The 104200-nt window shown below is 50.1% G+C and overlaps 2 protein-coding genes and 1 pseudogene across 4 annotated transcripts; all 3 read right to left on the bottom strand.

Moving 5' to 3' along the window:
* Nucleotides 1–14294: 14294 nt before the first annotated feature.
* On the bottom strand, nt 14295–42759 carry LEMD1 (LEM domain containing 1). Its single transcript, XM_070396611.1, has 5 exons — nt 42678–42759; nt 41510–41629; nt 38460–38530; nt 15365–15441; nt 14295–14472 (listed from the first exon to the last, which is right to left on the bottom strand). Exons 1-5 carry the CDS (start codon nt 42757–42759, stop codon nt 14295–14297), a joined length of 528 nt encoding a protein of 175 aa, XP_070252712.1.
* Nucleotides 22219–31320, bottom strand: LOC138996105 (eukaryotic translation initiation factor 3 subunit E pseudogene; annotated as a pseudogene).
* Nucleotides 42760–64229: 21470 nt separating the features above from the next.
* On the bottom strand, nt 64230–79545 carry BLACAT1 (BLACAT1 overlapping LEMD1 locus). 3 transcript variants are annotated; one of them, XM_070396616.1, is made up of 3 exons: nt 79488–79545; nt 78573–78672; nt 64230–64634 (listed from the first exon to the last, which is right to left on the bottom strand). In XM_070396616.1, the coding sequence occupies exon 3, from the start codon at nt 64599–64601 to the stop codon at nt 64500–64502; it is 102 nt and encodes a 33-aa protein (XP_070252717.1). In that variant the 5' UTR covers nt 64602–64634; nt 78573–78672; nt 79488–79545; the 3' UTR covers nt 64230–64499. The 3 variants fall into 3 exon arrangements, with proteins under 3 accessions (XP_070252717.1, XP_070252715.1, XP_070252714.1); XM_070396614.1 differs by lacking the exon at nt 79488–79545 and having other exon boundaries at nt 78573–78726; XM_070396613.1 differs by lacking the exons at nt 78573–78672; nt 79488–79545 and adding an exon at nt 68697–68800.
* Between the last annotated feature and the right edge of the window lie 24655 nt (nt 79546–104200).

Genomic DNA, 104200 nt, shown 5'->3' with positions numbered 1-104200 from the left:
TATCACTGATTGGCACGTGGCCTCCTCTGCGTGTATCACTGATTGGCACGTGGCCTCCTCTGTCTGCGTGTATCAGTGATTGGCACGTGGCCTCCTCTGCGTGTATCACTGATTGGCACGTGGTCTCCTCTGTCTGCGTGTATCACTGATTGGCACGTGGCCTCCTCTGTCTGCGTGTATCACTGATTGGCACGAGGCCTCCTCTGTGTGTATCACTGATTGGCACGAGGCCTCCTCTGTCTGCATGTATCACTGATTGTCACGTGGCCTCTTCTGTCTGCGTGTATCACTGATTGTCACGTGGCCTCTTCTGTCTGCATGTATCAGTGATTGGCACGTGGCCTCCTCTGTCTGCGTGTATCACTGATTGGCACGTGGCCTCCTCTGTCTGCGTGTATCACTGATTGTCACGTGGCCTCTTATGTCTGCGTGTATCAGTGATTGGCACGTGGCCTCCTCTGTCTGCGTGTATCACTGATTGGCACGTGGCCTCCTCTGTCTGCGTGTATCACTGATTGGCACGAGGCCTCCTCTGTCTGCGTGTATCACTGATTGGCACGAGGCCTCCTCTGTCTGCGTGTATCACCGATTGGCACGTGGCCTCTTCTGTCTGCGTGTATCACTGACTGGCACGTGGCCTCTTCTGTCTGCGTGTATCACTGATTGGCACGTGGCCTCTTCTGTTTGAGTGTGTATATAAGTTGCTTCTGACCAGCCAGGTGGGCTGGGTTGCTTTGCACGGCCGCTTTGTGCACCTGGTTTTGTGGGGCTACTTTGAAGCACCACCTTGTCTGATGGCTCCTGTAGTAGCAATGGCTACTTGGTCTCTAATAAAGTCTCTCCTGTATATGCCTGCAACTTCTCACGTGCCCGGCGCCCGAGGCCCCGTGCTCCCACGGCAGCCCTAGTCAGCTGAGTTTGGGATATAGACGAGCCTGGGTTTACCTGCAGTTATCAGGATTGATCAGCCCAGGGTCTATTTCTAAGGCTCTTATCTGCAATCCCCCTCCTTGTCTCCCCCCCCGCCCCCCAAAAAGCTCAAGTTGAAATATAAAAGGCACTGGCTCTGAAATCCTGCCTGATTTAAGCTCTGCTCACAAAGGAGGCCAGGAGCACAGGGAGGGGTGGAAATCAAGTAAGTAAATGTCAGCCCTGCCGTTGGGTAGAAGCCATTAGCCAGGCAGAGCATCCAATTAGTAAGCCACTGAATTAGAGCAGAGAAAGAGGGGGCCTGACATCAGAGGGCCCTGCGGGAGGGACAGGCTAAGTGGGCAGGAAGGAGCTCGAGACTGTGGCGGACAGAGGATTACCCTAAGATGTGCAAACGGCAGGAACCATCCAAATGACAGCCCCCCCCGCCCCAATGCAGACCCCCTTATAAAATGCCCACATGATTCCTTTGTCCTCTCCCGGATCCTGTCTCAGGGAGCCCAGCCATTTCTTGGGCTGTTTTGGAAAAGATTTCTCCCTTCTGCCTGAACCCAGAGACAAAATGAGCAGCTCGCAGCCGCTCAGACGTAGGAGGGGAGCAAATCCCTCGGCAAACAGTGTCCGGGAGGTTTCATTTCTCCACTTTCCAGTACAAACCTCCTCAAACAGATGCCGGAATACATACCTGCTTGTGCTCTCGAGAAGAGAACTGTGTTTGCATGGAGGCGTTTTCATGTAACCCGACACTAATTATTTTATTCTGTAACCAGAGGTTGCCACTACAGAATCTTCTCTCTCTTTTTTTCATGAACTCATTTCCTTGTCCAGAGAAGAAAAAGATGAATGTTTCTCCCTTTCCTCTTAAATTGGAAGAGTTTAGATTAAGTCTCTGAAAAGCCGCATATGTCAGTGATGCCCAATGTGCTACCAATTCCAGGATTTAGGGGGGAAAATCCACTCTGAAAATGAAAATAGAAAGTAGTTCTGCCCTGGCTGGCATGCTCGGTGGTTAGAGCACCAGCCTGCAAACAGTAGGGCCACAGGTTCAATTCTGGCCAAGGGCACGTACCTGGGTTGCAGGTTCCCCACCTCAGTTAGGGCGCATGCGGGGAGGCAGCCAATAGATGTGGCTCTCTCACATTGATCTCTCTCTCTCTCTCTCTCTCCCCCTCTTCCCTTCCATTCCCTCTAAAATCTATGGGGGAAAAATCCTCCAATGAGGATTAACCAAAAAAAAAAAGAAGAAGCAGCAGCTCTGATTTAGGACAACTGAGTTTCATTTAACAAATTGCCAATGGGCCGCCCCTGAGTGGCATCTCAGGCATGGTCTGTATGCTCAGGAGCTCCTGAGCTCCAGGCATAGGGGGCACAGGACATACATCTCCAGGACGAAAGGAAGCATGTGGTTAGTGATGCATGAATGGTCTGCGCTTTGCATTGTGGGAGTGGAAAGAAGGAACAAATCCTCATGTCTGAGGCTGCTGGAGAAGCCCTGGGGGGAGAAGGTCTTCGAGCCGGGCCTTCAAAGGGGTGTCAGATTTTGGCAAAGTAGAGTAAGGGGCACTCAAGCAGGGACCAAGGAGATCCATGTTTGCAGACGTGGGTGTGGCTGAGACTGACCACAGGGGTTGCCACATAAACTCCTGTACATTTAAGGAAGGTACACCTGTATTTCAAATAGTACTTCAGAATTAGGAACTGTACCTCTCAATTGTCAAAACACAAGCCTCCGAATTAAAAAACAAAACCAGAAGGCACCCACAGTTCAACTAAACGGTGGCTAAAGGTTTCACAGCAAACTCGTTTATCCTTCGAGGGGAATTCTGTGGTGCGCATGACAGCAAGGAGAAGTTCATCATCATGTCTGTAGCCTCCATCCACGTGTTTATGTTCTGTCATTTCAGTGTGAACTGTGAAAATGAAATGCTTGTATTGAGGCATGCAAGCTATGCCGGGAACGCATAATTGCCCATGAACATGTGAAAAGATCTGTACAAGTAGTTTGATTGGAAAATAATGTAAACAAGTATATAGCAATAAAAGAAATCATCTGGAGTAGCAACTTGAACAGTTTACATTTCTTCTAATCCTCCTCTCCAACTTACATGGGGAAAGGCTCACATGGGGTAGAGAAGAAACCCAACCAAAGAAATCCTGATCGTCTCGGCTATTAACTGCCCTCATGTGTGAGGTGTGAGAACACGGGCCCCCTCCCAGACCCAGCTCCCCCACCCAGCCCGGGGGGAGGGGGAGGATATAGTGAAGGCCATTAGTAAGCAGACGACGAGCCTTGGGAGCGAAAACTCCTAGATGTGAGCCCAGACTGTAAACAGCTGCAGAGAAGCAGCTAGTGTTTTGATCTCACACAGCTCGCTGGCGAACACACACACAGACACACACACACACACACACACACACACACACCCCGGCCCCTGCATGCCCTGTTTTGCTTTGTTTTCGGCTCTCTCAAACCCTGTGCTGGGAAATCCTGGGTTGCGGTCAACTTTGCCAGCCGGCCACCCCCGGTGCGCACGTAAGTCCTTATAAACCCAGGTCGTTCACAGCCAGGCCTCTGGCTTTTTTCATTGGAATCAGCAGGCAATACGCTGAGGTTTTCTGGGACTTGGGCACTTCACATAACACTGCAATAGCAGCTACTACTTGCCGAATACCTGCTATATACAAGCTACGTATTACCTACCGCACAAAACCTACGCAGGGGAGAGATGGTAACTTACATTTTTATAGATGAGAAAATAGAAGCCCAGAGTTAGTTTCCCAAGATCATGAAGGTAGTAGGTAGCGGCACTGGGACCTGCGCCGCCCGAGTCTAATACCATATATGTAGACGGTCTACTGCATCACGGGGCCTGGCTAATTCTTGGCCTGGTTCTCTAGTGAAGATGAATACGAACTTCACACTCGCTCTTCTCTGAGCTCACTCTGAAATCTCCAAACCTTCTCTACAGTGGCCTTCATCCAATTCATTTCCAACCTTGGCTGCTCTGATGCCTGTGTCTGTGCCCCCGAGATTCTGCTGTAATGGGTCTTGGCTACAGCCTGGGTCAGTGAGCAGATAACAGGCCCCCAGGTGGCAGCCAGGTTCAGGCCCACTGGGTTAGGGGGTTCTGATTCTGAGTCTTCAATCCAAACCCGCACCCTAAAGGGCTCAGAGGCGATGTTCCCATCTCCACTTAGCTTTGGACAGATCAGATTTTCCCTGAAGCTGCTGGGCCTTTAAGATAAAGAAGAAAAATGCTCCCATGCTAAGCCTGGTGGCAGCCCAGCAAAGACTTGCATTGTGGGTTCCTGTTAGACAGATAAGACCAAACTGGGCTCCCAGCCAGCAATCCGGGGTCAGGCAGTTGTTTAACCGGTTTAATTGTTGTGTGAACAGAAGGCACCACTGCAGCAGTTTATGGAATTTGAGCTCAGAGGGACCAGCTCTCCTCCCACCCCTGCCTAGTGGCCTGAACAATAAGGACAGCTGATTAAGCAACCTAGCTCTCTCTCATCTCTCAGCTGGCTTCTGTCCACCTTCCGAGAGCCAGGGACTGGGCCCCAAAACAGCCGGAGAATCTGTGTCATTTCAGGAAACACAAGAAAGACATCAAAGGAGAATGACAGCAGGGTGATGAGGAGCTACAGGAGACAAACACCCACGTGGCTTTCCCTTGGGTTTCTCTCTATTGTTTGCAAAACTCATAATATTAAGACACGCTGCCCATCATGGGGAATGGGGAAAAGAAAAGCAGAATTTTAATCTTCTGAAGTTTAGCCCTCATAATACCATAAACTGAAAATTATGATCCATACTCCCTTTCCCCCTTTCACATCCGCATACATATTATTAATACCTATTTCAAAATCATTTCCCCGGCAGCCTCAATCATCCAGAAAGAAAACTTATTGACTTCACTTACGCAGCAGAGGTTTATGTCTTCATTCTGGGCCTCTTTACTTACATCGTATTTCTAATTCTTATTAAAATTGTGTTCCGACTAGCATTTATTGGATCCCTGCTATCTGCTAGCACTGGCTAGACGTTAGAGATCAATCGATCATTAAGACATTGTCTTTGTGCTCTAAGAGGCCACAATCTAGTCAAAAGCGACGCATCTACAACTTACATCATGTAACAAGTCAGATCGGGACAAGAGATGATGATGATGATGATGATGATGATGATACCCAATCATTCTAATAAGTCTGGTTAGAATGGTTTTCCAACCTACAGCAGATTAGAGTTAGAAAATTCAATTGCTGGAGACAGTGGACAGCCTGAAAGCAGAGGAAACACCAAACACCACCACCAACTCACAGAGCACAGGGGTCTGTGAGCACTGGGTGTAGGGCAAGCCATCCTCCAGGCCTCTTCAGATGTCCCTGTTTTAAGGTGGTAATGACACCACACAGGTACCAGTAACAGTTTGCTTTATTGCTGGTGCCGCACCTGTGGATGGGCTTCACTGTGGATGATTTCATTTAGTTCTGACAACAACCCTGAGACTGACATCACTTCCCCACTCAGGGGAAGGAACTGCTGCTCAGCAAGGCCAGCAGCTTGCCAGGACCCTGAGCTGTTAGGTGGGGGGCCAGGATCTGAACTCAGGGCTGTCTCTCCTGCCACTCTGTCCCTAAAGAGATGCTCATGGTTATAAAGTCCAAGACACAAGAGCTGGCAGAGAGATCGTCTCATTCAATGTCCTCATTTTACTGAGGAGGAAATAAAAGTGAAGTCGTTCCAAAATATTCAAAGTTATATTTATCTATATTTATTTATTAAGGTATAATTGACATATAACATTGTATTAGTTTCAGGTGTACAACATAATGATTTGGTGTTTGTGTAGACTGTGAAATGATCACCACAATAAGTCTAGTTAACATCTGACACCTTACAAAAACAATCTGTCCTCTGTATCTATGAATTTGGTTTTTCTGTTTTGTTTCAAATTTGACATATAAGTGAGGTCATACAGTATTTGTTTTTCTCTATCTGACTTATTTCACTCAGCATAAAACCATCAAGGTCTGTCCAGGTTGCCACAAATGTCAAGATTTCATTCTTTTTTACAGCTGAATAGTATTCCATTGTATATATGTACCACATCTTCTATATCCATTCATCCACTGATGGACACTTAGGTTGTTTCCATATCTTGACTAGTGTACGTAATGCTTCAGTGACCATAGGGAAACATATATCTTTTTGAATGAATGTGTTTTTTTCTCCTTTGGACAACTACCCAGAAATGGAATTGCTGGACCATATGGTAGTTCTTTTTTTAATTTTTGAGGAATCTCCATACTGTTTTCCATAGTGGCTGCACCAATTCACAATCCCAACAATGGTGCACAAGGGTTCTCTTTTCTCTGCATCCTCACCTGCATGTGCTATTTTATATATATATATATATAATAGCCATTCTAACAGGTGTGAGGTAATATCTCATTGTGGTTTTGATTTGCATTTCCCTGATGAGTGACATTGAGCATCTTTTCATGTACCTGTTGCCCTCTATATGTCTTCTTTGAAAATATGTCATTCAAATCCTCCACCCATTTTTTATTCACATTTTGTTGTTATTGGTTGTATGAGTTCTTTATATATTTTGGATATTAATCCCTTATCAGATATATGATTTGCAAATATTTTCTCCTACAAAATTCTATTTAGAATTCTTTGCTTTAAAAGGCAAAGGACGGTCTAACATTTCAGGAAGATTTCTATCAAATATCATCCCCATAACAATGTCACAGGTTGGGTTCCTTAGAAGCAGAGCCTGAGGTAGGCACTTGGGGCATATTACAGAAGAGCTCTTCAGAAAGACCTGTGAGGACCTGGAGCAGACTAAGGGGAAAGAGCCACAGGAAACTGTGGTCCCGGGTAAAGTTTAGCCCTGGCCTGGTTCATGCCGCATGGGTGGGAGGGTGGGGTTCTCAGGAACATAAATGACATTGCAGATTGTTTTTCCATATCAGCTAGTCTTTGGCTGTGGCTGCCCAGGGTGGATATAACTAACCAGGGGAAGCAGCCCCCATCGAATGAGGGCAACTCTCAGGAGCAGGGCACCCATAACTGTGAGCCATCAACCACATAGCAGTGGTGGGTACACTGGGCCAGGGAAGAGGACCGGGCGGAGCACCAACAGTATTCACTCACACACTCTGTTTGTGTCTCTGCTTCCCCCATGAGATCGTGAACTTCATTATATCCAGCTCCTAGCACAGGGCCTGGCACATAGTAGGCCCTTCATAAATGTCAGCAGAATGATGCATAGCTGGGAGGGAAATGGCCATGCTCGCAAAGAGGCAAACGGTAGCTACCTGGAAAAGATTGCCAGCTGGATGCAGCATCGCCGGGCAGAAGGCTGCGCTGGGCCGCAGGAGGAGACAGGAAGACTCACTGAGTGCAGGGCCACCACCTTCCCATCACCACCAGGGTTTGCTGAGAGTGCAGATCTGTTCCTCTCAAGCAATCCTTCTGCTTTCTCACTTTGGAAGAGCATATTAGATCAAAGAGGAGCTTTTGATGGTTTCTCGCAAGCAGGAGACATCTGTGCTGTCACTGAGAATTAATCGTAGAAAGCCTAGCCTAAGGAAATGCCCAAATATCTCCCTTTTTGCTACCAGATTTGGTATAAGCAAGAAGCAGCCTGGCAGGTGATTAGTGATATGTTCCCTACACCTCCCCACATGGCCTACTTTTTGCAAGCACCATCCTTCCTTTAAGTAAAGCTGCTAGCAAGCGCAGAACGCTGTCTATTGCTCTTTTGCTGAGTTGCAGTATTGGGCTTATAAGGGAAACACAGTATAGGCGCTCTCTAGAATCTGCATGGCTGTTGGTACTCTGACAAAATAAAGCCTCTATATCCCAAGATCTCAACGACTGGGTTATATTTTCCACATTTGTCAAAAATCAAGAAAGATGCATGATATTGCTTGACTTCTGAGTATGGTGACGAGAATGGACATCAGAGAGCGTGAGGAAGTTGATTGGTTTCAAAAGAGAATTCAAGAGCTAGCTGGCATCAGGTGTGATGCGAGAGTTAAGGACTATTTCACTAGGTTGCCATTAAGAATACCAAAAAAAAAAAAAAAAAAAAAGATAGTGATAAGAAATAGTGGAGTTTGGGGCTAGAAAAAACACATTAGGACCCCAACATCTCTGGTGGGCTCCGCTAGAACCACCACCATGTTGATGCCAGGGTACCTGCTACAGTGGAGCATACAGGGTGCCTCACTCAAATGTATACACACTGTAACAACTGGTAGCTCAATTTTGAAAATGAAATGGCTTTTTAACAAACACCGCCTTTAAAATTATTCAGAGTGTGTGTATACATTATTTTGGGGGCACATTGTATTTATACCCTGCCTGCTCTGGCATGTTCTGTGGGCTCCCCTGGGCACACAGTGTGGAAAGTCAGGGGACTTGCCCAGGTACAGCTTGTTTTGGCCACTCCCGTGGCTGAGGGAGAAGTGTGGGGTGTGATTCTGACATAGGAAGAAGAAAAGGGAGCCAGATGACACAGACCGGCTGTCTATACAGAGGGAGAGGCCAGAGGCCTGGAAGCAGAATCTAAATTGTACATGTGCTGTGGCCCACAGTTGTTTGTTGCTGTGTGTGCGTTTTTTAAAGATTTGATATTAGTTGCCAACTTGAAGAATTAAGAAATTGCAGCTAAATATCCAGAATTTTCACTTTTCTTGAAAAACCTACCCACATTCCTGCCTGGCAAGTCTTGGCTGGGCTGGGGAGTCGCTGCCCCTCCGGTGTTATGGGGGTGTGCTGTCACTCTGCAAGTCCCTGGGCTCACACATTCATGTACACAACTCGCCTGGCCCCCGTGGCTGGTGAGACCCCTGGCATCATGAGCGAATGCTGTGAGTAATTGCTCATTTTCTTCTTTCCTTTTTTACAGTTGTAACATACATAACAAAATTCACCATTCTGACTGTACAGTTCAGCGATACTAAGCACAGTCACCCTGCTGGGCAACCTCACCACCATCTCCAGGACATTGCTCATCCTCCCCAAACTGAAACCCTACAACATCAGACAACAGCTCTCCATTCGCCGCTTCGCCAGCCCCTGGCATCCACTCTGTCTCCATGAACCTGACTACTCTAGGTCTCCCACTTAAGTGGAGTCATTCAGTGTTTGTGCTTTTGTGACTGGCTTACTTCACTGAGCACAATGTCTTAAAGGCTCGTCGTTGCGTAGGTTCTGACTCAGAATACGGGTGCTCATTTTACAGATGGGGAAACTGAGGCCCCAGGAAAGCTCTCAGTCCCACAAGCAACCTGGGACACACAGGATTGGAACCTGGACCCCTGATTCTCTGCTCAGGGCACTTTCCCACTCCTTGCCCCCTTCTTAGCCTGGGTTTCAACTTCCCAGTCATGGAAGTAGGAAAGACATGCTCTTCATAGCGGCAGAGTGATCCTTATTCACGCAGATTTCGAATGTGCCCTTCTCCTGTTTGCCCATCTGATGGGTTGCCCAACATCAAAGGGGGAAAAACTACCCTTTAGTCAGAAATGAACATCAATTACCCCTTCTCCTCCGAAGGGGAGAGAAAAAACAAAAAAGGCAAACTCATTCTGTCGCCTCCATATATTGCTAGCTGGTCCTTGCACTCCACAGAGGCTAGGAACCACGGCTCTCTAGAAACCAGTTATCACATTGTTCCCTCACGGCTGCAGCGTCCCTAGAACAGCCCCCTTCTGCTCACAGAGATTGCTTCACTCGGCGGCGTGTGATAGGTTCCACCCACGGATGCGAACACGTGCAGCAGCCCTGGTTTCTCAGGCCCGTGGTTCCTGATGCGGGAGCTCGTGCACCTGCTGACGAGCGCTCAGCTGTCACACCCCCGCGTGGATTTTCTCTGCTCCTCACTCACCTGCGCTGACAAAGGGAACGGGAAGGAAGCCGCCCAGGCTGTGCACCAAGGTGGCCGGGCGGTCCTGGGTGACAGTCACACCCCCCTTCGTGGACCCTCTTAATGAGTTCGGTTCGTTTCTTTCTGAGCAAGCTTGTTAAAAGCCAGCGCGGCTTGGTACGCTAATGAGCTTCCCTTTCCTTTTCTGCCGTCCAAGTTTCTAGGGGGACTCTTCCCCCGAATCAAATGCTAAGTGGGTTAGGCACTTTCTTATTTTAGTCCTGAGACATTTCTTGCTCCAGGAAAGAGTAAAGGTTTATTTTACTTCAAAGATCAGCCCTTCACGTTACTCAAATCAGCAAGACTTTTCCTGGCTGGGTGGCGGGGGTGGGGTCTGGGGAGAGAAGGAAGGGAAAAAAGCAAGAAAAGACAACCTCCCAAATATCAATACTCTTTTTTTTTTTTTTTGCATGTGGAAATTATCACCAACCACTATAGATATGAACAATGTGGTCTAGCACTGCTTTATTTATCGCTGTGGCAATGAAAATAAGTTGGTACGCAGCCAGTTATTTTTAAGAGGTGGTAGCACAGTGTTTCTTTGAATGTCAAAACCCAGAAATAGAGCCTTTAAGAATTTCTTCCATCTGCCAGACTGGATGTTGGCTGGGCAGAGATTTCAACAGCGCACGTGATGGAATCGGCCCCCTGGCCCGTATGTAGAACACAAGCCCGTGAAACCCGCCGCCCCCGTGTGGCGTGCAGCTGGCCGAGTGCAGCCCGGCTCCACTTACCTGGCTGGCAGCCAGAGGAAGAACTCCCGGCTGGGTGGCAGGTCTGACCCCGGGGTCAATGGTGACATATACAGGAAGGAGCACGACCAGCCCTGGGAATGACAGCCCGTTAACAGGATGAACCCTGCAGAGGAGGTTGATTGGGAAGGCCTTTCAACAGCACTTTGCTCACTTTAGGAACTCCTCCCAGGAATACATAGGAGGCGAAATCTGGGGTGTTGGTTTTGTGGTTTCAAATGTCTGGGTTGTAAATGGCTTGAAAAGGAAGTGGGCTCGTGAAGACTTCACTTTGAGAAGAGATCCAAAGATGATTGAGATGCAGTCCCCAACCCAAGGGGCTCCAAGGTTTGTACAGGAGGCAGACGAGTCGTTAGAACTAGAAAAATAAACACCCTGATGGCTGGGAGTTTGCTCTCCCAAGAGGAGACTAAATCTCTCTACCGATTCCCCTTCTGTTACCAAGCCTAGTCGGGGAGAGAGCCTGCCTGGGAATTCGATGTGGCCCAAGGTCAAGAACATGTCAGTGTCCTGGCTTCTGCTGGGTCGTGTAGCGGATGGCGGGATGGGGGTGGACAGATGACTGTTGGGAACGACACTGGGGAAGGCCCAGTTCTTTCCTCCCCACAGTTTAGCTTCTACCTTATGTCTCAAATTTCAGAAAAGTCTGTTACATGCCCCATTCGTGTGATCAAATTGTGGAGACTTTACGGACAGGGCCTTCCCTGTATCAGCCCTCTGCTGGAGTCAGCTTGGTGGCAGCACTTTCATATTGACGAAGGACAGTGGCCCAAGGACGGCAGTCAGGCCTGTACCCCATACACACTTTCCCCAGGTTACTGGGGGAAGGTGAGGCTTGAAGAGAAGGTCATGAAATACTTGGGTCACATCACAAATACTCCTTCTCTCCCTGCGAGTCCCATAAAAGTACCCCTGTCTGCTCACCAGCACGGTTGTCTGAGCCACCCCACCTGGTAGCATCCCTTGATTTTTCCTCTGCTGCCCTCGCTCCTAGCATTGCTCCTCCGTCCTCGTCAAGGGCACGCTGCTGAAGTATGTGTCAAAGTGCGCTGCCTCCCACAAATGCTGAGCTGCCCACTGCTGCTGCTGCCAGCACCCAGCACACAGAGAACTGACCCCTGCTCCCCGTGTCCCTCAGGGGTTTCGGCAAACAGCTCCTTTGGTTTGCTGACTCTTTAGAAACCCTCTCTCCCGAGTGCTCAGGGGAAGCCAGGGGAGCTGAGGAAACCAGTGTGGAAACTGACATGGAAACTGCCCCTGTGGACTGCAATCAGAGAGGCAGGGGTTGTGAGTTCTTAGAAGAGTTCCTCTTCTCATGCACTGGCCTCAAGATGAAAGTTTAACTCCTTAATACAGGCTCCCCAAATTATCTATGACATGACCTGAATCCCACCTTCTGGTCCATCCCCATCTCTCACCACCCCCTTTAGTTTTCCTGTGGTCCCCACACTTGCCTGCTCTTGTTAATAGAAACCTGTGTACATACTATTATCTCAGCCTGGAGACCATTCCCTAAGCTTCACTCACTTTTCGGAATCCTACTCATCACGCTGGATTCAGCCATGGCAGTACTTTCTCCAGGAAGCTACCCAGGTCCACTCCCAACGCCTGAGAAAACTGTGCTCCCAGGGCACCCTGTCCTACCATCAATCATGAACCCTGTAATGTCTGTTGACCTCTCCATCTCCCCTCAAGTTGTGCCTTAAATATCAATGCCATGGCCTGAGCTGCAGAACTCATTTCAGCGGTTCAAAGGTAACAGGCCAAGGCCCCTGTGAGCTCCTCAGCCTTTCTCTCATGCTTTTTACCTCATGGTCACAGAATAGCTGCTGCTGCCCCATATGTTCAAGCATCTCTTCATATCCCCAATTATCCAGTCAGTCTCTAATTTTCTTGATCATTTTTATTGCTTTATTTGAATCAGATTCATATCACATTTGGCTATTTTTAACAATATTATATACATTAAGCTCCAAATGTCCTTTTATGAGATTAAAAATAAATTCTTATTTGTTTGAGCTGGTCATACTGGAGTTTTATGTTCCTTGCAGCCAAACTGTAATACAGTCCACAATTTCTAAAAATTAAAATTTATTTTCTCTCATTAGCAAATTAACACACCCTGCTTAGAGAAATCTTAATATAGAATAGTAGAAATAAGGAAAAGGAAATCAGAGTCCCATCACTGAAATACTGGTAACATTTTGACATATTTTCTTCCCGAGTTGTTTGAATAGTTGTGATAACACAGTAGTAACAAATTTGTTTCCTTTTATTATTTATCATTGTTAAAAAGCATTTTGGGGGTGATAGAAATATTCTAAGATTGATTTTGGTGATTGTTGTACAACTCTATGAACATACTAAAAATCGTTGGATTATACATCCTAACTAGGTGAATTATATGACATGTGAATTATATCCCAATGAAGCTGTTATAAAAAAATTTAAATAAGCATATCTTTTATGATGAATTCAATGTTAACATTTTAAATTAATGCATAATCATCTCTCAAGAGGCTTTACTCCAATTTATTCAACTATTCTCCTGTTGTTCAATATTTGGGTTGGTTCTACATTTTGGCTATCATAAAATTTCTAGTCAAATTCTCTGTGCTTAAGGGTTCTTTTTATCTAGAATTAGTTCCTCCCAGAAGTAAAAATGTTGTGCCAGAGTATAACACTACTTAGGCATTTATCGAGCCTATATTGGAGGCTTATAACCAGTTATGTATGGACCATACTAAGTACTCTTATATGCATTATTTCTTCAAATTCTTCATCACCCTAAGGCAGTGGTTGGCAAACTCATTAGTCAACAGAGCCAAATATCAACAGTACAACGATTGAAATTTCTTTTGAGAGCCAAATTTTTTAAACTTAAACTATATAGGTAGATACATTGTTATTAACTTAATTAGGGTACTCCTAAGGCTTAGGAAGAGCCACACTCAAGGGGCCAGAGAACCACATGTGGCTCTCGAGCCGCAGTTTGCCGACCACGGCCCTAAGAGGTCTATGCTACCTCTAGTGTCAGAAGTTGAAACTGAAGCTCAGAGAAGACAACCAACTCATCCAAGTTCACAGCGTCAATATACAGAGGAGCCAGGGACCTACCCAACTCTGTCTGGTCCCAGAGGCCATGATCACTCCCTCATCAGGCCTTCATGTGTTCAATCCTTGCTAGGTTTCAATGGTGAAAATGCTGCCATTTTCTAAATTGTTTTTGGGTGATGTTGGATATTTCCTTGTGTTTGTCACATCAGATGCACTCTTTATTTGTTCATTAACCTGTTGCGGCCTTTCCCGTAGTGGACTATACAATTTGCAGAGTGAATAGAGTGAATAACATGTAATCAATGGCTGGTTACCCTCATTGAAAAGAAAGATGCAGGCTCAGCTTCCTTTTGGGAAATGCCCTTCAGTGTAGAAGCACCTTTAATGATGGCCAGCATGCCTCGTAGAAGTCCCTGAGATTCAGCTCTCGTTCTTCCCCTTGTTCCTTCCCCCTGGCTGAGCCAGGGTACAGAACGGTGAGAGTGCACAGTGCACAGTGCACGGGAAGACTACCTGGCTACAGGGCTGACCCTCCCCCTTCGGAGCAGTCCCGTTCTTCCTTGACGCAGGAGGGCTTGAGGCAATCATTGCTCTGCTCCAAAAGCTCTTAACCAAAGAGCGGCTTCTTTTCCACGGTTATGTAGACAAATACCACAATGATGAAGATGCCAAACACTGCAAGCGTCAAGCCCACTGGAAACCGTTCTAGGTTTACTGTGCAGTAGGCCTTCTCTTCGGTGTTATTCCATTCTCTGAATCTGGGGTATGGTGCTCCTGAGGCCCACCTGTGGAAACATTAGGGGTTCTTAGGGTTGAGTACAGGACGAACCAGCATACCACCCCCCCCCCCCCCCGGCCCCCCGAACGTGTGTGGCCTTGGGGGTCAAAGGAGTAACCCTGTGGGGCTTCAGGGAGCAGGCCTCTATCATGAAAAATCTATGCTAATTTTAACCAGCGGTGTTAACAGGGTACCATGAGGATGTGAGGTCTCAAATGCCCCACAAGCATTTCTTTATGTCTGTCAATGCCGGCTCGAGGCCTGGCCCGGGGACTTACAGATCCCCTGGTCCCTACTGGGGAGCCGCAAAAGCCAAACGGGGGACACCAGTCCACAGTCCTTTCTCCCCAGGCTAAACCCAGCCTTTCAGGGTGCAGATGGGAAGTGCTTTTGAAATGTGCTTATTTTGCATTTAAAAGAGCAAGAGGATGCTTTCTGAAACCTTTCAGAGTCTTACAGTTTTCACTGGTTTAATCTGGAAATTGGCTGAAGTTTATTCAGAAGTCAGGGAACTTTCCAGAAAGCTTTATATTCTGACTAATAAAATGGCCAACCTTGAGCTTTTATTTCAACTACCTGCTCTCTCTCTCTCTTTTTTTTCTTTCCCCATTTTCTAAGACTCAAAGAAAAAAATGTCTACCGATCCAGAACCCCGGGTTCTGGTCTCAGTTCATTGTAACTTTGCGCATCCCCCTCAGCCCCTCTGGCCTCTACACCTAAGTGGTGAGCTAGAGACTGTGTAAGGCCCCTTGAGCTTTGAAACGAGATATTATGAATCTTTCTTCTCTCTCAACAGATTCTTTTTCAGACTCAAACCCTTCCCCAAAGTCTGAATAACAGTTTTCTTCAGGAGTTACATACGTCAGTAATATCTCCTCAGGTGCTAAGAAAAGTATTACCTTATTTTCTCAGCGTGCTTATGATGCGGACAGTAGATATGTTGGGGTTTTGGTGTAGAGGTGAAAGCCTTGGGTCTCTAATGAACAGAAAGAAAATATCAAGAAGAACTTATTTATCAGAAAGATAATACAAATTATCAAGAAGAGCCCTCACAGTTTCCAATGTCTTGTACAAAGGGCCTTATTTTTTGTTCTAGAAAATAATCGTGTCCTGGCCGGTTGGTTCAGTCGGTTGGAGCATCATCCGGTCCATCCAAAGGTTGTGGGTTTGATCCCGGATCAGGGCACATACCAGGTTTCAGATTCCATCCCTGCTCGGGGTGCTTATAGGAGGCAACCAATCAATGTTTCCCTCTCACATTGTTGTTTTTCGCTCTCTCTAAAATCAATAAAACATATCCTCAGGCAAGGATTTAAAAAAGTTAATATCTTTTTAAAAAATTGTATAATCTAGGGCAGTGATGGCGAACCTTTTGAGCTCGGCGTGTCAGCATTTTGAAAAACCCTAACTTAACTCTGGTGCCGTGTCACATATAGAAATTTTTTGATATTTGCAACCATAGTAAAACAAAGACTTATATTTTTGATATTTATTTTATATATTTAAATGCCATTTAACAAAGAAAAATCAACTGAAAAAATGAGTTCGTGCGTCACCTCTGACAAGCGTGTCATAGGTTCGCCATCACTGATCTAGGGACTGATAAAGTTTTTGGTACATCAGGTAGTTTAGTACTTCATAATAAAATATTTTGAAAAGAGAGGGGGAGACAAAGAAACACCAACAAGAGAGAAAGGTTGATAGGCTGCCTCCTGCGTGCGCACACAAACACACACACACACACCAGGAATGGAGTCCACAACCCTGGTTATGTGCCCTGACTGGGAACTGAAGTGGCAGCCTTTTGGTGCATTGAATGACACCCAACCAACTGAGCCATGCAAGTGAGGGCTCATGAAGTAATATTTTACATCAGTGACTCACGCATGAACAATAGACACACCAGTGTCAAGGATCACTTGACACAAGAAGCATTCTGTTCTTAAATATCATCTTTCTATTTTGCACTTTTATTTGTACTTTTATTGCTTGGAGCTTTTTAAAAAAAAATGTTTTTATTTATTTTAGAGAGAGAAGAAGGGAGAGGGATAGAGAGATAGAAACATTGCTGAGAGAGAAACATTAATCAGCTGCCTCCTGCACAGCCCCCCACTGGGGATAGAGCCCACAACCTCAGCATGTGCCCTGACCAGGAATCGAACTGGTGACCTTCTGGTGCATGGGTTAACGCTCAACCAGAATCACACCGACCAGGTACTCGGAGCCTTTTTAATGAGCATGCAGCATTTTTATACAAAGAATAAAGTTATTTTTTTTTAAGTTGGCTATGAACAAGGACTAGAAAATAATTTAGGAAAATGAAATGTTCTGTATGAGGGATAGAAGTAAGGACAATCATGTTTTCTTTTCCTTTTCCAAAAATTTCTTTGATGTTGTCATTTTTTCAATAAAGTAAAAATGCATAGTTCTCTATGCTTTTGTTTCCTCTCTGTGAAATAAAGTTGTAAAGATTAAGTGACTTCATCTCTGCAAAATGATTAAAACATTTCCTGATATATAGTAAGCACTTAATGAAAGCACTTAGTGCTAATGATAATTATTGTTAATTTCGTGTTCCATTTTTCCTCAACTGCCTGGTTGTCCTTGATTGTCTATTCAGACTTCACTAGAGGCTCGATGCCTCAGCTTCATCTGGAAGGTCATCCGGATGGTCGTTCTGCTGTTCGGTCTAATCAGCATATTAGCTCTTTATTATGTAGGATATTCAGGCCTTATCATCCTCAAGTGTCTGCAATGTCCAAGAATGTGAAGCTGTGGTGTCAGATGATGTTGCTAACCACCATTTACCAGGTGCCTGGCCCTGTTAACTCACTAACTCACCGAGGCCTCCTGGACCACCCTCCCCTCATCTGGTAGGCACTGTCATTGCTCCATATGGGAGATGATGAGTCTTGAGGCACAGAAAGCTTAAGTAACTAGCCGAGGGTTACACAGTATTATCCTTCAATTTCTAAAAATAATTTCCCTCCTGCAAGAAGTCTTCTTTATTATTCTCATTCACTCAGATCAGTTGTCTAGTCTATATTTCCTCAGCCCGAATTCACATGTTGTCTTTAATCAAGGCATGATATCTACCATGTAGGGGCATTGGTAAGTTGGTGTTTATCACCCTTCCCAGGGACCCAGCCCCCCTGAACATGAGAGGGGCCTCTGACACCTCCCATGCTGCCAGAGGCCTCACACAACAGCAGGCCATGGACAAGGGAGTTGGGGACTGGAGCATTTCCCAGTATTCTCATGAAATCATGACTCATCAAAAAATGTATCTGGTTTTTGAAAAAGGATCTACTCTGACTAAAATGATTAATATTTACCCATAAATAAATACAAGTTTGCTTGCATTATGCAAGATGTGTATTTTACAGTGTGGACCCACACCTGGCCTGAAATGTCATAGGCTGGCACCTTCAATTGTGGGCAATGAAAGAAGGGGCGCTGAGTGCTGAGGCCCCCACCCCTCCTTCCTCTTATTCTTCCAGGACTTCTTACTGTTGGAGCTTAGGGAGCCAGGAGGCAGTGATGCTCCCGGGAGGTGGGGATGAAATTGTCTTCAAGCTGAAATGTGTTACATTTTTCAATCACTCTCCCTCACTAATGCAATTGTTGAAGAAAGGCCTGTACGTAGAACCAGACATTTTTACAAATGACTTGGCAAACTGGCAGTTATGACCTTCTTACAAGTGGGAAAAAAACTCAATTTAGAGCTCTTTAATATTGAGTTAACCCCAAATCCCTTTATTGACTAAAACTGATTAAGTTAATAAAGATCTTGCAATAATTTCACTCTATTGTTTTTACCTCAACCTTGATTTAATAAAGCTCTAATTTAAAACATTGTGTTATTTTAACCTAAATAATAATTTTGAATTAATTAAAAGCCTTTTAAAGTAATCTGCACTACATTAACAAAAGAAAGGTTAAAAATTTTGTGATCATCTGCATTTCTGCTTTAAAATATCTTCTTGCAAACCAGGAATGGGATGGGAACTTCCTTAACTTGATACAAGGTCTCTCCCAACACCTACACCAAAAATTACACTAAAAGGTAAAATATTAAGCCTGGCTGGTATGGCTCAGTGGTTGAGCATTGATCTATAACCCAGAAGGTTAGGGTTTGATTCCCAGTCAGGGCACCTGCCTAGGTTGCAGGCTTGATCCCCAGTGTGGGGACGTGGAGGAGGCAGCCAATCAATGAGTCTCTCTCATCACTGATGTTTCTATCTCTCTCTCTCTCCTTCTCCCTTCCTCTCTAAAATCAATTAAAAATATTTTTAAAAAGAGGTAAAATGTTAAAAGCATTTTCTTTAAATCAGAACTAAGGAAAGTATTCCTACTATTATCACTTACATAATAGTGTAATAAAAAGGTCGTAGAGGCACAGGTAAACAAAAAGAAATTAAAAGTATACAAATTAGACTAAAAAGAATCTGCAGGAAAATTATTATAATTGCTAAGAGTTCATTGTTATAAGACAAAAGGTACTGACAAAAGTCAACTGCAATTCCATATACCATCAACAAACCATTTAAAGCATATTTTTTTCAAAGATACTGTTCCCAACAAAAGAATTCTTCTTATTTCCAACAAAATTTGGCAACAAACATTAAAAGCCTACCTAGTAATAAAGCTGACAAAAGATGAGCATGATCTTTATTGAGAAAACAATAAAAATCTTACTGGAGGACATTAAAGAAAATTTCAATAAATGGAAAGATGTAACATGTTCATGAGCAGGAAGACTCAACAGAGTAAAGATTCAGCTTTTTCCAGATTAATTTATAAAGTTAGCAAAATTTCTATCTAAATCACATTCTGAATTTTTCATGGAACTTGATAAGCTTATTCTAAAATTTATTTGCAAGAACTAAGGGACAAGTAAAATCCACCAACCAATTTAAACCAACAAGGTGAGAGGGGTTGCTCTGGTAATGAAGACATTCTTCTATGAGCGCAAGCTGGACACATTGATCAGAATAGAGACCCCATTGGACTATTAATCACGGTTTTTGTTTTCTGTATTTTATGAGGCTTTGGCATCCTGGGGCCTCGCTGACCTTGGAGAGACTGCCTTTCCGAAGACTGACCCACTCCTAGGGATAGTAAAGACTCCCTGTGACCGCGCCTTCCATGTACAAGCCAACCAACCCCTCCAACCTCCTGTATCTAACGTTCACTTACCAAGCCAATACTTTCCCTGTCCTACATCAGCCTAGGGCCAGATATTGGCCAACTAGGGTCCACCCCTAAAGCCCAGAACTGCTGAAATTGAAATTAGTCCAACTAGCCAATCCTAAAATGCTTACCTTGCCTCACCCACTCCTCCCTGCAAAGGCCACAACAAAGCCTTGTGCCCAAGCCTTCCTCTTACTCCTGCCTCCTGACTGACCCTGCTCCTTCCCCAGGTGGCCCATTGGCATGATGCAATCAACCCTCTGGGGTATTGTAGGTAATACACTGCTTTGGAAGGCAGTCATCTCCCTGCCTGTCCCCTTACTATACCTGATTAAAACAAATCCTCGGTGCATTTTAAAACTCCTGTGGAAATTTGATGAATGACAAGAGCTAACATTGCCAACCAGATGAGAAAGGACAGACTATTCAAAATGGTATTGGGAACAGATGAGATAGATACCGGTATACTTCTCCAAAGTTCTTCTGCTCAATATAGCCCCAATCCCTGTGTTAGCACAGGCAGCTAGGAGTTAACAAAAGAGACGGAAGCTACACTGGCTGGGCCTGATTGAGTCTGGAAGTTACACTTAATCAGGCTTAAGTCTGGAAGCTACAGCTTCAGACACCCCAGGGGATAGCTGATACCCCAGAGAATAGTGAATAGCTGTCTCCACCCCACACACAACCCCCCCCCACCCCCCCCACCCTCCCCCCCCCCCCCCCCCACAGCAAAGGGATTAACACCTCTCCATCCCCCTGTGTAGGGAGGAAGGACCTGCTTTCCAATCTCCCCCCAGGTACAAGGGGTCCACTCGCTGGTACTATGTGGGGGAGGAATACACAATAAAGGGGAAATTCCTTTGCTAGGCACTTGTGCAGTAGAAACCAGGATGCTACAGAGGGAGATCCTTCTACTTTGAGGCATTCGCAGTAGGAGCCAAGATGGTGACCACAGAGGGGAGGTGTCTAGCCTGGGAAAAGGATTGGATTGGATGCACGCATGAAACCCCAGAAGATCTGGGAAAGAGATTGGATCTGGGGAAGACCCAACACAAGCCTGCAAAGAGCCAGGAAAGAGATTGGTTCGTTTGAAAGAAAGCTTACCCCTTCCCAAGCCTGAGGGCATACAATCAAAGCCTACTAAAGGCCTCTCGGTAGCACGTGTTCACTATTTGTTCACCTGTTGGGCACGTTCTCTCCGTAGCAGCCGCGCACCCAAGCACGGGCTCCACGTGCTGGCCTGGGTGCAGCAGGGCAGCGGCTGCAGGAGCACAGCTGGGAACTGAGGCTGCACTGGCATGGACTAAAGTGAACAATGGCAGCCTTTGGTGCCCCTCGGGTACTGAGCAATGGCACACGATCTCTGGACTCTGGCTCTTCTGGGCTCGGGGAAGACAAGGCTGGGCTTCTCCCACAGCTGGACGAAGCTAAGCCACCTGGTGGTGGATGAGACACCGGCACCTGGGGACAGTCCCTTGTGTCTGCTCCAGCTCTAGTAAGTCTTACCACTGTGCCTCATCCTCCCATGTGTGGGTCCCTGAAATGCTTTTCTTGCGACTCCGTGGAAGAACCCCATTTCCATCGGCAACACCTGGACACTATATGTAAAGCAAACAGAAGAAGACTCTGAAAGGTGGAGAAAAGCAGATGGGCTAGGGGCCTCAGGACCCGAGGAATGACTTGCAGTGAATGCCCTGGGTTTTCTTTTTACTGCACGTACCCCAGACTGTTTGCTGGCAACCTGGAAACACCAAAGAGTGCAAACAAAAAGCTTCTGGAAAGATGAGGGGCTAGGAAAGGAGAAAGGGGCAGCCCCACAAGACCAAAAATTTTACCAAACAGCCCACTAGCCAAGGTGCTTGGGAAGCCTGGACTTCCACCTCGTTCCTACTGGGCTAGTATCATGGACCACTGCCCTCCCTCTCCACTCCCTCCCCCCCCCCCCCCCCCCCCGCCCCCAAGCCCAGCAATAATGAACCAACAAACATACAACAGGGTGTCAATGGAGGCCCAGTGGGGGATGTGGACTCCTACCACTTGCCCTGCGGTGAAGAGCTGGGTCCCTCTTCCCCCACCAGCGTATAAAGTCTGGGGAAGAAGCTAAAACAGAATATTTCAATACAACCCAAAGTCTCTCATAATTTGAGGAGAAAAGATAACACAAGCCAGCACCGAGATGACATACTATTGAATTAGCTGACCAAGATTTTAGAGCAGCCATCATAAAATGTTTCAAAGAACCACCTAAACATGTATGAAACAATTGAAAAAAATTATCTCTCTGCAGATCAGTAGAATATATAAAGAAGAACCCAGTGTAAACTTTAGAATTTAAAATAATGCAAATGAAGTAAAACACTGGCAAGACGGCTTGACAGAGAATGGAGAACACAGAGGAAAGAATCAATGAACTCTGTTTCTTCATGAAACATCCCATTATATTCAAATTCTCTAAAAGTTATGCTCAATATGTTGTTTCTAAAATGTATGTCACCCTTTATATTGTAGTTTCATTATTTCGCCTTTCCTTTATAGTTTTGTTGTTTTTCTTTACAATTCTTTAGTAAAAGTCAGAGTCTTCAGTTGCCCTGTTAGGAGCCTCTAACCTACTATTCTGATTAAGTTACTTCTAAATATTAAAAGTCAACATCTGGCTTCTAAATGAAAGGCTTTTGGTGTTTTCAATTACTGGCTGATAGGTTAAGATTGCACTGTTACCCATAACCACGTGACCTAATTTAGAATCGATCTTGGCCTCTAGTCTTGCATTTCTAACCAAATTTACAATCCACCTTTCAGCTGCATCTGGAGTCACGCTCCGTTTATCTGCCAACATGTTAATGCTGATACATGGTGGATGCAACTAGAAGTCTCAAATAGGAAGAGATGGGAATTTTCAGCGAAACCCTCGAGACAAGCCACCAGGAAGTCAATTACAAGCACAGGTTCACATTCCCTCCGCTTTTTCTGAGCCCCATCAAAGTAAAAGTGAACATCTAAGCATTCAACAAACGGTAATTGGGTCTTTGCATGTGCAAGAATCACATTGAATAACTTTCCTAGAATTCAGTGATGGTGAACCTATGACACGCATGTCAGAGGTGACACACAAACTCATTTTTTTGGTTGATTTTTCTTTGTTAAATGGCATTTAAATATATAAAATAAATATCAAAAATATACGTCTTTGTTTTACTATGGTTGCAAATATCAAAAAATTTCTATATGTGACATGGCACCAGAGTTAAGTTAGGGTTTTTCAAAATGCTGACACGCCGAGCTCAAAAGGTTCGCCATCCCTGGCCTAGATCTTTCAGTGTCTGCTGGCGTTTTCAAACATCTTTGTTATGACTGCTGTAGTCAAGTAGTGAAGAATATGTGGACACATCATCTGAACTGCAGTAAGATATTGTGGCTGGTAAAGGAGAGATCAATAATGTTATCACACCCTTGGGGTGGTTGAAGAGACAGAGGCCAGTGAATGCACCATGGTCGCTGCTGAAGAGACTGGAATGGAGAACTCACAGAATTATTATCTACTAGAGGCCCGGTGCACAAAAATTTGTGCACTCGGGGGGGAAGGGGGGGGGTCCCTCAGCCCGGCCTGTGCCCTCTCGCAGTCTGGGACCCCTCGGGAGGTAACGACCTGCTGGCTTAGGCCTGCTCCTGGGTGGCAGAGGGCAGGCCCAATCCCTAGGTGCAGCCCCTGGTCGGGCTCAGAGCAGGGCTGATTGGGGAGTTGGGGCGCCGCCCCCTGTCATGCACAGAGCAGGGTGGATTGGGAGGTTGTGATGCCACCCTCAGTCACGCTCAGGGTGGGGCTGATTGGGGGGTTGGGGCACCGCCCCCTATCACACTCAAGGCAGGGTCGATTGGGAGGTTGCGGTGCCAACCCCTGTGATGCACAGAGCAGGGCCAATCAGGGGGTTGGGGAGCTCCCCCCTGTCATGCACAGAGCAGGGCCCATCAGGGCCCATCAGGGCCCATGAGGAGCTCCCCCCTGTCACTCACAGAGTAGGGCCGATAGGGGAGTTAGGGCACCACCCCCTGTCACACACACAGCAGGGCAGATCAGGAGGTTGGGGCGCCACCACTGTCACACTCAGGGCAGGGCCAATGGGGAGGTTATGGCTCTACCCCGTCACACACAAAGCAGGGCCCGTTGGGGGGGGGGGAGGGGTTGGGGCGCCGCCCCCGTCACACACAGAGCAGGGCCGATCAGGGGGTTGGGGCGCCGCCACTTTCACACTCAGGGCAGGGCCGATGGGGAGGTTATGGCTCTACCCCATCACACACAGAGCAGGGCCTGTGTGTGGTGGTGGTGGTGGGGGGGGGGGGGTTGGGGCGCCGCACCCTGTCACACACAGAGCCGCAGGGCGATCAGGGGGTTTGGGCGCTGCCCCCTGTCATGCTGATCCGGTGCCAGGAGGCCTCGCAGCTCTGCTGATCCCGGTGCTGGGAGGCATATTACCCTTTTACTATATAGGATAGAGGCCTGGGGGCCGGCTGGTTTGCCCTGAAGGGTGTCCTGGATCAGGGTGGGGGTCCCCACTGGGGTGCCTGGCCAGTCTGGGTGAGGAGCTGAGGGCTGCTTTCAGGTTGGCAATTGACTGAAGCTCCCAACCACTCCTTTTTTTCTTTTCTTTTTTTTATTTTTTTTATTCTGGGCCAGCTTTAGCTCTGGCTCTAGCTCTGAGGCTTCCGCTGCTATAATCAAAACAATGTATAACTCTAGCTCTGAGATCCCGGCTGGCTGAAAGCTGGTTTCTGGGGTTTTGTTTAGCTTCTATATTTGCAACATAGTTTCTTAGCATTGTAGCTCAGAGGCCGGCAAGTCAGGCCAGGAACATTGGAGTCTGCAGTCCCTGGAGCAAGCAAGCCTCATGTTCACTTCCAGCTGCCTGGCTGCAGGCCGCCATCTTGGCTGACAGTTAATTTGCATAAGGATATGCTGATTAGCCAATGGGAAGGGTAGCGGTTGTACGCTAATTACCATGTTTCTCTTTTATTAGTGTAGATGGTCTCTTAACTGTGTAAGCCAGTGGTTCTCAACCTTCCTAATGCCGCGAACCCTTTAATACAGTTCCTCATGTTGTGGTGACCCCAACCATAAAATTATTTTCGTTGCCCTAACTGGTTTGGCTCAGTGGATAGAGTGTCGGCCTGCGGACTCAAGGGTCCCGGGTTCGATTCTGGTCAAGGGCATGTACCTTAGTTTTGGGCACATTCCAGTAGGAGGTGTGCAGGAGGCGGCTGATCAATGTTTCTCTCTCATCCATGTTTCTGACTCTCTATCCCTCTCTCTTTCTCTCTGTAAAAAATCAATAAAACATGTTAAAAAAAAATTATTTTCGTTGCTACTTCATAACTGTAATTTTGCTACTGTTATGAATCGTAATGTAAATATCTGATATGCAGGATGTATTTTCATTGTTATAAATTAAACATAATTAAAGCATAGTGATTAATCACAAAAACAATATGTAATTATATATTCAATATGTGTTTTCCGATGGTCTTAGGCAACGCCTGTGAAAGGGTCGTTCGACCCCCAAAGGGGTCGTGACCCACAGGTTGAGAACCACTGATGTAAGCTCTTCCAAAAAAAAACAACACAAAACAAAAGATCTAATATTTGTGTTATCAGAGCGCCTGGAGGAGAGAAGAGTAAGGTGGGGATGAAAAAGATATTTGAAGAAATAAGAGCTGAAAATGTCCCAAATTTGGCAAAAGACACAAATCTACAGATTTCAAAAAGCTGAGTGAATTCCAAACGATAAACCCAAAGGAATCCACGTCAAGAAATATCATAAGCAAACTTCTGTGCATCAAATGACATTATGAAGAAAGAGAAAAGGCAGTCTTTTTCACAGAATGGGAAAAACATTTGCAAATCATATATTTGATAACAGACTAGTATTCAGAATACGGTATATAAGCAATTCTTACAACTTAACAATCTAAAGACAAACAACCCAATTAAAATATGGACAAGTGATTTGAATAAACATTTCTCTAAAGAATATGTACAAATGTTCAATAAGCAAATGAAAAGAGTCTCAACATCATTAGTCATCAGGGAAATGCAAATCAAGACCACAGTGAGCTACCACTTCATACGTACTACGAGGACGGCCATTTTTAAAAAGTTGGGGTGGAGTCCTAGCTGCTTTGGCTCAATTGGTTGAGCATCGTGACCCAGAGGTTTGCCAGTTCAATATCCAGTCAGGGCACGTGCTCTGCTCGGGTTGTGGGCTGGGTCCCCCAGTAGAGGGCATTCTCTCTCTCTCTTTCTCTCTCTCTCTCTCTCTAAAAACAAATAAAAATATTTTTTTTAATGTTGGGTTGACAAGGATATGGAGAAATTGGAACCTGCACACATTGGTGGTGGGAATGTAAGATGAGCACCCACTGTGGAAACAGTTTTGCCATTACTAAAAAAGTTAAACACAGGATTACCACATGGCTCAAAAATTCCACTCGTGGGTATACTGGTATATCCAAAAGGATTGAAAACAGATACTTATACATGAATGAACGTTCACAGCACCAACATTTGCAGTAGCCAAGAGGTAGAAACAATCCACATGTCCATAACATTATTATTCAGTCATAAAAAGAGATGATGTGCGGATACAAGCACACAGTACAACATAGATAAACTTGAAAACCTCATGGTAAACTTAAAAGGTCACAAAACATCACATATTGGATGATTCCATTTATATGAAACATACAGAAAAAAAATCCATTGAAACAGAAAGCAGATTAGTAGTTGTCAGGAGGGGTTTGTGGAGTAACTGTGTCATAGGTACTGAGTTTTGTTTTGGGGTGAATGAACATGTTTTGAATCTAGATCGAGGCAGCGTTTTGAATATACTGTACTATATGCCATTGAATTTTGCACTTTAAAATAGTAAATTTTATGTTATGTGAATTTAACCTTAACAAAATTTCTGCCCAGCCGGTGTGGCACAGTTGGTTGAGCATCATCTCATGTATCAAAAAAGGTCATTGGTTCAATTCCCTGTCAGAGCACATGCCCGGGTTTCAGGCTCAATCCCCAGTAGGGGGCATGCAGGAGGCAGCCCATCGACATTTCTATCTCTCCCTCTCCTTTCCTCTCTCTGAAAGCAATCAAAACTTAAATAAAAACATATATATAGTATATACTGTATATATATAAAAATTTCTGATTCTCATCATTGTGATGTGAATATCCTTATGTTTTTAGACTAAAGACATATATAATGACGTTTTGGGGAGAAAGTAAAAGATTATGATGTCATAAATTAGTTCAAGAAAAAATAATAAATAGATAAAATTATAAAACAAATGTGGTAAAATGTTAACAATTGGTAAATCTGGGTGAAGGCCATATAGGAATTCTTTGTTGGAAACTTGCTTTAAGTTTGAAAATTGTTTTAAATTACATTTTTAAAAGGCAAGTAGAGCCCTAGACTGGTGGCTCAGTTGGTTGGAGCATCACCCCATTCACCAAAAGGTTGCAGGTTTGATTCCTGGTCAAGGCCAGTTTGGGAGGCAACCAATTGATGTTTCTCACATCAATGTTTCTCTCTCTCTCTTCTCTGTCTCTGTCTCTCTTTCTCTCTCTTACTTTTTCACTCTCTAACTCTCAAAATCAATAAAAGCATACCCTCAGGTGAGGATTTTTTTAAAAAGGCTAGTAGAAAAATGTGAAAAGACAAGCCCACTGTGGGAGATGTTAATAATGGAGGAGGCTATTCATGTGGTGGGGGCAGAGGTTATATGAGAATCTCTGTACCCTACTCTCAGTTATGATGTGAACTGCTAAACAAACAAACAAACAAAGAATGTTAAGACAATCCCAAGCTACTAAAAGATCTGTGTTACACTTATGACTGACAAAGGGTTAGTATCCAAAATATATAAGAGCTCCTATAAATTAATGAGAAAAAGACAAACAACCAAATAGAAAAACTGGCAAAAAATACGAACAGACATTTTACAAACAACAAAACATAAATAACCAACAAACATGTGAGAAGATGCTCAACCTTATTAGCATAAGAGTAATACAAATTACAATCATAATAAAATACCACCTTATATCCACTACATTGACAAAAATGAAATCTGGCAATACTAAAATTTGAAGAAGATTTAGAATAATGGAGCTTTTAATATGTTGCTGGTAGGAATATATAGTGTGGCCACTGTAGAGCGGTTTAGCATGATCTCTTCAGCTGAAGATCAGGTATATATCCTTCAAGTCAGCAGTTCCCCTGCTGGGTATATTCATTCAATCAGAAAAAAATTCTTGCACATGTATACAATGAATTATGTACCACAATTGTTTGTAACAGCATTGTTTGTATTAGGCAAACTTGGCAACAAATTCAAATGTCCTGTAAATAAGGAATGGATAAATATATTTTTACAATAATCATATAGCAGTGAAAATTAATGAGTGAGAGCTACAAGTGTTGGGTGACGCTCATAACATAATGGTGAATGGTAAAGGGAAGTTACCAAAGAATACTTACACTATGATATCATTTAAATAAAATCCAAAATCATGAGAAACTAAAGTTTGTGGATACTGTAAAGAAAAGGAAAAGAATAATAAGTAGAAAACTCAAGGTAGTGGTTACCTTGGGGGAAATGAAGGAAGGGGAAAATGATCATTGGGGTCTTCAACAAAATTATCAATGATTTATAGTAATTTTTAATCTCTAGGGTGAGAATCAAACTGCTTATTACATAGTTTTTATACCTTTTTAGATGCATATGTTATAATAAAATATCAAAAAAGGTTTTCCAGCCCAACTGGTGTGGCTCAGTGGTTGACCGGGAGGTCACAATTCGGTTTCATCCCTGATCAAGGCACATGCCTGGGTTGCGGGCTTGGTCCCCAGAAGGGGGTGTGTAGAAGACAGCTGATCAATAATTCTCTCTCATCATGGATGTTTCTTGCCCTCCCTCTCTCTAAAATCAATAAAAACATATTTCTTTTAAAAAAGATTTTCAGCCCTAACCGGTTTGGCTCAGTGGATAGAGCATCGGCCTGCAGACTGAAGGGTCCCAGGTTCAATTCCGGTCAAGGGCAGGTACCTTGGTTGTAGGTACATCTCCAGTAGGGGTGTTCAGGAGGCAGCTGATTGATGTTTCTCTCTCATCGATGTTTCTAACTCTCTATCCCTCTCCCTTCCTCTCTGTGAAAAATCAATAAAATATATTTTTAAAATAAAATAAAATAAAAAAGGTTTTCAGGTTTGAATTTTCTTCTGTCTACTTGGGCAAATTCCAGGTACCTGTGTGCATATCAGTCAGTCCATTTTAGCAGTGCTGATTTCTGTACCATGGCTTTAATGGGAGGACAGAAGGGCCAGTGGAAAATGCCTCAGATGCACTCTTATAGCAAAGCCACCCCAGAAAGAAAGCCTTCGCTGCCATAGGGGACAAGAAGCCCTGTGTCCTGGGAGACCATGAAAAGAGACACTGGGGGGAGCTGTTTCACCACTCAGGTGCCTGGTTGTGTCTCCTCTTCCTTTGGCAGCTGAATATAATGGGAAAGGCCATATAACATGGAAATTAGAAGACTGGAATGCCATTTCCAATTTTTCTGCTAACACCGTGTGGTCTTAGGCAAGTCATACCCCGTCTCTGCTTCTTTCTGCATCTGTACGATGAACCACATAGCCTCCTCCAACAAGCCTTTCAGAGAGGAAATTCCACGATCTAGCATCATAATAAATCATGCCTAGACTCATGCATCGAGATGAATAGCGCCTGGTACTAAGGAAGCCCTAATAAATCCCAAGAGATCAAAATAACTCAGGGATGCTCATCGTGGAGGTAAACAGGAAACTCCTTTCCTTAAAATGGATACATATAGCTATGCCCATCATGCAAATGATAAACTAGCTATAGTGAGTTTGGTTAAATGTTCTTAGATGAAAACGGAAGCAAAGCTGGGTTTTTTAAGCAAATGCATATTTTTCCTATAGAAAGAGAACACCACTGCTCATAATTCAGTTTTATGAAAATAAATAAGTTTACCTTTCTTATCATCTTAGAACCATTGTAATCAGAGTTTGGTTTTGCTAACTCTTCCTGAGGCTCTTGCATTTCAAAGACTGGGTTCTATTACACAGAAAGAATCAGCATGTGATCAATAAGATAAAGACATGGATTATTAGCGTATTTAAGCAGACATACTAGGAGGTCAGTGGTTTTACAGGAAGACCGTTGCATTCCTTGTAAATATGCTGTTTAGCTCCCATTAGTACATGTCAAAGGTAAGAACGAAGGGTTTATTAAGTAGTCACAAAATATGTAATTTACTCTTCACTTTGACCCAACTGGAATATACAACAACTATTAGGAATAAGGATGCTTTTCAATTAATTAAGAAACCATTATAGAGAAGTTTAACATCAGGTCGCCTAAAACCTTTACATGCAACTCAAACCACACACTTAATGGTAGTCCTTTAATATGTATTCCCTTGGTACACCGTGTCTTCGGGTGGTAGCAAATGGGGTAGGCCCTGCACATGCACATTATAGGCCTACAAAGTATCTTACCAACAACAACAGCGATTGAGACACAAGAGTAAAAATCCTACTGAAGTTTTGGCACAAAGTCATTGACACAGACTTCAGAATCGGAAGCAAAAAAGAAACATGAAGCTTTCCTTCCCTTCTTTGTCCTTCCCTGGGATGTCATGTGTCCTGCACAAGAAGTGGGGCAGAGGTGACATGAATGAGGGGTCAGAATACCTGGAGGCCAAAGAAATGAAGGAGGAGGGGCTGTGTATATTGGGGTTCCTGGTGGCTGAAGAATGGCAGTGGGAGGGGGACAGCATGCAGGCTTCAGTGTGCCCTGTGTCCAAGGAAGAGAGACGGTGATGGGAGGGTTATGCAGAGACAGAGGTGGCTATTATGACTGGGAGGTTGGTTACACTGAGGAAATTAGAAAGTGGAGCAAAACGCAAATCTATGGAGGGTAATGGGAGCCAGGTTTCTCACTGTCTCAGTAGTGACTTACAAACAGAAAGGGGAAAGACCGATTAGAAAGAACACTGAAACGCTGGATTGTAATTGAAGATCAATATGCACTTATGACTTTTAAATTTGTATAGAGAGAGATACAAAAATAGTTATGATGCATATGTGCATATACACACACCTTTATTTTCTAGCTCTGCCCACCGAGAGGACCTAGAAGCAATGACTCCCAGTAGCAATGAGCTCACTGAAGATCTAGATCTTTTTAAAAAATATGTTTTTATTGATTTTAGAGAGGACAGGAGGTGGGGGAGAGAGAGAGAGACACTGATATGAGAGAGAAACATTGATCAGTTGCCTCCTGAATGCACCCTGACTAACTGGGGACTGAACATGCAATCTGGGCATGTGCCTCGACTGGGAATCGAACTGGCAACCTTCCAGTGCACGGGACAATGCTCAACCAACTGAGCCACACCGACCAGAGCTAGATCCTGGTTTTTTAAATACCATCCTACAGTAAAAGTAGACACAATCCTGCAGTAGCCACCATCCAAGGCTCCTGGGGCAGAAAAAGCACCAGATGGGTTTGAAACATCTTTTTGTGCCAGAAATTCAGGACATGCTCAAGGAATGAGGAGGACATATCAAAAGGACACAGTACCCATATTGAAAAGGCTTCCACTGGCCAAATCTGGGACAATTTGAGCATTAAAATATGTAAAGATATCAAGATACAGTCCGTTTGATTAAAAAGAATCAATGAGTCCATACTAACATGACTGAATGAAAGAACAAATGAAACAAAGAACAAACAAACAAATAAATGAGCGAATAAAATGGGGGGAAGGGAAGGTCTTCCTTATGTTGACTACCATCTAATAGATGCAGAGGGAATAATAGGAATAGAAAGTCTCAATGGGCCGTCATCACAATGGAAGTTGATTCAGGCAGTCGTCTAGGGGAGCTAGGGCTAATGGATGAGGTTTGAATAGGAGAACTATGTTAGTGTCATTTCAGAATATTTCCCCGCAGAATACTGTTTGATTACAAATGGAAGAAAAATGATGGTTTTATGGAGAAACCTGACAGACACCAACTTCTCCAGGTGATTAAGGTTAATGTTACCAGCGGTGGAACAGGGTGGCATTGCTACCTGGTGTGATGCTCTGGGAAGAGCACAGCATCATTCTGAGGATTTCCTGCCCAGAGGACATGGCCTCTATGAATAGTCAAAAGGAAAAATCAGACAGAAAAGTCGCCCTACAGGATGAAAGACGTGTACTCTTTAAAATGGTCAAGGGTGCCCTAGCGGGTTTGGCTCAGTGAATAGAGCGTCAGCCTGCCAACTGAAGGGTCCTGGGTTCGATTGGGTCAAGGGCACATCCCCCAGGTTGTGGGCTTGATCCCCAGTAGGGGGCGTGCAGGAGGCAGCTGATCAATGATTCCCTCTCATCATTGATATTTCTATCTCTCTCTCTCTCTCTCTCTCTCTTTCTCCCTTCCTCTCTGAAATAAATTTAAAAAAATTTTTTTTAATGGTCAAGGGCGTGAATGCCAGGGAAAGATGGAAGATGGAGGCACTGTTGTTTGAAATTGAAGGAGACTGAAGAGCCCTGACAACCAAAGACAACATGTGCTCCTAGACTAGTCATGGATGAGAAAGCAAAGACATTATGGGATAGTTGGTGATACTTGAATGGGATCTGAATATTGGATGCTAGCACTGAATCAATGTGAATTTCCTTATTTGGAGTGTTATTCTGTGTACATGTAGAAAAGTGTCCTTGGGAGGTAGGCAGAATGCATGCCAGAGAACTGAGGGGCTTCATGTCTACAGCTTGCTCTCAAATCATTCAGAAAGACACAGCACACACACACACACACACACACACACACACACACACACAGCAAATGTGGTAAAAAGGTAACAATTAATCTGGGTAAAAAGAATATGGGAATTCTTTGTACTATTACTTGCAACTTTTTCTAAGTGTGAAGTTGTTTTTTAAAATGTTTAAAGAGCCGAAACCGGTTTGGCTCAGTGGATAGAGCGTCAGCCTGCAGACTGAAAGGTCCCAGGTTCGATTCCGGTCAAGGGCATGTACCTGGGTTTCGGGCACATCCCCAGTGGGAGATGTGCAGGAGGCAGCTGATTGATGTTTCTAACTCTCTATCTCTCTCCCTTCCTCTCTGTAAAAAATCAATAAAATATATTTTTTTAAAAAATGTTTAAAGAGGCAAAAGAAAGAAGAACTTAAGTATCAGACTAAGAAAGGAGTCCTATATACCAGGAGGGCACATATGATTTTTTTAAAAGCTTGGTCTCCTTCACTAAGTGCACGGCACTTCCAGAGAATAATTTTTAATTGCATCTGTATATTTAATTATGCAAGTATATCTGCAGGCACTCTGATAAATCACAGTCTGTAGAGCTCAATACTAAAAATTTAGCTTCCATTATATTATTTTCCACTTAAATACAATACTAAAAATTTAGCTTCCATTATATTATTTTTTGCTTTGTATTGCAGATGACTAAATATCATGCTTTTTGTATAATAGGAATATTAATGGTAGTAATAGTTCTTATTTGTACTTTGACAGCTCTTACTATGTACCATCACTACTCTATTTTATATACTTTAACTTAATCCTCATAACACGTTCTGAAGTAGAGACTATTGTTATCTTTGTCTATAGATGAGGCGCTAAGAGATAGACAGGTCAAGTGTCTTGTCCAAGTTAGTGGCAGAGCTGGAATTTGAACCTAAGCAGCCTGTCTCTAGAGCCCCATTTTTTTAAATTATATTTTTATTGATTTCAGAAAGGAAGGGAGAGAGAGAAACATCAATGATGAGAGAGAATCACTGATTGGCTGCTGCCTCCTACACGCCCCACAATGGGGATTGAACCCGCAACCCAGGCATATGCCCTGACCAGGAATCAAACCCTGACCTCCTGATTCATAGATCGGTGCTCAACCACTGAGCCACGCTAGAGTCCATATCTTTGATACACATATTCGGTGTTTCAAGAGCTCATTTTTAAGTTTCTTCAGGACAGGAACAAGAAGGTCTAGCACAACGCCCTTTATTTCATAAATAGCTGTTAACTCACAGGCTGGAAGCTCTGTTGCAACCCTTCCCTGGATGGTCATCAATTCACTGTGACCTAAGCATTGTCTCTCAAGAGAATACATTAAGGCATGTCCCAAAGACAAAAGAATGGTACAGAATAGGAAACCAGAAAAAGGAAGATCATCACCATCAACACAGGACAAAAGTTCCTTTCAGTTCATCCAACAGGGACTGAGTAATCTCTCTCTCTCTCTCTCTCTCTCTCTCTCTCTCTCTCTCTCACACACACACACACACACACACACACACACTCGCCTGGCTTTGAATTAAATGGAGAAGTTTCAAAGACATAGGCTTACCATCAACATTTACAACCTAGAGCAAAAGTTCTTGGACAGGGGGTGGGAATAGGGGCTGATGGAAAAGGCAGATTCCTAGGGCCAGACCCACAGAACACATTTTGAGAAAATCCTAGGAGAATATGTATGATAAGTGGCCAGATGAGGAAAGAGTATCCCAGGCTGGGAGAACAGAATGAACATTGATTCTAGCAGGAAAGAGCATGTCTTGTCTGGGGATGAGTAAGGAAACACCCGGAAGGGGCCCGGGGTGCTCAGGGGCACCCCTCCAGGGCCAGCCGCCCTCTGCATGCAGCAGCCCCCTGCAGACGGGTATGCACGTGCAAACACTTCAGCTCTTGGGACCACGCCCAGCCCAAACCCGGGTGACTAGATGCCCTGGTTTGCCAGGACAGTTCTGCTTTATTCCTGTTATCCCAGCACCCCTTCTGGTTAGTGTCCCTGTTCACTTTCAAAAGCATCCTGTTTGTAGTGATAAATGGCATGGTCACCCGAGCAAACCCCACTTTGTGCAGCCTGACATAGTAGATCCTTCTGCCTCCCTGCCATTCCTGAATCCCATCTCTCCTCTTTAAAGGTTTTAGGAACCTGACTTACACACATTGGCTTCACTCCCTACTCCATCAATGGAAGCTTAAGCTGTGTCTCGAATCTATCTGATGAGAAGATCCCCAATTAAAAATATAATGACTTAGCTTTCTAAGTGACCTTAATCACCAAATCAAATAGGCTGCATACGTAATTTAATAAAATATATATGTACTAGAGGCCTGGTGCACAAAAATTTATGCACTCAGGGGGTCCCTCAGCCCGGCCTATGCCCTCTTGCAGTGTGGGACCCCTCAGAGGATGTCCACCCCAGTGGGGACCCTCACCTCATGGAGGTTTGGCCAGCCTGGGTGAGGGGCTGATGGCTGTTTTCAGGCTGGCCACACCCCCTTTAGGGTGGGGGGTCCCCACTGGGGTGCCTGGGCAGTCTGGGTGAGGGGCTGAGGTCCGTTTTCAGGCTGGCCAAGCACCCTAGCAACGTAAGCTCCCAGCCTCTCCTTTTTTTCTTTTTCTTTTTTAATTCTGGGATTTATTTACCTTCTATAATTGAAACTTTGTTGCCTTTAGTGGAGGCCTGCAGAAAGCTTGGCTTCCTCCATCGCCAGGGGCAACCCACTCCTGCTCCTCCAGCTCCGTGGCCATGGCTGGCTGAAAGCAGGTATCTGGGGTTTGTTTACCTCTTATAATTGAAACTTTGTTGCTTTCAGTGGAGCTCAGAGCTGGGCCATGGCAGGTGGGGAACCTTGGCTTCCTCCATCACTGGAGCAAGCTAGCCTCCTGCTCACTCCAGCTCCGTGGCTGCCGGCCGCCATCTTGGTTGGGTTAATTTGCATATAGTTGCTCTGATTTGCTTGTGGGCATGTCTTAAGGCATAGCAAAAGTACAGTCAATTTGCATGTTTGTCTTTTATTAGTATAGGATACCTAGCTAGTGTCACTCCGTTGGGCGTCATCCTGTACACTAAAAGGCTGTTGGTTGGATTCCCAGTCAGGCACGTGCCCCAGTTGCGGGCTTGATGCCCAGTAGGGGGCGGGCAGGAGGCTGCCATTCAATGTTTCTCTCTCCCTTTCCCTCTCTCGAAAAATCAATAAAAAAATCTTTTAAAAACAAATAAAACACACGTACAGTGTTAAAAAAAAAAAAAAAGTACCCAGAAATTGGCATAATCCAAATCTCAAGGTGATTTGTATTTCACTAGAAACCTACTGAAATGAGAGGAAAATATGTGTTCATTGATGTTTCAAAGAAATGTATAATACACCTTTCCGGGTACTTAGAGAACTGTTAGGTACGGACCAATGCTCTTAAGTAATTAAAGTCTATGGTGCCAGACAAGTGTCTCAATAAACACACTTTCTACTACCTTTTAACATGGAAATTTAAGTGCTTATTTACATTTACTTTCGGATTTAAAATTGAACAGATGTCTCCCGGCTCTTCTGAGAATCAAAATGGCTTATATAATCCTTCAGATCAAAACACTTTATGCCATCACAAACTTTCCATTTAATTCTATTGCCAATTCAAAATATTGATGTGGTTTTATTTCAGGTTTACGTAAAGCAACGCCTGGAGGACATTGGCCCCCACCTGCTGCATTTTCAATACTCAGGTTGCTTTTTCTCCTGTAAATGTCTTGGCAGGAACTAGACAAAAGGGTCTTCTGCAGAAACAAGGTCCATGTGAAAGATTTAAGAAATATCTTTTAGAAAGTTTGCTATCAGAATACTTTCATCAAACGTGAATTAGGTTCAGATGGAAAGCTAAAGTAACGATTTACTACAGGAATGTTTACCTGGGGTTTCTTTCATTCATTTAAACTCAACAAGTATTCTAAACACTACTAGACCATATTTTCAAGCTAACCTATGTGCCACTAGAGCTGTTTGGTAGACTTGATAAAGTGATCTTTGGGCTCCTGGCATGTGCAAAATCCTGTGACAGCTACTAAATGGGATAACATGCAATTTTCAGGGGACTAGACTTTGAGACATTGCTGACGTGATCACAGGATTTTAACAGGAAGAGAGATGGGGTGGGTGAAAGCATAAAAGGAATTCTAGGCATAAACAATGGTTGAGGCCAAGGTGCGTGGGGAGAGGTGTGAGAGGTGGAGAAACAGGTAAGTGTGCACTGGGTGGGATGGTGAGGGAGATAAGTGTTCAGGAGATCCTGGTGTCTCTTCCTGCTGGACAGTAAGCTTGCATCTTGTTTTGAAAGTTTCCAGGCAAATGAAAGACATAATGCAATCTCTGCTTGTAGATCTGAACTGGCATTGGTAAAGGTTGGAGGCAGAGGCCAATTAGGAAGGTATTGCTAGTGTTCGAACTAAAAAACAAACCCCAAAATAATACGGGTGCAAGCTGGGAAAGCAGCAGTGGGAAGAGAAAGGAGGGGTCGATTTTTGAAAATTGTAATTCAAATCCATAGGACGTGGCAACTGTTTGTATGTGAGGAGCTAGGGGGGTGGGCCTTCCAAGGTAGCGATGTGATTTCGAGCCTGGAGGGTGGGAAGGTGGTGGAACCATCAAGATAAACGGAGGCCGCAAATGCAGGTGGTGCTGGAGTGAGGTGCTGGGGTAACCACAGGAGAAGGATAAACAATCTATAGACCCATGAAATATCCTTAATGACAAGTGAGCGTTTGTGTGGCTCAGTTGGTTGGAGCGTTGTCCTGTGCACCAAAGGGTCATGGGTTCGATTCCTGGTCAGGGCACATGCCCAGGTTGTGGGTTCGATCCCCAGTTGGGGCACATACCAGAGCCAACCCATCAATGTTTCTCTCTCTCTCTCTCTCTCCCCCCCTTCTCCCTTCCTCTCTCTCTAAAACCAATAAAAACATGCCCTGGGGTGAGGGTGAAAATAAGTAAATAAACAACCATCAGCTGAGTGAGTGCAGGAAGGAGGGAAGGAGCTTTCCAGAAGGCAGGCCTGTGGCTCAGGAGAGAGGTCCTGCACGGAGGGGTATATGTGGAGTCAGGACACAGAGGTGGTCAGTGAATGAGACGACCCCGGGGAGCGACGCGGAGCAGGAAGCGAAGGGGCTGAAGACAGAGACCCCAGGAGCAATGCACAGTCAGGGCCCAGAAGCCAGAGTGAGGATGAGAACAGGCAGGGGGCAGAGGCCAGAACCTAGAGAGAGCAGAGTTGCCAACATGGAAGGAGGCAGGTGTCTCTAAATAAAGAGGGACCCAGCACAAGTCACTAGCGTTGCTATCGTGGAGTTTAGGGATTGGGTGAAAGCATTATGTGCCGTGTTCTATGCTAAGAGCTTCACCTGCCTTTCCCTCACACTCACCCTTGGGGGTAGGTCCTGCTAACTAAACGGTGAGAGGAGGTTCAGGTCCATTCAGTGACCTCCCCAGCGCCACACAGCTGGCCTGTGGAAGGGCACCCCGAAACCTGTTCGTCTCACACACTTGGCCAAGAACTCCAACAGGGCGGCGAGGGTAGGAGCCAGATCTCAGCGCCTGGGCAAGAGAAGGGGACAGGAACGCACACGTGTTCTGTGCTCCCTGTGGGTCTGGGACTGTGCTGGATGCTCTATGAATGTAGACACAGGTGGTGAACGCAGAGAGGGCGCGGCAGCTGGGGAGGAAAACGGGGTGGCTGCTATTCAGAGGGACTGTTACTCTGGGTCTCGTGCTAGAACCTCGTCATTGTTTCACAAAACAGAAACCTGCATTCAAATGAGCTTCTTTAAACTAGATTTCCCCGCCGCAACGGAATGTAGTGACCTGCTATTTCCTTACACATGAAACATGCTATTTCTTATATTTACTACGAGTACAAGTATCCATGCATTTGAATGGTACATACTTTTTGGGGTCCCTTCTTTTTTTCTGATGAGAGTATGATATTTCCTTTCAAAACGATAATGCCCCTCAGCTCTGGATCATGGGAAACACAAGGAAAATAGGCCATGAGGACATAGGAGCTAGCCACAAAAATCAGCACCACGCAGCGGAGTGGTGAATTCTGTTCATCACGGGGCAGAAGATACCTGGGAGGGGAAGAGGATTCACTCTGTCCTTCTGAGGCCTTTGTGGCCCTTATGGAACTCACCCAGGCCTTCCCCTGGGGGTCTGGGGGGGACCCTGTCAGGGAAGCTGTGGTGTTGGGGAGCCTCCGAGAGCAATGCATGCAGAGACCGAGTAGGGTGCTCTACTGGGCGGTTGCTTGCTGTCCAGTCATTGCCCCTTGGAGCCAGCGGTCAGCCTGGCGTATCTCTGAATGTCCACATAGGGCAGGAGAATGTCTTCTTCTGTATCCAGAGAAGGGGAGGCCAGACCTGTGCTCAGCTTCCAGGGCAGGGGAACCGCCAGGGCAGAAAGGTTGTTGTAGATCAGCCCTCGCCTCGGGCTGTGAGGAAGCTGTTTGATAAGCTTGGAGCAATCACTGCTCTTGAATATCAGCGAGCTTTTCATGAAGGGGATTTTAAATGAGCTCCCAAGTCAGAATAATTGGGAAGGTTGAAAGAAGGGCAGATCAGAAAGCTGTGCCCACCCGGTGCCAAAACAATGAATGAAAATGGGAAGAATGGAATCCACCCATTGTCTGGATGCCCTAAAACTGCTGCCCTAAAACTGCTGCCCCTCCCTCCTACACCAGGACTAGGTATTTCTGTGAAGTGCTCAAGGCTGAATCTCCACGGGACCCCCTTAGTTCCATGTCAACCCCTCCATTCTAATGGCACCAGGGTCTTTGAGGCCCCTCCAATGAGCAAGTTCAAATGTCTGATCCAGGCCAGTTTCTGAGAAGCAGGTTTTTGACTTGTACCCACCACTGGCCAGTGGCATCCTGCTCTGCATGACAAAGCTAGGACTGAGGCAGAACTCCCACCTCTGGCTTGATTGCCCATGGAGGGCTAGCATCAGGTGGACACAGCGTAAAGCAATGCAAAGTTTAAACCGAAGGACCCATTTTCTTCCAGCTCTAGCATGATTGGAAGAACCCAGGCATGTGCCCTGACCGGGAGTAGAGTCTGGTTCATCTTTCTTAATGTATGTGAAATCATTTAATGCAAAGAAAATAATTATCAGATTTATTACTGAGGCAAAGCAGAGGCTGAGACCTCAAAGGAGAACTGGAAATTATCTGTAGGAACTTCTGGTTTGCCACTCAACTGAGTCACTGAGAGCCTAAACTAGATGCTCCCTTTGTGGGGGCTGTGTGGAGGCCTGTGCTGGGACCCAGGGCAGCTTGGACTGAGACTAAGGCAGTGTTGCCCTGCCTTCCTCAGCGTCATGAGCAGTGAGTGCACACACTCTCCTCCCTGGAATCTTCGAGCCTGGCACTGCTTGTCCTCTGAGGGCTGGTCTCGGCCCTTCAGCTCCTTCCCAGGCAGGAAACAGAGGCAGCCCCAGGGCGGGGACAGGACTGTGAACACATCCCACATCCAGAAAGGGTCTGGGGCAGCCACCTGCCCTGAGGCACCCCCAGGACAACTGTCCTGCTGTCCTCTCTATGCCAGGCCAGCCATTCCAGACTCCTGGGGACGGCTCAGCACCCGTGCTACCTTTAATATTGCAGGGCATGTGTAGAGGGCCTCGGGCACTTATACTGTTTGTTGAACTATAAATTTGAACTATATGAAATTGCCATTGGGGGGGGGGGGGTGTCAATCAAACATGGTAAAAAAAATGTAATGTGTTTATTCTCACAATAGACATTGTGAGAAAAGTAGAGGGTATGTGGTGGTAAGAGCACACTTATGAGAGCCAGACCTGGGTTCAAGTCTCACTTCTATATCACTTTCATTCAACAAACACATCCTGCATTCCTGCTCTGGACGTGGGCCTGCCCTGGCAGCTGGACATGTAGTGCTGACGAAGACAGATGGGCCTTGCTCTTCATGGCACCTGTAGTGGAGGCTTATCTTCTGGAGCCACTTCCTAGCTCTGTGATGTTGGGCCCATGACTTGGCCTCTCTGAACTTCAGCTAAGTATTGTGAAGATTAAATGAGATGATGCAAGTTAGGCCGGAAATGCATTGGTGGCCTTTAAAAAATGGTACTTCTATTATTTTACTGTGGCTCATAGAGAACTCCTAGTAAATATTTACTGAATGGAAGAGCTTTGGGATGTACTGTGGGAATCTTTAAGTCTACCCCCTAAGAGCCTAAACTAGATGCCCCCACAGGTGAAAGGTGCACCTGGGCAGGGGCCCCTGTAGGGGAAGCACTTGCATCCCAGAGACCACCACTCCCCACCCACCTGGGACCTGGGAGAGACCAGCTGTCTGGTCTCTGAGAGTCAGGAGGGCAGTAGGCATAGGGAGGGAGAGTCTGGTTCATCTTTCTTAATGTGTGTGAAATCATTTAATCCAAAGAAAATAACTATCAGATTTATTGACTGAGGCAAAGCAGAGGCTGAGACCTCAAAGGAGACCTGGAAATTATCTGTAGGAACTTCTGGTTTGCCACTCAACTGAGTCACTGGCGTGAATATATACTAGTACATGGAGTTAAGCATTTCCTTTGCAGCCCAGGGGCCTATGTCCAGGCTTTGTGTGCAAACAGGCCATGTGGCTATCTCATTCATGCCGTTAAAAGTTGCGTAAGTCATGCTGGACAAGGTGTTAATAAGTGCAAAGTTGCCCTAGCCAGTTTGGCCTTGGCTCAGTGGATAGAGTGTTGGCCTGCGGACCGAATGGCCCCAGGTTCGATTGCGGCCAAGGGCACATGCCCAGGTTGTGGGCTTGATCCCCAGTGGGGAGTGTGCAGGAGGCAGCCAATCAATGATTCTCCCTCATCATTGAAGTTTCTATCTTTCTCTCCCTTTCCCTTCCTCTCTGAAATCAATAAAAATATATTAAAACTAATTATAAGTGCAAAGTTGCTATCGAGCAATATAGCCTCTAATGGTACCTTTCCTGTCTTCATAGTCTTGAGTTCTGTGCTGCTTTCCCGGTCCATTCATCATAAGTGCACAGGGAGATGAGACCAACAATTGCATTAACTTGTTTTCATACAGTTTTCTGGTGGAAGCTGAGGAAGAATGTGGAGAATAGATTAAGTTGTTCTGTTTGTATCTGGGATCTTACTGGGTTCAAGGTATTTCACAACTCAGAACCTTATTCTTTTTATTTAATATGTTTTTATTGATTTCAGAGAGGAAGGAAGAGGGAAAGAGAAATAGAAACATCAATGATGAGAATCATTGATCGGCTGCCTCCTGCATGCCCCACACTGGGGATTGAGCCTGCAACCCAGGCATGTGCCCTGACTGGGAATAGAACCATGACCTCCTGTTTCCTATGTTGAGGCTCAACCCCTGAGCCATGCCAGCCAGGCTCAGCTTCTTACTCTTTTTTTAAAAATATATTTTATTGATTTTTTACAGAGAGGAAGGGAGAGGGATAGAGAGTTAGAAACATCGATGAGAGAGAAACATTGATCAGCTGCCTCCTGCACGCCCCCTACTGGGGATGTGCCCACAGCCAAGGTACCTGCCCTTGACCGGAATCGAACCTGGGACCCTTGAGTCTGCAGGCTGACGCTCTATCCACTGAGCCAAACCGGTTAGGGCAGCTTCTTACTCTTATACTTACTTTATTAACTGTGTTTTTTACAATGAAGTGGACCCCACAGCTACTCAACTCACTCTGTCCCTTCCACAAACACTTCAGGTGAGGCCTCTATGAGTTAGCCACAGAGTCAGGCATTGGCTACATCTGAGAAGACTGACAAAGTTGTAACTCTATCTATGGGGACTATGGACAATACATACATGCATAGTTAGCACAGTGCACATACTAGGAATGAAAAAGAACCCAGGATGATATAATCAAGAGTAACTGGGGGAAAGAGATTATTTTTCTGTCTGACACCACACTTACTAATCTGTATGAAGTATCTGAGTGTATTTATCACCTCTTCCCTTCTTTAGGGTTTTTCTGCTTTTTAAAAAATTTTTTCCTATTTCTAGTTTAATGATTTTTATTGTATATGTTTCTTCCACTAGAAATACATTTAAATCTGGGAGGTAGTCTATGAGTCATAGATGACTAGTCTCTAATATTTGCTGCATACATACATAGAATCGGGCCAGGTGAAAATCCAAGCTTATTAAGTTCATTCTGTAATTCATAGTCACTCAGACATTTCACGTCCACCATGGTGATGGAAGTTTGGTCTCTTTGCTGATAGCGAGATCTCTGAAAGAGTAAAACATTAAGTTCATTAAGACAGTCTTCCAAGGAAGAACTAAAAGGTCACTAGTCCGCTCAAGTGTGTCCCAACTGAGCTCCCCAATCTTGGAGGTGCAAAGGCAAGAAAGAAAAAAATATCACCTTTTTCTGCTGTTTCTGCCACAAATCTATTCCAGATTTGTTTGCCTCGATGCAACGCTTTGGGTGGGTGTCACTTTCCTCCATGTTAGGGTTCAATTCTTTCTAACTTTTCTACTCAACTAATGTGAGGAAAATCTTTTGCCCAAAATGAACGAATGAACACATCTTCCTATTACTGCGTAGGAACTGAGAAAGACTCAAGTTCTGAGAAGATAAGAAGTTAATTAAATATGAAAGAGCTGAGAGCGATGTTTTAGTGAGTTAAATAGAAGTTATTTATCCCTGCCCGCCTTTTGATGAGAGTACAGAGCATTCAGATATTGCAAACAGTAGTAGTTTCCACACTTGTAATTTAACTCTGAATGTAGCAAGAGGGTCGTTTTTAATTAACCGCCAGCAGACTCTGTAATTGCTGAATTGGCATTTGAAAAAGTCAGCTGTTCATTCGCTGGCACGTGAATTGATTTATATAGATTTACGCAAGTCTCAATATGGCTCCCCTAACCTGCACAGCCTCACGTTCGACCAGTGTTATCCAGTTGATCCCTCTATCCCCCCAAAATGGCTCCTCTGCCCACTTAACAAAATCCCAACAGACAGACCCATTTGTCAAACCTTTTAACAGAGATTTTTAATTTAGGGGTTTATTTATTGTACCTCGTTTCTATCATGTTTCCAGGCTTTTTAATATCACAGTGAAAATGACTTCAAGACAATTACTCAGCATTGGAGGATCCGGACCAATTTTAAGTAATGACTTTGCCTTTATTGGTGATCAGTCAATGTCCAATTAGGAAGAACATTGTACGCAAGCTAGAAAAAGCTGTGAATTGTCATGCATACCAAGGTTGTTTGAGAACTCCTGGCTTAACAGGTCTCCACTTTTAAAGCTATACTCTGACCAGGGTCACACAGATGTTTTGTAAAGGTGTTCCCCCCTTTTCTGTACGTTTGAGAAGCTGAATTAACACGTTTAGGTCACTAGTAAACATCCTAATGTTAGGAAGGAAAAGGACAATGCGCTTCCATTGTTAATTTTTATGTATTTATTATTATTTTTTTTTACTGGAAGCTAGCTTAGGCAGATCCTGTGACATTTCCTCCAGAGAACAGCTGTCTGTTGTTTCGCCACCTTTCCAAAAATAACCTCCAAAAGAGCCCTCATCAATTTCAAGTGACACTAGACAATTGCCTAGAGGGAACCCACATATGGAAGAGGAATATTCAAATGGGATCCAACTGGATGATGAATCCACTTACCCCTTACATGGTTGTCTAAAGTCTGTGCAGTTGGGTTGGTTACTGAAGCTGGGTGAGTTTCACCCAAAGTTCCCACTAACAACCAACCCCTTTTTGCCTGTTGGATATTATGATAATCATAATACTGACAGTGTGACATCAATAACCTCCCTAGCAACAGGCTGATGTGAAAGTCTGAGGATTCATTTAACCCAGGTTCAAACAGAGGCGGCACTGGTTGACTTCATAGGCTGACCACCATGGTAAAATGCCCAGGGGTGCAGGGGCAGCGATCAGCATGCACGGGAAGTGAGGAGAAGGAGCTGCCACCACACCCAACGCTGCCAAGAAGCTGGGAAGATGAAGGAGAAATCAAATGTCAAGCATCTAGGCCATCCTAAGACCCACAGTAGCAGATGGGGAGTTTGGCCGTATCCTCTAGGGAAAATGAGAAAATGAAAGAAACCTGTATTAACTTGTTAAGGAATTGCTCATTTAAAAATAAGGATCCGGATAGAGTGCAGATAAATAATACGTTGCAGAATTGTGATGGTCTTGGTCATCCAAACTCCTATCTCATTTCATCCTCAGCACACTCCTGTGACAAGCCCGGGACAGACAGCATCAACGTTGCAGGAGGCCAGTTCTTGTTGCTGCTTTAGTTTCTTTAAGGATATAGATCCCTTGGACTATTAGCACGAGTTTGCTGAGACAATCGTGCAAGACAAATTAGGCTGAAACAAGCATTGCAAGACAAAATGTAACGTTGGGAAAACACTAATTAAACATTAATTAATGCCTTAATTAAATACCAGGGATCGGAAGGAGTCATCCGAAAGGGGTTAGGGGGACAGTGGAGCCAGCCCGACGGGAGCCAAATCCCAGCCTGTCTCTTTCCAGCTGGGTGACGGATGCCAAGCAGGGGAAGTTACTAAACTCATTGTCCCCTTGGCTTCATCTGCAATGGGGATGACAAGGGTACCCACCTCCCAGGGCTGTTACGTGCATGTAATGAGTTCTACCACGCAGCAAGCACTCATTATTCCTATGCCGTAGCCTCAGAGAGATTCCACATCCAGCCTCTTCTTCAGGGGGCTCCGCTCTATTTACACTTACCCGTGGGACCCTATCGTTTCTATACTTTCCCGATGCTGGGAAAGGACTGAGCACCTTTGGGTGCATGATCAGGGAGGCTCCTTGAGTGATCCAAGCTGAGGCTCTGTGGTAGGCCATTAGACAGACATGAGCAGAGCAAGGACGATGGGCCAGGTACAGAAGGTCATCAGGATGGAAGCCCCTGGTACCTAGCAATGGGCAAAACTGGGAAAACAAGACCCCCCCATCCTGAAAGGACACACCTGGGAAGCTGCTGGATATTCCGAGAGCTCCAGATAAACACTCTCAGGTCAAAGGACCCAGTGTGCTCTCTCTCTCTCTCAAGAGCACACCCTCACCTTTCTCGTCCTCCTCCTCTTCCTCCCCACCCTCCTGAGCTCTAAGGGTCCCTTCTTTTGCCTCTGTAACTTGTTTCCTGAGCCCATGTCTTCGACCACTCACTTCTTCTAGCTCTGAGAAATAAACTTTCTCTTATAGTTTGAGCCTTGCCTCAGAATTCTTTCTTAGCCAGAACTCAAGTACTGAGGTTGCTGAACAGAGGTCTGGTCTGACTCCACCGGTCTAACACCTGGTGCCATTTCGCCGCCAACAGTTCCAAGAGCCATGGCTCAGTTTCCCAACAAACATGTAATACACGCGTTTGCCAACACCCAAACATGGGATGCACCAGGCAAAGACTTTGGAAGGTGACACATTTGTTTCCATCAAAGCAAATACATGATAGGCTTGGGTTATTAGGATGCGCAAGCATTTTGTTTACACTTCCCAGAATTGCTTTACATAAAAAAAGCAGACAGCAGGTGGAACCCCTTCCATTTAAGCAGTTAAAATATTGGAATGAAACAGGCGTTTCTAAAATAATTTTTGGTCAGACCTCTGGGGATTATAACAAGCGAGGTTGACAAAGGATTCAATCAGATGCTCTCTTTGGGTGGAGCCCTCTATTATGTGCAAACTACTCTGTCTGAGGTAATTCTCTTCAAGATCCCCCACCAGCACATCCATGGCTCTATTCTCAGCATTATCCTGTTTCAGAATTCCTGTACTCTGCCTGACTGGCATGGCTCAGTGGTTGAGCGTTGACCTATGAACCAGGAAGTCAAGGTTCGGTTCCTGGTCTGGGCACATGCCCGGTTTCGGGCTTGATCCCCAGTGTGGCGTGTGCAGGAGGCAGCCGATTAATGATTCTCTCTCATTGATGTTTCTCTCTCTCTCCCTCTCCCTTCCTCTCTGAAATCAATAAAAATATATTTTTTTAAAAATGATTCCTGTACTCTGCAGGATGCTAAAATATTCGGTTTTGATGTTTACAGCCCCATTTCCCTTGGTTTTACCTGTGAAGTCTTGGGCATTAGCTTGTTTTTTATTTCCTCCCGGGCTGCAAAGACATTTTATTCCAGTTCTTGAGGGAAGTTTTAATTGCCAATCGACTAGGTATTCAACATGATAAGGTATCTAAACCCTGAGAGCTTCCTCCTTTCATTAAAATGTGGATCCAATTTCTTTTCCCTTAATGCCACATGCTGTTATTAAACTGAAATAACGGAAATAGTAAAAGCCAGATGTCACTTCAGTCTCAGGTTTGATGCGGGGCACAATTTCCTCTCCTCAAGTTCAATCTGCGTTATTTACTCACCCCATCCTCTGGAAGAATGCACAATTTAAATGTAAATGCAATTTACATAGGGGAGCAGATAGTAGATTTGCAGTTTCAATTGCCAAAGAACCGTTTGCAAAGGGGGAAATCAGCTAGAGCAAAGATCAGCAGCTGCCAGGCTGAAGTCCCATCACTTGCCATTCTCCTGTGACTTTCCTCCTGAAGCCACCTGCCTCCCAGCCTCAGCCAGGCAGGAGGAAGGAAGTGGGGGAACTCTGGCATCTTCCCAGATAGTTCAAGGAGCATGGACTGTTGACTGGGGGAGAAAAGAGAAAGTTGGGGTTTCAACGAGCTGATCTGCTTGGCATCCTTGTTGAAATCATTAACTGACCAATTTCTTTCAAGAAATATTGATTGCCTGGCTGGTGTGGCTCAGTGGTTGAGCACCAATCCAGGAACCAGGAGGACACAGTTCAATTCCCGGTCAAGGCATGTGCCCGGGTTGCTGGCTCGATCCCAGTAGAGGGTGTGCAGGAAGCACTAAATCAGTGATTCTCTCTCATCATTGATCTCTCTCTCTCTCTCTCTCTCTCTCTCTCGCCCTTCTCTCTCTGAAATCAATAAGAAACATATTTTAAAAATAAAAATAAGATCAATAAAAACATATTTTTTAAACAGGAAATATTGATTGATCATCTCCTGTGGAGCAGACATTATACTTGGCCTAAATTAGGGAGAAAGCTATAGTCCTTTCAAGGAGCTCATTGTCTCCTTAAAGAGAAAAGAAAACAAATAATTACAAGAAAATAAGCTGTTAACGGGAGCCCAGACTTGGAAGCCCCTAGGGTTTGAAGGTTTCATTTAGGCTGAGACTTCCAGAATGGGCAATAGTTTGCCCTATAACAGGGGGCTTGGGACAGCCATTCTAGGAGTGTGGTGAGCAAGAGAGGAAATGGGCCAGGTGAGTAGGTTGGAGCCAATTTGGGAAGGATCCTGCTAAGGATTCTCCAGGCACATTTGAAAATGTATAAGCGGGACATGACATGATTAAATATGTCTGACACTGGGTGGAGAATTATGTGTTCATGCATTTGATACAGTTGAGGCTTGATTCTGAATGGAGAATGAGTTGGTAAGACAGAGTCTGGAAGCTACTTGGGGACGTTATTACACAGTCCACAAAAGAGTTGTTTCAGACTTGGACCCGACCAGTTTGGAGAAGGACTGGAGAGGAAGACACACGATTCATGAGTGATTTAGGAGCCGGAATCGCCAGGACGGGATGCCTGATTACATGGTTCCTCTTCACTTCACTTGCACAGGCCCCACCTCGATCTAAATCTTTTGTCTTAGCCACGAGCCTGCTTACACCAGGAGCCATATGGAGTTTGGTCTACACAGCACTGACCCTTAAGAAATTATTCCGCCCTCCTCTAGTCAGCCCTCGATTGTGCACACGATTTGAAGGCAGCAGCGATGCAGCTAATCCACAGCACTCTTCTATTTGGCTCTGGAATTAATTACACCTTTTAGAGCAAATTTGCCTTCTTAATTAATCTTTCTTAGGCTAATATTAAAATTAACTAATATTCTCTGAGCCCATGACAGCTGGGCAGGGGAAGGAGGGAGCCGGGGAGGGGAGGGTAAAGCCACTCCACATTACAGTTCGGTGTGGATCATCCATGGAGGCCACGGTGGAGCTGGGTCTGGCCCTTGGAGAGGTGGCTGCATAACTAGAAACTCAGATCCCGTGGGAGCTCCGTGACTGAACACCTGCCGCGTACCAAGCGCCCTGCTCAGACTGAACGGAGATAAATAAAGCAGAGTGTCTGCTCTCAAGGAGCCACCCATATAATGTGGACAGCGGATGAGTGAGCAGATCATTTAATCAAATGCAGTGAGGGTTCTGGCAGAAGCTTCTCCTTAAGAGACTAAGGCATGGCCCTGGCCAGGGTGGCTCAGTTTGTTAAGTGTAGTCCCGGCACCAAAGGTTGTTGTTCAATTCCCAGTCTGGGCATGGCCCCTGGTCCGGGTGCATGTGGGAGGCAAATGATCAATGTTTCTCTCTCTCAAATCAATAAAAAATATTTTTTGAAAGAGAAAGAGAGAGAGAGAGAGAGAGAGGCCCTGGCCGGTGTGGCTCAGTTGGTTGGGTGTTGACCTGTGCAAAGAAAGGTTGCCAGTTCAATTTCTGGTCAGGGCACGTGCCCAAGTTTCAGACTCAATTCCCGGTGAGGGGGAAGTAGGGGGCAGACCTAAGAGCAGGTAGGGTCTGATAGGCAGGAAGCCAGAAGGAGGAGGATGGGCATTCTAGGCAAGGACACATTGTGAACAAAGGGAGGGAGGAATTGGGACCAGACTAGGCTTCTGCAACGGGTTTACTTTAGATAAGTGGATGGATATGGTTGAGCCAGGAGCCCCAGGATTTCCTAGGTCCCTTCTACCTCCAGAAGCCTCCCATTCTGGGGCCCTCTGATGCCAATGATGGCTTGTGAGTACCCCCCTCCCCCCTCCCGCCCCGCCCCGCCTCGGCCCCAACAACAACAACCAGGCCTCTGACAGAAGGTGCTCATGGATAACAGCAGAGCCATCAGGAAGACTAATCTGACCTGCAGGGCAAGATGCATTACAGGGGTGGGGGTGCCAGCAGGGAGGCAGCGAGGGAGATGGGTGGGTCCTTCCCCTTGTCTCCCTGTGAGATGATAGTGAATGCAGCAGAGGGGATGCAGGGAGGCTTTGGATGGTTCAACCAGAAGAACCTTGAGAGGCCAGAGCAGAGTGGTTAGCAGCACAGACTCCAGGACCAGACTGCTCCATTTGCATCCCAGACCTGTCGCTGACTGTAAGCTCTGTTCCCTGGGCCCGGCTTCCACATCTGTAGAAGGGGAATCCTACATAATGAAAGGGTAATATGCAAATTGACCCTAACAGTGGAACGACCAGAACAACTGCTTGACCAGTCACTATGGAGCGCACTGACCACCTCTCAGTCCCTTTCCCCGGCTGGCAGGCTCCATTGCCCAGTGGTGAACGGGGAACTGGGCGGGGGGGGGGGGGGGGTGGTGGGATGCGAACGGTGCCAGGTTAATGGCCCTGACCCACCTGTCCCCACACACACAGAGGGCAACCCACAGTGGGGGCGGGGCCAGTGAGCAGGTGGAACAGCTAACCACTTGGTCCCTCCCCCTAGCTAGCAGGCTCCGATCACCCAATGGCAAACGGCGGAACTGGGGGTGGGGAGAGGGGGGAGGGAAGGGGCTCGCTGCCAGCAGCCGGGGAAGATGGCCCTGATCACAGGCCAGGCCTAGGGACCGTACCTACACATGAATTTCATGTGCTGGGCCTCTAGTATAATAATAATCGTGCATTCTTCCTGGAATTGTTGAGGATTGAGTTCATGCATCTCAAGTGTTTAAAACACTATCTTCAGTAAGTGCCCATGGTAACTGCTTTCAAGTGTGAGCTGTGATAAGCCTCATTTCAAAATCGTGGCCGTAGCGTCCTAACCCAGAGTTCTTGGTGGGGAGGGGACACAGGTGTCCTCACCTCATTTAGTACCATAGCCCACCTTTCCCTGTGAACTCAGGGAAACTGAGAGTAGCTTGTCCTCCTACAAAGACTGGTCAGGGATCTGCTTTTCCTCTAAGGAACATGTGGAAGAGAGAAAAAGTACTGGAGGGAGTGGGAGTATTGTTCAGTATAAGGAGCAACTAAATTTAATGAGAGACTAGATAAAGCAAGTTGGAGAGCGCATGGGACATCCATTCCTGTCCTTAAACCAGGATCGGTGAATTCCATGGCTTAAAGGAGACGCTGTACCATGACCAAAGTGGAAGCAAAAGAAAAAAAGTGAGAGCATTAAATGAAGCCAAGAATGAAGTGACAAGAGCTGGAATCCCTAAAGAGCTATATACTAGTAGACCTTTATTGTACATGCAGGGAAATCTCCAACATGACCCAGCTTTTTAGCAGCCACACACAAAAAATCTACCATTCCATACTCATAAAATGAAAACAAAACAAAGTTAGGCTCCAGGGCAGCGGTTCTCAACCTTTGGGTCCCGATCCCTTTGGCGGTCGAACGACCCTTTCACAGGGGTCGCCTAAGACCATCCTGCATATCAGGTATTTACATTATGATTCATAACAGTAGCAACATTACAGTTATGAAGTAGCAACGAAAATAATTGTATGGTTGGGTCACAACATGAGGAACTGTATTTAAAGGGCCAGAAGGTTGAGAACCGCTGCTCTAGAGAATCTAACCATTCCTGATACTTGAAGCGTGGATGTGTCTTGGAGATCCCCTGAGTATGCAAAGCAATGGGGTAACTGGCAAGGGGCAGGGGCCAGTTGGTGAAGGGCCAGAAGCATGACAGGGAGCCCTCCGGCTTTATCCTGAGGACGGTGGGAGCCATTGAAGGTTTATGGTGTTTTTGGTTTTCATAATCTTTAAACTCAATTTATTTTAAACACTTTCAGGCTGAAGTGAATTATCAAGTGAAACGGAAGTATAATGAAACCCATACCTACCCTTCACTCTGTTTCAACAATTGCCAATAGTTGCCTGTGACCAAAGGGCTTTGAGCATGGGTGGTGATATGATGATATTCGTATTTGAAAAAGATGCTATGGAAAGAATAATAGGAGTGCACAGGACTGGGCACAAGAATATCATTAAGTTGTAGCAAACCATTCATTCATTAACTCATTCATTTATTCATTCAACAAATATTTCCTGACACTGTTCTTAGTCCTGAATTAAGAATAAATAAAGCAGCCGAACCGGTTTGGCTCAGTGGGTAGAGTGTTGGCCTGTGGACTCAAGGGTCCCGGGTTCGATTCTGGTCAAGGACATGTAGCTTGGTTGCAGGCACATACCCAGTAGGGGGTGTGCAGGAGGCAGCTGATCGATTTTTCTCTCTCACTGATGTTTCTCTCTATCCCTCTCTCTTCCTCTCTGTGAAAAAACAATAAAACATATATTTTTTAAAAAGCAGATGGGGTTCTTGGCCTCCTAGAGCTTACATCTTTGGAGAGAAAAGCAGACAAACAAGCAAATTAAGTGAATGAGAGAGAACGTTTCAGAGCGTGATCATGTGACAGAGAAGAAGTTGGGAGGCAGAGGTCTAATTTAGATTGGGTGGTCATGCTTGTGTTCCTGAATCCAGAAGGTCAGGATGGCTGGAGCAGCAGGAGCGAGAGCATAGTAGAGATGAGAAGGGAGAGGCCAGGTGAGAAAGGAGGATGGCCTGGCCTACCGTCATGGTAGTGGTGGCGGTGGGGATGGAGAGCAGTAGATTTGAGGGAGATTTGAGAGGGAGAACCCACAGGATTTAGTGATCGATCAAATGCGGAGTAGAGAGTTGGGGGTGTCCAGGATGATTCTCTGGCCTGAATCAAAGGATGATTACCTAGGTGGACAGAGACAGGAAAGAGGGGTCATGGGAAAAGCCCAAACTCCCAGGTGGCCCCCTCACAGCCTTTCAAAGTGAAGGCCTGGCAAAGTGAAGCCAATTCACCTACCAGCCCCAGTCCAGAAACCAACTATCTATGCAGCTTCCAGATCAGACAGTTGTTGAGGGCAATGCCACGTGATCATCACCATGCCCCTGGTTCTCCAAAGCTGACACCACAGCCACCTCCAGCCATGGAGCTAGTACGGAGGGCCACTGTGGGTCCAGCTGTGCAGTGGAGGAGATAAAGGAGATGCCCCACTATTTAAAACAGTCGTGGGCTCTAACCGGTTTGGCTCAGTGGATAGAGCATCAGCCTGTGGACTGAAAGGTCCCAAGTTCAATTCCAATCAAGGGCATGTACATTGGTTGCGGGCACATACCCAGTAGGGGGTGTGCAGGAGGCAGCTGAATCGATGTTTCTCTCATCGATGTTTCTAACTCTCTATCCCTCTCCCTTCCTCTCTATAAAAAAATCAATAAAATATATATATATATTTATATTTTATTGATTTTCTACAGAGAGGAAGGGAGAGAGATAGAGAGTTAGAAACATCGATGAGAGAGGAACATCGATCAGCTGCCTCCTGCACATCTCCCACTGGGGATGTGCCCGCAACCCAGGTACATGCCCTTGACCGGAATCGAACCTGGGACCTTTCAGTCCGCAGGCCGACGCTCTATCCACTGAGCCAAACCGGTTTCGGCTAAAATATATTTTTTAAAAAAACAGCCTTGGGCCTAGCCATGTGGCTCAGTGGTTGAGCATTGACCTATGAACTGGGAGGTCATGGTTCTGTTCGATTCCCAGGCAGGGCACATGCCTGGGTTGCAGGCTCGATCCCCACTGGGGGATGTGCGGGAGGCAGCCGATCAATGATTCTCTCATGATTGACATTTCTATCTCTTTCTCTCCCCCTCTCCCTTCCTCTCTGAAATCAATAAAAATATCTATATAAAAAACAAAACAGCCTTGGGGGTGGGGTTGGGGGTGGGGTGCAATCATTGAGCTGAATCAGAGGAATTTGGTATTCACAGTGATGTTTTCATCATGATAGCAGGGTCCTTGGAAGCCATGTCAGTGTCTCATGCCATTTGGGGGCTTGGCTCATCTCAATGCCCCCATCTCACGTGGCTGCGAGGACTGAGATTCAAAAGGAGCAGGATTTTGCTGAAGGACAATATGCAGGCCTGGAGGGTGGGGGGGTCAGGAATTAGAGCACTTCTGGGCCCGCAGCCTGTGACTGCTGCCTGGTGCAGATTTATTAGAAGGGACACAAAAGGTGGCCTGTGAAGATAGCTGGGGTGGGGAGAAGGAAGATGCTCCCAAATGCAATCCGGACAGGAGACCACAATGGCCAGGACAGGCATTGTTTCTGGGACTGTCTCCTCCATCTCCTTTGCCTGGTTCTTAGCTGTGATCTGTCCTTGCAGCATCTTGCTCCACAAGAGCATTTCCCCCCAGCGGTGCCTTTGTGGGGAGGGAGGGAGCAGGGGACAGGGACGGGCATTCGGGGTCATTGTCTGGGATTGAATCCTGGACAGCAGGAGGCTGCTGGCTCTGCTTCCGCAGCCCTGTCATCTGTCACCCAGAGAGGGCAGCGGCAGCCGGCTGCGGACTGCCTAATGAAGACAGAGAGGTGGTTCCGGCTGTGCACAGGTGCCGCTTCCCCATTAGCAGAGGTGACATTCCGAAACACTACTCATTACAGAGCAGACATTGGACAGGGCTGGGACACATATTGATGACAGCAGGGCCAGCCAGCGTCTGTCTCAAATCCCACTGCCCCCGAGAGAGCCAGCAAGAGCTAGAAAGAAGCTAGAAAGAAGCGTCATGACTGTCAAACCAGCAGGCCCCTCATTGGGTGGGGGTGGGGGATGTTAATTCTCGACATTCCTGATATTTAGAGCTAAGTCATTCTCTCCACTGCGTGTGGACCAAGGGTCCTCAGCTTCAGCCCACTGAACATTGGCCAACTCCTGCCCTCCCGGAAAGGCTGATGGTGTGGATGGCTGTGTGGGGGTGGGGAGCTGGTCCTCCAAATCACACCTGCATCTGGAGCCCAGGAAATCTTGCATTAGAGATGGAATGGGCCCGGGTCGCAGCTGGGAGGGGTGGAGTTAGGCTACGGAGAACTTCCAGAGGGAGGGTCGTCAGGGACGGGCCAGGCGTGGAATCTCCTTTCCGGCAGGCGGTGCACACAGGGCGGATCCCCACCTTAGCTAGTGTGGGATGCCCGTTGCCCTGGAGACCAGGACGGCCAGGAACCCCAGGAACCGCAGGCAGGCTGGCGCCAAGTTTGCGCAGGTCCCAAAGTCAGGAGCAAAGGGGCCACAGGAAGAGGCAGTGGTCCCCGAGCGCGCACACAGCCGGGTACAGCCACTGCGCCCACAGCCCCCATGCAGCCTGCACCCCGCAGCAGGGCGCCCTCCCCCGCTCTGCCGATTGTAAACCCGCAGCAGACAGAACTTGACTTAAAAATAACTATTTTGACAGTTCCTATGTAAATATGTGAGCGACGGGTGGGCCTGGTTTTCCTTCACAAGTGCCCTCCTCCCCTCATCCCTACTCCAGCCCCACCTCTGCTGAGGCTGAGACGATGGGAGAGCGCCGCCTGCAGGAGGCTCCCCAAAATGTAGCAGAGGAAAGTGATCTGTCTAGAGAGCAAGCATGTCAAACTCAAAGGCGACCACGGGCCAAATAAACAAGGTTTAAGTGTACGTGGCCGCAACAAAAACGAAAGCTTCAATTTTCCTAGAAGCGTAGGTTTATTTCGATAGAGACATGCTGAGTACAACGGGCTGAAGTAAATGAGTCATCGTTAACATAAAATAATAGAACATTTTAACAAAAATTAATATTTTTTCTTGAACATTAACTTACCAGACACTGAATAACTGCACAAATGAATAAGCGTAAGGCAAATAAACCTATTTTTCTTGTCCTCCGAAAGCAAAATATTTCCTGTTGCGCACACCAAACAAGTCAGTCCAAGACAAAGGACATGGCAGTTGGCTGCTAAAATATTCGCTGTTAGTATTAGTGGAGAGAAATGGTACGCCTGCGAGTAAGGCGCGTAAGGGAAATGAATGCAACACGATTATAGTCATCAGTCATTAGCGAACGTTGTAGTTCGTTATTAATAATTATGTGTAACAGGATATTGTAAAAATTCAGTTATGAAATTTTTATTAAAACGTTTCTTACATACCGTTATATTGGCTGGGCCGCAAAAATATTCATTGTGGGCTGCATGCGGCCTGCGGGCCTCGAGTTTAACGTGCTTGGTGTAGAGTGTTCAGCCAGGTGGAGGGCAGGGTGTGGGGAAGAGGGCCTAGGAGAATCAGAAGTTAGAGGAACCCCAGCTCACTGTCACCGCACCACCACAGGGGCAACCCTCACTATTTCTTGTCTCCTACCTGGGAAAGGAGAAGTTACCCAGGACACAGGTTAGCTAACTTCATAATCCCTGTCTCCATAGCTGTCTTCAATTCAGTGTGACTTGTTTTCTGAGTCTCTGTCCTCTACCCAACACTGTGCTAGCAGCAATGCAATATGTGAGATATGCAGGAGCTCTTGCAATTTGTAATTCTTTCAACCAACCCTCTCGAGGAACTTGTATTGAACTCCTGCTTTGCGCCAGGCGTGAGCGAAGTACACCCTTCAGCATGTATTATTTGACCCTCACACACACTTGCAGGGTGGGTATGACTGCAGTTTGCATATGGAAGACAGAGGTTTGGGGAGATGAGTTGGTTCTCTAGGCTGCCTCCACTCTTGAAGAGAATTGAGATCAGAACCCAAGTCGTGTGCTCCCCTGACGGCCATAGCTAATGGGGAGAAAGGGAGGCGGACGCAGAGAGCCACTCATCCTACAAGGAGGGAAACTGAGGCCCAGACAGACAAAGTCACGTGCCTATCTGGCCACCAAGAAGTATCTTAGCTGGGGCAGAGCCAGGACTGAAACACAGCAGCTTTAGGACGGCCAGCCCGTGCCGCTGTCCCCGATCTTCATGATGGGACATCATATGACGTCTTTGAGGTTTCCTGATGGTCTCTTTGGAAGAGGGGAGGGGAAAGGTAATTGGAGAACAGAAGAGAAAGAGAAAAGGAAGGAGGGGGTCCAAAGAGTGAAGGAGCATAAGTAAGCACAGTGCTGGCCAGGCAGAGCTGTGAGCGAGGGGAGGCTCATTGTCAGAGCTCCCAGCTACACCGTTCTTTGCCCTCTGTCCCTCCGAGGTGCCCCCTCCCCCAGCCAGATGCCCACTGATGCTCTCATGATGTTTCCCTCCATCCTAATGAAGCCTTCTCAAGGGAGGGAAGCTGATGCACTCACTGATGCTGTGGACAAATGCCTGGTAACCACCAGTGTTTGCCTCTCTCCCACAGTATAAACCTCAGAGGATCGAAGCCTAAAGTAAAAGAGAGGAAGCACTAATGAAATTTCAGGGGCCACACTCCTGGAGAGGAGAAACATTTGGGAGCCAAAGGGCCCACCTGTGACAGGAGAGGCTGCATCTAGCACCTGCTGGCACGGTTCTGTCTGGCATCTGTCTGTAGGTATTGGCATGGAGAAGTCCCCAGGGTCTGTGCTCTGAACACTCTCCTCTCCATTCTTCAGGGCTCAAATCAAACGTCACCTCCTCTATGAAGCCTTCCATGATACCTCCCCTCTCTAAACAGCTGTGCTCTCAGGCCACTGCAGCCTCCACGCACTTTGCTTGTCCTCTGAGGCATCTTGCATCCTTTGAGCCTTAGCATGCGCTTTTTATTAAATTGTGAGTTCCTCAAGGGGAAATCAATGTCTGGTTTTCCTGTTTCTCCCGCAGCTTCTCCCACAGGGCTTTGCACAGTCGGGACTCAATATCGATCGAATGGATTGAGTTGACAACAGTACACAGCACACACAGGGAGGTGAGGACTGGGGGTGCTGACAGCAGAAGGGCTAGGAGAAGACATCCCAGCTCACTCCTGAAGAGAAGGGAAACCGAGGTCCAGACAGACAGAGTCACGTGCCTATCTGACCAACAAGACGGAAAGGTGTGGGGCGCTAATCTGTCCCAGATGGTTAAGGCACTCATGGAGTGCTTATGTGCTGGGCACCATGGTGGCCGACTGGGAGAAGAGGCAGCTGCCCCTCTCAGGAGCAGCTGGCTCTGGAGCTGGGCCTGATGGCCCCAGCTCTCTGGCCCTTTGGTGACAATCTGAAATCTCTGTCCCTCCGATCAAAGTGGAATTATAGAAGAATTCTTTTTGAGAAGAGCTTTATTGATGATTCACACACCATGATAGAATAAACCTTGTTTGTAATATTATGCCATCTCATAGCATCTTTCTCTCCTTGTAAGTCTGTAAATTCCCATTTGTTCTGTCAATAGTGCTGAGAAGCCCAACCAAAGATCTTTTTTTCTTTCTGTAAAAAATAAAGGTGCCTTACCCAGCCTGTGTGGTTCAGTGGTTGAGCACCAATCCGTGAACTAGGTGGTCTTGGTTCTATTCCTGGTCAGGGCACATGCCCCGGTTGTGGGCTTGATCCCCAGGGTGGGGCGTGCAGGGGGCAGTTGATCAATGACTCTCTCATCATTGATGTTTCTATCTTTCTCCCTCTTTCCTTTCTCTAAAATCAATAAAAACATATTTTTAAAAAATAAAGGCACCTTTAAGTCCATGGGATCATATTGTAGTCCCAAACCACCTTCCCTATTCACCACCCCATCTCCTCCAGCCAGCTTTACCCCACGATTTCTCTGCGATGCTAGGAGGCAGCAGGCCTGCCTTCCCTCAACTTACGGAGAGCACAAGTGAGGCTCAGGGCTCCAGGGCTGGGTCTCTGGAGCCTCCTCCTAGGCCCCACCACCTCCCTTGTTCATGCTCTGACTTCCTCCCAGTCTTTCCCCCTCCTCTCCTTAGCAGTTGGTGGAAATGTTTATTTGGCTTGTGCTGCCGCAGTGTATCCCAGTGCGAAATAAACACGGATGCCCCAGCCACCCTGACAACATAATTCATTTACTGCAAACGGATATAATAAAGTCTGTTTATTACCGCAATTAACAGAGCGGCGTCTGCCGGCATGCTTTCCAGAGGCAACCAGAAAAGTGCTTACTCCAGGTGCACAGATCCGGGAAACCGTGCAACTTGAGCCAAAATGAACCCAAGTGGAGGCTTAGTAAATGGGTCCCGGCCGCCCCAGAAAACAGCCGTCCAGGAGCAGTTCAGCTGAGGTAGAACTTCGATGCAGGAGTCCTGGACTGGGTTAGACCTGGACCTGTCTCCAGGGTCATGGTCTGGAAATCGCACATGAAATGCAACTCCCAGCCCCACCACCCCAGCCGCTGGGTTCATAGTTCACTGAGCTTCTAGGTGGGTAATGTTAGTACCATTGACTCTCAGGGGCACCTTGTTATGGGGTGCAGTGGGGGTATAGGGAGAGGACCAGAGGCTGGGACAGAAATGGAACAGCTCTAAGAAATCCTTTCACTAAATCCTGCCTTCCTCTCAAGGCCCTGAAGGGAAACATGGCTGGAGGGGAGAGAAGGAGGGAAGGAGAGGGACCCGGGAGTCGGCTTTGCGGCCTGGAGAAATGATGCTAACTTGCTTTGGGCATGAAGACAGGACATAGACAGGAAGCCCCATTGCCCCGTCCTTTGGTGGCGGGCAGAGGAAAGGGGAGTGCTGGTTTAGATCCCCCCCGTGACGTTAGTGTATTGATTGTTAACGCAAACCTGGCCCTCCATCCCCCGTCAAGGGGACAGTGGTTGTGCTAACAGGACCCTCTTCAGAACCACGCCTGGTTATCCCAGGGCAGCGCCGGTGTCTCCGCATGTGGAAACCGCGTCTGGAGCAGCGTCTCAGGGAGACCAGGGGAGTTAGATGCTGAAAATATAAAGCTGAGCGCTGGAGCTGGAAACCAAAAGGCTCCCAGGTGCAGGGCCAACCACCCTAAACAGTCCCCTGGTGGAGGGGTGACCCAGGGGGTACCCCTTCCTTCCATCACTCCTTTTCCTCAGGGAGACGGTGCTGCATTGAAGGGTGAGGGCAGAGCCGGCCTGGCCTCTCTGGAACAGAGAAAGTGAGGGCTTTGAGCATCATGAACAACGAGATAAAAATAGCAGCATCGCCATGGCAACGAAGGCTGGGAGAGTCCTGAGGATCTGGTCTGGGTCCTGCCATCTCCCCCTCCAGCTTTCCTCTGCTTCTTGCTTCTCGGATAGAACAGGAATGAGCTGAGTGGAGGGAAGGCTGCCCAAGGAAACCCCAGAACTCCAGGCCCTAGGCTGCCCAGTTCGGGGGAGGGGGTGGGAGTGGGGGCTCCTGGCTTTTGGAATTTCTTCCTCAGCATGAGTTTCTCCAGAGATGCTAGCCCCACGCCTCACCCTCCTTGAGGGTGGTCCTGGAGTCCTGGGTTCCCCTGCAAACAGCCAAGGTTTCTGTTTCCTCTTCATGGTCCGTGGTTCTGAGAAGGGAGCCTGGGAAGGACTGGCCAGAAGCCCCACACAGTTGGCACTGGCCTGGGGGCATGGCCTGGGCGGTGGATTTAGTCTGAAAAGCCATACTCTTTGCTACTAGGCTGTTTAGCAACACAGCCTTAGGGAACTGCTTGCATTGCAAACAGGGTGATGCTGGTGCGGGCTGTCTCTTGTTCTTGAGTCAGAGGGAGGGGGTGTTCACTCTTTGGAAACAGATTCTGGTTCTTGGTTCTGGCGGTGTTGGCACCCCAGCACCTGTTGGGCACAGCAACCTCCTTCAGGGTGAACCAGGTTTTCTGGACCAGCCTGCAAAGAGCCCACCAAAGGCAGGAGCCAGAGATTTCCTCCCCTGGTGAGAGCCCATCTTCGTGGTTATGACCAAGTGTCTGTCTTCAAAAATTCAAGCCACATCAGGTACAATGTGCCCTTGCAATGCACGCCTCCCAGTGAGGTAGGGAGGAATGGGTCTGGTCACCACTTTTTTACAGAGGCTGGGAGAGAGGAAGCAATTTGCAAGGCCAGGAGTCAGCCATGGAGGAGCACTGGGAAATGGGGGGCCGCAGCTCTTTACCCACCAGCACACCCCAGGCCACTGGGCGAAATGCATCTTCAGTCTGCAGACGGGGCAGATTGCAGCCTGAGGCACTTCCCCTTGCAGATGGCCAGGTGATGAGGTGGGGTGGGTCGGCTTGGAGAGGGGCTCAGCAGCAGCTATGCAAAGGGAAGCTATGGGTTCCATAAGTGGGGCAGCGAGTGGATCCTTGAGACCCCATCTGCAAGGAGTGGTGTGTGTGTGCGTGTGAGAGAGAAAGAGAGAGAGAGAGAGAGGACAAAAGTGGCACTTGTGATGATCTAGACAGGGCTGGCGTTGGAGTCCAGGCTGACACTTACTCCCTTTGGGCCTGGGTATAGGAAAAAGTAGAGGCAGAGGTACTGGCTCCCTGGGCAGGGAATGTGGGGGAGGACTGCAGCAGAAGCAGCTCTGGTGCTTTGGCTTTCCCTCTTATTACCCCCCATTTCTTGGATCTACCGTATCACCCCCATTTGCTGCATGCACAGAGCTCACCAGCGGGGGCACAGGAACCCTGCACTCTCCTGGCCTCGCAGCCCTGAACCCCATGGACACTCAGCTTCCCAGACCCAGAGCCCTGGGAAGGCGGGGGGGGGGAACCTAGAGAACATGAATGCAACCCCCTCTGTATAGATGAGGAACCTGAGTTGCAGAAGTAGGACACAATTAGCCTAAGGTCACACCGTCATCAGTGTCCACGCAGGGCTGGAACCCAGCCCTGGTTCTTTGCATCCCACTGTGCTACCTCATGCATATTTCAATTAATTAAATTATTGCTTTTCCTTCTCCCCCAAATAACCTCCCTATATATTTCTGATGACCCATATGCTTCATTCAAAGCCCCCACCCCCACCCCCACAGGAATGGAGAAGGAAATGACATTCTAAGTATTAAAAAAACAAAAAAAAAAGGACTTCAACCTGAGACAAGAAGCCCCTCGGGGTCTCAGGCCAGAGTCCCTGACCAGTCAAGTCACAAGAGCCTTAAGTACCCTTCACATCTTTATCCCCCACTCAACAGCCACAGCCCAAGAATGGAAATGGCGTGGGGCATTCTCCCTTTAGAGATGAGAGGGGAGGCCCGGGAGGCTGCGGTTCCAGCTCTTCCCAAGGACTCAGGGCCATGGCCCACAAACAAAAGGCCAGACCATCCTTAGAATCATCTCCTTACTGTGCCCCCGGCCTCACCCCAGGAGTTCCCACCTCCCTGGTGGAGTCTGGAAGGCATTCGTGGAAGGGAGTTCGAAACAGCAGGGCAAGACCATCCAACCAAACCACTGGGGAGGAGTGAGGCTGGAGACAGGGCAGGAACCAGGGCCCAGGCCCCGCCCTCTCCTCAAAAGATCCGGGGGAAGAAAAGCCTGCGGCAGTCAGAGGCTCTGGGGCTCTGGGCCGCACCTGCCTTTCCGGATGAAACCTCGCCCCTGGGGAGCCCAGAGGTGAGAGGTGGGAACAGGTCTCCAGACGGCCCCCCTTGAGGCTGAGAAGGAACAGGGACAGTAGGTGGGGTGTCTGGCTAGACCAGTGGTTCTCAACTTTCCTAATGCCACGACCCTTTAATACAGTTCCTCATGTTGTGGTGATCCCCAATTTCATTGTTACAAATTGAACATAATTAAAGCATAGTGATTAATCACCGAAACAAGCTGAAACCGGTTTGGCTCAGTGGATAGAGCGTCGGCCTGTGGACTGAAGGGTCCCAGGTTCGATTCCGGTCAGGGGCATGTACCTGGGTTGCAGGCACATCCCCAGTGGGAGATGTGCAGGAGGCAGCTAATCGATGTTTCTCTCTCATCGATGTTTCTGACTATCTCTCTCCCTTCCTCTCTGTAAAAAATCAATAAAATATATATATTTTTTTAAATCACAAAAACAATATGTAATTATATATGTGTTTTCCAATGGTCTTAGATGACCCCTGTGAAAGGGTCACTCGACCCCCAAAGGGGTCTCGACCCACAGGTTGAGAATCACTGGGCCAGACGCTGCTACTGCCTGCTACTCAGATCTTTCAGCTGCAGTGTTGGCCTCAACCTTAGCCTTGGACGCAGACAGGACCACTAGCTTGGAGACCAAGGGCAGCTGTCTGTCTACAGGCACAGCTGGGCTTCCGCTCAGCTATACCATGACCTTGGGACCTCTCCAGGGGCTCGGTAGATCCATATCCCTCCAGAGCCAAGGGAGTGCTGGTGGGGGGGGGGGGCGGGGGGTGGAGAGCTCTCTGGACAGGCTCAAGGCCAACCCCCTGCAGCTGACATCCCTGCCAAGGCCTGAGAGGCCGCTGGGAGAAGCGCTCGCTCCCCACCCCTCCCGAGTATGTTCTCCACTCTCCTGACCTTTCCTCGGGGTGAGCCCGTGTGGTCAGGACAGAACACTCAACACCTCTGAGTCCCGGGGATACAATTTCATCCTCCACCACAGCAGTGCCTTCTCTGGGCCTCAGCCTGCAGGAGCCGCTAGGACACTGGTGCCCTGGGGGCGGGCCCTCCTGCCTCTACCCTTGAAAGCTTGTCTGCCCGTCTCGTTGCCTCTTCCAAGGCCTCTGCTGTCCAAGAACCAAGGAGTTTTCTTCTATCTCTTATGACCCCACGGGCCTTTATTGCTGTTTCCTTGAGAGAAGGACTTCTGCGTAGAATTCTTTGGATATAAAAGGGAGTTCCAGATCTTGGAAGGCTGTGATGGGGAAGAGGGGCCAGGGCCAAGGATGGGGGGAGAGAAATCGTAAATTGTGCTCTGGCTTCACGAAGATGCCCTGGGTCCCACCAGAGCTGCCGGAAGCCTGGGAACTGCTCTGAGCATGAGCTGGCTGGGCAAAGGCTGCCCGGATGGAATGTGCCCTTGCTCCTCCCAGGTTCTGGAGGAACCAGCAGAAGAGGTCTCCTGCCCTCCCAACGGCCCAGAGAGGCTCGCATCCCCTCTTTCTGCCCCAGGCCCCGATCTCCCCTGCCCAGGCACCTGCTATGTGGGAAAGGCTGTTCCGTCCCTGAGCAGAGGGCGGCTGAGCTGACTGCTGCTGTGATAAAGCAGAGGGCAGACTGGCTCCGGCTACAGAAGCTGCTAATGTCAGCGCTGGCTCTACTGTCTTCGTGGCCCTCTAGCACCGCTAGGTCCAGGCACAACGACAGGCTAAGTTACATCAAAACCGGGGGAGGGAGGGAGGAAGGAAATGGCTTTTTGTTTGCTTCCTACCTCCTGGAAATAGGCTGGGAATGGGGGCAGAGATGGACCCCCTAGGTGAACGGGGGAGGGGGGATTAAGGGGAAAGTCAAGGGAAGTCCTAGAGGGCCCCCTCCCCCCAGAGTTTCCCTTAAAGGCATCACATGCAAGCATTTCCCCTATGTGGCTTCTGAGAGGAGAAGCAGCAGGTGGGGGAGACAAGGAGACAGAAGTAAGGGAGCACACGGCTCAGTCCCGGAAAGGGCCCCTCAGTCTGGCCCTGGAAGACAGTCCCTGAGGGAAGTCAGGGCCTAGGGAGCAGCTCCCCCACCTGTGCTGCAGCCAGAGCCGGAAGGAAGGGAGTGGACAGAGGCCAGGGCTGAAGGGGAGGTTGCTCCGTGGAGTGTGGGGACAGTGGGGCAGAGGGAGACACAGCTGGCCTCTCACTGTCCACACCTGGCCACCCTACTCAACCAGCCTGCCCCTCAGGCCTGGCTCCACCTGGCCCAGGGGATGCTGGGAAGGATGGGAAAGGACTCATCTCCCACAACCACAGTGGTCCTAGGAGAGACCCCACCCTGGGCTCGGATGGGCTCGTCCCTATGTCCAACGGGCCCAGCCGAGCTGTGGCCTCCTGAGGAGTCAGCGCTGCTGGGAGCTTCTCTGGCGAGCGGCCAGTTGCCAGTTTCCTCGTTAGCAACAGTAAGGCTGCGGTCTCTCGGGGGAGGCGGTACCCTGAGCAGAGCCTGGAGCCTCAGGGCAGGAAAGAAGTCTCTCCAGGGGCCTCTCGGGGCTCTGGTCAGGTCCTGGGCTTCCCTTGGAGTGACTGGGCCTCTCCAGGGAGGTCTTCAGGGACTGGAAGCACGGCGGGCTGATGCCCTCGGGTTAGATGCAGTCCGGCCAAGCTGAGAAGGGCCGATTCTGCTCCCAGCCGCAGCCAGAGGTGCCCGAGGCCTGACACCTGCTCACACCGCTGTTTCCCGCTCCCTGCGCACGTTCTCCTTCTTCCTCTTCATCTTGCAGAAGCCGTGGAAGCCGCAGAAGCAGGCGAAGGTGAACTCGGGCATGCCCTAGGCCAGGCCGAGGCGCTCACCTGAGATCTGCAGAGAAAGGCCAGGGGGGCAGAGGGCGGGAGAGAGACAGGAGAGAGAAGCAAGCTGGGGTTAATGTTCCCAGAGCCCTCCAGGTCTTGCCAGAGTCACTGCCACTCCCTGGGGCGGCCCGGGCCCTGCTAGACCGCTCAGACCTGCCGGGGCGAGGGCCGTGACACCCAACAGCAGCCTGGAAACCCGCTTCCTGGCCTGTGTGGAGCTGATGGCATTCCTTGAGTGCAGCGGCTGAGTCCCGGGCAGGAAAGAGAAATTGCCAGCTGACCGCCCTGCTCCCCTCCCAGCCGCTCTGCCTAACCTCCTCACCACACCTGTGGTTGGAGACGGGCAGCAGGCTGACTCAAAGCAAGCTCTGCCCGGGCCTGTACACAGGTTGGGAGGGAGCGGTCCACTCACTCCTTCAGGTCATAGGGTCTGATGATGCCAAAGCAGGACTGTGTGGACCTGGAAGAAGGCCCCTCATCCAGCACAGCCTCGACCTTGACACCTGGCACTGAGTCCCGGCTTCCTCCCTTGCCTGGCAGCCCCCGTGTGCCTGATGCCTTTAGGGAAGTCTATAGGGGACATAATGCACTTGCTTTGACCGCTCAGGGCAACACACATCTGTCCTCATGCAGAGAACAGAAAGCAGCCCGGCGGTGTGGCTCAGGGCTGAGCATCCACCCATGAACCAGGTCATGGTTCCATTCCCAGTCAAGGCACATGCCTGAGTTTGGGGCTCAATCCCCAGTAGGGGGCGTGCAGGAGGCAGCCAATGGATGATTCTCTCTCATTGATGTTACTATCTCTCTCCCTTCCCCCCTGAAATCAATCAAACCATCTATATATATTTTTAACAAGCAACGTTCTTTTAGCCAACAGGCTATTTTATTGAGCCCCTATGCTGGGTAAAGGGCTTGGGAGGTAGGGACATCAGTGTAAAAGTATAGCTTCTTCCCTGGCACAAAATAAGTCTGAGGTCGAGGCTGAGGTTGAACTTGCCCCAGCTGGGCACATCGCCCCCCACCTTTGGGGCCCCCCTGGTGTCTGAGGCAGTCTTGCTGGGGGTGGGAGGGGCCTCAGGAGATCCACTCGGTCTGTGCGAGTACCCCTTTCTCCACACTCCTGTGGGCCTCCCCAGCCTCAGCCGCCACCCGCGGCGAGCACATTCCTCCAGCTCATTTCTCTGCCCGCCCGCCTGCCCCGAGGGGGCAGAAGCGCGCATTGACGTCAATTCAAGTGGAGCAGCTGGGCCCAAAGGAAAGCCCCCTGTGTGGGCCTGAGGCCGCCATCCACCCCGCGCCTGTCTGAGTCACTCCTCTAAGAACACAGAAGGCAGCCCAGCCCACTGCCCAGAGAGAGGAGGAGGCAGGGGCTGTGGAAAAGCAAGCACGAGGCATGTCCCTGGGCCCCAGCCCCTCTTGCAAGCGATTGCATGGATGTCTCAGGCCCCAGATGCTGGGCACCCCTGCAGCGTGTCCACTGTGTCTGAGGAGCCTGGCATGTGCCCAGGTGGTGGCTCTCTGGACAGTTCTGCAAGTCTGGCCAACCTTGCTCTGGTGGACGAGCTCCTTCCTGTTTCTCCAGGTAGAGCAGGGGGCCCAGCTGGCAAGCCCTTGCCCAAGCACAATGCCCACAGTGGAGCTAGGTCCTGCCAAGATTCTGTCTCCCTCGCCCCTCAGTGTCCCGGTAATGCAGTGACTGACCGTAATTTATAGGTGCAATGCACTTGCCATGGCCAGCTGGGTGGGCAGGAAGCCCAGCGTGAGTCAGCACGGGTAGGTAGACTGGTTTAATCACCCGCTTCCCAGCGCCGTCCAGACACCCACTCTCCTGGAGTATATATAGAAAGCAGGCGCAATCTGCCCGCTGTATATATAGCCAGAGCCGGGACATAACTACTAGATTTCTAGATCTCTCTGCCGCAGCTGTCTCTGGATCCCTCCGTGACAAACCTAGAGAGAGACAGGTATCTACACTGGGGCTTAGGTGGCCTGGGCTCTATTCTTGGCTCTGACGCTGGCATGCCGTGTCCCCCTGGGCAACGGCTGTACTCCATCGGGCTTTCATTTCCTCGTTTTATTGAACCAGGAAGCTCATCAAGGTTTAACACTTAGACCCCAAACCACTGGGAACCCTCGCTTGATCAGAGGGGGAGAACAGTGGGTCCCCTTGTAATTAGTAATTGTACATTTTCTTTGCTGGGGAAATGTGTGTCAAGGGTACTATCAACAAAGCATTCCCACGATTACGGGGGTAAAATCAACAAAGCAGATGTGGGGAAGGAAATCATGAGGAAAACAAGCCAGGCGAATAGCTCAGGCCATCACTGCCCTCTCACACCCGACCCCCCCCCCCCCCCCCCCCCGAGCTCAGGGCAGAGGGTCCCAGGGTGCAAAGATCCAACCCCTCTCTTCACACCCCCCTCCCCTCCAAGGCCAGCTTTCTTAAAAACGGCAAAATGTGTCCCCTGACGTGATGGGTCCGACTGGCTCCTTTGGGAAGGTGAGAAAACCCTGAGGGTTCGGCTCACTGGAGGGAAGTTTGGGGAAGCGGAGGAGCCGCCAGGAGCTCCAGAGGGAAGGAGGTGCATTCGGGTGCTGAGGCTGCAGTCGGCCACCCAGAGTGGTCCAGAGCTGACTGCCTCACGGGGATTCCTGGGCCCTTGTTTCTAAGGACAGAGAGGAGCCAGGTTACCCTGCTCAGGCCTTTGGTTCAGAATGCTCTGGGCATCCTCTCACCTCCCCACCCGCCTGCCAGGGTCTTCCCTGCACGGTGCGTGCTCCAAGCCCTGGAGGCAGCCTGGGCTGTCTGTGGCTCTCAGGTCCCTGGCCAGCCCCAGAATTGGGGGGACATGGAGCAGAGAACCCCTTTCCATTTTAGTTCGCCCACTATGGGCCCCCTCCTCCTCCTCCCTCGGCCCCACCAGCAGGTGCCGGGGGGCCCCTTTGCCAGGGCTGTGGTCTCTGCTGCTGTCTGCTTTGCCCCCCATCTTTGTCCCTTCGCTTGGCAGAATGCCCAGCATTAGCTGGAGGGCTCCCTGGGGAAGTCGGGTCCCGACGACCCTCTCTTGCTGTGTCTCCTGGAGGGGAAAGGAGTCTGCATGTTGAAATGGACACAGTCCGGGGTCTCAATGAAGCAAGTGGACCAGCGCCTGGGTGCACTCCCAGCTCCTCTGTGCTCAGGATGAAAACTTCCCCTCCTACCCGCCAGTTCTCCCTTCCAGCCTCGATTTTCAGAGGCTAAGAGATGGAAAAACAGCAAAGGAAAGGGGGGTGGCCGCTGGACAAACCCCTACTATCCCACAGTAGGTTGCATCGAACTGCAAGCTGTTATTTCCTGACTTCCTCCCCACCCTCCTCTGGCCTTTCCCCGCTCAGGTCCAAACGGCCTGGGGTGTGGGGCATGGAGGACCCTCTGCCGGGCCAGCTGGGAGGGAGCCATGAGGAAGAGCTGCCAACCTATAGAGCATCATCCCAAACCACCTGGAGGTTCCCGGCCTCCCTGCTGACCCCTCCCCTTGGTCCTCACCCCCCCATCTCCTCTCTTTGCCAAACACCCCCACGGGGTCCTCCACCCTAGAACCTCCAGGGAAAATGGGGCAGTGGGTCAGAGATCGCTTGAACAGGGGGAAGAAGCAAGAGGAGGAAGGGACTCAGAACAGGCTAGCTAGACGCTAAGATGAGGAGACCGCCAGGGCTCCAGGCTCGCAGACCACAAACTCCTGGGTGTCTCCAGTTTTGGCAATGTCCTCTCACAGTGGGCGGCAGTGGGGGCTGGGAGGGTGGGAAGAGAATTAGAAGTGTTGGGACCTGCTAGGAATCCTCTGACAAACAAGAAAGGGATACTGTCCCTCCCACCACCCACCCCCTCACCTCCCAAAGCAGAAGCAGAGTAGCTTCATCAAGGCTCCCCTCATCTTCCACCCACCCCACCCCCCTACCCCAGGTAAAGGGCAAAAAGAGAAGTGACCCAGGGAGGAGGGACACGCTCAGCCTCTAGAACAATGCTGAGCCCCCCTGCCCCGCCCCACCCCCTCAGCACCGGGCCTCAGTAATTAAAATATGAATTCACCTTCCCTCCCCGAGCCATTCATCACTGCGAAGGGAAGCAGCTGCGGCCTGGGAGACCGGATTTGGGGGATTAACTCGGGCGCTGGAGCAGACACACCAGGAGGAAGAATTAGAAAGGAAGGGGGTGAATTGGGTTTTCTCTCCCCACCTCCTCCCTCTCCCGCCACCTCTGAGCCTCACACCCCACCCCTTCCCCCGAAGCCTGGCCTCTGTAGGTTTCTGGGAACTGTAGTCTCCAGGACTGTGTTGATAAACAGGCAGGCCAGGGGTGGGTGGTGTCACAAACTACACATCCCAGGACTTCTTCCCGGAGTTGGCAGCGGCAAAGCTGGGCACAGGCCTCCAGTCTGGAAGAAGCCTGGGAGTTCTCCTTGGAGATTAACTCCTTCTTGGCCTGCTTGAGGCTGAGTGCCTGCCTCTGGCTGACTGAGCACTCTGGAATCTTCAGCCAAGGACCTCTCTGCCCTCCATGGCTTGCCCACCTATGCAGAGAGGGGAAGCTCCCCCCACCTGTCAAGACTACAAGGGCAACCACACACTGACCATTGGTTCTGAGGGACCCAGCCATGGGAGCTGGAGGGGTCGAGATCATAACTGGGGGCATCAGCCTGACCTGCCACAGCAGCTCAGGACCCAGTGGTCCAAACTGTCCATCCAGAAGGGCCCCCAGAGGTCACACGTGAGTGCCATCCCCTTTAAAGATGGACCAGATTGTTTTCAATAGAAAGGAGTGGTTTTAGCAAACTCCGTTTCCACTAAGAAACAGGACAAGTACAACCAGAGAGATATCCGCTTGGACCTCCGTGTAGTTAAACACAGACGCACTTTACTTTCCCCATGGAGCCTTCTGCTGGCTGTCTCTGAGGACTACGGGAGACTTCGATTGCAAAGGATGTTAGGTTTCAGCTGTCAGCAAGCAGGGAACAGGAGATGCAGCCCTCTGATCTGCAAGTCGTGCCGGGAGGGAGGGCAAGAGGCCAAGAGACAGAATAGAAAGAGCTGCAACTCTAAATCCAGAAGCTTCCCGGCCCAGGCCCATCAAAGTGGGACTGGCCCAGGTGAGTTGCTGAGCTGTGGGCTTGCTTTGTCCCTGCTTGTGACAACTGACTACTTTCACCCCCCCACACACACACCCCACCACCCGGTCCCTTTTCTTCCAGTTCACAATTCCATTTATTTAAGACACATTTACCCAGAAGCCCCTACTGAGCCTTGCTGGAGCTTTAGTCCTTGGAGCAGTCATCTGCCCCCGTGGCCCCAGGTCCAGCCCAGTGCTGGGCCCTTCCTGCAAACTGGGCAACAGGGGTCCAGGTGCAGGAGGGGTGCTGCTCCAACCCGACTTCTCACCTAGGAGACCAGGAGCTAAGGGAGGCAGATCGGTGCTTGGGAGTCCTCAGAGCGTGGCAGGGAACAGGATAGGCTGACTCTGGGCCAGGGCAGATGGACAAGGAGGGGGGAGGGAGGTGCTAGCCACCTCTGAACTCTGGACGGGAGAACCAGAGGCAAGTGAAAACCCTGACAAATTCTCCTCTCTGTTCTGTGCACCATCTAAGTGGCTTGGATCAGCCCCTGCAAAACCCAGCTGGCTTGGGCTTTCTCTTGGCTTCTCGTTTGATTCCTGGCCCCTACCCCTCCTAAAAGGAAAACCAGTGAGGGACCTTGAAAGAGTGATTAGAGTTGGGCCCTGAGGACCTATTTATAGGCAGACATCCAAGAGGGACATGGGGAGAACCCCTCAGGTGGGAACAGCACACGCACTAGCTTGTTGGCGCTCCCAACCTCCCACATGATGTGGCGAGAGCGCAGGTTCAAATGCCAGCACTCCCCCTTCCCAGCCGTGTGGACTTGGGCCAGTTTCCTAGCTCCCTTGCGTCTCAGATTTTCCAGGTATGGGATAATAGTACCTTCCTCAAAGGTTGTTTCCAGGATTAAATGAGTTAGTACAGGTAAGACGGACACAGAATTGGGGCTGATACCTAGCGGCCACTAGGCGGATGTTGGCTGGGGAAATGAAAGGCTCTGAGGCATTATCAGTAACTTGCCTTCTGATTCTCAGTATCAAATACAGCACTCTGGCTCTATATTTGGTCTGTCTTAGACAGACCGGGGGCTGGAAGGAGAGGGGAGGCGAGGGTGCTTCCTCTGCCACTCCAGCCAGACCACCTGTCTCAGTTCCCTCTTCGGAGTCCTTCAGGGCGGCTGGGGTGGAGTTAGGCAGGTGGTGGAGAGGACTAGGTATGGGGAGGGGAGCCAGGCGGGAGGAAGTGCCTGGACAGGGTAGCAGGCCAGGAGCTGGGATCCTGGGCTCCAACTAGCAGCCTGTGGAGGTGGCCGCTTCCTACTTTCTCTGCTGAAGTTCTTCTCCCCCAGTGGCCAGCCTGAGCCCTCCCATGACAGCCACGGAGAGGTCCCGGGGTCTCTCTTCCCCCGACAAAGGCTGAGGATTCGAGCTGACCACGAGGAGTGAGTGAGGCCGAGAAGCAGAGGCTGTCCTGGAGGTACTGAGCCCAGGTCCAAGTGCAGAGTGGCCCAACATTCCCGACTCCAGCACCCACATCCCAGAGCGCAGGCCAGGCTCAGTGACTTGGCAAGGAGACAGGAGCGGACAGAGACCTCCGCGCCCCTGCACGTCTCTTTCCAGCCTCCGAGGGACTCTCCCTCTAGAATCACCAGGCCAGCCTCTTCATTTCAGAGTGAAGGACCAGGACCAGAGAGGGGAAGTGACTTGCCCAAGGTCACACAGCCTAGCCCCAGACCCCCTGCATGCCCCGCCCCCAAGCCGAGCCCCATCTGGTGCCCCTTCATGGCTGTCTCCCAGCCTGGTCCTGAGGGAGGCGCAGATGCTGCAGGAGAAGGAGCAGGCCCCTCACTGTAGCCCATGGCTTTTAGCCCTACATGAGTTCCAACGGCAATCACATAGGAATGAAAAGCCATAGGCCACAGCAGAGCTGAGGGGGTCCAACAGCAGGAATCGAAAAAGGACTTAGGGAGCTGAAAGTACTTGGGTGCCCTCATGCCCCTTCCCACCAACCCCACCCACCCAGACTGCCTCCCTTGAGGTACTGGGCCCCCCAGGTTACATTCTCTCACCATCCCCTGAGGCCTGCCCCAGAAGCATTAAAGCCATCCCAGTAATGAGTTCCCAGTCCTGGCCCCACAAAAGCCCCCACACAATGGGCCTCACTCCGGGTATGAGGGGTGGCTTCCAGGCCATAAAGGACCTCCTTCAATCCCCTTAATTAGCCTCCAGCCCCCTGCCCAGGAGCCTTAACTACGCCCTCCCCTAGAGAAGAAGGCCGGATCTTTTCAATGCACTGCTGCAGGGCCCAGGACGAGCCCCAGCAGACACTCTCCTAAGTTTAACCCTTTCTCGTCCGGCCACAGGAAGCAGAGAGGGCAAGAGGGTCTGGGAGGAAGAGAGCAGAGACAAGAGCCTGCCTTTGCTTTAGAGGGGTGAACAAGTTTCCTGAGCACCCCCCCCCCCCCGCCAAGGTTGGGGGTGGCCCAGCTTTCTAGACTGTTCCCCTTCCTGCGCGGTTTAGAGGGGAGGGGGCCTCTGACTTCAGACCTAGGCGGCGGCAGGAAAAGGGCCAGAGCTCGAAATCCCCACCATCCCCACCGGCTGAGGAGTGAGCCTTGGAGCTAACCCCGGGTGATGCTGAGGGAGGGGTGCGTGATGCCCTGCCTCCCGCATTGGCAGGATAGGGTGGCTGGCACCGGCATCTCCAGCACCAGGGCGAAGGGCTGAGTCAAAGGAAACCAAGGTCTCGGGCCCCAGAAAAGATGTGTTTAAACACAGGACTGTCTCCTCCTCCCTCTCCCGTGATGGGGCAGTTGTGGGCATGCATCAGCCTTGGAGGGGAGTTCAGGGAAGCTCCAGGGAATTCAAATCCCCAAGCCTGGCCATGACCTCCCTCAGGGACCCCCAACAGAATGGGGAGAGGCCTTGGGCACAGACCAGGCCCTGTCTCTGCCAGGGAGCAGGGGCAACCCCCACCTCAGCCCTATCCCCAGCCTCTGGACCCTGGCTGCTTCCCACGTGACACACACACACACACACACACACACACACACACGCACACGCACACGCACGCGCGCCAACCGTGCCATTTTAAGAGCCAAACTGACACCCTCCAACTTCCCACCTGAACTTTGGGTCATCGGCCCCAACAGCGAAAGCCTTTGGTTCTCCCCTTCCTTTCCCACGGGCCCCCAGATCCCAGACTTAGGACCTGCAAATACTGTGGGCTCCAAGAATCCCCTCCGTCCCCTCCCAAAGGACACTGGGCCAGGGGCTGGGGGCCAAGGGGCTCACAATTCCCCAAGAGCCACTGCCTGCCTCCCTGCAGTCACCCACTCCTCCGCTTACCCCAGGAGCTCCTCGCCCAGCAACTGGGGCAGGCCTTCCTCATCCGCACTCTGCCTCCTGGTCTGAGTTGTGCACAACTCAACTTGACTCACTAGGGAAGACCTGGCCCGCCCCTCCCCCAGCCCGGGCCGGTGGGTGTGGGGGCGGGCGGGGCGGGCGGAGGTCAGGTATTCCTTCAACCCTGACTTGGGCCTGGGTAACAAAGGTCTCATTGAGCCTCTGGCTGTCTGGTCGGTGAAGCACAAACCTCTTGTATCTGCTCGCTTTTGATCTCACTCCCTCTGAGTGCACCATGTATTACTCACACCCCCCTGCCAGGCTATTGGTGTGGAGGGGCTGTTCCCTGTCCCCCCTCGGTCCCTCCCCATCTCCTCTCTCCTTCCTCCCCCTGCTGCTCCCCTCTAGCTTTTTTATGCTTTGAGTTTTGGCAGGAGACCTGAGGCAGCTGCCCAGAGGCCCCTTCCTCCCGAGTGTCCTCCCCGCCTCTCAGGCCCTCCTCCTCGCCTCACCCAGACCCTGTGTCCCTGCACAGCTTCTGCTGCTGCACCTGTCTGTCCTCCTCTCTCCAAGATCCTCAAACCAGCTCAGGTCTGGCCCCTCCGCTCACTCTCACCTGGTCCTTCCCTCGGACCATGGATTCCCTGCCCTGGGGACATGGCAGGCTCAGCCCTGGCCGGCCTGCCAGCCCAGCCCACCTGACAAGCCCCCAGTGAGCTCCACAAGGGGCAGCCTCTCTCCAGGGTGTTTCTGGGGCCAGAAGGACTAGGGAGTGAGGGGGAGAACAGCTCTCAGGTCTCAGGCAGTGGCCTGCCCAGACCTCCTGGCAAGGTGGAGGGAGAGGCAGGTCAGCCAGGCCTCACCTCCTCTTCTGAGGAAACCCTGTTTCGTCCAGTCCTGAGAATCTGCCTTCTAGTGAAAGGCTGTCACAGGATGAGAACCCCAAGGATTCACCCTCCTCAAGCGGGGGCCATCCCACCATTCCTGCCTCCTCTGTGGCCACCTCAGACCTCCTGCAGCCCTGCTGGGGTAAGAAGTGCAGTACTCGCTGGCTTCCCAGCCCTGTTTCCCACGGCAGGCCACTGCAGGGAGGGAGACAGTCACCTCTGAGGGCTGAGCTCTCCCCAGAAATGCCAACAGATGCTAAGAGTTCCCATTGTCGTCTGCCAGTGCCCTGCCAGCTCCCCATGCACCACCTGTGGCCTCCTCCACCTCCCGAGTTTCCACCCCTCCCTGCCCCCCAGGTACTCCATTCAGCAGAGCGGAGGATTTGGGAAACTTCTGCCCCAACAGAGGCCCCATTCTTCCTGTGGCCGGCTCCCTTTGTCCCTCCTGACTCCACACATTCTTGGGCCTCTAATGAGAAGCCGAGACCGCCACCAGCCCTTCCCGCCCTGCTCCCGTCACCACAGCCTGGGCCCATGCCTGTGTGTGGCAGAAGTTGGGGGAGGGAGGCAGGGGACAATCGGGAGGAAGTAAAAGGAGGTAGGAGACAAAACAGAGGGGAGGAGACGGAACTGGGGGAGACACAGAGAAATTGTGAAAGAAGATGGAAATGTAAGAGAAATTATAGAGGAGAAAGGGGAAGGGGAGAAAGGAACTAATATTTTATCAAGTGAAAACTATGTCGTGCGCACGCTGGGCCTTTCATACCAAATACTAGTATTCTTCTTCTCATCTAGATGAGGAAACGGAGGCTTACAGAAGCTGGGTGGGCATTGGTGCTCTTAGGACAGGGGGCAGGGGAAGTTGGAGAGAAGGGAGAGCCTGCAAAGGAAGAATGCTGACAATGAGGAAAGAGGCTGCCGTGGAAAACAAGCAGCTCAGGAGGCAGAGTGGGAGGAGGAAGAGGTTCAGCCATGGTCTTGGGATACCCCTAACCTCCTGCCATTCCCTCGGGGTCCGGCTGCCTGACTAGACAGCACACACTGTAAGGGCCCTGCGGTGCCATCCCCTCTCGGTCATAAGTCCTTCGCCGCCACACCTGCTGCAGAACCCAGGTGCAGCCTGGACACTATCGCCTGTTTCGCGGGGAGAGCAGGCTGCAGCAGCTCCCTTGTTAAGGAGCCCCCAGTCCCACCATTGCCTCCGATGGGCCACAGGCACCGTGAACCTCAGCCTACATCTAGGCATTGGGGTTGGAAGTGGTTCCAGCTGAAAATCAGGCAGATCGGAGAGTACTCCTTTGCAAGGAGAGGAGTGGGAGGGGCTAGTGAGCTGTTCACCCTCCACCGGAAAGAAAGCCATGGAAGGGGCCAGGGGCACAGACTAGGCTCAGCCTGGGAAAAGACTAAAGAACTAGAATGGCTTCTAAAGGAGCCAAACACAGGGTGCACAACCACCTCTCAGAACCATGGCCAGGCATACAGTAGGTGCTCAATAGGTGGGATGCTAGTGTAGAAGGGATTCTTGCACGTGTAAGGACGGTACAGCAAACCTGAGGTCCCATCACCTCCAAGATTTCATGAGTCTACAGACTTGGGTGCCTTTTGAGGGGCTTGGAGCCCAGCAGCCCCTGCCTCTTTCTTTGCCCATGGTGGCAGGAAACCAGGACATTAGGAAGACACTAAATTAGGAAGGTGAGGCACTCTCTCTCACAACCCCACACACCCTACGATGGAGATTAAACTGGAAGCATACCACCTTATTCTAAGGATGCTGGCTGAACGATATAGGCATGTAGTTGTTGAATGAATAAATGAATGAGTGAATGAATAAATGAATGGTGAAGCTTGGAAACAAGAGCAAAAGATCTAGATTCTCCCACAGTTCAGGTGTGGTGTGTGTCTGGAGCTCCTCACGTTTGTACTGTCTGGGAGGAGAGTCCCTGTGCTGGAGCAGGCGGGGTTAGGGGTAGGAACACACCTCCTGACATCTGATTCCACCCACCATGGAGGCTGGGGAGGGGGGGGGTTAGGGGGGGACTGCAGAAACTTCAGAGGAGTGCCAGGGATTTGATTCTGCTGCCTCTGCCCAAACAGGCCTCCAGATTTGGAGGTGACATTGGGATGGGTCTGTGGGTGCAGCCCTTGGCCCATAACTGACTCAGAAGACTAGTTCCAGACGGACCTGGCAGTCTCCTCCACACTGTCCTCTAGACCTGAACCAGACCAGAGGGGTGTTCGCCCTGATGTCTGGACCCCTAGGCAGCCTTCTCCATGGCACAAACCGCCACTGCTTCCTGGCTCTGTTTCTACTCCAAAGCAGGATCAGCTCAGGCTCCTTCTCAGTCACTGGCTTCAGAGCCCCCCAGGGGGAGGGTGCTGTCCATTGAGCAAGAAAGCACAGAGAAGTCAGGCATGAATTCCCCCCCCCTCCCCCCGCCCGCAGGGCTTTGTCTAGTTGTCTCAGGAGCCTCCCTTCTGAGCCTCCCCAGGCAAACAGAGGGGGCTCAGCCTGGCAGGGTCCCTGGGCTCAGGGACGGGAAGGGAAGGGAGCCCTGGGGTAGCCTCAGACCTTCAAGGCAGAAGAGAGACCAGGGGACAGAGAGATAAAGGGAGGTCTTTACAGCCCTGGCACTTTAGGCCCCTGCATCTGGTTTCCCTAAGCTCCCAGGGCTGGGCTGTGGAGAGAGAACACAGGGAAGTGCTTGGGTCACCAGAATCCAGCCTCCCCAAGCACAGGACCTGGCCACAGTGTGGCCTCTCAGAGCAGTCAAGCTGTTGAAGGAAAAAATACAATAACGGGTCATTGGCAAACTCACATGCATTTCAACCTGAGCAAGTCATGAATATCAAAATGTTCCAACGACCTACCCAGACCCCATTTCCTCCTCCCAGCCCACTCCTTTCCTCTGGGGCCTCCCTCAACCCACAGTGGGCGACGGTGGCCAAGCCTACAGAATGCACCCTCTCCCAAGCCCCCCTGGAGTATGTCTCAGAGAACGCGGCAGGCAGGGAAGTGGGGGTGGGGGTGGGGGTGGGGAGAGGGTCTGCAGGGGCAGCCACTCATCTAGCAAACATGCACTGAGCACATACAATGCAACAGGGGCAGTGCTAGGCACTGGGATACAGCACTCAGTGAGGCTCAGCCACCAACAGGCAGTGATGGGAAGACAGGCCCACAGGCAATGACTGCATTCAGAGTAGCCCTACAACCCTGGCCCAGGTCTCCCCCACCACCCAGGGCCTTCACACCACCAAAGGCGGAGGGGTGTCTTACACTGAGCTTGGCCCTCTCTATTTGAGGGTCCCTCCTTCCTCTTCACACCTTTAGGCAAGTGGCCTCAGGTGGATACTGTGTGTGTGTGTGTGACTGTGACAGGCCCCAATGGAGCAATGGGGAGCTGGAATTGAGTGACGGAGAGAGACACTGTTCCCAGCCCTGAGCCTTGGCCGTGTCTGCTTGGAGGATGTGACCAGGGTGTTCAGGCCACCAAAACTGCCCCCACCAAGGGGGCATCTTAGAGGACAGTCAACTCAGAGCTCTCTGACCCCGGGGCTCCCATCCCAGCCTCAAGTGAGCCCAATAGCCCTCCAAAGTTAGCCCTCCTCCAGGCTCAAGTTGGGCTAAGTTGTTCCCTGGCTGATGACGGTACAAAGAAAAAATCACCAGAAGAAAGTAAAATCAAACCTGAGGGAGAATTTGTTCATGAGAATTGCGGGGAGGAGGCAGGATTCTAGTGCTTCCGAAGGAAGGCAGGCTGCGGGGTGTCAGTCAGGAGGGGAGGGCTCTCCCTTGGGCCCCCAGGCGCCCTCTCCTGACCAGTTGGGAAGAGGCAGGGCTGGTGGCCAGCAGGTTCTCTGTGGTGACTCTGCCCAGGACCCTGTCTCAGGAAAAGGGTGCAGGTCTCCTGTCTGTGGCTGCTTCCCGGCCTACCCTGGCTGGGCTCTGCTCCCAGGCTGGCCTCCAGCTCAGGCCCCTCTTAGGTGTGTGAGGGCCCTGGGTTTGAGGAGGAATGGGAGGGGGGGGGGGGGGCCGCCCAGGCCCGAGAGTGGGTGGTCCTGCCCTAAGGGTTTCACTTCGCCTCCCATGATGGGGTCTCCTGAGACCTTTGCCCCAGGGGTACCAGACACCCCTGCTTTTCCCTTCTTAGTGCCAAACACAGGCACAGGTGTCCCCAAGTCCTGGTCCCTGCCTCGCATACATCCCCTTCCCCCATCCCACCCGCACCCTGGGGTGAAGGAAACGGTGATGGCACCCAAAGCTAGTCTCTCCAGCCAGGAGTGGGAGCCTGGGCGACCTCCTGAGCCGGGGCCCTAGCTCCCTCTCACACTCCCCCCTGAATCCCACCAACTGCAAAAACCTTTCAAGGGAACAAAGGCAACGGGGGCCGGGTGGGGGCTCCCTGTGGCCGACCTGGGGCGCGTCCACGCAGCCGCGGCCGGCGGGCCCGGCTTTCAGGTGAGTGCCTGAGCCGCAACGGGAGTCCGCCCGAGCCTCAGGAACCCCTCGCCGCCCGGCGAAGCCCCGCGAAGAGGCGAGCCCTCCCCGGCCGTTCCCGGCCCTCCACCCAGCCGAGTGCTCGGACTCGCAGCACTTTCTGCCTATTTGTTTTTGCTCAGTACTCACAGTTCGGCTGCGGAGCCGGCTCCTCTCTCGCACTCACTTCCTTTGTCTCTTTTTCTCTTCCTCTCTCTCTCTTCCCTCCTTGTCTGAGACTCCGCAGTAGCTTCCAGTGGAGAAAAATAATTATTCTTCTCAATGGGTTCGCACGGGGCGCACGCACACCCGCGCGCGCGCACACACACCCCCCCCCCCGCCAGGGTACCCAATCAATGCACAAATCTTCGGGGTCCCTTTAACCTCTGCGGAGGACTCCGGGAGTTAATTACCAAGCCTATTTCGGCGCAGCATAAATATGCATTAAGGTATGAAATGACGACCGATGCGCTGAACTTCAGGTTTGGCATTTGGACAGACTTCGGTCTCTGTCCCCCCCACCCCCCGCCCATAGCCCCACAGGCCACCTCCACGGCCTCGCATGGTCATCGCGAGCTCCTACGGGGTGTCAGGGGGCCTCCTTACCTTGCTCTGTGCCCCAAGACCCCCCTCGCGCGCCCCCTGCGGTCGGGGCAGACCCTGGGCGGGCGCTTCCACTTCCCGCACGTCGCAGGCTGGGCCTGGGCCCCCGCGCCCCCGCACGGTGCCTGTCAGGGAACTAACTCCGAGCTCGGTGCCGGGAGAAGCTGGCGAGAGCGGGACGGCGACCTGCCGGCGCGCCGGAGTTCCCGGCAGAGCGAGAAAGGCCCAGGACACGATCCCCTGCGGGCAAAGGCACCCCGCGCCTGGGGGTCCCGCCGCCCCCGCCGGTCCCGACCTGCACACACACATGCACGCATTTGCACGCGCGCGTGCACACACACACACACGTGAACGCATTTGCACACGCGCGCGTACATATCTGCACACAGACACTCCCGCGCGCGCTCGCGCTCGCACACACTCAGGGTTGTAACAAAGGAAGAGGGGCCAGCGCTGCCTTACTTTTCTTTCTCTTCTCCACTCTTTGGCAGCCCCTGAGCCCCGCGCCGGCCTGCCCGGCCCCGCACCCCACCCCCCACCCCCCGCCCTCCGCGCCCCGCGACGGCGGCGGGCGGCCGGCCGGCATTCCGGAGCAGCGCGTCCGAGTGGCAACTTCGCGCCCAGGCGCCCGCGCCTCGCAGCCCGGCGGGCGGGAGACAAAAGCGGCGGCGCCGCCGGAGGCCGCGGCCAAGGTGTGCTCGCTAATTGTCAGGAAATGTGTGTGCGCGCCGGGAGCCGGGGGTGGGGAGGGAGGAGGGGGCGGGGAGGGGCGCGGCGGGAGCGGGAGAGGGGAGAGGAGACCCACCCCCCAGCCCAGCCACTCGCCCGCGCCGGGCACCCGATCGCGGATTAGAGAATAAATTATCTGCTCGCTTCTCATTGGGCTGCGGCGGAGGCCGCCGTCGGCGGCGCCGGGCTGGGAGCCTGCCCGGCTCTTTGCATTCACCGCACAGCTCCGGCTCGCCTCCCTTCGCGGGGGCCAAGAGCCAGGGGCCTTGGCTCCAGACACCGGAGGACACCAGCCGGCTGGCTCGCCGCCCCTCCCCCGCCGCCCTGCTCCGCCTGACCCTTCACCCCTCTCAGTTCTGGCTGGTGTCTTGGGGACGAAAAGACTGGGATAAAGAAGCCCAGAGGATGGAGATCTCAGACTCCCTCCCCCAACCTCTGCTCCCACCACCCCCTCCAAGAAGGAGAAACGGGGAGCAGCTGGGGTCGGTCACCTGAGCCAAGCCCGCCTCAGTTAGAGGGGGCCTGGAGAGGCCGCGGAGAGGATCCCTGTGGTGACCAAGGCCCCTCCCTTGGGGCCATCTCCTGCCCTCCACACAGTAGCAGTGACAAAGAGGAGGTGGCACTAAGGCTCTTGCTTTCTCCAGCCCCATCAGCTCCAGCCCAATCTTGTTCCCTATTTCCTGGGCCTTTCCATGCCCTCCTGGAAGACAGGCAATACCTTCTGGTTCAAAGCAGCTCCCTGCCAAGAATTCATTCATTCATTCATTCCTCAAGTAAGTAATATGCAGGGTCCCCCCTATGCCAGAACGTGGGCTAGGCACCAGGAAATACAGAGAGAAAAGATTCAGATCAGCAGTCATGCAAAAAATAAATAAATAAAATAAAATTACAACTGTGTGAGAGGTGCTACACCAAGGTACAGGCAAGTTTTGAATTCAGAAATAGGGGCGACTACTTTCAGCCATTCATTCAACTAATGATTTAGCATGTCTTAAGGGCCAGGCTCTGTGCTGGGCATTGGGGACACATAAATGAACTGGTAGGCATGGTGTCCACCCTACCCCCCAACCCCGGAGTGGACAGTCTGGTGGGCACTGACTGGTGTGATATGAGCTAATCGGTAGACATAGGGGGAGGGGTGATGGGGACGAGCAGGAGTTCTCAATCTAGTTAGCAAGCCCAGAAGAGCTTCTCTGAGGAAACGAGATCTACGTGAAGGCCTAAAGATAAATAAGTGATAGCTAGGTGAAGATGGGTTGGAGAAGGGGTGGGGGAGGGGAGGAGTGTTCTGAGCAGAAGAAATTTGTAAAAGGGCCTTGAGCTGCTGGTAACTGGCTTTCGAGGGCAAGCAAACATCCACCTTGCAGAGAGGGAGGTGGGGCTGAGAAGGCCTGTGCTCTTGTTCCGGGGAAACTAACAGAACTGCCCAGAGTAATAGCTGCATGTATAACCCAGGGCAGACTTTTCCAGGCCCGACAGTTGAAGGTTTTGAAAGAGGCTCACTTGTGTGTTCTCTCTCATTCTAGGCTAACCCCGCACCCTACCCCCATTTTACTTCTAGGCACTGTCTGCTGCAACTGGACCAACTCTGCCTGCTAAAGTGAACCCTGAAATAAATGACCTAGAATAGATGATGACTTTCCTGCTCCATCTTATCCCTTCCCGGCTCCTTGTATCACTCTGTTTACTTCGGCACTGACACTTGGCGGTCACACGGGGAAGCTGTCCCTAGGACCAGCCTAGACCCCTGTCCACACGCTGGGATCGTATGCTTTCCAAGCACTTCCATGTTTATTATCCCTCGATTAGCACAACCCAGAGAATTAAGTTTATCTCCGTGGGACAGATGGGGAAACTAAAAGTCAGAAAGCGGGTATGGCCTACCTAGTGTCACATGCAAATTTCTTGACCGAGCAGTTTGTGGCTCCCTACCTTCTCCCCACTAGACTTCGGGTATGTGCCCCTTCCCAGCTCTCTGGTGAGCCCCATGAGGGTAGGGGCTAAGCCATCCCCAGGCTTTAGGAGCTCCTTCAGCACCTAGGACAGGGCCCGGCACACCCAGGCTCTCAAGCCAACCCTGCTGAGAGAGTGGCTGTGTGGAAGGTAAGGAAATGATTAAACAGCAGAAACCGCATGGGCTTCGGACTTACAGACACCTCGACAGACACTGACCCTGTTGCTAACACACACTGTGCCCTTTACTCAGCCTTTCTGAGGCAGAGTTCCTTCATCTTTCAAGTGGAATTCACAGTACCCACCTGAGAAGGTGCGGCAAGATAAAGTGAAATGATAGGTGTGTGGAATATCGGGAAACATACAAAAGACACTGGTAACAGCAGTTACAGCTGAGTGAATGGGGCACTGGAGCAAAAAGAGGAACTCGCTTTTCATGGTCCCCCTAGTAGCTGTGATATACCATATCATGTATTACCTGTCCAAAATGAATAGTGAAATATTTTAATGAGATAATACGTGAAGCAACATAACAACCACCACCAAGTGGGCATTCCGTACACAGTTGTTGAACTGAATGGAGATTTGCAGTTTGAAATACCAGGATGGCTTATTAAAGAAAAGCATAGCGTGTCCTTCAGAAGTGATCTGGCCTGAAGGCTTGCACTCTGTCCACAGGCAAAGGTGAAGATGTGAACCAGGTGAGATATTTCCAGTCCAGAAATTCTCCAGTTCAAACCCTCTGTCACAGAGGGAATATCATCCCAGTCGGCCCATTGTTCTACTGAGAGACCACATTCCTGGGAGTAACATGAGATGGATGGGGATGCAGCAGAGGCGAGAGCAACCAACGAAAGGCCAGGGGTCTGGGCAGCCCTTCCACGGGACCCATTCTGTCCAGAGAAGGTAGGGCAGGAAGGATTCCTGGACCTGCTTCCTTCGTTAGTGCTTCTAAAGCTTAGCAAGCCAGCTATCCACCCCGGCACGCTGTGGCCCCTCAGGAAAGCTGAGAGCAGCAGGTGCGGAGCCTAAGGAGGGGAGTGGGCTTTCTCCTGTTACCCTCCAGGTATTGAGGTCCCGGCCAGGACAGGGCAGCCATTCATCACCAGCACAAAGAGACACTCTCTCAGCCACACAGAGACCAGGCCAGGTCACCACAGATACTGGGGCATAACCTCAGCGGGAACTTTAGAGCCTCTTAAAAGAAAGCTTTGCTCTCTTACATCTAGTGGCATTGGGGGGAGGGGGGATTGAGACAGGTAGGAAGCATTTTCTGGGAGATCCTGGGGAGGAAAAGAGAGATAGTGGCCCCAGCCTCAATGAAACAAAAGGTAAGGCAAGCAGGGTCAGAAAGGCTAGAAAAGGAAGAATCAGAAGAAATGGGAATCATTTGTGGAGAGGAGCAACAGCTAAGGGAGGGAAGGAAGAAACGTCAAGTACCAGGGCTGGAATGGCCACCTTTCAGTCTAAGGGGAGGATGTGGCTGCTCCTTTTCCTGCTCTGAATTTCTGGAGAAGGGCCTGGTGAGGGTTTTAGTCTGGCTTGGGGGCTGGGGCACAGGACGTTCTGTAACTCCAGCCTTGGACATATCACCTTCCTGACCCCCTCTTTTGCCTACTGTCCACTATTCCTCATTAAGGCAGAATGCAACTACAATCCAGTCCCTAGTTAGTCTTGAACACGGAAATGACCTTCATCAGAAGGGACAAAGTGCCAACGATTTCCATATTAAGGAATCAAAGGTACTAAGAGATGATCATCACCCACTCACACATTCTGAGACCCTGTTGTATGCAGTGCGCTGGGTATTGGCCTGCTCCTATCACAGTTACCAGAGCATCCGATACATGCGGTTTTAACCAATGATTATGCCATGTGGCCGGCACAGCACTACACATCTCAGGGATAAGCCAGGGTTCGTTCATTCATCCTTTTATTCAGTAGAGACCTCACACTTGCTAACTAAGTACTCTGGACTGTATGTAGCTTTATTTATTTTTTTTAATATTTTTTATTGATTTTTTACAGAGAGGAAGGGAGAGGGATAGAGAGAAACACCGATGCGAGAGAAACATCGATCAGTTGCCTCCTGCACACCCCCTACTGGGGATGTGCCCGCAACCAAGGTACATGCCCTTGACCGGAATCGAACCCGGGACCCTTCAGTTCGCAGGCCGATGCTCTATCCACTGAGCCAAACCGGTTAGCCTGTATGTAGCTTTAACTGACCATCCACCTTCCTCAATGACAGCATCAGGACATGCCCCATCAAGCCTCATATCACAAATCCCAGTCGCCCACATCATCTGTAATCCCACAGACCCAATCCCAAAATCAGCTACTACTTGAATTTTGTCTCCCATCTCTCCTTACCATCCGGAACCTTTGCACTGTATCCTTTGGAACTCAGTCTGTGACTAGCCAATGCCCTTCTAGCCTTAAACCCCTCCCCCAGCGTTCCCTTCATTGACTCCTGGCTGTCCCCTGAAGACTGCCCCCAGCAAACCCCATGATAAGCAAGGATGAGGGATGAAGACTCACATATCTCGGGGTCTATAAAAGGGTGTTCAAACTGCTTCTCCTTCCTTCTGCAAAAACTGCAGCATCTTTCATATCAATAGGGTTAGATCCCACCGCTTGCTACCTTTTGCTATCTTTTCCATCCATTCCCATGATCACACCCTAAATCTTGTTCTTACCAATATCTATACCCCCAATAACCTCATTTTCAAACATCTCAGTCACTAATGCCCTCTGTCTCTTCCAATTAATTTTCTACCAGACCCCATTCAAACTATTCTTTGATTCCAGAGGGACCTAATCGACTAAACACATTTTTATTGTCCACCATGTCCTACAAAGGACCACTTCTCCCTTTTTCTAGCTTAATTTTCAGATTTTATCACTGTGATATTTCTCTTACAAACACCCTCATCTTCTTGTCTCTCTTTTCCTCCGTTGTACTTATCTGGCCAAACCCCAACCCTGTTTAAACCAGCTAGTCACCTACCCAAGCAGCTAAACATTACTGAAGAAATCACACAACCATCCTTACTGACTGGTCTCACTGTAACCTTATGACTTGAAATCTCAAAGGAGTACTCAAATCTCCCCAGCAAACCTTCTACGTTTCCATGGTGTATTCACCTTCCTCTCTCTTCATTCAAAGCTCTAGCAGCATCCCTCCATATGACTCTGCCCCGTACTTCACTGATATCATAAATACAAAGAAATGCAAACAAATGAGAACTACTTGATCTTTCCACCAACCCGTTTGCATGCTCTCTACTCATACTCTCTGTCATCCCTGCACTTATAACAGATGAAGAGACTCTGTTCTTATCGGGGGGCCAGTTCCTCCATCTGTGCATGGACCCCATCCACTCTTGCTTCTCCCATGGCTTTGCTTCTTGCAAGTCTCTACTCGCTCCTGAATTATTGGTCTTCCCTTATGTCATCTCTACCAACATAAAAATTATGCCTTGACCTCCACATCTTTTTCTAGGTAAGACTCCATTTCTTTGTCCGATTGTAACAAAACTCAAAACAATTCTCTGTAGTTACTCTACACTTCCTTACCTACAGTCTCTCCTCAGCTCACTCCAGTTTGATTTGTCTCCACCACTTGCTGATATCTCTCTTCTCTAGGTCTTCAGTAACCTCCCTCTTTTTTCATTTTTTTTAAAAACCAGCCTCCCTCTTACCAAATCCAAAAGCCAAACAAAGCCAGTCTGGTTTGAACTCTCCTCAGTGTTTGACACAATGACCACTCTCCTCTTCTCCCTGAAGCACTCTCTTCCCTTGAAACACCTCCCCATCCCACCGCACTGGCCATTCCCTCATCTCTCCACGGGCTCTCTTCTCCTCTGAACTCTCTCTAACAGCTCTCCCCTGAGCTCTGGGCCTGCATATCCAAATGCCCACTTGCCCTCTCCACTTGGATGCTGTATCAGTTTCCTAGGGCTGATGTGACAAAGTACCAGGAACATGGGTGGCTTGAAGCAACAGGAATGTATTGCCTTCTAGTTCCGGAGCCTGGAAGTCCAAAATCGTGGTGTTGGCAGAGCCACACTCCCTCTGAGTCTCACTTTCCTCAGGGACAACATCAGGGAGGAGGATCCTTCCTTGCTTCTTCCTCCTCTGTCTGGCACTTCCAGATGTTCCTTGGCTGGTGGTGGCAGCACCGCACCTATCTCTGTCTCCACCTTCACATGGCCGTCTTCCCTCTGTGCCTGTGTCTTTACACAGTGTTCTCCTCTGTGTGTGTGTGTCCCAGATTTTCTGCTTCTCGTAAAGATACTAGTAATATTGGATTAGGGCCATCCTAAAGGCTTCATCTTAACTTGATTATATTTGCACAAGTCCTATTTCCAAATAAGGTCACACTCATAGGTATTGGGGATTAGGATTTCAACATATCTTTTTTGTGGGGGGAGCACAAGTCAACCCATAACCGATGTCAACTAGGTATTTCAAACTTAACACATCCATAATGGAATTCTTGATCTGATACCGCTAACCCCCAACCTATTTTTCCTATGTTAGTTAACAGCACTATCGGCTCTATCCAAAAGCCTAGAGAACATGCATGATTCCTCTCTTTTCCTCACTCTCTACATAGAATCTATCAGCAAGACCCACTGCCAAATCCGACCCCTCTTCCCATCTTCCCTGCTACCACTTAAGTCTAGTAATCTCCCCTCTCTCTGCACCAGCCTCCTAACTGGTCTCTGCTTCTACTCACCCTAACGACTACAGTCTACTTTCCATCTAAAAGCCAGTGTGATTGTTTCAGTGCATAAATCAGATCGCATCCCTCCCGCTGCTTAAAACCTCCCAAAGACTTCTTATTGGAATTAGAATAAAACCCAAGCTTCTTAACATGGCTTATGAGGCTTTATACGATCTGACCCCTCTTCTCTCATTTCCCACACTCGCCTCATCTTCAGTGGCACAAGCCTTCTCTCTGTCTCCCTTGAGTGTTCTGAGCTTGCTCCTGCCTCTGGGCCTTGCATTTGCTCTTCCTTCTGCTTGGAACACCCTTCCCCATCTTGGTGTGAATAACGTTCTCATGTTCATGTATCAACTCCTGAGAAAACCCCCCACCGCAACAGGACTTCTCTCCCATTCCCGTGTTTTCCTATTCATAACTTCATTGCTACCTGAGATTGTTTTATTTGCTTTATTTATTTATTTCTGCAACTACGGTTCTTCTATTAGACCACAAACATCATAAGGGTAAGGGTTTAATCTGTCTTTGTCACTGCTTCATCCCCAGCACCTACAACAGAGCCAGTGAGTGGTAGGTAACCAGGATATCCTATATGATAAAAACCTAATATGCTAAGTGTGCGGTCGACAAAAGGCTTTATTGAGATATCATTTACAGACCATACAATTCACGCATTCAAAGAGTATAATTCGGTGATTTTTCTCATCACTGCGACCAATTTTGGAACATTTTCATCACCCCATGAAGAAATCCACACCCAGTAGCAGTTAATTGTGAATGATATCTCAATAAAGCCTTTTGATTTTTTTTAAAGCCCTAATCTCAAGGTCCACTTCTTGGGGAACACAAACCAAGACCTTTAGAGCCTATAACTGTGCCGAGCACATAGTAGGTGTTGGGTATAAGTGGAAGTACATGTGGAATGACTAAATGAATGGAAAATAACTGCGAACGCAGGCTTCATGGTAGTCACACAGACAACTTCAGAAAGAACTACAACTACCCTTCCCCCAAGCTCGTCCTCAGCCATTGCCTCACTCCCCACTGGAAACAAATGGAAAATCTCACAGGCACGTCTGTTTGGAATTGTCTTCGTGTGTGAAGGGAGCAGAGTGGTGTGTGTATGTGTGGCAAGGAGATGGTGAGGAAGGAGTGTGTGTGCATGTGTTTGTGCGTACATGTGAGTATGTATGTATTTGTGTGTGAGAATGGGGCATTTGTGCCTGAGAATGTGTGTGAGTTTGCATGTGGGGTGTGTGTGTGTGATTGTGCGTGCGCACGCATGCATGCATGTGTGGTGGTACAGAGTCCACAGGAATCTAGCAACAGAATTGTTGGTGGTCTCCTGGCTGCACACCACCTCCTGAGGCAGAGCACCCAGCACTCACCCAGCCCCTTCGTGTCGCCCTTTGGCCCAGGAAGCTCCTGCTATTGGAGTCCCTGACTGTCGGGGTCCGGACAACAGATCACTGTCACTTCCGCAAGATGTTCCCACCTGCGGCCCCTTGGCCAACACTCTCGGCTGTTCATTGCTTGGCTGGTTGCATCTACAGGACTGGGCGGCTGAGAGGAGAAAAAGGAGGCGAGCTCCCAGCAGATTTAGAGAGTAGAGGGACCTAAACCCAACTCATAACCCAACATTCCAGAGCTTTTCTTGTCCACTAGCAATGAAACCAGTTCTTGATCGATTTAGAACACAATTCCTGTGAAAATGTGCTTCAATGATCTTGACTCATCATTCCACTCATTGAGTGAGGCTGCAGGGGCCCTGCCCGCCTTCCTGCCTCTACTGAGCTTCAAAGACTGGGATTCAAGCGGCCACACGCCTCCTGCGAGGCTGTGCAAAGGTGGGAAACACGCTGGTGACCAATGTGAGGCCTGGCCCTACCCTGAACCCTGTGAGACAAGTCCTCCTCCCCACCTCCCACCCCCATTTTCTTAGTGTGGTCACATTCCACTCTGACATGGGACAGCCTGTAGCCCTCCACCTTGTGGGCCACTAGGACCGCCCTCCTTCCTCACACCCAGCAGTTTCAGGGAAACCTGGCCAGCTGCCCCATCCACTCTGCGGGACCATGAGGACTCCCACTCTTGCTGTTCCCAGGCCAGGAGCTCAGGGGCAGAAGAGGAAGTCCTCTCGGCTGGCTCCGGACTCCACCTCCCTGGGCACCGGCCCTTCCCACTCCCAGCGGACGGTCACAGCCACAGGCAGGAAAAGAAGAAGCATGGCACCCAAACCGGGCACCCCTGACGGTGCATGCTGCGGCCCTGCATCCTCTCTCTGACCCCTCCCCAGCAGAGAGCCCTGTCTATGAGCGTTTGCCTTAGCCCATCCCAGTGCTTCTACTGACCATTTAGTCAGTTGTCACTCAACAAATACTTTTGGCCTGTCTGCTCTGAGCGAGGGCCTGGCACCGTGCCCTGGGGAGACCATGATGAATGCCCTCAAGGACCTGAGACAAGTAGCACCTAACACATCGTAACAAAAGCAAGGATAGTGCTTATAAAACACAGAGAGCTCACCGTGTGCAATCTTCATGTGTTTGCTTGGTTGTGTGAATTACTGTCTTAAGCACTTTACCTCTGTGAAGTCATGTAATTTTATGACAACCCCATAGCGTGGATGTTACAAATATAGAAGCTGAGGCTCAGAGAGGTTAGGTAACGTGTGCAAGGTCACCCAGCTGGTAAAGGGAGTGAAGAGGAATTCTAGATTGCTTCCGGAGGAATACAGGAGAGGGAAATGCAGGGGCCAGGGCACACAGCTGCCTGGAGGGATAGTGGGGGTTGTTGGACCATCCACTTTCTCTTCCCAGACACTGTGCGCTACCTTCAACTCTGCTCTAGACGCAAGGGATTGGAAGGGGCCTTCGAGCCTCACAAGATTAAGTCTTTGGAGTCAAAGCCCTTTCACGCACTGAAGGACAGCCATGCGGGTCCTTGGCATGGGGGGCGGGGGGCGGGGGCAGGGAGGAAGGAGGGTCGTGGTGCCAAGAATCTGTGGCCAGGAGAGACCACTAGACACCATTTCTTTGGCACCTGGTACCACTGCATAAAAGGGCAGTCCTGGGGCCCCAAAGAGGCCCATCTCCCCTTATGTCATTCACTCCCATTATACTCTATACTTTCTTGGTCATAACTCACCACACTTCATGGTTTCATTGTCTGTCTGTCTGTCTGTGTTTCCAAGTCCCCTGTGTCTTAACCAAGGTTGTGCCCCCTGCAACCAGCACCATGCCTGACCTGGAAGACACTACAGTTGTTGAGTGAATGGATGAATGGGTGATTGGTTGGTGATTGAAGAAGCGGAGCCCTACAACCAGCCTGGGAAGAGAGGTGTTATTATGCCCACTTACGGGCTCAGGGCGGCGCCACGGCACAGCTGTGGGAGCTTTGACTCCAGCCCACGGAACCTTGTTGGTCACACTAGGAGCAGGGCCCCAGGGCCATAAAAATCATGAAGACCCAAAGAAAGTTAGGGGGTAGCTGACTTTTGGGGACAGCAGACCCAAGTCCCATTTTCCTTCCCTCCAAGAGCATCTCCATCAACCCCAGGGGGCTCCAGGCCCTTCCCCTAGCATGGCCATCATTGTGTTCTGGATACCTATTGTAAGGGTATGGACATGTGCTTGGGGGAGGGACAGGAATATTAACATGTATCCTTGGGACCATGGTGACACCCCAAAATCCTCCCACATAAGCACTCCCACTGCAATGAAGACCCAAACCCAACACTCTCAGTTACTCATTCTGTTATCAGTGGAAGTAGAGTGCCGGGAGCCGGTCCATCCTTGCTGCTTGATGCAGTCGCTGCAGAGAAGAGACGTCTGCACAGCATATGTTTCAAGGGACCTGGCGTATATGGCATACTGTTCTTAACGTGTTTGCTCCCTTTAGCGCTATGTGTTTTAACCAAGGTCACCTCTCCGAGAAAGGTTGTTTTTCCAGGTAGGGATTTTTCCCTGAAGTTAAGGAGAGGATAAAACCTCTTAACTAAGTGCCAGGCGGGTAGTTAATCACTTTAACTACAAACAATCACCCTTAAGCTACATAATCTTTACTCCCTGGAATGGAGATAAGAAACGCCCTAACCTTTGCAATAGAAATTGACAGGATTAAAATCAACTGGTATAAATACAGATGTAACAAGACAACAAGACAGAGAACCTAGAGAGAGAACCAAGAGACAGGACTTGGCTGGAGATCCTAGTCAGAACCCAGAGACAGAGAACCTAGAGACAGAACCTAGCAGGAGAACATGGCAAAAGATCCTGGACAGAACCTGGCTACAGATCTTGGCTGGAGAACCTAGACAGAAGTAGAGTTCTTGGGGTACCTTGAGGAGTAGAATTTCCTGAGGCCCCCATGGGAGGAGGGGGTCTCATGGGAAGCTTTATTGATGATGTAATATTAAGGGGTTCCCCTCCAAGGTCTCATCTCTGTCCGTCTTGCCATGGAAGAAGCCCAATCTTGTCTTCAGCAGAGCCAGAGTCAAAACCAGTGTCCAGGGTTTCCGCTCCATATGAAAGTCCAGGCCAGGCCAGCATCTGGCTAGCTTAGCTTGTGCTCCCAGCTGTAGTCCACTGGCTGCGGGGCTCGCACAGCCATGGGCCATGCGGCTGCTTACGGTCACATGACTATGGAGAGAGAACAGCTGAACACACAGATGAGTGTGGGTCCTGGAGCATAAGAAGAAGAAGAAGGGAACTCTTTGGGGATTTTAACCTTCCAAGATTTCGCAGGCTTGCATTGGGGTGCACAATCCATTGTTCCCTGGGCTAGATTGACAGGCAAGCACCTTTCCTATGTCACCCCAACTTCACTGAGAATGCATCCATCTCCCCTTTTGTTCGATCCGTTCCGAAGTGATCTGCGGTAGATGGACCGGTGGTTCCCTGGGGAGCATGAAGTTGCAGCTTCCTGGTGAAGCTGCCCAGATGACCATGCTGATAACGTCTGGCGTCCCCTTTGCTCTCTTCCTATGATTAATATTAATGAGCTAATTATGATAAAGCAATTCTTTATTCATTCCGCACATTCATGGAGGGCGTGCTGTGTACCAGCCCTCGAAGGACTCTCAGTCTAGTTGAGGAGATAAAGTTACTTCTTGGAGGTGAGACACAGAGGTGAGAAATAGCACAATTTGTGGGCAGCGGGACATGGGGCTGGATCACAGGAAAGGCCCAGCTGCTGAAGCAAATGTGTGAGGCAAGGAGGGGCAGGAGAGGAAGCAGAAGGAAGTAGGAACAATCGCAGTTCTAAGTGCTTTGCACAGAAAACCCACTTAATCCACACTAGTCTATGAGGCAGGAACTTTTAAAATTCTGATTTCACAGATGAGGAAACAGTGGCACAGAGAGGTTCAGTAATTTGCCCTTGGTCACACAGCAAAAAAGTAGCCGGCAGGATTGGAACCCAGGAAGTTGGCTCCAGCATCTATGCTTCTGATTACACACTGCACTGCCTTGGCAAGCAGGAGTCAAACCATAGTCGTCTTTTTTGGTCATGCTAATGGAACGGAATTTTTGGACTGGAACCCGGATTCTTTGCCCGCCAGAATCGAAGAATGAATCCACGCACAGAAAGTGGTATAGTAAAGGTGGAGATTTATTGAAGAACAAGTACAGACTCCCACCTGGGGAGAGGGAAAGAGTCCCACAGAATGGACTCCCACATGGAGAGGGGGAAAGGGTCCCACTGAGTTCCTTTCCCCTACGGCTTATCAAGGCTGCAGATCCTGGGGCCTTGATATCCCCTCTGATTGGTCACTATTCCCTTAGACTGGTTACTATAGTAACTCCTGGGCTCAAAGGTTGAGCCCCACATTGAGGTGTCCCCCCCCCCCCCCCCATCCCTCTTCCTCATTGTTATTTTCTTTCTGGCTTTCTTCCTTCTTTATTTTGTAAATATAGACCTTTTTGGCTACTTCCAGCTCCCCTGTCTTATGTAAATGCAACTGTTGCTGCTCCCTGTCTTATGGAGATGTAACTGCACCTGGCTTCCTTGTGTGATGGAGATGTACCTTCTCCCAGTCTGTAGCCCTGTGTTTTTCCATGGACCCCAATTCTAAAAATCCCCTAAGCCTGCCTATAATTCCCCTAAAATTCCTGCTTCACTAAGGAGCCCAAGAGGATCCCACCGGGATGCGGAGCCCTTGAGGATTTAAATGGGAGGGTCAGCTGCTCACACTGACCCGGGGGACCAGCCTGGGGCACCTGTGGAGGATGGGTTTTAGGGGCAAGGAAGAGAGATCTGATCTGTTAGTATTATCGATGGAAGTGAGGGATCCACCAGTGGAAGTGGTATTCCTTTCCCCACTGGGTGCTGGGAGTCAGGTCCTTATGATATCTTGAGAAAAATAATTTTCTGAGACTCGCATGGGAGGATGAGTGATTTTTATTGGCATGGAATTACATCCGTGGGCTTGTAAAGTCCCATTTCCCTTAACCCGGTCCTGGGAGGAGCGAAGCTGGAGATCCAGACTGAAAGGGCGAGGGCTATGCCCTCCATCTTGCCTGTATCTTCCATGTTGGGCCACGTGCGGCCTTCTTCCCGGAGGCCCAGGCCTCTGCTGGCCACGCCCGGGATTTTGAACTGGCCAATGACGATCAAGGGAAGTGCGCGCCATGGAACAGGACCCGGCTTGCGCCTGGCCAATCGGCAAAGCACGGTCCTTTCTCCTCCCCTTACTCCAACCCCCCCTATATAACCGGACTCCAGGCGGGGTTCGCGCTCTCAGCCACTTGGCCTGCGGTTGTGTCGGTGAGTCTGGTGGACGGGAGCCGAGCTAGCTCGAAATACAGATTCTTATGCTTTTGCATTGATTGGCTGGCTCCCTGATGTGGTTTCTTGGGAATCTTGAAATCTGGGCATAACACAGACGAGCTAAAAGCAGGTCCAGGGTGCAGAGCTTCCCTTCCATGGCGGAGCTGGGTCTGGTGTGGCATCAGGCTAGCTGCAGTCCATTAGTCCACTGTGGTGGGGTCCCATGGCTGTGGGCCATGTAGGCAGATGTGAGAGCCCCTGCAAGCCAGGAGCAGGAACCGAGAGAGCAGGAGAGAGAGCTCCTTTGTTCAGGAGCGTATACATCTCAGATGGCGCCACGCTTGCAGTGGCCATGCCTACGTGGAAGTTCCAGTGCTCACCCAGCTTCCAGTCCCCGGAGTGCAGCAGTGTCTGCCGCCTGTGGGTGGGGTGGGCCCTCACAGGCCCTCCCCATGTCCAGCCTGCCCTGGTGGGGGATGGGACTTTTCCACTCTGGTTTCTCTGCCAGGTGTGGGCACGTTATCTCCCTCAATGTGACGTGGCACTGAGACACGTTGGACAAGTGAAATAGGGAAACTGAGACAGGTAGTTACATGGCCGAGTAGTTTATAGCCATCTAGTAAATCACATGCTTATCTTCCCTAACCAAGCATAATGAAGAGGACAGGGCTTACCCAACTGGAGGGTAAATAGCTTAAATCACCCTACTCAGGGCGACAGCAGAAATCCAGTTTGTGCCAACCACACCCAAGGATGGATGAACTCAGGGAAATAAATCTCATTTTGGCACATCAGCATGAAGCTGATGAATATTCTATGAGATCTTCCCCTAAGACCTCCCCTGAAATTCCCAACTGTGGAAACAGATGAGAACCCTCAAGACAAAGACCCAGCACGGCTTCTCTGGAGCACGACCTCGCCTTCCCCTCTCTCAGAGGTGCATCGATATTTTTCTCTCCTGAACTCTCAGGGTCCCCAAGAGACTTGCAACCAGGGGAGCCATGGGCAGCGGCAGCTCATCCGGGCTGACCCCGGAACCTGTCTTCCAAGGCCCCCTTTTCTCTAACTGTTTAGTGAAACGCCTTGGCTCACTTCTTTCTTATAACACTCCCAGAGAGACAAGGCAGCCCGCCTAGGTCTTTCTCCTGTTGTTTCTTCTATCCTAAGCCCTTCCTTCCCAGCTTTAATAAATATCGTCTCAACATCACCTGGACTCTTTCCTGCATGAAATAAGAACCTGTGGTGGGCAGTTAGACAGACATGAGCAGAGCAAGGACGATGGGCCAGGTGCAGAAGGTCACCAGGGCAGAAAGCCCCGGTGCCTAGCAATGGGCAATTGTAGGGTGAGACCTCGCTCCCAGGATGACCTTTCCTCCCCCAGCATGTCGCTGGTCATGCGGTTTGGACCCCCTGACCTTTCCTCCATAGAGATAACGTCTAGACCTCAGTTGTATTTCAGCTCCAGGCCCAGAAAAACAATAAAACAAGCCACAGCTGACCTCAGGACCGGCTGCATTCGATAATGACCCTGCCCTGGCACCAACCAATCCATCAGTGGAGACCTAGACCCTGAAAGAACATACCTGGAAAGCTGCTGAATATTCTATTAAATCCTCCCCTAAGCTCTCCACCCTTCAAACCCTTAGGACAGAGGACCCAGTCAGCATGCTCTCCCTCCCGGCACAGCAGCACCCTCCCTCTTTTCCTCTTCACTCTCCTCTCCCCTTCCCTCTGCCCTTCCCCTCCTCCCAGGCGGGTTACCATTACCTTCCTCACTCCCAAGCTCCTAGGGCCCATTTCTTCTACGAATGACTCCTTCTACCTCTGTGATTTTATAAGTAAACGTTCTGTAGTTTGAGTCTTGACCTCTCCCCGGGGCCAGGAGACCTAAGTGCTAATCCTGGCCCTGCTACTGACTTGCCCGTGGCCTCGGGCAGCTGACTGACTTGCAGGGACCTGGAACAGGAGCTTTGAGCTGTAGCTGCGCTCAGCCTCCTGAAGGCAGCACTGAGAGCGGGGTGCCCGAGGGGACGTGGAGTGTAGTCCTGGAGGCAGGAGGGGTCCTGTGCAGCACACTCAGCCAGGTGTTTTAGCAACAAGCAGGACAATAGAGCGGCTTAGCTCGGAGCTTATTCTGCTGGTTTCCGTCTGTGTGTCGGGACACGCCAGGGCCCGCGTCTGCACCTGGGCAAGCCTCTTGCTACAATAGCATTCTCGGCAGCTCAGTCACTGAGACCACAGTGCTAATCTGCTCAGGAAGAGCCCGGCCCTGCCTCAGCCTGGGTGGGGGCCCTGACTCTCAGCCTCGGGGGGGGGGGGGGGGCATGTTGGGGGCACAGCCACCGCCTGCCTTTGCAGCCACTCCTCACCTGCCTCCCTCTGTCCCCACTCCCAGGGTGTCACCTTCAGATGCCCTACGGGCCCACCAACCAGCACCATCCGGGGAGGGTTGATGGATCACTCCCAACTGAAAGGAATCAAGGTGGATACTGGGAAAAGCGGTCCCCGTGATGGGTGGTTGAGTAAGGAGGAGTGTGGCCTCTCTGTTTAAAAGAGTTCTTAAATATTTTTTGTCTGAGGTAGAAGTAAGATGGTGGAGATTTGGCTTTAAACCTCCTGAACTTTCTGGGATGGAGTTGAGTGGGGGCTGAGGGAGGGGACCAAAGCCATGGGTGAGGACCTCCAAGACGCAGCCCTCCCGCCCCCCCGAGGTGCGCACTGACTGGGAACCCTGAGTCCTGGGGTGGGGCTCTCTGACCACAGGAACCTCTCTGGCCCACGGTGTCCTCTTCAGCCACACAGTTCTTGGTCAATAAAACATCTCTGACCTGAACTCTGAACGTCTCATACTAGTCACCACTCCCTCCGTTTGGAAAACGTCTCCTTCCTCAGTCACCAAAACATGGCACGGCTCTCCTCTCTCCTCAGGATGGGTGGGAATGCTCCACTCTCAGGAAACAAAACACCTAACTGCCTTCAACAAGAAAGGGTTCGTTTATGTTTGTCCGCCCAGGGCTCAGGCAGAGAAATGAACCGATGAACCGCCCTGGATGTGGCCTAGGGCCAGGTCTCCATCCCCTGCTCTGTCTTCCTCAGCCTAAGGCTGGCCCCCACTTGGGGTCCCAAATGGGTATCAAGGGCTCTTGGCCCCACCTGCCTCGTTGTTCGCGTACTGATGGAGGGGGCTTCTTTTTCCCAGCATGGCCATCAGTGCTGAGGTTCTCGTTGGCCTGACTCAAGACCAATGTCCCCCTTGAACCCATCATGGTTGCTAGGGGTTCCTCTTCGTCCCTGTCACATCTGTATGTGTATGTGCTCTACCCGGGAGCTGCTGGGTGGGAAAGGGGATTGACTCCTGAGCAGGCTCCTCTACACACCCTCCCCCTGGGCCGCCCCTTCTAGGCCCTGTCCCTGCCCCACCTGCGCCTGTCCTCCCGCTGCTCCCCTGGCACCCTCACTCCCTCTCACGGCTTCAGAGGTGGTCTCCTTGTGGCTGAGTCCCTCCTTTTCTATGTCTCAAGCCCTGACTCCCTTCCAACACCCCACCCTGTGTCCTGATGCATTCCTGGAGCATTCCTACGTGATGTCCTCAAACTCATCCTCACGTAAGGAGAGTCCTCTTTCCTCCAGCACCACCCCTCCCACTCAGACACCCTGCTGGGCCCCCCAGTTAGTCCCACTGCCCACGTCACATCAGGCCCACATCCCGCTGTTCTTCCAGACCCACGCCCTCTCCTCCTGGACCACAGGAACGTCCTCCTCTGCTTGCTCCCCATGTGCCTGCTTCCCAATTCCTTTCCTTGTGCGTGTGTTGCAAATACGCCATTTTTGTATATACATTTTATATACACATTTTTAAAAAATGTTAACCACAGTTTACACCCAATACCATTTTCACCAGTTTCAGATGTCCAGCAAAGTGGCCAGGAAACCATGCACCCTGTAGAGTGGTCCCTACCGCCCCCACCACCCACCTGGCCTCATACCCTGTTATCCAGACATTATTGACTATATTCGCCATGCAGCTATCCACACTCATCGCTTTCATATCAGCCTCTGTGAGGACTTGCTGAAACTCCCTTGTTTCCTGTCACACCCACCCTTAAAAGCTCTGCTATGTGTTACAGACAGACCCTGAAGAACCATGAGCACCCCTGTCTCTTCCCTCTCTTCCCTGCGGCTTCCCCAGGCCATCTCCAGCAGCCTTCCCTGGCCACTTCCGCCCGGCAACCTCTTCGTCCCTGTCACATCTGTGTGTGCATGTGCCCGTCTGTCCTTGAGCTCACAACTGCATTTAAAGCCAATGGACAGCCTAGCCGGGGTGCTCAGTGGTTAAGCATTCACCTATGAACCAGGAGGTCACGGTTCAATTCTCGGTCAGGACACATGCCCAGATTGCGGGCTTGGTCCCCAGTGGGTGGCGTGCAGGAAGCAGCTGATCCATGATTCTCCATCATCATTGATGTTTCTATCTCTCTCTCCCTCTCCCTTCCTCTCTGAAATCAATTTATATATGTGGCCCATGGACAGAGCAGTCGCTGCCCTCATATATCCTGGGGAACCTGTTCTTGGTAGAAATGAGCTTACATGTGTGGAAGCACGTGGAACAGTCTGAGTTCCATGGGGATGAGGGCTGGTTTCTTGTTTCACCAGCCCAGAGGACAAGGACAGGAACGCTGAAAGAGCCGCAGAAGGTGGAGCCCCAGGGAGACCGGCTCCTTAAGGACAGTTAAGGACAGCTGCTGACCAGGAGAGAGCCACACCTGGCATCAGAAGATAGGATCCAAGCTCCAATCCCAGACACACTGCTAACCGGCTGTGGGACCTAGGGCAAGCCACTCAACCTCTCTGGGCCGCGGTTCCCTCACCCGAATGAGGGGCACTGCCCGCCTGCTCTGCATCCCAGGGTCATTGGAGGATGACTAGGGGGTGGGAGGGGATGTGCGAATAGACGAGAAGGAGTGTGTGCGGGTGACTGGGCTCTATCTGGCCTGCCTCTGCGGGCACCACGGGTACGAAGGAAGCCTGGGCCTCCTCCAGCGAGAAGCTCTGCCCCAGCCTGGCCGCCAGCAGGCTTCAGGGAGAACAGGAGCTGATCAAAGGCTAGGGTTGTAAACAGCAGGGTGGCACCTCTTCCCAGGCGGGAATCTTCCACCAACTCCGACACCTGGTGGCTGCCAGCGGGGCCTTCCTGCCCTCTAGTGGGCGCGGTTAGGAGGTGCACCCACTTCCATAACAGCAGCAAGGTGTGGATTTCAGAATGCCCCTGGCATCTATGAACTTTGTCCTCCTATAGACTTCTCAACAGTCCTTCCCGGTCTGTGGCAGCATCTGCCTCTTATAGTTGGAGATCCCCAGCGTCGGAGAGTATGGACTTGCACAAGCTCACGCGGTTCACTGTGGTGGAGCTGGGACTCCCAGGCCAGGGGTGTGTGCAGGGGTCCAGGCCCTTTGGGATTCCCCAGGGGAACTAGCTCAGGGCTGGGAACACGGAGGTTCATTTTTGGAGGCGTTTGTCTTGGGAAAGCCAGGGCAGCTGGTTCCGGATCGCCCACCGCCTCCTTCTGCTCCTTTGGGACCCTCCCCCCCCGCCCCCCCCGCCCCCCCCCCCCCCCCCCCCGGCCCCCAGCTGCCTCCCCTCCGACATGAGGGCGTCCCTGTGGCCCAGGGCCCTTTTCCTCTGAGGTAGGGTCCGCACACTTTCCTGCAAAGGGCCAGATAGTAAATATTTGGAGCTTTGTGGGCCATATGGTCTCTGTTGCCACTGTGGCAGGAATCCATCATAGATAAAGCACAGTGAACGAGCACGCTGTGTTCCAATAAAACTTTATTTATAGACGGTGAGATTTTCATTTCATATAATTTTCCGATGTCATCAAATATTCTTCTTCTTTGGAAATTTTCAACCCTTTAACAGTGAACACACCATTCTGAGCTTGTGATCGGTACAAAAAGGGGCGGTCAGGTCCCAGCCCTTCCTCTGGGATGCAGGAGTTTGTCTTCACCTCCGTCTGTCCCCTTGTTCTGGTTCTTCTTGCCATCCCCTCAATGCAGCCACAACCCTCAGCCCTGCCTTCAGCCCTCTGTCCTCTCTCCCATGGACACGCATGCATGCAGTGTCCCTAGCGTGATGCAGGGAGTCCCAGCATGCACGCTCTTTCCACCACTCCTCAGCCACAAAGCCTTTGTCCAGCTACCCTGCACAGTGCACCAGCCCATCCGCTGGTCTTACCCTCCCTTATCTGTGTATTTTCCCTTATCCAGGCCCCAGGAGGGACAGGGCACACTGTCCAGAAGCCACTCTGACTTGGGTCTAAATCCTGCTTCTGGCACCGGTCAGCACGTGACTTCTGTCTTGTCCTTCTCTGGGTGTTCATTTGGTCCGTGTTTTATGCTGTGAGGTTGGAGGAGCAGTGGTGCTGTATGATAGGAGGACTGAGCTAGGAGGCAGGGCACCTGGGCTCTGGTTCCAGCTCTGAACTGTGGGTGTCACGGTGCTAGGCTGCGAGAGCCATTTGCATCGAGATACACATGCACAGACCTGACCTCAGAAGAGAGAAAGATTTAGGCCAGCGGTTTTCAACCTGTGGGCCGCGACCCCTCTGGGGGTCGAACGACCCTTTCACAGGGGTCGCCTAAGACCATCGGAAAACACATCTATAATGACATATTGTTTTTGTGATTAATCGCTATGCTTTCATTATGTTCAATTTGTAACAATGAAATTGGGGTCACCACAACATGAGGAACTGTATGAAAGGGTCGCGGCATTAGGAAGGTTGAGAACCACTGATTTAGGCAGAGACTTCTCACCATCCCCCAAAATCCTAACTATGTGAGGTAATGAATGTGTTAACGTATGGTGGTCCTTCCACAATATATACATATTTCAAATCATCACACTATGCACCTTAAACTTACACAATGTTATGTCAATTACATCTAAGTAAATCTGGCGGGGGGGGACCTGGAATAACAAAAATATGTATATTGGAATCAACAGCATAAAGAGGGTCACATAGCCCTGGAAAAATATGACGTCACTGGGAATGTAGAATAAAAGGGAAGAATCCTGAAAAAAACCCTGCAGGGCCAGTCTTAATCCTCTGTGGCCAGGAGGTGGCAGCATAGGCCATTAAGGGGATGTTCTGAGGGGCAGGAAAGAGGGGCTTGGGAGAGAAAGGTAGGCGCCCCCCCTCCCCCAACTTTAACCTCCTGCTTGGGCAACAGTGCTTGGCACTAAGCGTGGGAGGGAAGGGGAGCTCAACCAGAGCATATATGGGTGTATACGTATGTATAACTTTTTCCAACCAAAAGCTTCCTGGATGGTGATCAAGCAGATGTTATATTTCCAAGAGCACTGGACTAGGAGCCCAAAGAGTAGCACTCAGTTGGGGAAAAGTGGAGGAGCACAGGTTACCTACTCCCGGGCTGCCTAGGTTCAAATCCCAGCTCTACAGTTTACTAGCTGTGTGACCTTGAGCAAGTTACTTCACCTCTCTGTGCTCCAGTTCCTTTATAAAACGATAGTGTCTATCTCCATAGGGTTGTGTATTAGAGTAATTGACACACGAAAAGCTCTTAAACTAGTGCTTGGCATGTAGAAAGTACTTAATAAATATTAGCAATTCATGCTGTTATCTTTAAGATCCCACACTGAATGGGAAACCCTCCAGGTCACTCCTTCGCGTGAAGAGGCCCCAAGATCTCAACCTGGGGACTCAGAAAGGTGGCTGCCATGTTAGCTCGGCCATTGGGGAGAAATGGTCCTGGCAGGGGCTCAGCATGCCATGCCCCCCGAGGAGCCTCAGAGTTCAGAGGCAATGCCAACATTGGGGTCAGAGGAGGTCTCCCTGATGCCACCAGCCTACCCCCCCTGCTACCCCAGTTTGTCTCTGATCCTGAAACCTGGGCTGGGCATTTGGTGACTCAGGTTCCAAGGTCCTGGCTGCGTGACGTTGAGTGACTTCTTTCCCTCGCTGACCTCAAAGGTCCCTCTGGTTCTGGTGCTGCCTGGTGTTTGGATGGGCTTGTGACTCCTCCCTGCCAGTCTCCTCCGCCATCCTGCCCCACCGCACTCCAGCTTCCTTGTGAAAGGCTCCTAGCCTATCGTTTCCCTTTCCCCTGTAGGATGCTTCTTGGGGTTCAGTCGGTGAGCCCAGGCTGCCAACTGGGCCCTGGGAACTAGAGTCTAAAAACAGCCGAGGGGCCAGATGCCTGGGCGCAGGCTGCACGGGAGGGGAGGGGTGGCGTCCAGTCGCCTCGGTTCCAGTCCTGGGTCAGGCAGCATCCGGAGCGCCTGCCCTGCCATCATTTCCTGACTTTGTTGCTCAGAGCCTGTCACAGCTCCAGCCTGCAGCCCTCACCCTGGTGGGTGGGCAGGGGGGTCACGACACTGCTGGGCCCCGAAGGAGGGAGAGAGGGGAGAGGCAGGAGCGGGTGGTGAATGCCTCACGGGGCTGGTGGCATCAGGGAGACCTCCCTCAATTGCCAGGAGCCAGGGCTGGCAGTTCTCCCCCGAAAGGGCCTCTCTTCAGAATGAACAGAAGCATGACCTTCTCCTGACCCTGCGCAGGTGCTGCAAGCCAGAGAGAGACGTGTTCTGCCTGGCACTCCCTGGTCTCTTGTAAGCAACAGCGAGGTGCAGGGTGAGCGGGCAGAGAAAATGTCCTGGGCAGAGAAAATCAAGAAATGGTGAGATGATGGCTTGTTCCAGAGTGCCGGGCACAGCTAATCCTTCCCGGTCAGGGAATTGAACCAGAACCGATAACCAGGGTTGGCGAGATCATTTGTGACTCAATGCAACACGAGAGCACAGGACTCCTTGTTCAGAAAGTATTCCGGGTTTCAATAAGGCAGCAACAAAGCAGGAAACCAAGTGTGGGCCCTTCTGAGCACAGGGCCCTGTGAGATTGCACAACCAGATGCTCATGAAGCTATCATTTATTAAGCACCTACTATGTGCTAGACATGTGATGCACGTCACCTCATTTAATTCTTGAGCAACTCTATGAAGTAGGTTAAGTCTCTCCATGGATGAGGAAACCTTGTGTAGTTAAACTACTTGCCTAAGGTCACAGATGCTAGCGTGTGCGACCTGAGTCCAGATTCCTCGAAAGCCAGGGCCCGTGTTCTCTTGATTGGTGCTGCCTCTGTTCTCCGCGCTCGGGGCTGCCAGGAAGCAGGCATCTGAGGGTGGACACTCTGAGGTTGTAGCAGGGACTCCTCCCCGGTTTGACCTGCCCCCGAGGGCTGGAGGCCGAGGGCGTGGGGAGGGGCCTGGGGCCACTTGAGCATCCAGTGCCGCAGAAAACACACGTGCTCTGGACTCAGCCAGACCTGGACTTGTGCTCAGCTCTGCTTCTCACTAAGCGACTAGGAAAGTCTCTTGACCTCATTAAGCCTCAGTTTCCTCACCTGAAAAATAGGATAATGGTATTGACTTTATGTTATCATGAGGGTTACATAAAGTGCCTGACGTATAGCAGGCACCCAGGAGAGTCCATTCTCATCAGAAAAACATTGGCTTCCATCCCCCCACGTGTGTCCCTCCCTCCCAACCCCCCTCCCCCCCACCCCCCCAGCCCAAGTTCTTCTCTCCCTAGAGCATCTCCTCCAGGCTGGTTAGGGAGCTCCCCCAGCAGCCTCTCTCAAAGACTTGGCAGGGTTCTTTAACATGGGTTTCAAGGTCCACTGTTAATCCCCTCAGGGAGAATTAGAACACCAAAGGTGGGGAAATTACTAAGTTTCTGGATTCATACAGTCTTGGCGCGTCTGGCTCCTTTCTGGGGTGGCACCTGCCAGGCCTGATGCCCATGCCCGCCTGCGCTCACTCCCAGTGGGGTCTCACTCCTTTCCTCTTCGCTTGCAGGGAAAAGCAGCTGACTCCTTCCTCCGGGAAGGCCTCCTGCCCCTGGAAGCCTCCCACGGGGTGGCTGGGGCAGAACCTGGTGCCTTCTCCTCTCAAGGGAGGCCTGTGGGTTCTGCCCACTCCTGGCTGGAGTTCCTCCACTCGACTTTCACCCCTCGCAGGGGCAGGTCCCTCGGGACAAAGTCCCCTTCCAGTCCCCGCGGTCCAGGCCAGGAAGCGGAGGCAGAAGGTTCAAAGCAGAGGTAGATGGTCCCGTAGAGGGATAAGTAAGGCCTGAGAGACCCTCTGTATCTGAGGGAAAAAAAGCAAGTCCTCCCTTCCCCTCCCCAGAACTCAGCCAACTGCGGCTTCGGGCTGCCGAGCGACGCCTGCCCCTTTGCCCTCTCTCCAGGAGTAAATATTGGATCAGGTTCAGGCACCAGCTGTTTAACTAAGAGCGAAGCCGTGGGCTCATAAAAGGCTGAGATCCTAGGAAAGAAAGGCTGCACCTCATTGATGCCCCAGTGGGACCCTGGCAGGCTCCCTGGGCAAACAGGGCACCCGGGGTCCAGGCTGTTCCTCTCCTTCCTCAGGTGCACCAGGCACTGCCAGATACCAACCGGGAGGCGCAGCTGTCACCCGGGGGGGCTGGTCCCCTGGAATGGCTTATTCTTGCCAGGGCGTTTGGCGAGATGGTGTGGTGTGGGGCAGTCTGGTATATTCAGGAACGGTTCCTGGCCCTCCCTGTACAGACTGACCACCTCCACCTGGACACACGGTGCACTTCCCCTGGTAGGACCTGACACATTCTGATGTATGTTGACTGGATATATCTGTTCATTCGTGGGTAGGAGCCCTGGGCCCAGCTGGCCATTCTATCTGCCCCAAGTCACAGTCTGTGTGCCTGGGAGGCCCTGGGACCCCCCGCGGTTCTGGGATTGTGAATATAGCCCCCTGCTTCTTCCTCACCCTCCAGATATGCCCCTATCTCTGGGTCTGTCCAGAGTCCTCTGGTTCCTGGCCCCTCCCACCAGCCAGGCCCCACTTCCATCCCTCAGGCCACACGTGGCTGCTCTGGGGGCCCACTCCCTACCAGGCAGCAGAAAAAGGGGAAGCTGGTCTGGGAGGAGCCCCGGGGAAATTACC

This window comes from Myotis yumanensis, unplaced genomic scaffold (genome assembly GCF_028538775.1).
Source record: "Myotis yumanensis isolate MYYU_CA2020_CCGP unplaced genomic scaffold, mMyoYum1.0.hap1 SCAF_17, whole genome shotgun sequence".
NCBI lineage: Eukaryota > Metazoa > Chordata > Mammalia > Chiroptera > Vespertilionidae > Myotis > Myotis yumanensis.
Note: the sequence above shows the minus strand (reverse complement) of the source record. Positions and strands in the feature narration are given on the sequence as shown.

Excerpts from the sequence above, each read along its gene's own strand:
- LEMD1 (XM_070396611.1), bottom strand. The coding sequence starts at position 42,759 with ATGGTGGACGTGAAATGTCTGAGTGACTATGAATTACAGAATGAACTT. Across the intron at positions 38,531-41,509 it reads AGACTATGAAGACAGGAAAG|AGCTGAGGGGCATTATCGTT; the intron begins GTACCATTAGAG and ends CCCATGATCCAG. Across the intron at positions 14,473-15,364 it reads AAGCACGCTGAGAAAATAAG|GTGGGCCTCAGGAGCACCAT; the intron begins GTAATACTTTTC and ends ATGTTTCCACAG.
- BLACAT1 (XM_070396616.1), bottom strand. The coding sequence starts at position 64,601 with ATGCCCGAGTTCACCTTCGCCTGCTTCTGCGGCTTCCACGGCTTCTGC.